Below are 142,224 nucleotides of genomic sequence, written 5' to 3'. Positions count from 1 at the left end.
CAATAATGCGAGTAGCGCACCCCTCACCATAGGAGGGCCACTCTTCATCAGCCTGCTCCGCATTCCAGCCGTAAAGAGCTCCTGATCTGGCCCCCCATATGGTTGGTGATATAATCCTCCCTGTGTTGCCATGTTGCGCAACTGTATCGCACCCTCCGCCATAGTATTCCAAGGTTTTACCTCCACTTCCCAATCAATGGCAGAGGGATATTTTTGCCGTACCCCTGGAGTAACCATGTCCCATAGCGAACTTGTGCCCTGGACATTTTGTAGCACTGCTGTGATAAGGTGGTTTGTAGTCATAGTCCCCATTTTTGTTTACTCTTCGGGGTTAAGTATTACGCCTGATGCTCCCTGGTCCCAAATCCGGGTTAGCCATTCTGACAATGATTCCCCGGGTTTTTGACGAAATCGAGACCCTATTTCTTGTAACTCACTAGTGGTGAAGTCACGCACCCCTCTAGTGGTTACTGGCTGTTCCCCATCTTGCTGTTTCGTCTTATTTGTCATAAGGGGTCTAGCTTCTGTGCTCGGAGCATATGGGGGAGGGTTTTTAATTTCCTCCCGTTGCCCCCCCGCCCCCCTCTCCATCTCTTCCAGCTTGTATACATTCTCCACATGATTTTGCATTGGCTTTTAAACACTCACTGGGGTCTGATTTAGCAAGTCCATACCACATGCAGCAGCAAATCAGTGCAGTACAAAGGATATATTTCAAATCCATCTGTAATTTCCGTTGTCTAGCTTTCTTTTTATTTTGTACTGTCGCCAGATATAGAAACATAGAAAAATAGGTGCAGGAGTAGGCCATTCGGCCCTTCGAGCCTGCACCACCATTCAATAAGATCATGGCTGATCATTCCTTCAGTACCCTTTTCCTGTTTACTCTCTATACCCCTTGATCCCCTTAGATATGGCTCTTAACCATAAGAGCCATATCTAACTCCCTCTTGAATATATCCAGTGAACTGGCATCAACAACTCTCTGCAGCAGGGAATTCCACAGGTTAACAACTCTCTGAGTGAAGAAGTTTCTCCTCATCTCAGTTCTAAATGGCCTACCCCTTATCCTAAGACTATGTCCCCTGGTCCTGGACTTCCCCAACATCGGGAACATTCTTCCTGCATCTAACCTGTCCCGTACCGTCCCAATCTTACACGTTTCTGAGATCCCCTCTCCTCCTTCTAAACTCCAGTGAATAAAGGCCCAGTTGATCCAGTCTTTCCTCATATGACAGCCAAGCCATCCCTAGAATCAGTCTGGTGAACCTTCGCTGCACTCCCTCAATAGCAAGAACGTCCTTCCTCAGACTAGAAGACCAAAACTGAACACAATATTCCAGGTGAGGCCTCACTAAGGCCATGTACAACTGCAGTAAGACCTCCTTGCTTCTATATTCAAATCCCCTAGCTATGAAGGCCAACGTACCATTTGCCTTCTTTACCGCCTGCTGTACCTATGTGCCCACTTTCAGTGACTGATGAACCATGACACCCAGGTCTCGTTGCATCTCCCCTTTTCCTAGTCTGCGCCATTCAGATAATATTCTGCCTTCGTGTTTTTGACCCCAAAATGGATAACCTCACATTTATCCACATTATACTGCATCTGCCATGCATTTGCCCACTCACCTAACCTGTCCAAGTCATCTTGCAGCCTCTTAGCGTCCTCCTCACAGCTCACACCACCACCCAGTTTAGTGTCATCTGCAAACTTGGAGATATTACACTCTACTCCTTCATCCAAATCGTTAATGTATATTGTAAAGAGCTGGGGTCCCAGCACTGAGCCCTGCGGCTCAGTCACTTCCTGCCATTCTGAAAAGGACCCGTTTATCCCGACTCTCTGCTTCCTGTCTGCCAACCAGTTCCCTATCCACATCAGTATATTACCCCCAATACAATGTGCTTTGATTTTGCACAACAATCTCTTGTGCGGGACCTTATCAAAAGTCTTCTGAAAGTCCAAATACACCACATCCACTGGTTCTCCCTTGTCCACTCTGCTAGTTACATCCTCAAAAAATTCCAGAAGATTCGTCAAGCATGATTTCCCTTTCATAAATCCATGCTGACTTGATCCGATCCTGTCACCGCTTTCCAAATGCGCTGCTATTTCGTCCTTCATGATCGATTCCAACATTTTCCCCACTACTGATGTTAAGCTAACCGGTCTATAATTACCCATTTTCTCTCTCCCTCCTTTTTTAAAAAGTGGTGTTACATTAGCTACCCTCCAGTCCATGGGAACTGATCCAGAGTCGATACACTCTTCGAAAATGATCACCAATGCATCCACTATTTCTAGGGCCACTTCCTTGAGCACTCTGAAATGCAGACTATCAGGCCCTGGGGATTTATCGGCCTTCAATCCCATCAATTTACCTAACATAATTTCCCACCTAATAAGGATATCCTTCAGTTCCTCCTTCTCACTAGACCTATGTCCCCTAATACCTTTGGAAGGTTATTTGTATCTTCCTTCGTAAAGACAGAACCAAAGTTTTGGTTCAATTGGTCTGCCATTTCTTTGTTCCCCATTATAAATTCACCTGAATCCGACTGCAAGGGACCTACGTTTGTCTTTACTAATCTTTTTCTCTTCACATATTTATAAAAGCTTTTGCAGTCAGTTTTTATATTCCCTGCAACTTCCTCTCATACTCTTTTTTCCCCCTCTTAATTAAATCCTTAGTCCTCCTCTATTGAATTCTAAATTTCTCCCAGTCCTCAGGTTTGTTGCTTTTTCTAGTCAATTTATATGCCTCTTCCTTGGCTTTAACACTATCCTTAATTTCCTTTGTTAGCCATGGTTGAGCCACCTTCCCAGTTTTATTTTTACTCCAGACAGGGATGTACATTTGCTGAAGTTCATCCATGTGATCTTTAAATGTTTGCCATTGCTTATCCATCGTCAACCCTTTTAGTATCGTTTGCCAGTCTATTCTAGCCAATTCACGCCTCATACCATCGAAGTTACCTTTCCTTAAGTTCAGGACCATAGTTTCCGAATTAACTTTGTCACTCTCCATCTTAATAAGGAATTCTACCATATTATGGTCACTTTTCCCCAAGGGGCCTCGCACAACAAGATTGCTAATTAATCTCTTCTCATTACACAATACCCAGTCTAGGATGGCTAGCTCCCTGGTTGGTTCCTCGACACATTGGTCTAGAAAACCATCCCTAATACACTCCAGGAAAGCCTCCTCCACCGCATTGCTACCAGTTAGGTTAGCCCAATCAATGTAATGTTAGCCCATGATTACTGCTGTACCTTTATTGCACACATCCCTTATTTCTTGTTTGATGCTGTCCCCCAACCTCACTACTACTATTTGGTGGTCTATACACAACACCCACTAGCGTCTTCTGCCCTTTGGAATTCCGCAGCTCCACCCATACCGATTCCACATCATCCAGGTTAATGTCCTTCCTTACAATTGCATTGATTTCATCTTTAACCAGCAACACCACCCCGCCTCCTTTTCCTTTCTGTCTATTCTTTCTAAATGCTGAATACCATTGGATGTTGAGTTCCCAGCCTTGATCACCCTGGAGCCATATCTCCGTGATGCCAATCACATCATATCCGTTAACTGCTATCTGCGCAGTTAATTCATCCACCTTATTCGGAATACTCCTCGCATTGAGGCACAGAGCCTTCAGGCTTGTTTTTTTTAACACACTTTGCCCCTTTAGAATTTTGCTGTAATGTGACCCTTTTTGGTTTTTGCCTTGGGGTTTCTCTGCCCTCCACTTTTACTATTCTCCTTTCTATATTTTGCTTCTGCCTCTTTTTTATTTCCCTCTGTCTCCTTGCATAGGTTCCCATCCCCCTGCCACATTAGTTTAACTCATCCCCAACAGCACGAGCAAACACTCTCCCTAGGACATTGGTTCCGGTCCTGCCCAGGTGCAGACCATCCGGTTTGTACTGGTCCCATTTCACCAGAACTGGTTCCAATGTCCCAGGAATTTTAATCCCTCCCTTCTGCACAACCCCTCAAGCCACGTATTCAACTGAGCTATCCTGCGATTCCTACTCTGACTAGCACGTGGCACTGGTAGCAATCCTGAGATTACTACGTTTGAGGCCCTACTTTTTAAATTTAGCTCCTAGCTCCCTAAATTCGCCTCGTAGGACCTCGTCCCGTTTTTTTACCTATGTCATTGGTACCTATATGCACCACAACAACTGGCTGTTTCCCTCCCTTTTCAGAATGTCCTGCACCCGCTCCGAGACATCCTTGACCCTTGCACCAGGGAGGCAACATACCATCCTGGAGTCTCGGTTGCGGCCGCAGAAACGCCTATCTATTCGCCTTACAATTGAATCCCCTATCACTATCGATCTCCCACTCTTTTTCCTGCCCTCCTGTGCACAGAGCCAGCCAGCCAGCCACGGCATATTAAAGTTTCTGATTGTTCATTGACCTTGTCCGCCCATTCTTGTGCAGTGCGGACCGCTTCAGTCAGAGTCGAGTTTTGACTTTCCAAAACCTTAACAGCCGTTTTTAACTGTAGGTTTTCTGCCTCACTTCCCTTACGTTGTTTACACATTGCCCTTAAAGCTATCAACAAAATCCATCCCATTTGTGGGGGACTAATTTTCTCCTGTGGGAAGCTCGCTTCCTCCAGGAGAGACAGTACCGCGTGGGGTACGGCTCTGTCTTTGTTCTGTTCCAATAACGGCGTATCCCCATGTTGCGGGGGTCCAAACTGGGCTAGCACGTTGGCAAGAGAGCCAAAACCCTCATCCCTCGTGCTCCACCCTGGTATTCTATACTTCTCTCCCATAGGAGGAGACTGCTTCTTGTTTTTTCTCTTAAACATTTTACAAGATCCTGTTCGTGACGCCAAAATGTTTTGGATCGATAATAATAGATCCAGGTTCGGGATCTGGATGAATGTTAAATAAGAGACAAGACAAATGAAGTAAAGAATAAACCACCATTTACTGAGAGAAAAGAAACATAATAATACAGTTTATGAAGAAAAGAGAAGTATGATAAGATGCAATAACGCTCACGGCCTTCAGCCCGTCGGGAACTCCACAACGATGGCTGGTCTGGAGCCTTGGGGGTCCTGGCACCGCTCACGAATCACGGTGAAGTTTGACACACGAAAAATTTTATTAAAGTTAACTTAATTACTTTGTTAAAACTTTGAATAAAATATATTTTACGTTAAAACTGAATCATGTTCCGTTAACACAACACAACATTACTGAACAGCTCCAAACAGTAAACATGGTCCATGTGGAATAGTTGTCACTGAGCCCTCAGGCATCAGTAATACATTCACGGATCAACCGCTGGCTCAAGGCTTGAGCAATCGTTAAAGTGGCTCGATGGCCCACCCTCCTTCGCTATTGTGCTCCGGCCTCAGGCACTTTCATGGCTTCCTCATCCTCATCTTTCTTCTCCTCCTGCTCATCATCTGCCTCCTCCACATCATTATCATCAACCACTCTCACCGCAGGTGGGTCTTCCACTACCAGACGAAATGGAAGACGGCTCGGGTGACTGCCATGGCACAGGAGCGGGGTATGGGCCAGACCAGCGCCAAGTACAACAACAGCGAGAGCACCTCATTCCTGATGACCAGGTTCTTTCCTGCAATGAAGAGGGAGCGCAGCTTACATGTATCATTCCAAATTTAGTATATCTGCTGCCGAAGCGAGCATGAATGCATAGCCAAGGTGGATAAAGCACCAATAATGCCAAAACCTTTAGGTGATGGTGTTGTATTATTTGTCATCTTTTGAGTTAAAAGTCAGCAACAATATAATAGACGAGATGCAGCTAATCTGAAATGGAAAATGTCTCATTTCATCACTTATGATTTCTTAACATAAATATTGAATGTAAAATAGACCTAAATGTAAATGAGGATGGTGGGTGAGATCTATTCACACTCCCCTTGTCGAGCACTCAGGGGCAGTGCCTGCCTTTCCACACACATCGCTCTTGGCCTGGGCACTTCTCCCCTCCCCCTCAGCACTCCTGTCCCCTTCTCCCCTCCCCCTCAGCGCTCCTGCCCACTTCTCCCCTCCCCCTCAGCGCTCCTGCCCCCTTCTCCCCTCCCCCTCAGCACTCCTGTCCCCTTCTCCCCTCCCCCTCAGCGCTCCTGCCCCCTTCTCTCCTCCCCCACAGCGCCCCTGCCCCCTTCACCCCACAGCTCAGCGCTGCTACCTCCTTCTGCTATTGGTGCTGTGCCTTCAGCTCTCTGGGGCTGAAGCTGTGCAACACTGTTCCTAAACCTCCACCTTTCACTTCCATTAAGGCCTCCTTACAATTTATCTCTTTAACCATACTTTTGGCCACCTGTGCCAATATATCCTTATGTCAAATCTTGTCTGATTGCTTTCCTGTGAAGTGTATTGGGACATTTTGCTCTGCTAATGGCGCTATATAAATGCAAGTTGTTGTCTTCCACATTGTCAGAATCATTCAAATTAATGTTACTGATACTTCAAATGGTATGTTGCCTCCCTGGTGCCAGGGTAAGGGACGACACTCAGAGGGTGCACAACATTCAGTAGGACGGAGGGAAAGAGCCAGATGTGGGCAATGTCAGAACCAATAACATAGGGAGGAGGAAGGTTGAGGTCATACAGTCAGAGTTTAAGGAGCTAGAGAGCAAGCTAAAAAGTAGGACCTCAAAAGGTAGTAATCTCTGAATGACTTCCAGTGCCATGTGTTAATGAGTATAAAAATAGGAAGTTATGGTAGGTTAACATGTGGTTTGAGACATGGAGCAAGAGAACGAGCATAAGACTCCTGGGAAATTGGGAGCAGTTCTGTGGCACAAGGGACCTGTTAAAGAAGCGTTTGAACTAACTTGCAACAGGTCCCGCTCAGCCATCATCCCTGTGCTCACTGACCTACATTGGCTCCTGGTTCAAATTATGCCTCAATTTCTAAATTCTCATTCTTGTTTTCAAATCCCTCCATGGCCTCACCACTCCCTATCTCTGTAATTTTCTTCAGCCCCACAACTCTCTGATATCTGGACTCCTCTAATTCTGCCCTCTTGAGCATCCCTGATGATAATTGCTCAACCATTGGTGGCCGTGCCTTCTGTTGCCTAGGGCTTAAGCTCTGTAATTCGCTGCCTAAACCTCTCTTTCCTCCTATAAGGCTCTCCTTAAAACCTACCTCTTTGACCAAGCTTTTGTCACCTGCCCTAATTTGTCACCAGTCCCACTCCAGGGAGTTGAACACACAAAAAAATCTAGGCTGACACTCCAGTGCAGTGCTGAGGGAGCATTGCACTGTCGGAGGTTTAATTTTTTTGGATTAGACGTTAAACCGAGGCACCGTCTGCTTTCTCAAGTGGACGTAAATGATCCCATGGCACTATTTCGAAGAAGAGCAGCGGAGTTATCCCCAGTGCTCAGGCCAATACTTACCCCTCAATCAACATAATAAAAAAACGATTATCTGTTCATTATCACATTGCTGTTTGTGGGAGCTTCCTCGTGCTCAAATTGGCTACCACATTTCCTACATTTCATCATCATCATAGGCAGTCCCTCGGAATCGAGGAAGACTTGCTTCCACTCTAAAAATGAGTCCTTATGTGGCTGAACAGTCCAATACGAGAACCATAGTCCCTGTCACAGGCGGGACAGCTAGTCGTTGAGAGAAAGGTGGGGGGGGGGGGGGGTGGGACTGGTTTCACGCACGCTTTTTCCGCTGCCTGCACTTGGTTTCTGCATGCTCTCGGCGATGACACTCGAGGTGCTCGACACCCTCCCGGATGCACTTCCTCCATTTAGGGCGGTCTTTGGCCAGGGACTCCAAGGTGTCAGTATGGATGTTAGGACTTTATCATGTTACAGCAGTGACTACACTCCAAAAATATATAATTTACTGTGAAGTGCTTTGAGACGTCCGGTGGTCATGAAAGGTGCTATATAAATCCAAGTCCATTTTTTTTCCTTTTTATTCTTCAGTGACGGTGACTATTTTTTGTCTCAACTGTACCTGGAATTTCTTTAGGTGACAGCTCAGTCCTCTGTTTTTACTGGTGTCCTTAGTTATTGAATCCTCTTTCCACTCTGATGGCTGTAAGGACATTGAATAAAATTGGTTTGATTTGGGATGAGAGGGTTGTCCTATGAGGAGAGATTAAGTAAATTGGGCCTATACTCTCATTAGATGAATGAGCGGTGATCTCATTGAAACATATACGATTCTGAGAGGGATTGATAGAGTAGATGCTGAGAGGTTGTTTCCCCTGGCTGGAGAGTCGCGAACTAGGGGGCATAGTCTAAGAATAAGGGGGCGGACATTTAAGACTGAGATAAAGAGGAATTTCTTCACTCAGAGGGTTGTGAATCTTTGGAATTCTCTACCCCAAAGGACTGTGGATGCTGAGTTGTTGAGTGTGTTGAAGGCTGAGAAAGATAGATTTTTGTACTGCAGGGGAATCGAGGGATATAGGGATCGGGCAGGAAAGCGAAGTTGAGGTCGAAGATCAGCCATGATCTTATTGAATGGCGGAGCAGGCTCGAAGGGCTGCATGGCCTACTCCTGCTCCTAATTCTTGTATTGTTATGTTCTTAAAATAATGTCATGGTAATTTGGACATAGTAAGCTTGGCTGTATATTTGATGAAGGCAAACCTTAAATGAATGTAGTAGACTATCTAAATTGAAGATGTTGGTGTAAACCAGGTTTTACTCAGAAGCAGATTTATTCTGATATTTCATATGGCAGGCAATGCACGTAACATAACTAGGACAGTATATCTTCTGCCTGAGCAGTATAAACAGGAAGGTTCCCATGTAGCCATGAGAAAGCTGTTAATTGTTAAACACTGGGGAGTGAAACCATCTTTGACTATGTAGAGAATGGAGAGCTGGCAGTGATTATAGCAGGGGTGGGCAATTATTTGGGCTGGAGGGCCACTTAGCAAATTTTGGGGAGATGTTGAGGGCCACCCTAAATGTCCTGGAGCTCAGCTGCTGTATGTGCGCAGATGCAAGCATCGTTCACTTACTGTAGCTTGACGACAGAGGTTGGGGTGGTCTTGGACCTGACCTGGAGACGGCGACGGTTGAACGTGTTCCCAATGGTTCTGTAGTTTAGTTCCACTCCAACAGGGAGCTTGTCGACTGTGAAGTGGGGCATGGCAGTGAGGAAGATTGAGAAAAGGTTCTGGGCGATGACGCAGCCCTGTTTGAGCCCAGTCCAGACGTGCATTGGATCTGTGATGGATCACGGCCTGCATGTCGTCGTGGAGCAGGCAGAGGATGGTGACATACTTTTTGGGGCATCTGAAATGGAGGAGGACGCTCCTTGGACCCTCACAGTTGACAGTGTCAAAGATCTTTGTAAGATCGAAGGCGGCCATGTATAAGGGCTGACGCTGTTCCCTGCATTTTTCCTGCAGCTGTCTGATGACCAGAGTGTTTGAAGACCAGGCCCGTAAAGCTGCCACCAAGCTCATGGTGAACAGGGCTGTAGTAATACCCACCCTCCTGTATGGCAGAGAAACATGTACCATGTACAGTAGACACCTCAAGTCCCTGGAGAAATACCACCAACGATGCCTCCGCAAGATCCTACAAATCCCCTGGGAGGGAGGACGCATCAACGTTAGCATCCTCGACCAGGCCAACATCCCCAGCATTGAAGCACTGACCACACTTGATCAGCTCCGCTGGGTAGGCCACATAGTTTGCATGTCAGACACGAGACTCCCAAAGCAAGCGCTCTACTCAGAACTCCTTCACGGCAAACGAGCCAAAGGTGGGCAGCGGAAACAAAGGACACCCTCAAAGCCTCCCTAATAAAGTGCAACATCCCCACCGATACCTGGGAATCCCTGGCTAAAGACCGCCCTAAGTGGAGGAAGTGCATCCGGGAGGGCGCTGAGCACCTGGAGTCTCATCACCAAGCGCATGCAGAAATTAAGCGCAGGCAGCGGAAAGAGCGTGCGGCAAACCAGTCCCACCCACCCCTTCCCTCAATGTCTATCTCTGCCACCTGTGACAGAGACTGTGGTTCTCGTATTGGACTGTACAACCACTGAAGAACTCATGTTAAGAGTGGAAGCAAGTCTTCCTCAATTCCGAGGGACTGCCTATGATGAATAACTTCAACAGCTTTAGGTGATGGTGTATTATTTGGCATATTTTGAATTAAAATTTGATCTGAAATGAAAAATGTCTCCTTTCATCACTTATGACTTCTTAACATAAATATTGAAAGTAAAATCGACCTAAATGTAAATGAGGGTGGGGTCGGCATTTTAAGCATTGGGCGCAGGTTGCGGGGTCTATCGGGTACAGGGGTGCGGCCTGTTGCTGTGCTGAGTTTCTCGGTGGGCAATTCACAATCCCACACAAAAGCAAAATAATGCGGATGCTGCAATCTGGAATAAAAACAGAAAATGCTGGAAATCTCAGCAGGTCAGGCAGCATCTGTGGCGAGAAAGCAGAATTAATGTTTTGGGTCGAGGACACCAATCTGCATCTGTGTCCCAATGTAGACCAGCGATTACAGTTTACTGAATTGCAAGAAGTACAAGTAAATCTCTTGTACTTAATTTTGCATTAAAATTAATTATCCATTCTGGTTAACTGTAAGTATTTGCATACTTCACAATTGATAAATGATTCCCCAAAAAATTAAGTGACATTTTGGATTTTCAACTGACCATCACTTACCCAAAATTTACTTCAGTCACATAAGAAACTTTAAACGCCCAGAACCCCAACTTACAAAGTCAGTCCACTGGCTCTCTGGCGCAGTTCACAGTCACACTGTATCCCATCCACCCCTCATCAACCCTTTCACTGAGAAACACTCTTCTCCCCTTCTAATGCAGTTAAATGCAAGTGAAATGCAGTTGGCCAAAGTGTCAATCCTAGCTTCTCACGTATTCCCCCAAAGCACAGTTAACAGCTTCCGCCAGTTTCTTGCCATCCGCTTGTACTTTTTAGTGCACACATTTCCCCCTGTCATGGACAGGAGTAAAAACATTTGAAAATAATGTTTGAGCGGAACACCATGTTGGCGATTTGGTCCACATACTTGGTGTCAGCATGCTTTTCTCTTCCACCAGGTCCCCGAAATATCGACTTGTCTGTTCTCTCCATCTGATCTGATGATTATTATCAGCATTTTTCATTATTGTTGCAGATTTGCAGTATGTGCGATGGTTTTCTTTTTGTAATTCTGAACGTGTTACAGAAAATTGTATGTTTTAAAGGTGCAAAATATGAAAGTTTGAGAAATGTGCGGAGTCGAAAGGTTGAAATGAGTGAAGTAGAGGAGGAGGATGAAGAAATGGACTTTGTGTCACGACTTGTGTTGAAAGCAGGAGAAAGTTTTGCACAAGGTGATATGTTTTAAAAGTGTAAAATATGGAACGCTTCACGAATTTGCGTGTCATCCTTGCGCAGTGGCCATTTTTTTTAAATTTCAAAATATATACTTTATTCATATAAAAATTTGCACGATACATTGGAAGGCAGTTCAGTACATTTGGATGCGGTCAGCAATTCCATGCAATACATTTGGATGCTGACGGCAGTTCCGTTCAATACATTTGCTTGCTTTTCATTTCAGGGTACAATTCAGTACAATCCAGGATACAATGTAATAAAGTCATCAAATTACGTTACATGTGGCACTATGCAGAACACGGAATGGGTGAGGGTACAGTTACATTTCTTTACAACATACATTAATAAACATTTGCTGAACTTGCATTATACATGGCACTGCATAGGTGTTTCAGATCATGGTGCTCTATGTGTACAAAGGTTTACAATACAGCCCGAGGGAAGTTTTATACTGATTCCAGCCCCTGTGGCGGAAGGGCCTTAAACTGTGGCTCTTCCCCACCGTGCCTTTGCGACGACTGCACCAATTTTTAGTGCGTCCCTCAGCATGTACTCCTGGATCTTGGATTGCGCCAGTCTACAACACGCAGTCGTGGATATCACCTTGCTCTGGAAGACCAGCAAATTTCGGCAAGACCAAAGTGCGTCTTTTACCGAGTTGATGGCCCTCCAGCAACAGATGATGTCTGTCTCGGCGTGTGCCCCTGGGAACAGTCCGTACAGCACTGAGTCCTGTGTTACGGGGCTGCTTGGGATGAACCTCGACAGCAACCACTGCAGCTCCTTCCAGACCTGCCTTGCAAAGGGGCAGTCCCAAAGGAGATGGATGACAGTCTCGTCCGCACCACAGCCAACTCGGGGGCAGAGTGCCGTGTCTCTAAAACCTTGGCTGTGCATGAAGGATCTGACGGGTAGGGCCCTTCTCACTGCCATCCAAGCTACATCTTGGTGCTTGTGTGCAAGTTCTGGCAATGAAACATTCTGCCAAACAAGTTCGACAGTCTGCTCGGGGAACCGTCCGACAGGATCCATCATCGCCTTCTTTTGTAGGGCGTCCAGGACCTTGCGTGCCGACCACTGCTTTATGGCCTTGTGGTCAAAAGTGTTTTTCTTGAAAAACTTTTCCACGAAGGACAGGTGGTGAGGCATGGTCCAATTGTTCGGAGCGTTCCACGGCAGCCTGGCCAGACCCATCCTTCGCAACACCGGGGACAGATAGAATCTCAGCACGTACTGACACTTGGTGTTTGCGAAGGGTCTATGCACAGTTTGATACAGCCACACACAAAGGTGGCCATCAGGATGAGGGCCACGTTCAGAACGTCCTTTCCCCCCTTGTCCAGAGATTTGTACATTGTGTCTCTGCGGACATGGTCCATTTTTGATCTCCAGACGAAGTGGAAGACGGCTCGGGTGACTACCATGGCACAACATCAGGGTATGGGTCAGACCTGCGCCACGTACAACAACAGCAAGAGCACCTCATTCTTGATGACCAGGTTCTTTCCTGCAATGGAGAGGGCGTGCAGCTTCCACCATCCCAGTTTATGTTTTGCTTTAGCGATACGCTCCTTCCAGTTTTGACGCAAGTCCCGTCCGCTCCGAACCATATTCCCAAAACTTTCAGGTAATCTGACTTCACGGTGAAGGAAAAAAAGGATTGGTCGGTCCAGCTTCCAAAGAACATGGCCTCACTTTTGCTGCGATTTACCTTCGCTCCCGAGGCCAGTTCAAACTGGTCGCAGATTGTGGGCAATCCGCGGACCGACTGCGGATCCGACCAAAAGACGGTGACGTCGTCCATGTACAGGGAGGTCTTGACCTGAGCGCCTCTGCTGCCTGGGATTGTCACCCCCCTAATGCCCGCATCCTTCCTGATGGACTCAGCAAAGGGTTCGATACAGCACACAAACAAGACAGAGGACAACCTTGCCTGACTCCAGACCTGATCGGAAAGCTTTCAGTTTACCACCCATTGATTAGAACTGTGCTACTGATGTCTGTGTAGAGCAGTTGGATCCAATTGTGAATACCCTTCCCAAACCCCATCTTGGAGAGCATGTGTGTGATATCCTGTCAAAGGCCTTCTCCTGGTCCAAACTGATTAAACAGGTGTCCACCCTCCTGTCCCGTATGTAGGCAATCGTGTCTCTGAGTAATGCGAGGCTATCAGAGATCTTCCTGCCGGGGATAGCGCAGGTCTGGTCCGGGTAGATCACCAGCTCCAGAGCAGACTTGACCCTGTTTGCAATGACCTTCAACAGGATCTTGTAGTCCACATTGAGCGGCGAAATGGGCCGCCAGTTTTTGATTTCCTCCCTCTCCCCGTTCTGCTTGTAGATGAGAGTGATGATGCCTTTCCTCATTGATTCTGACATACTGCCGGCCAGAAGCATACCCCCGTATACTTCCAGCAGGTCTGGGCCCATCCAGTCCCACAGATCCGAATACAACTCGACCGGTAAGCTGTCACTTCCGGGCGTTTTACTCGTCGCGAGGGACCGGACGGCCTTTGTCATCTCGTCCAGAGTTAGCGGGTGGTCCAGACTCTCCTGCTTACTGTCATCTAAGATCTCCGAGATAGACGACAGGAAGGATTGTGAGGCCACGTGGTCTGTGGGCTTGACATCGTACAGCCTAGTCATTGAGGGAAAGTGTGGGTGGGACTGGTTTGTCGCACTCTCTTTGCGCTGCCTGCACTTGGTTTCTGCATGCTCTCGGCGATGAGACTCGAGGTGCTCAGCGCCCTCCTGGATGCACTTCTTCCACTTAGGGCGGTCTTTGGCCAGGGACTGCCGGGTGTCAATGGGGATATTGCACTTTATCACGTTACAGCAGTGGCTACACTCCAAAAATACTTAATTTACTATGAAGCGCTTTGAGACGTCCGGTGGTCGTGAAAGGTGCTATATAAATCTAAGTCCATCTTTTTTCTTATTCTTCAGTGATGGTGACTATTTTTTGTCTCAACTGTTCCTGGAACTTCTTTAGGTGACTGCTCAGTCTTCTGTTTTTACTGGTCTCTCTATGTGTCCTTCATTCTCTTTTCACTCTGATGGCTGTAAAGACATTGAATAAAATTGGTTTGGTTTGGGATGAGAGGGTTGTCCTATGAGGTGAGATTGAATAAATTGGGACTATACTCTCATTACATGAATGAGAGGTGATCTCATTGAAACATATAAGATTCTGAGAGGGATTGATAGAGTAGATGCTGAGAGGTTGTTTCCTCTGGCTGGAAAGTCACGAACTAGGGGGCATAGTCTCAGAATGAGGGATTGGCCATTTAAGACTGAGGTGAGGAGGAATTTCTCCACTGAGAGGGTTGTGAATTTTTGGAATTCTCTACCCCAAAGGGCTGTGGACGCTGAGTCATTGAGTATATTGAAGGCTGAGAAAGATAGATTTTTGTATTGTCGGGGAAATCGAGGGATATAGGGATCGGGCAGGAAAATGGAGTTGTGGTCGAAGATCAGCCATGATATTGAATGGCAGAGCAGACTCGAAGGGCTGCGTGGCCTACTCCTGCTCCTAATTCTTGTGTTGTTATGTTCTTAAAGTAATATCATGGTTATTTTGGACATAGTAAGCTGGGCTGTATATTTGATGAAGACAAACCTTAAATGAATTGTAGTAGATTATCTGAATTGAAGATGTTGATGTAAACCAGGTTTTACTCAAGCAGATTTATTCTGCAGGCAATGCACGTATCATAACTAGGACAGTATATCTTCTGCCTGAGCAGTATAAATCAGGAAGGTTTCCATGTAGCCATGAGAAAGCTATTAATTGTTAAACACTGGGGAGTGAAACCATCTTTGACTATGTAGAGAATGGATAGCTGCAGTGATTACAGCAAAGGTGTGCAATTATTTGGGCTGGAGGGCCACTTAGCAAGTTTTGGGGAGCTGTTGAGGGCCACCCTAAATGTTCCACCAATCGTGCGGTCCTGCGCAGGCCGCTCCCCATCACCTGCCGCTGGAAGAGATACTGCGCATGCGCGACTGCACAGTGGCTGGCCACGCAGCAAATTTAAAGGTTCCGCGCGCGAAAAAAGGGGGAACATTGCATACAAATAAACATTAACATTGCATAAATTCAGATAGTAGACAGATGCTATCTCATGTAAACAATATGTCTTCGATACTGCTTAGAAATGAATCAAAGATAAAAGGTGAAAATGTTGTGGTATCTTCTGGTCCCTGTAAATCAGTGCTGTGAAATAGAACTGTATCTCTTTAGAGCCTGTGTCAGCATCAATTTCGCACCTCAGTCGCCCTTATGTCCCTCTGCAAAGATTTCTAATGCTGTCCCAATTGGTGCCAGATGAGAACTTCCCTGCCGTCGTACTCTACATACCGGGAGACCACTTTCTTCAGTAAAAGTTTTGTTGAGATAAGCAGCCATTTCCCACTGTAGAATGAGTAGAGCATATTCGAGTACACAGTGCATTCTGGGTACTGACGTCCGCCATTGTGGCTGAGAATCTCAGAATGGATCATTTTAAGATAGGGCCAGGGAGAATCGCTTTTGCGAATTATTAATTTGAATAAAGTACTACAATGTTTTTTCATTAGCTGCAGTTCGCGTCTGTTTCTGACCCATGAGAAGTGAAAGTGGATAGACGGATGTGCAGCTCGAGCTCCGGCTTGCATTCTATTTTTATCCCATCCAGCGGGCCAGATAGAATGAGTTGGCGGGCCGGATATGACCCGCCAGCCGTATTTTACCCACCACTGCATTACAGGCTATCTTGTCTATGATATCGTAAACCATGTTGCAATGCTTGAGTACTTCATAAGCATCTTCTAAACTTTGATATGGGATTAGTGGTTACATTTATTGCTAGGTAGCCATTATTATCAATATGATCAGTGCATAATATTTCTTTAAATTCTATTAAAAAAAGTTATTAGTTGTTGACTGCCTTATATTGCATAATTCCTTATTTATTTACTGCTGCAAATTACCATATTAATTACCCTGCATGCATACAATTAGACTGAGGGACAGACTGGCAGTTTGAGCTTTTTTACACAGTTAATTGTGTTGGTCAAAAAGATGATACTTGTTTTAAAATGTCAATACTGCATGTGTTTCTGAGAACTTAGATTTATATGCTGCATTTCTCGACCATAAAGAAAGAAAGACTTGCATTTACATAGCCCCTTTCACGACCATAGGATGTTCCAAAGTGCTTCAGAGCCAATACTTTTTAAGTGTAACCACTGTCATAATGTGTTTCGCTAAAAATCTGACTAAAGTAAATGTCTTGATTTTTGGAAACTGTTATTGTGGTTGGAAAAAAAACTCTCATCAGGGAGCCAGCTTACTATATAAATGTATTCTTTCCCTCAGTTTTTACAAGGCAGATCCAACAAAGCAATGTGGTGGAGGAGGATTTCCTGGAGTGTATTCGGGATGCTTTTCTAGACCAATTTGTCGAGGAACCAACTAGAAAGCTGGTCATCCTAAGCTGGGTGATGTGCAATGAGAAGAGACTAATTACAATCTTGTTGTGTGAGGCCCCTTGGGGAAGAATGACCATAATATAGTAGAATTCTTTATTAAGATGGAGAGTGACACAGTTAATTCGGAAACTAGGGTCCTGAACTTAAGGAAAGGTAACTTCAACGGTATGAGGCGTGAATTGGCTAGAATAGACTGGCAAAGGATACTTACAGGGTTGACAGTGGATAAGCAATGGCAAACATTTAAAGATCACATGGATGAACTTCAGCAATTGTACATCCCTGTCTGGAGTAAAAATAAAATGGGGAAGGTGGCTCACCAATGGCTAACAAGGGAAATTAAGGATAGTGTTAAAGCCAAGGAAGAGGCATATAATTTGACTAGAGAAAGCAACAAACCTGGGGACTAAGGGAAATTTAGAATTCAACAGAGGAAGACTAAGGGTTTAATTAAGAGGGGGAAAATAGAGTACGAGAGAAAGCTTGCAGGGAACATAAAAACTAACTGCAAAAGCTTCTATCAATATGTGAAGAGAAAAAGATTAGTGAAGACAAACGTAGGTCCCTTGCAGTCAGATTCAGGTGAATTTATAATGGTGAACAAAGAAATGGCAGACCAATTGAACAAATACTTCGGTTCTGTCTTCACGAAGGAAGACACAAATAACCTTCCAATTGTAATAGGGGACAGTAGGTCTAGTGAGAAGGAGGAACTGAAGGATATCCTTATTAGATGGGAAATTGTGTTAGGGAAATTGATGGGATTGAAGGCCGATAAATCCCTGGGGCCTGATAGTCTGCATCCCAGAGTACTTAAGGAAGTGGCCCTAGAAATAGTGGATGCATTGGTGATCATTTTCCAACAGTCTATCGACTCTGGATCAGTTCCTATGGACTGGAGGGTAGCTACTGTAACAACACTTTTTAAAAAAGGAGGGAGAGAGAAAACGGGTAATTATATACTGGTTAGCCTGACATCAGTAGTGGGGAAAATGTTGGAATCAATCGTGAAGGATGAAATAGCAGCGCATTTGGAAAGCAGTGACAGGATCGGACCAAGTCAGCATGGATTTATGAAAAGGAAATTATGCTTGACGAATCTTCTGGAATTTTTTGAGGATGTAACTAGCAGAGTGGACAAGGGAGAACCAGTGGATGTGGTGTATTTGGACTTTCAAAAGGCTTTTGACAAGGTCCTGCATGAGATTGGTGTGCAAAATCAAAGCGCATTGTATTGGGGGTAATGTGCTGACATGGATAAAGAACTGGTTGGCAGACAGGAAGCAGAGAGTTGGGATAAATGGGTCCTTTTCAGAATGGGAGGCAGTGACTAATGGAGTGCCGCAGGGCTCAGTGCTGGGAATCCAGCTCTTTACAATATACATTAACGATTTAGATGAAGGAATTGAGTGTATTATCTCCAAGTTTGCAGATGACACTAAACTGGGTGGCGGTGTGAGCTGTGAGGAGGACGCTAAGAGGCTGCAGGGTGACTTGGACAGGTTAGGTGAGTGGGCAAATGCATGGCAGATGTAGTAAAATGTGGATAAATGTGAGGTTATCCATTTTGGGGGCAAAAACACGAAGGCAGAATATTATCTGACTGGCGGCAGATTAAGAAAAGGGGAGGTGCAACGAGACATGGGTGTCATGGTTCATCAGTCCCTGAAAGTGGGCATGTAGGTACAGCAGGTGGTGAATAAGGCAAATGGCATGTTGGCCTTCATAGCTAGGGGATTTGAGTATAGGAGCAGGGAGGTCTTACTGCAGTTGTACAAGGCCTTAGTGAGGGCTCACCTGGAATATTGTGTTCAGTTTTAGTCTCCTAATCTGCAGAAGGACATTCTTGCTATTGAGGGAGTGCAGCGAAGGTTCACCAGACTGATTCCAGGGATGGCTGGACTGTCATATGAGGAGAGACTGGATCAACTGGGCCTTTATTCACTGGAGTTTAGAAGAATGAGAGGGGATCTCATAGAAACGTAAAAGATTCTGACGGGACTTGACAGGTTAGATGCGGGAAGAATGTTCCCTATGTTGGGGAAGTCCAGAACCAGGGAACATAGTCTTAGGATAAGGGGTAGGCCATTTAGGACTGAGATGAGGAGAAGCTTCTTCACTCAGAGAGTTGTTAACCTGTGGAATTCCCTGCCGCAGAGAGTTGTTGATGCCAGTTCATTGAATATATTCAAGAGAGAGTTAGATATGGCCCTTACGGCTAAGGGGATCAAGGGGTATGGAGAGAAAGCAGGAAAGGGGTACTGAGGGAATGATCAGCCATGATCTTATTGAATAGCGGTGCAGGCTCGAAGGGCCGAATGGCCTACTCCTGCAACTATTTTCTATGTTTCTATAATTGTTGATTGCTAACTGTTCTCTATTGGCCTTGATGGAGAGAACTTTAAGCAACAATTTTACTTATATTTTAAGCTCCATAACTCATATATTTATAATGAAGCTATATATGTTTACATTTTGAGTTCAAAAACAGCTCCTGGAAAATTATTTTGATAAAATAATTGCTTTAAATTAATGGAAAATTTCTTGGTTCACTCAAGTTGATGAAATGCCTTTTTGAAGTTTTGGCGTAGCTCAGTTGGTCGCATTGTTTGCTCTAAGTCAGAAGATTGTGGGTTCAAATTGCATAATCTGGACTGACATGTGGTGTAGTACTGAGGGGCTGCTGCATTGTTGGAGGTGCTTTTCTTCTGATGAGTTGTTAAACCAAGGCCCTATCTGCATGTCCAATTGGATGCTTAGGATCCCACTATTCAAAGTGCTTTGAATTCTCCTGCTATCCTGGAAATGATCCCTCTTTCAACTAACACCTCCAGAACTGGTTATGTATCTCATTGCTGTTTTTTGGGCCTTGTGCAATTGATTGCAACAGACTTATTCAGAAATACCTTGGTGTGCCCTTGGAGACTTGATAATTGCAGTTTTCTTTCACTATCTCTCTCTTGCTCATTTTCTCTTTCCTCTCTTTGCTTTCTTTTTCTCTCACTGTAGTGCTTGTTCTTTCTCAGTCTCTCTGTTTTTCTTTGTCTCTCTGTTTTCCTCCCCCCCCCACCCTCTCATCCCTGCCCTCCCTTCCCCACCCTCTCTCACCCCCCCCGCCTCTCTCTTTATCTTCCCGCCCATCTCTCTTCCTCTCTCATCCCTCTCTCTCCCCATCTCTCTCTCCCCCTCCCCCTATCTCTCTCTCTGCTCCTGCCCCCCCCCCCCGTCCCCCGTCCCCCGTTGAGGGTTTAAACTAAGTTGGCAGGTGGATGGGCATTTGAAAGGAGAAACAAAGGGCACAAAGGATTAGGAGAGATAGCTAGTACTAAAGCAAGATATAGGAAGGTATTAGCTACGGTCAGACTGAGAGAGATCATAGGGTGGTCTAGAATAGCTTTACAGTATGTGTATGCGAACGCACGAAGCATAGTAAACAAGGTTGGTGAACTGCAAGCGCAAATAGCCACATGGGACTATGATGTCATGGTAATTACAGAATTCTGGCTCAAAAAAGCACAGGATTGGGTATTAAATATTCCTGGATATAGTGTGTTCAGGAAAGATAGGGAAGGAAAGGTGGGAGGTGGTGTTGCAGTATTGTTTAAGGAGAATGTTACACTGTTGGAGAAGGAGGAAGCCCTGGAGAGGTCAGGGGCAGAATCTATTTGGTTAGATATTTGCGTGTCCTAACTCGCACCAAGTCCCACTCACCCATCAACCCTGTGCTCGCTGACCTATATTGGCTTTCAGTTAAGCAATGACTCGATTTCAAAATTTTCATCCTTATTTTCAAATCCCTCCATGGCCTCAGCCCTCCTTATCTCTGTAATCTCCTCCAGCCCCACAACCCCGCCCCCCTCCCTCCCTCCCCCCCCCCCCCCCACCCCGCGATATCTACACTCCTCTAATTCTGCACTCTTGAGCATCCCTGATTATAATCACTCAACCACTGCTGGCTGTGCCTTCTGTTGCCCAGCACCCCAGGCTCTGGAATTCCATGCCTAAACCTCTCCACCTCTCTTTCCTCCTTCAAGGCCTTCCTTAAAACCTACCTCTTTGCCCAAGCTTTTGGTCACCTATGCTAATTTCTACTTATGCAACTCGGTTTCAAGGTGTTTTATCTCAATATTCCTGTGAAGCGCCTTAGGACGTTTTACTACATTAAAGTCACTATATCTATAAAACTTGCTGTTGCAGAGTTAAGAAATAATAGAGGTACCATTACTCTACTAGGTATATTCCATAGGCCACCAACTGAGATAATTATGGAGGAGCAAATTTGAAGAGAAATTACAGAGAGGTGCAAGAACTATCTACTAGTGATAATGGGGGACTTCAACTATCCTAATATAGACTGGAACCTATCCTAATTAGGGGCTCAATTTTCACCAAGCCTGTTTTCTGGCGTATTGCCAGAGTTATCCCGTTTTTCTAGGCCAGACATGCACCAGAAGTAATTTGACAAAGTTTCCCCGATGGTTAAATCGAATTTGGGGCCGCACAGTGTGTCCAGTCGCCTTGGGGGTTGGAGCCTGCTGTCTGCACCCAAAAATGATGCCGCATCTTCTGCGTATGTGCGGGAAAAAAGTTACGTTTTTGACGTTGTTGCAATGGACGTGCATGTGCAGTACAGCTCCGAGTTAGCCATCGGCCATTTTTAAAGATCCAGTTGTATGTGTAAGAAAGTTGAGTGATGTGTGAGAGCATTGGAACAATCACAGCTGCAGCAGTACAAGATGCAACGTGTTGCAAGGACCAAGAATTTCTTACATGATGAAGGGGAGGCACTAATTACTGTGATTGAGAACAGATGGCAGGAGCTGGATACCAGCAGAGGTCACTTAAAAGTCCCACCCAAAGAAATGAAGAAACGCTGGAACCAGTGCAATGGTGACCACCATGAGATCTGGAGCCCAGTGTACAAATAAGTGTCAGGACTTTGGTCAAGTTGTTAGTGTCAGTAATATTTTCATTTATTCAATGCAATTGCAATTGTAAATGTGACCATCTGTATGACCCACCCAGCAGAAAGACACCCTCTTTAAAAAGTTAGGTTTTCATCTTTGCAGACAAAGCTGGCATATAATAAAAGGGAAAGAACTCGAACAGGAGGAGGCCCAGAAATCTGCACCTACTGACACACTTGGAAGAGAGGGTCGCTGCTTTGATGGGTCCTGCTTGGAAAAAAGCAATCAGTACTGCACAAGCTGGGCCTACACTTGAGGGAGCGGGTAAGTCCTGAAATTCAACATGGTTCTTCAAATCAGCCTACTGTCTGGACTACGATGTGTCAGCCTACTCATGCCACCCACCCTGTACCCTCCTCTGCTGCTAACCATTTGACTGTTCTGTTATATTTTGCAGAACTTGAGGCCAACCCTGATGATGCAGAAGAAGATTCAGATGCGGCTGAACCGGAAGAGGAGAATATCTTCCAATCTAACCCTCCAGACCAAGAACATGGGGGTGAGAGGGAGGGGGAGGGGATGGAGCTGGATGAAGCTCCCACTGTTATACTGACTTTGGAGGAGGTGCTGCTCATGGAGGTGACAGCCCCTTCCCTGACTAGTGGTTTGAGTGATGATTTCACACCTTCCGAGGTTGCAGGTCCCAGTGATGTGCTGCAGCAAGGCACACCCAGGGCCTCACCTTCCAAGATTGCAGGTTCCAGCGGTGCGTGCAACGAGGCACACCCGTGGTGAGGAGGGGAAGGAGAGCTCGACCGATGTGGTTCAGGTTATATAATTGAGTGCGGAGAGCATTGACTTTAACCTATCACTACTGGATGCCATCAGTGTGGTGAGTGTTGATGTAGCGGGCCTGTCTGGAGAAGTAACAGCAATGACACGAGAAATGGGAATGATATCCGGGACCATCAGTGAGGGAATAGTGGCCATGAGGGAGGAATTTTCAGAGGTGGTGCAAACCACGTCAATGACCATGAGGGAGGGAATGTTGCAGGTAGTTCAGACAGTTTTTGCAACATAAGGGAGGGAATGTTGCACGTCGTTGAGACACTGTCAGGGTACATGAGGAATGGCATGTTGGAGTTAGCAGCTGCAATAAGGGAACACGCCCAGACCCCCGCGCCCATTGACAGAATCAACAGTCACTCCCACTCCAATCCCCAGATCAGCCTCTGAAGAGCACAAAGCCGGGCCCTCCAACTTTCCGTCTGATGCCAATGCCACGCCCCACCCCTCCCCCCCCACACACAACGCCCCCCCAACCCCCACCACCACCTCCTCAAGAGGAGCACAGTACCCAAGATGTTAGAAAGGATAAGCTTGGTACCAAGCCCAGAAACACTGCAACACCGCCTGCAGGCAGGGGTGGTGAATTGTCCAAGATCAAGCACAGCGGGCGGTCTTAGAATAAGGTGGAGGAGAGATGCAGCCTTTCTTTGCTGCTGCTGCTGCTGTTATTGTTGTTGTTACTGTTGTAACTGTTCTCAAATTAAAAGTTTTTTGTAAGTTCTGTAAATTTACAAGTTTATAACTGAACTTAAAGAGTGATCTTAAAGTAAAGTTAGCTACAAGAATAATTTTATTAAAGTTAACTTAAGCACATTGTTAAACTTTTGAATAAAATATATTTTACATTAAAACTGAATCATGTTCCATTGACACAGCACAACATTATGGAACAGCTCCAAACAGTAAACATAGTCCATGTGTAATAGTTGTTGCTGTGTCCTCAGGCATCAATAAAACGTTCACGGATCAGTTGCTGGCACAAGGCTCGAGCAATCGTTAAAGGAGCTCGATGGCCCACCCTCCTCCGCTATCATGCTCTTGTCTCAGGCACTGGCATGGCTTCCTCATCCTCATCGTCCTCCTCCTCCTGCTCGTCATCTGCATCTTCCACATCATTATCATCAGCCACTCTCACCGCAGGTGGGTCTTCCACTACCAGGTGCTGTTGCCTCATAATAGCGAAGTTATGCAGCATGCAGCACACAACAGTGAACTGACCGACAATCTCAGGGGAGTACAGCAAGTAGCGTCCAGAATGGTCCAGGCATCAGAAATGCTGTTTCAAGATGCCAATTGTCCACTCTATGGCCCCAAGTTTCCACATGATTTGCTCCTGATTTTTAGGAGCAACTGGTGTAGAATGGAGTATCTTAGAAATCGGAATTCTCCACATTTAGTTTTCTGCAGTTCTAGTCAGGTAGAACAGTCTCACTTTGGAACTGAATTTTTTTTTCAAAAGGGGGCGTGTCCGGCCACTGACGCCTGATTTCAAAGTTTCCACAGTGAAAACGTACTCCAAACTAACTTAGAATGGAGTAAGTGAAGATTTTTGTACGCTTGAAAAAACCTTGTCTACACTTTAAAAAATCAGGCGCAGGTTACAAATTAGGCGTCGGGAACGAGGTGGGGGGGGGAAGGGAAGTCATTAAATTCGACAATCAATCCTTAGTTATACTTATACAAATATTATACAAATGAATCCAACCTGGATAAAAATTTATAAGCAAAGAAAAGATTAAAGAAACCATGTTCCTACCTGTGTGAAAGTGCTTCAGGCAGGCCTTTCAGGCAGCGGTGTGGCGTCAGTGTCTCGACGGCAGCGGCAGGCAGCAAGCAGCCTTCGAGCTGAGCTGCGGTGCTTGAGGCAGGCCTTCATTCCCCGCGAAGATGCAGCACCCGGACGGACTTGAGGCCATGCGGCCATGGGATTGCAGCAGCAACAGTGGCTGGTCGGGAGCTGAAGAAAGAACAGCAGCAGCCTTCGAGCTGTGAGGGGGACTGACTGAGGCCATTTGGACAGGGAGAGGCAGCCACATCGACATCTTTATATTTAAATTTGCAGAATGGGTGCACCACATATTATGCAATGGTTTGCTTCCTCATGCAAGAAATTCTTTGTTCTTGGTGGACGTTGATCCATTGCAAAGTTGAAGTGGCACTTTTATTTCTCCAAACACACAGTCCTTAATTTGCAGGCACCGGTTCTGCAAGTTTAGCAGTGAAAAGCTGAACTCACTGATTTCAGCAGGTGATTTATTCAGCAGTGCTGCTAAAAGCACTCCCTCACACACAGAAATATCAAGAAAATTAAAATACAAGCCTTTGCAGGGGTCCAAGAAACAAATCTTCACTTTTTCTGCAGTACTTTTAAAAATGGCCGAGTGCCAATGTTTACTTCAGACTATGCGTGCACGAACGCTCCAACACGCACGCGCAGGGTTGCCGGCACCAAGAAGCCTCATTTCAATTGTACCCGCCCCCTCCTACTTACAAAATCGGCGCTAGTGGTAGGCTCCGCCCCCTGTGCGCCGCGCCAAGCAGACATCGAGCTCCAAGGAGCTCGAGAATACCGCACTTTTTTTCCGGCACCGTTTTCAGCGCGAAAAACAGGCGCCCAGCTCTGAGGTGCGCTTTTTTCGCCGCGTGTGGAAACTTGGGGCCTATGATGCTGCGTGTCGCAATGTGCGACATGTTGTATTCACGGTCAGCTTTAGTCCGGGTTACACGTAGGGGTGTCATGAGCATGGGCGAGGATGTACCCATTAGCCAGCTCTGCCCTTCTGGCTGCTGAAACATGGCGGATATAATGCTGTCACATAGGATGAACACATTATGGGTGCTCCCATGGTATCTTGCATCAACTGACATGATATGATGCATGTTGTCACACACGAGCTGTACATTAATGGAGTGGAAGCCTTTTCTGTTCCTGTACATCTCAGAATCCTCCAAAGGTGCTCGCAAGGTGATGTGTGTATAATCAATGCAGCCGTACCTTTGGGAAGCCAGCAATCCTGGAGAAACCCACAGCACTGTCACAGATTGCTTGGGCAGTCATGGGAAACTTTATGAAGTCATTCCTCCACGCATACAAATGCAGACATGGGTTGCATGTTGAGAGATGGTGCACACATCCCCAGTTGTAGCTTGAAATGAGCTGGAGGCATAGAATGAAAGTGCAGCTGTAACTTTCACTTCAACTGACAAAGCAATCCTCCTGATGCTTCTAGGTTGCAGGTCTGCTTTCACCAACTCACAGATCTCAGTTGCAACTTCTTTGCAGGAACGTAACCTTCTGACACAGTCTGCATCACTCGGGTGGAGATACGAATGCCTGTCTCGATATAGCCAAGGTGGGTAAGGCCTCCTGCCCAGCACCCTATAGACTCTAATGTTCCTGATGCGATGAAGTCGAATCAATTGTCTCCTACGTAGCACCATCATGCAGAAGGCTCGCAGAAGGTATGGCATTGTCAGTATTGCCCCCATACTTAAATTTAACCTTTGAAAGAAACTCAAAATGGCAGGATAATAGGCATGCAGGACTGGTTTGCAGTTCTCTCTCTCTCCAAGGTCTGTATGGATGGACCACACCCAAGGTCTTGTGACTTCTCCTCTTTTCAACCCACCACCCCCTTAACTAATTGCAGTCTTGTGACATCTCCCCTTCCCTCAACCCCCACTCATCGCCCTCTTCAGTGCAGAAGCCTTCCGATCGGCACCTCGCTCTCTTTACCCCACCCCCGCCCCCCCATAGCTTGTTTTGTAGCGAGCCTCGAGCCTGTGTGTCCGGGCGCGGGGCCGATTCTGCCGGCCAAAGCAATGACCCACCAGCGCTGCTTCCAGACATTTGGTGGTGGCGTGTGAGTGAATCCAACAAATTTACACTTACTACGTTGACAGCTAAACAAAGTTGTACTTGATTATTGATTTTGACAGTGTACATGACTCCTTCCAAAATCTTTGATTTAAAAACAATGGCTTCTTTCAGCACCGATTTGTCAACATGCGCTGGTTTTCTTAAGTGCCCAGAAGGTTTTTCGGGAGTGTCCAGATACGCCGACCCAGGAGGAAAAAATGTTGGCGAAACTGCGAAAAGATTTAAAAACCGACGCAAACAAGTAAAAAAAAAAAACTGGCCTAGAAAAATCGTAACTAAGTCAGTTACGCCGGCACAGATCACAGGGGGAAATTTGGAAAAAAAAGGCGCGTGCCAAAAAAAAGGTGCAAATAACCAGGGTAAATTGAGCGCATAGACTGCGATAATAGTGTAAAGGGCAGAGAGGGGGAAGAATTTCTGAAGTGTGTTCAGGAGAACTTTCTTGATCTGTATGTTTCCGGCCCAATGAGGAAGGAGGCATTGCTGGATCTGGTTCTGGTGAATGAGATAGGTCAAGTGGAGCAAGTGTCAGGTGAACATTTAGGGAACAGTGATCATAGTATCATAAGGGTTAGGTTAGCTAAGAAAAGGACAGGGAGCAATCTAGAGTAAAAATACATAATTAGAGCAAATCAAATTTCAGTGTGATGAGAATTGATCTAGCCTGGGTAAATTGGAATTAAAGATTACCAGGCAAAACTCTAGTGGAACATCGGGCTGCCTTTAAAGAGGAAATAGTTTGGGTACAATTGTGGTACATTCCCACTAGGGGGTAAGGTAGGGCAACTAAAGTCAGAGCTCCCTGGATGACGAAATAGATAGAGAGCAAGATGAAGCAGAAAAAGAGCATATATGCCAGATGTCGGGTTGAGAATGCATCTGAGAATCAGGCTGAATATAGAAAGTTCAGACCAGGAGGGGCAAAGGGAGGGTATGAGAATAGAATGGCAGCTAACATAAAAGGTAATCCAAAAATCTTCCATAAGAATATAAATATAAACCGATAGTAAGAGAATGGGTGGGGCCGATTAGGGACCAAAAAGGAGAGGTACGCATGGAGGCAGAGGCTATGGCTGAGGTACTAAATAAGTACATTGCATCTGGCTTCACAAAGGAAGAAGATGCTGCCATAGACAACAACAACAACAACTGTTATTTATATAGCACCTTTAACGCCGTAAAACATCCCAAAATGCTTCACAGCAGTGTTTTAAGACAAAACAAACAAATTTGACACTGAGCCACTGAGAGAGAGAAAGAGAGAGAGAGAGAGAGAGAGAAGGGGAGAGAGAAGGAGAGAGAGAGAGAGAGAGAAGGAGAGAGAGAAAGAGATATAAGAAGAAATGACAGCAGATGACCAAAAGCATGGTCAAAGAGGTAGGTTTTAAGGAGCATCTTAAAGGAGGAAAGAGAGGTAGAGAGGCGGAGATATTTATGGAGGGAGTTCCAGAGCTTAGGGCCCAGGCAGCTGAAAGCACGGCAACTCATGGTTGAACAGTTATAATCAGGTCTGCTCAAGAGGGCAGAATTTGAGGAACACAGACTGCTCGTGGAGTTGTGAGGCTGAAAGAGATTACAGAGATATGGAGGGGCGAGGCCATGAAGGGATTTGAAAACAAGGATGAGAATTTTGAAATCGAGGCGTTGGTTAATAGGGAGCCAATGTAGGTCAGTGAGCACAGGGGTGATGGATGATCAGGACTTGGTGTGAGTTAGGACACAGGTTGCCAAGTTTTGGATGACCTCAAGTGTGCATAGGGTAGAATGTGGGAGAATATAGACATAGAAAAGGAGGAGGCAGAGGAGATACTGGATGGGATAGGACTTGATAAAGAAGAGGTACTAGAAAGGCTGGCTGTACTTAAAGTAGATTAGTCACCAGGACCGGGTGCGATGCATCCTAGGAGGCAGAGGGAAGTGAAAGAAGAAATCGCCATAATCTTCCGATCCTACTTGGAGTCGGGAGTGGTGCCAGGAGACTGGAGAATTACAAATGCAACCCCCTTGTTCAAAAAAGTGTGTAAAGATAAACCCAGGAACTATAGGCCGGTCAGTTTAACAACGGTAGTGGGGAAGCTTTTAGAAACCATAATTAGGGACAAAATTAACAGTCACTTGGTCAAGTGTGGCTTAATTAAGGAAAGCCAGCATGGATTTGTTAAAGGCAAATCGTGTTTAACCAACTTGATTGAGTTTTGTGATGAGCTAATAGAGAGGGATGATGAGGACAATGCGGTTGACATGGTGTACATAGATTTCCAAAAGGCATTTGACAAAGTGCTACATAAAAGGCTTGCCAGCAAAGTTGAAGCCTATGGAATAAAATGTACGTGACAGACTGGATAAGAAATTGGCTAAGTGACAAGAAACAGAGAGTAGTGGTGAACGGTTGTTTTTCGGACTGGAGGATGGTATACAATGGTGTTCCCCAGGGGTTGATACTAGGGCCACTGCTTTTCTTGATATATTTTAATGACTTGGATGTGGGTGTACAGGGCACAATTTCAAAATTTGCAGATGACACAAAACTTGGAAGTATAGTGAACAGTGAGGAGTATAGTGATAGACTTGAAGAGGACATAGACAGGCTGGTAGAATGGGCAGACATGTGGCAGATGAAATTTAATGCAGAAAAATGTGAAGTGATCATTTTGGTAGAATGAATGAGGAGAGGAAATATAAACTAAGGGATACAATCCTAAAGGGGTTGCATGAACAGAGAGACCTAGGGGTCTATGTACACAAATTGTTGAAGGTGGCAGGGCAGGTTGAGAAGGTGGTTAAAAAGCTGATGGGATCCTGAGCTTCATGAATAGTGGCACAGAGTACAAATGCGTGGAAATTATGATGAACCTGTATAAAACACTAGTTCGGCCTCAACTGGAATATTGTGTCCAATTCTGGGCACCATACTTCATGAAGGATGTGAAGGACTTGGAGAAGGTGCAAAAAAGATTGGAGAGAATGATTCCAGAGATGAGGGACTTCAGTTACATGGATAGACTGGAGAAGCTGGGGTTGTTCTCCTTAGAGCAGAGAAGGTTGAGAGGACATTTAAAAGTGCTGTTCAAAATCATGAGGGGTGTGGCCAAAGTAGAAAGAGATTGGGATAGCAGTTTTGGTGAAGGAAAATATTAGAGTGCTAGAAAGAGAATATCCTTGAGGTGTCAAAGACAGAATCTATTTGGTTTGAGTTGAGAAACAATAGAGGACCTATTATGGTGTATGTTATAGGTCACCAAATAGTGGGAAGGGGTTAAGAGGAGTAGAATTGCAAAGAAATTACTAAGAGGTGCAAGAACTATAGAGTAGTGATAATTGGAGACTTTAACTATCCCAATATTGAAAAGGGCAGTGATTGTGTTAAGGGCAGAGAAGGGGAGGAATTTCTTCAGTGTGTGCAGGAGAATTTTTTTCATCAGTATGTCTCCTGCCCAAGGAGGAAGGAGGCATTGCTGGATTTAGTTCTGAGGAATGAAGTGGGTCAAGTGGATAATGTTACAATTGGAGAACATCTTGAGAACAGTGATCATAGTATCGTAAGGTTTAGATTAGTCATGGAGAAGGACAAGGAGCAATGTAGAATAAAGATACGTAACAGGAGGTGGGCTAATATCAGCAATTTGAGGAGGGATGTAAATTAGAGCCTGGGTAAATTAGAGTCAAAGACTGGCAGGCAGAAGTAAAATAGAGCAATGGGCGGCTGTTAAAGAGGAGATGGTTCAGGTAAAGTCTAGGGGCTGGATTTTCGGGTCTTCTGCATTCCATTTTTTGCCCCGGAGTGACGACAATGGCGGCAGTAAGGTCTTCTGGGTGGATGGGGTCAGGCTCCAATGCCCCGCACCGATCTTCGGGTCCGGTTTTGCGGCAGCTCGGAGCTCCATCACCCGGATGAGCTGCGCCGGCGTTCAACGTCCCTGACTGCGACACCGGCGCGATTTGAACTCCTGACCGACCTGTCCGCCCAGAAGCGCGCCTTGCAATGACTACCTGGGACATCACGGCGGTCCAATCATCCCATCGGCGAAGACGTGAGTAATGGACTCCTAAGGTAAGTGTGATTGTTTTATCTTTAAATTTTTTTTGCAATTTGTATTGTAATTGCGTGGGCAATGTTTTGGGAATGTTTTTGTGGTTTTTTTAGTTGTTCCACCTCCTCCCCACCACCACCCCACCCCCCACCCCTTTCCCCCCTCTCCCCAAGGCGTCTCTCGGAGTGCTCCTGCGCTGGCCCTTTAGCTTGGGAGTTTCCTATCCTAGCGCCAAGAGAGGTGTAAAATGCCTCCCTTAGTGCTGCGCCCCCCTGACGCAGGGCCCAGCTGTCCAAACTTACTTACTGACGCGCAAACTATTCCCAGCCGCTAACTTTCTCGCCCCGCCTCCATTGTCACCCCAAAAACATAAAAGCCAAAAGTCCAGCCTGAGGTACATTCCTACAAGGGGGAAAGGGAGAGCAATCAAAGCCGGAGCTCCCTGGGTGACGAAAGAGTTGCAGAGTAGGAGGAAGCAGAAAACGAGGGTGTATGACATATGTCAGTTTGATAATACAAAGGAGAATAAGGCTGAACATAAAAAGTAGAGGGGAGAAGTGAAAAAGAAATTGTGAGGCAAAGAGACAGACAAGAATAGATTGGCGGCTATGGTAAACGTGGAGGTTGCTGGGCTACTGGATGAGATTTTTAAAAAATAGATAAAGAGGAGGCTCTAGAAAAGCTGGTTGTACTTCAAGTGAATAATTCACTCAGTGTGGATGGGATGTTGATGAAAGTAAGGGTAAAAATTGTAGAGACGTTCACCACAATCTTCGTATTCTCCTTAGATACAGTGGGTGCTGCCAGAGGACTGGAGGATTGCAAATGTTGCACCATTGTTCAAAAAAGGAGAGAAGGATAATCTTGCCAATTGCAGGTCAGTCAGTTTAACCTTGGTGGTGGAGAAGCTTTTAGAAATAATAATTCGGGAGAAAATTAACAGCCAGTTGGACAAGCATGGATTAATAATATAATAATATAGACTTCCAAAAGGTGCTTGATAAAGTACCACCTATTTGGCTTTTTACTAAATTGGGTAGACTGGGAAAGCTGGGGTTGTTTTCTTTAGAGCAGAGAAGGCTACGATGAGATTTGATAGAGCTGTTTAAAATCATGAAGGGTTTAGATACAGTAAATAAAGAGAAACTGTTTCCAACAGCTGAAGGGTCATAAATGAGAGGGCACAGATTTAAGGTGGTTGGCAAAAGAACGAGACGTGACAGGAGGAAAACTGTTTTACACAACGAGTGGTTGGGTTTTGGAATGCGCACTGCCTGATAGGGTGGTGGGTACTGATTCAATATTAGCCGTCAAAAGGGAATTGGATAAATACTTGAAAGAGAAAAAATTGCAGGGATATGAGGAAAGAGCCGGGGAGTTGGACAAACTGGATTGCTCTTCAATGTGCAGGATTACTGATGAATGTTACTCTCATGTGCAATGACCTGTGGAGCACAAATATACCGGGAAGCCCAGCGCTATTTAAAGCCTCAATAATTCAAGCACCTTTACATGATGCTGTTTCCTTTGTTCTAGCGTTTTGAATCAAATTTGCGCCAGAATATAATGCGCCTCATAAAAGCACGCGCATAGTCTACTTTCACCAGTGCAAGAGTTTTAAAACATAAAAAACATATAAAAATAACACTTAAAAACACATTTTTACGTTAAAAACCCTGTCCACTAAGGTAAGTTTATTTTTAACCCTAATTTCAATACTTAAAAATAATCCAATAAATATATTTTTTTCCAACACATAGAAACATAGAAGCATAGAAAATAGGTGCAGGAGTAAGCCATTCGGCCCTTCGAGCCTGCACCGCCATTCAATGAGTTCATGGCTGAACATGCAACTTCAGTACCCCATTCCTGCTTTCTTGCCATACCCCTTGATTCCCCATAGTAGTAAGGACTACATCTAACTCCTTTTTGAATATATTTAGTGAATTGGCCTCAACAACTTTCTGTGGTAGAGAATTCCACAGGTTCACAATTCTCTGAGTGAAGAAGTTTCTCCTCATCACGATCCTAAATGGCTTACCCCTTATCCTTAGACTGTGACCCCTGGTTCTGGACTTCCCCAACATTGGGAACATTCTTCCTGCATCTAACCTGTCTAAACCCGTCAGAATTTTAAACACATTTCATTAACTTTAATTTAAATGAATGTTAAATATGTGAGGTGTTTTTTAAAATTTGTTATAATTGTTTGAGTGTTTGAGGGGGGTTTCTCATTCATAATAATGAAAACTCATACTAACGGAGTTGCCATTATTATGAATGAGAATTCTGTACTTTCATTGGCTGTCCAGTGCCACGAGACTCCAGCATTTCCCTCCACATCTCCAAGACATGAACGTGCTCCGATGTGCAGGAAGAGGAGGCCTCCGACCTGAATCGCTGGCAGGCACAGGAGCAAAAGGTAGGTGCAGATTTTTTTCTTATTTTCAGGAGAACACCCATTAGGCTCACGTACTGTTTCTTTTAGTGGTTTGTTACAAATGAGTGGCTTGCTAGGCTATTAGGGAAACCATATTACAACAGTGACCACACTTCAGAAAATACTTCATTGGCTGTAAAACGCTTTGAGACGTCCGTTGGTCGTGAAAGGTGCTATATCTTTATCGCTGTTGTTCTGGAGTCACATATAAGCAAGACTATGTAAGGACGGCATATTTCGTTCCCTAAAGGACATTAGTGAACCAGTTGGGTTTTTTCGACAATCTGTTAGTTTCCTGGTCTGATCATAGCTTTTTATTTCCGATTTTTATTTAATGAACTGAACTTAAATTTCACAGCTGCTATTGTGGGATATGAAATCTCTGGATTACTAGTCCCGTAACATTACCACTATGCTACCATGAGAGCTCCTGCCGACAGTTTATAGAGACCTCAATCCATGACGAGTGCTGGAAATGGGGCTAAAAAAAGAGACCTCTTCCAATCTTCTCTTCTTCTTAGGCAGATCCTTGGCATCGAAGACAATTTGCCTCCACACTGAAGATCAGTTCTCAGGTGACTGGTGAGTCCAATGCAGGACCTACAGTCTCTGTCACAGGTGGGATAGACGCTGGTTGAAGGAACGTGTGGGTGGGGCACTTGGATTGCTGTGCGCTCCTTCCGCTGTCTACACTTGGCTTCAGCTTGCTCCGTGCGAAGAGACTCGAGGTGTTCAGCGCATTCCCAGATGCTTTTCCTCCACTTTGAGCGAGCTTGGGCCAGGGATTCCCTTGTGTCGGTGGGGATGTTGCTCTGTTTCAAGGGGGACGGAGGAGAGGGGTTCTGGTCCATGCTGATTTTGTTAGCTAATGGTGAGCTTGTCCAGGCCCCAAAACAATGATTGTTAGGTTGTCATCTATGAAAATTTGGAGCCACAAATATTACTAACACTCCCAATAGTTTTGTTATAAAATTGTGTGCGAGTTGAACTACTGAGTCGATATCAATCAGTGAGCCTCATATATTCGTAAATAAAGAGATTGTGATTGTGGCATAACTACTGTTTTGAAGCAGCAGTAAATATGAAAGTTTTGCAGAAGCTGACATGTTGTAAAAATGTCAAAAGGTGAACGTGTAACGAATTCGCGTGTCATCCTTGTGCAGGAGCCATCAAGCAAACTCTACTCTGTAACGCTCATTGGTTTGTGTGCAACGACCAGCAGAGCACAAATATACCTGGAATCTCAGCGCTATTTAAAGCCTCAATAATGGAAGCACCTTTACATCAAGTTGTTTCCTTTGTTCTAAAGTTCTGAATTAAAGATCCACAGACTATAATACACAAGACGCCAGAGATCTAAAACGAAATATATATACTTTCATCACTTCGGATATCTTAACATAAATATTGAAAGAAAAATAGATTTCCGAGATTTATGGGCGTTATTTTTAAAATGTAAATGAGGGTGGTGATCGGGATTGAATCCGTTGCGCCAAGGGGGCTGGACCTATTGATCACGGGGGCGGAGCCTTTTGACTTCAAGGGGCGTGACCTGTTGCTGTGGTGACTTTCACGGTGGGCTGGGTTTATCCGGTGCTATGACGCTTTTCCACACACATAGGTCTGGGCCTGGGACTGGAACCTTCTCCTCTCCCCTTCGGCGCTCCTGCCCTCTTCTCTCCTCCTTTGCACTCCTGCTCCCTTTTCCCCTCCATTCCCTTCGCTCCACAATTGGTGCTCTGCCTTCAGTTGTCTATTTGCTAAACCTCCATTTATCTCTTCTATTGAAAATCATTCCTAATTCCCCTTGAGAAGGTGTTGATAAGACGCCTTCTTGAACTGTTGCAGTCCACATGGTGAAGATTATATCATAGTGCTGGTAGGGAGGTAGTTCCCGGACTTTGAACCAGTGACTGTAGGAACAGCAATATATTTCTAAGTCTGGAAGGGGTGCAACTTGGAGGGGAACTTGGCGGTGGTGGTGTTCCCATGCACCTGCTACCCTCGACCTTCTGGGTGGTAGAGTTTGTGGCTTTGGGTGGTGCTGTAGAAGAAGCCAGATCGAGTTGCTGTAATGCATCTTGTAGATGGTGCACACTGCAGCCACGCTGCGCAGGTGGTGGAGGAAGTGAATGTTTAAAGCAATCAATGGGACACCAATCAAGCGGGCTGCTTTGTCCTGGATGGTGTTGAGCTTCTTGTGTTGTTGGAGCTGCTCTGATCCAGGAATTTGGAGACTATTCCATCACACTCCTGACTTGTGGCTTTTAAATGCTGGAAAGGCTATGGGGAATCAGGAGGTGAGACACTTGCCACAGAATACCCAGCCTCTGCCCTGCTCTGTTATCCACAATATTTAAATGGCTGGTCCAGTTAAGTTCCTGGTCAATGGTGATATACAGGGTGTTGATGTTGGGGGCTCCAGCGATGGTAATGCGGTTGAATGTCAAAGGGTGGTAGTTAGACGCTCTCTTGTTGGAGGTAGTTATTGGCTGGCACTTGTGTGGCGCCAATGTTTCTTGTCACTCATTAGCCTAAGCCTAAATGTTGTCCTGGTCTTGCTGCTTGCGGCCATAGACTACTTCATTATCTGAGGAGTTGTGAATGGTACTGAACACTGTGGAATCATCAGCAAACATCCCCACTTCTGATGTTATGATGGAGGGAAGGGCATTGATGAAGCAGCTGAAGATGGTTGGGTTCTGGACTCTGCCCTGAGGAACTGCTGCAGCGATGTCCTGGGGCGAGATGATTGGCCTCCAACAACCGCAACCATAAAAGGTTCATTCTCTGGCTTGCAAGCAGTAACTAGTGGGGTGCCACAGGGATCAGTGCTGGGACCCCAACTATTTACAATCTATATCAACGACTTGGAAGAAGGGACTGAATGTTATGTAGCCAGGTTTACTGACAATACAAAGATGGGAGAAAAACCAATGTGTGAGGAGGACACAAAAAATCTGCAAAAGAACACAGACAGGCTAAGTGAGTGGGCAAAAATTTGGCAGATGGAGTATAATGTTGGACAGTGTCCGTCATGTACTTTTGCAGAAAAAAATCAAAGAGCAAGTTATTATCTAAATGGCGAAAGATTACAAAGTGCTGCAGTACAGCAGGACCTGAGGGTACTTGTACATGAAACACAAAAGGATAGTGTGCAGATACAGCAAGTGATCAGGAAGGCCAATGAAATCTTGGTCTTTATTGCAAACAGGATGGAGTATAAAAGCAGGGAGGTCTTGCTACAGCTATACAGGGTATTGGTGAGGCCACACCAGAATACTGCGTGCAGTTTTGGTTCTATATTTACGAAAGGATATACTTGCTTTGGAGGCAGTTCAGAGAAGGTTCATTAGGTTGATTCCAGAGATGAGGGGGTTGACTTATGAGGAAAGATTAAGTAGGTTGGGCCTCTACTCATTGGAATTCAGAAGAATGAGAGGTGATCTTATTGAAATGTATGAGATTATGAAGGGGCTTGACAAGGTGGATACAGGGAGGATGTTTCCACTGATGGGGGAGACTGGAACTAGAGGGCATGAACTTAGAATAAGGAGTTGCCCATTTAAAACTGAGGTGAGGAGAAATTTCTTCTCTCAGAGGGTTGTAAATCTATAGAATTCGCTGCCTCAGAGAGCTGTGGAAGCTGGGACATTGAATAAATTTAAGACAGAAATAGGCAGTTTCTTAAATGATAAGGGAATAAGGGGTTATGGGGAGCTGGCAAAGAAGTGGAGCTGAGTCCATGATCAGATCAGCCATGATCTTACTCAATAGTGGGCAGGCTCCAGTGGCCCTATGACCTACTCCTGTTCCCATTTCTTATGTAAACATCTTCCTTTGTGCTCCATGTTGGACTGCTTTCTTGTTCTTTTTCATTGTGTTACTTTTCATGTCAGCTTACACTCACACTCAGTTGCAGTAAAGCAGCATCAGGTCTTTATTGAAGCCTCATACTTTCCACAACCTATATCAGTGCACAAGTTATTTCATACTACACAAACCAGAATGAGAGTTGCTGAGACACACACACGCAATCTGATTCCAATGTGAGTACAAGCTGCTTCTGAGACACTCACAATTCTAGTGTGAGCACGAGCTGCTTTTGCGACACAGGCTATCTGATTCCTTTGTGACCAGAAGCTCCTTTTGTGACACACACTATCTGATTCCAGTGTGAGGACATTTGCTTTTGAGACACATTTGTCCGATCCCAGTCAGAGCGAGCTATTGAGATGTTACACTGCCTATAATTTCAGTGTGAGCCTCAAAACCGTGTTCCCTTACTTTTCTTATATCAATTTTAAATTTGATATCTACATTCCATGCACACCACCAATAAATCATGGTACCTCAAAGATACATAGAAATGCCACAGAATAACAACATAAACTAAACATCCAATCACTGAACAGCCTCAATTTCTTTACTGCCGCAATAGAACCTTCCATTTCCTCAGCAGCATTGCCAAGTTGACACATTCAGATATGGCTGACACATCCTACACTACGCTTACACATCCTAAACTATTCTTTCCCCTGAAGACATCCATTTCCCCAAATCTTTGTTAGCCATTTTACATCCCATGCACAGCAGAAAGCTGCTTTCTTTTAACCCAGCACAAGCTGGTCTCACAGACTGCGCAGAATAAATATCGAGGTAGTCGGGTAATACAGACATTCAAATCTTACACTAGGCATGTCTCAAGGCAATGGAGAATTTTCCCCTTGATTCCCATTGACTTCAATTTTACTAGGGATCCTTGATGCCACTCTTGGTCAAACGGTGCTTTGATGTCAAGGCCAGTCACTCTAACATCACCTCCAGAATTCTGCTCCTTTGGCCATGTTTGGACCAAAGCTGTAATGAGGACTGGAGCCAAGTGGTCCTGGTGGAAACTGGACGGTCTGCATCTGGGCAGGACCAGAACCAATGTCCTAGGGGGAGTGTTTGCTAGTGTTGTTGGGGAGGTGTTAAATTAATATGGCAGGGGGATGGGAACCAATGCAGGGAGAAAGAGGGAAACAAAAAGGAGACAAAAGCAAAAGACAGAAAGGAGATGAGTAAAAGTGGAGGGCAGAGAAACCCAAGGCAAAAAACAAAAAGGGCCACTGAATATAAAGGGGCAGCAGGAGGGGTCAAAACTAAAAATCGTGGTTTAAAAACTAGTATTAAAACACTCTACCTAAACGTACGCAGCATTTGAAATAAAGTAAATGATTTGACGGCACAAATCATTACAAATGGGTATGATTTGGTGGCCATTACAGAAACGTGGTTGCAGAGTGGCCAAGACTGGGAATTAAACATACAGGGGTATCTGACGATTCGGAAAGATAGACAAGAAGGGAAAGGAGGTAGGGTAGCTCTGTTAATAAAGGATGATATCAGGGCAGTTGTGAGAGACGATATTGGCTCTAATGAACAAACCATTGAATCATTGTGGGTGGAGATTAGAGATAGTAAGGGGAAAAAGTCACTGGTGGGCGTAGTTTATAGGCCCCCAAATAATAACTTCACGGTGGGGCGGGCAATAATCAAGGGAATAATGGAGGCATGTGAAAAAGGAATGGCAGTAATCATGGGGGATTTTAACCTACATATCAATTGGTCAAATCAAATCGCATGGGGTAGCCTTGAGGAGGAATTCATAGAATGCATACGGGATTGTTTCGTAGAACAGTATGTTACAGAACCTACAAGGGAGCAAGCTATCTTAGATCTGGTCCTTTTTAATGAGACAGGAATAATAAACGATCTCCTAGTAAAAGATCCTCTTGGAATGAGTGATCACAGTATGGTTGAATTTGTAATACAGATTGAGGGTGAGGAAGTAGTGTCTCAAATGAGCGTACTATGCTTAAACAGAGGGGACTACAGTGGGATGAGGGCAGAGTTGGCTAAAGTAGACTGGAAACACAGACTAAATGGTGGCACAATTGAGGAACAATGGAGGACTTTTAAGGAGCTCTTTCATAGTGCTCAACAAAAATATATTCCAGTGAAAAAAAAGGGTGGTAAGAGAAGGGATAACCAGCTGTGGATAACCAAAGAAATAAAGGAGAGTATCAAATTAAAAACCAATGTGTATAAGGTGACCAAGGTTAGTGGGAATCAAGAAGATTGGGAAAATTTTAAACAACAGCAAAGAATGACTAAGAAAGCAATAAAGAAAGGAAAGATAGATTACGAAGGTAAACTTGCGCAAAACATAAAAACAGATAGTAAAAGCTTTTACAGATATATAAAATGGAAAAGAGTGACTAAAGTAAATGTTGGTCCCTTAGAAGATGAGAAGGGGGATTTAATAATGGGAAATGTGGAAATGGCTGAGACTTTAAACAATTATTTTGCTTCGGTCTTCACAGTGGAAGACACAAAAACCATGCCAAAAATTGCTGGTCACAGGAATGTGGGAAGGGAGGACCTTGAGACAATCACTATCACTAGGGGGAGTAGTGCTGGATAGGCAAATGGGACTCAAGGTAGACAAGTCACATGGTCCTGATGAAATGCATCCCAGGGTATTAAAAGAGATGGCGGAAGTTATAGCAGATGCATTCGTTATAATCTGCCAAAATTCTCTGGACTCTGGGGAGGTACCAGTGGATTGGAAAGCAGCTAATGTAACGCCTCTGTTTAAAAAAGGGGGCAGACAAAAGGCAGGTAACTATAGGTCGGTTAGTTTAACATCTGTAGTGGGGAAAATGCTTGAAGCTATCATTAAGGAAGAAATAGCGGGACATCTAGATAGGAATAGTGCAATCAAGCAGACGCAGCATGGATTTATGAAGGGGAAATCATGTTTAACTAATTTACTGGAATTCTTTGAGGATATAACGAGCATGGTGGATAGAGGTGTACCGATAGATGTGGTGTATTTAGATTTCCAAAAGGCATTCGATAAGGTGCCACATAAAAGGTTACTGCAGAAGATAAAGGTTCACGGAGTCAGAGGAAATGTATTAGCATGGATAGAGAATTGGCTGGCTAACAGAAAGCAGAGAGTCGGGATAAATGGGTCCTTTTCGGGTTGGAAATCAGTGGTTAGTGGTGTGCCACAGGGATCGGTGCTGGGACCACAACTGTTTACAATATACATAGATGACCTGGAAAAGGGGACAGAGTGTAGTGTAACAAAATTTGCAGATGACACAAAGATTAGTGGGAAAGTGGGTTGTGTAGAGGACACAGAGAGGCTGCAAAGAGATTTAGATAGGTTAAGCGAATGGGCTAAGGTTTGGCAGATGGAATACAATGTCGGAAAGTGTGAGGTCATCCACCTTGGGAAAAAAAACAGTAAAAAGGGAATATTATTTGAATGGGGAGAAATTACAACATGCTGCGGTGCAGAGGGACCTGGGGGTCCTTGTGCATGAATCCCAAAAAGTTAGTTTGCAGGTGCAGCAGGTAATCAGGAAGGCGAATGGAATGTTGGCCTTCATTGCGAGAGGGATGGAGTACAAAAGCAGGGAGGTCCTGCTGCAACTGTATAGGGTATTGGTGAGGCCGCACCTGGAGTACTGCATGCAGTTTTGGTCATCTTACTTAAGGAAGGATATACTAGCTTTGGAGGGGGTACAGAGACAATTCACTAGGCTGATTCCGGAGATGAGGGGGTTACCTTATGATGATAGATTGAGTAGACTGGGTCTTTACTCGTTGGAGTTCAGAAGGATGAGGGGTGATCTTATAGAAACATTTAAAATAATGAAAGGGATAGACAAGATAGAGGCAGAGAGGTTGTTTCCACTGGTCGGGGAGACTAGAACTAGGGGGCACAGCCTCAAAATACCGGGGAGCCAATTTAAAACCGAGTTGAGAAGGAATTTCTTTTCCCAGGGGGTTGTGAATCTGTGGAATTCTCTGCCCAAGGAAGCAGTTGAGGCTAGCTCATTGAATGTATTCAAGTCATAGATAGATAGATTTTTAACTAATAAGGGAATTAAGGGTTACGGGGAGCGGGCGGGTAAGTGGAGCTGAGTCCATGGCCAGATCAGCCATGATCTTGTTGAATGGCGGAGCAGGCTTGAGGGGCTAAATGGCCTACTCCTGTTCCTAATTCTTATGTTCTTATGTTCTTATGGAACCCGAACTGAGCATCGGTGAGCAGGTTTTTGTGAGTATGTACTGCTTGCTAGTACTTTCGACACCACCTTCCATCACTTTGCTGATGATACAGTGTAGACTGATGGCGAGGTAATTGGCTGGGCTGGATATGTCCTGATTTTTGTGGACAGGACATAGCTGGGCATTTTTCCACATTGATGGGTAGATACCAGCATTATAGCTGCACTGGAACAACTTGGTTAGAAATTCAAATAGTTCGGGAGCACAAGACTTCATCACGACAGTTGGGATATTGTTGGGTCCCATATCCTTGTCTTTATCCAGTGCACTGAGCCATGTCTTGATAGCACGGGGAGTGAATCGAATTGTTTGAAGACTGCCTTCTGTAATGGTGTGGACCTCAGGAGTTGGCCAAGCTGGATCATCCACTCGACACAGCTGTATGAAGATGGTTGCAAACACTTCAGCTTTGTCTTTTGCCCTGGTATTCTGGGCTCCACCATCATTGAGGGTGGGATGTTCATTAAGCCTCCTCTTCTCGTGAGTTGTTTAATGGCCACCATCATTCCTGACTAAATGTGGTCGGACTGCAGAGTTTTGATTTGATCCATTGATTGTGGGATCGCTTAGTTCTGTCTAAAGTATGCTGCTTCAGCTTTTTAGCATGCATGTTGTCCTCTGTTGCGGCTTCCTTACTTTGGCACCTCAATTTTAGGTTGGTCTGTACTGCTCCTGGCATGCTCTTCTGCACTCCTCGTTGAACTGGGGATGGTCACCTGGCTTGATGCCAATGTTTAATGAGGAGGACTTTGCAGGGTCGACTGGGCTGGGAGTGCCATTGTCATGTCTGAAGCCGGTGCCAAGTCGTCCATCTGGCTTTATTCATATTATTGTATCTTGTCGCAGTTGGTTACAAATGAATGGCTTGCTAGACTATTAGAGATACCACATTACAACAGTGACGACACTTTAAAAAATACCTAATTGGCTGTAAAGCACATTGAGATGACCAGATGTCATGAAAGGCACTATATGAATGTAAGTCTTTCTTTCTTTCTTCATATGTGTGGGTCTGCAGTCACATATAAGCCAGACCGGGTAAGGATGGCATGTGACAGGATCGGTACAAGTCAGCATGGATTTATGAAAGAGAAATCATGCTTGACAAATCGTCTAGAATTTTTTGAGGATGTAACTAATAGTGTGGACAAAGGGGAGCCAATGGATGTGGTGTATTTAGATATACAAACGGCTTTTGACAAGGTCCCACACAAGAGATTATTGTGCAAAATTAAAGCACATGTTATTGGGGGTAATGTACTGATGTGGATAGAGAACTGGTTGGCAGACATGAAGCAAAGAGTAGGAATAAACAGGTCCTTTTCAGAATGGCAGGCAGTGACTAGTGGGATACCGCAGGGTTCAGTGCAGGGATCCCAGCTAGTTACAATATACATTAATGATTTAGACGAAGGAATTGAATGTAATATCTCCAAGTTTGTAGATGACATTCAGCTGGGTGGCAGTGTGAGCTGTGACGAGGATGCTACGAGACTGCAGGGTGATTTCGACAGGTTAGGTGAGTGGGCAAATGCATCACAGATGCAGTATAATGTAGATAAATGTGAGGTTATCCACTTTGGTGGCAACAACAGGAAGGCAAAATATTATCTGAATGGTGACAGATTAGAAAAAGAGGAGGTGCAACGAGACTTGAGTGTCATGGTACATTGAAAGTTGGCATGCAGGTACAGCAGGCGGTGAAGAAGGCAAATGACATGTTGGCCTTCATAGCGAGAGGATTTGAGTATATGAGCAGAGAGGTCTTACTGCAGTTGTACTGGGCCTTGGTGAGGCAACACCTTGAATATTGTGTGCAGTTTTGGTCTTCTAATCTGAGGAAGGCCATTCTTGCTATTGAGGGAGTGCAGCGAAGGTTCACCAGACTGATTCCCGGGATGGGAGGACTGACATATGAAGAAAGACTGGATCGACTAGGCTTATATTCACTGGAATTTACAAGAATGATAGGGGCTCTCACAGAAACATATAAAATTCTGATGGGATTGGACAGGTTAGATGCAGGAAGTATGTTCCCGATGTTGGGGAAATCCAGAACCAGGGGTCTCAGTCCAAGGATAAGTGGTAAGCCATTTAGGACCGAGATGAGGAGAAACCTCTTCACTCAGATAATTGTGAATCTGTGGAATTCTGTACTACAGAAAGTTGTTGAGGCTAATTCATGAGATAAATTCAAAAGGGATCAAGGGGTATGGAGAGAAAGCAGGAATGGGATACTGAAGTTGCATGATCAGCCATGATCATATTGAATGTTGGTGCCGGCTCGAAGGGCCAAATGGCCTGCTCCTTCACCTAGTTTCTATGTTTCTATATTTACTAATAATTCAAGCATTGCTATTATAATGTTAGCCTAGCCCCATTTGTCCCACTTCAGTCCCTTTGGACCTCTCATCAGGACCCTCTGATGGGTCACCCCGATGATCCTCTACCCACCAACTGACCTGGGGGTCCTGGTGCATGAAACGCAAAAGGTTAGTGTAATGTCCTTACTCTACAGTATGAAACCACATGAGGCACATTCTGCGGACAAGGTCACTCTGTGACCTTAACTCTTTATTCACAGGACTCCAAAGACGGTGACCCTGCGTGGGGCCTCCCTTTTTATACCTGTGTGATCAGGTAAGGAGTGTCTCCCACAAGTTCACCCCTTGTGGTCAATCTGAGCATCTAGGTTGAGTGTATACAGTAATACAGTGGTGTTACATTGTGGTTACATACGTGACATCACCTCCCCCCCCAAAGTCTTATTGGGATCATAGGTTTAGTCTTTCAGGTGGTCTACGCTCCCTCGTGGAGCGCCGCAGTTGGGGCTCTGGTTGTTGAACACTGACATGAGTGTCTGTTACCTGTGGTGATTCTGGCCTGTCCGGGCTGACCGCAGGGACTGCGCATTCTTCTGATTGCTCTTGTTGCTCGTTCACTGGCGGTGTTGTGAGCTCAATCTCATGGTCTTCTTCAGGTTCCTGCGTGTCGCCGCTGAACCTTTTATTTACTTGGTCCAGATGCTTACGGCATATCTGACCATTGTTGAGTTTTACCATGATGACCCTATTCCCCTCTTTGTCAATTACAGTGCCCTCAAGCCATTTGGGCCCCATGGTGTGATTGAGGACGAATACAGGATCATTTATTTCTATACATCTCCCCCTCGAATTGCGGTCATGGTACTCATTTTGTGACGTGCGCTTGCCCTCAACTATGTCGGTCAGGACTGGGTGAATGAGGGACAACCGAGTTTTGAGTGTCCGTTTCATTAGTAGCTCTGCAGGCGGGATCCCCGTGAGCGAGTGTGGTCGGGATCTATCGGCCAGCAGGAGACGCGATAGGCGGCATTGTAGGGAGGGTCCTTGAATCCTGAGCATACCTAGCTTAATGATTTGGACCAAATGTTCCACCTGCCCATTGGAGGACGGCATGAACAGCGCAGTCCTGACGTGGTTGATGCCATTGCCCGACATAAACTTTCGGAATTCGTATCTTGTGAAACATGGGCCATTATCACTAACCAGGATGTCCGGCAAGCCATGGGTTGCAAAGATCGCATGTAGGCTTTCCACGGTGGTGGATGACATGTATGAATTCATAATGATGCACTCGATCCATTTTGAGTAAGCATCTACCACAATAAAGAACATCTTTCCCATGAATAGGCCAGCGTAGTCAACATGAATGTGTGACCATGGCCTGATGGGCCAGGGCCACGGGCTGAGCGGGGCCTCCCTGAGGGCATTACCCAACTGGGCACACATCGTGCACCTGCAAATGCAGTGTTCCAGGTCTGAATCAATTCCAGGCCACCAAATGTGTGACTGGGCAATGGCCTTCATCAACACAATGCCTGGGTGCTCGCTTTGGAGTTCCCTGATGAATGCCTCCCTGCCCTTCTGGGGCATAACTACCTGGCTAGCCCATAGTAGGCAGTCGGCTTGGATGGAGAGCTCATCCATCTGTCTGTGGAACGGTCTGACCTCCTCAGGGCATGCTCCGTGTGCGGGCGCCCAATCCCCAGTCATGACACATTTCTTAATCAGGGATAGGAGGGGATCTCTGTCTGTCCAGATTTTGATCTGGCGGGCTGTGATGGGGGAGCCTGCCTTGTCAAAGGCATCGACAGCCATGACCATCTCGGCGCTTTGCTCCACTGCCCCCTCAGTGATGGCCAGTGGAAGCCTGCTGAGCACGTCAGCGCAATTTTCAGTGCCGGGCCGGTGCCGGATGGAGTAGTCATAAGCAGCCAGTGTGAGAGCCCATCGCTGTATACTAGCTGAGATGTTGGCATTGATAGCCTTGCTCTCTGACAACAGGGATGTTAATGGCTTGTCTCCCTTTTCTAATTCAAACTTCCTAGCAAAGAGGTACTGATGCATTTTTTTTACACCATAGACAGATGCAAGCACTTCCTTCTCGACCATCCCATATCCCCGTTCTGCTTGAGAGAGCAACCTGGAGGCATAAGCCACAGGTTGTAGTTGACCCTCAGCATTGCCTTACTGCAACATGCACCCAACCCCATAGGACGATGCATCACATGTCTGAACCAATTTTTTACAGGTGTCGTACAGGGCCAACAACTTGTTTGAACAAAGTAGGTTTCACACCCGATCAAAAGCCTGTTCCTGACAGTCCCCCCAAAACCAATCACAACCCTTACACAGGAGCACGTGTAGCAGCTCCAACAACGTGCTCAAGTTCAGCAAAAAGTTCCCGAAATAGTTCAACAGTCCCAGGAGTGAACACAACTCTGATGTGTTGCAAGGCCTGGGTGCTCGTCGATTTGCCTCTGTTTTGGATTTGGTGGGCTGAATCCCATCTGCAGCAACCCTCCTGCCCAGAAACTCAACCTCAGGAGCTAAGAACACACATTTAGACTTCTTGAGACACAGGCCTACCCAGTCCAGTCGGCGTAGCACCTCCTCCAGGTTGTGGAGTTCTCGACCCGTGATGAGGATGTCGTCCTGGAATACGTTCGTTCCAGGAATGGATTTAAGCAGGCTTTCCATGTTTCTTTGGCATTTGATCAGCGGCCGCGATTTTTCAAACGGGCACCTGTTATAAACGAACAGTCCCTTGTGCGTGGTGATGGTGGTCAGTAGTTTAAATTCGTCGGCCAGTTCCTGGGTCATATAGGCTGACGTGAGGTCCAACTTGGTGAACAGCTTGCCGCCTGCCAGTGTGGCGAAGAGGTCCTCCGCTCTCGGGAGCGGGTATTGATCTTGTAGGGGCACCCGATTGATGGTGGCCTTGTAGTCGCCACAGATCCTGACAGAGCCATTCGCTTTTAGGAGGGGAACGATGGGGCTCACCCAGTCGCTGAATTCAACAGGCGATATGATGCTCACTCTCAACAGCCGGTCCAATTCGTTCTTGATCTTTTCCCGCATCACATATGGCACCGCTCTGGCTTTGTGGTGCACTGGCCTGGCGTCCGGAGTGATGTGTATCACTACTTTAGTGCCTTTGAAAGTCCCGACGCCAGGTTGGAATAGTGAATCAAATTGTTGTAGGACTTGTGAGCACGAACTTCGCTCCACAGATGACATTGCATGAACATCCCCCCATTTTCAGTTAATCTCGGCTAACCAGCTCCTCCTCAACAGTGCGGGACCATTGCCTGGGACAATCCAGAGCGGCAGCCGATTCACTAACCCATTGTGTGTGACAGCCAACATTGCACTGCCTAGCACCGGAATGATTTCTTTAGTGTAAGTCCGTAATTGTGTCTCAATGCGTGCTAATTTGGGTCTACTGGCTTTAAGTGGCCAGAGCTTCTCAAATTGCTGAACGCCCATGAGTGACTGGCTGGCCCCAGTGTCCAGCTCCATGCGTACTGGGATACCATTTAATAAAACCCTCATCATCATTGGTGGCATTTTGATGTATGAACTGTGAATATTCGCCACATGGACCCGCTGAACCTCGGCGTCCATCGATTTGCCCCAAAAGTCATCCTGTCTCAAAGAACCCTCTTCTGGTCCATCCACCTCATGTATTAGTCTGGTTGCAGACTTCCTGCACATTTGAGCCACTGAGATTGCAGTTCCTGCAGACAAACTGTTGAAATCTGCAAGATCTAGCTGAGTGTTTTCCCCCACACCTCCAGCATGAGTTAAGGTTTCCATTGTTGGGAACAAAGGGACTATGGCCAGGCATTCCGCGCTGACTGTCCCTTTGACTGCTCTTAAGTACCCTGTTAGTGGGTGTCAATGACCCATCCCGGGCCGCATTGTCCACTGTGATGGCGTGAATGTCCGTTCAACCTGCCATTGTCTCTGTTGAAGTCCTACTTTGGAGTCTATTGCTGCCTGGGGAGTGTCGGACTGCCCCGACCTGCCTGCGGTACTCTGAGTCGCATTGATGATGTTGACTTCCTGATCCATCGCCACGTTAGAGGCAGAATTGCGTGTGTATATTATTTTCATCTCTTCCTCCCCCGCCATGAAAGTTTGAGCTATCAACGCCGCCGCTTCCAAGTTCAAATCCTTGGTCTCAATTAATTTGCAGAAAATTCCCGCATGACCAATGCCCTCGATAAAGAAGTCCCTTAACATCTCCCCCCTGCAGGCATCTGTGAACTTATAGAGGCTGGCCAAATACCGGAGGTCCGCTAAGAAGTCCAGTATGCTCTGTCCTTCACGATGTCGGTGGGTGTAGAATTTGTGTCGGGCCATATGTATACTACTCACTGGTTTGAGATGCTCCCCAAACAATTTGTTAAGTTCTTCAAAGGTTTTGTCCCGCCGGCTTTTCGGGTGCTAGTAAGTCCTTCATGAGCGCGTAAGTCTTTGGTTCGCAGCTGGTCAAAAGATGAGCCCTTCGCTTGTCGGCCGCTGCATCCCCCAGCCATTCTTTCGTAATGAAGCTTTGCTGCAGCCTCTCGACAAAATTGTCCCAGTCTTCCCCAATGCAGTACCGTTCCTCTGTGCTACCGGTGGCCATTCTCGTGTGTCGTGAATTCCCGTTTCTCGTCGCCAATGTAAAGTCCTTACTCTACAGTATGAAACCACACGAGGCACATTCTGGGGACAAGGTCACTCTGTGACCTTAACTCTTTAGTCACAGGATTCCAAAGGCGATGACCCTGCATGGGACCTCCCTTTTTATACCTGTGTAAGGAGTGTCTCCCACAAGTTCACCCCTTGTGGTCAAGATGTGTATCTAGGTTGAGTGTATACAGTAATTACAGTGGTGTTACATTGTGGTTACATACATGACAGTTAGTATGCAGGTACAGCCAGTGATCAGGAAGGGCAATTGAATCTTGGGCTTTATTGTGAAGGGGATGGAGTATAAAAGCAGGGAAGTCTTGCTACAGTTACACAAGTTATTGGTGAGACCACACCTGGAATACTGTGTACAGTTTTGGTTTCCATATTTAGGAAAGGATATACTTGCTATGGAGGCAGTTCAGAGAAGATTCACTAGGTTGATTTCAGAGATGAGGGGGTTGACTTATAAGGAAAGGTTGAGTGGATTGGAGCTCTACTCATTGGAATTCAGAAGAATGAGAGGTGATCTTATCAAAATGTATAAGATTATGAGGGGGCTTGACAAGGTGATGCAGAGAGGATGTTTCCACTGATAGGGGAGACTAGAACTAGGGGCCATAATCTTAGAATAAGTGGCCGTCCATTTAAAACTGAGATGAGGAATTTCGTCTCTCAGAGGGTTGTAAATTTGTGGATTTCACTGCCTCAGCGAGTTGTGGAAGCCGGGTCATTGAATAAATTTAAGACCGAGATAAGACAGTTTCTTAACCGATAAGGGAATAAGGGGTTATCGGGAGCAGGCAGGGAAGTGGACCTGAGTCCATGATTGGATTGGCCATGATTATATTAAATGGTGGAGCAGTCTCAAGGGGCCATATGGTTTAATCCTGCTCCTATTTCTTATGTTCTTATGTAATTACTCCAGGGATCTTTCAGAAGTTCAATATATTTCAGATTCTTTAATTTGATTTGACTTTAAAGTTATCTTACAGCTTCACCGAGATCCTAATGACCTAGGCTGGTCCTGGAACCGCCATCTCCTTAGATAGCAAAATCATCATAGACGTTTCCCAACCTCTCCTTCTTGGTTGTGGTAGATACCAGAGTTTACCCTTTATTAGCCAGCATTACCATCTGCACCGCCCGTGACACCATCAGTCTCTGGTAGTAACATGTACAGAGACTGACCAACAGGACGGCCGTAGATGCAACGGCCGGTGCCATCCTCCCTACTTCCCACCAGTTATATTGCATTCTTTCCACTCTGGCCCAGTTACTGGCAGAGTCCTTCAGTATTCTAGCCACCCATGTGGCTAGATTCACCTGTAATCTTCCCCTCATGATTGCTTGATGGGTCTGTTCAATGATTCCCTTCCCGGGGCTATATATAACTTCAACATTATTACTACAGTCCTATAGACCATGAGCTTGGCGGCAGTTTTGAGGGCCTGATCTTCAAACACTCTTTTCCTCAGGTGGCCGAAGGCTGCACTGGGGATGGTGTTGGATCTTGTCGTCAGTGCCTGCTCTTGTTGATAGGAGGCTCCCGAGATATAGGAAGTGGTCCACGTTGTCCAAGGTCGCGCCGTGGATCTTGAGGACTGGAGGGCAGTGCTATGTGGTGAGCACAGGCTGGTGGAGGATGTTTGTCTTTCTGATGTTTAGCGATGGCCCATGCTTTCGTACGCCTCAGTAAATACGTTGACTATGTCCTGGAGTTCAGCCTCTGTGTGTGCGCAGATGCAGGGGTCATCCACGTACTGTAGCTCACCGACAGAGGTTCGGTTGGTCTTGGTCCTGTCCTGGAGAAGGCGAAGGTTGAAGAGGTTCCCACTGGTTCTGTTTAGTTCCACTCCAGCAGGGAGCTTGTCGACTGTGAGGTGGAGCATGGCAGCGAGGAAGATTGAGAAGAGGGTTGGGGTGATGACACAGCCCTGTTTGACACTGGTCCGGATGTGGATTGGGTCTGTGATGGATCCGTTGGTAAGAATCATGGCCTGTATGTCATCGTGGAGCAGGCAGAGGATGGTGATGTACTTTTGGGGGCATCTGAAATGGAGGAGGATGCTCCATAGACCCTCACAGTTGACAGTGTCAAAGGTCTTTGTAAGGTCAAAGAAGGCCATGTAAAAGGGCTGCGCTGTTCCCTGCAATTTTACTGCAGCTGTCTGAAGACCAGAGTCTTTGAAGACCAGGCCCTCAAAACTACCAGCAAGCTCATGGTCTATAGGGCTGTAATAATACCCGCCCTACTGTATGGCTCAGAAACATGGACCATGCACAGTAGACACTTCAAGTCACTGGTGAAATACCTCCAACGATGCCTCCGCAAGGTTCTACAAATCCCCTGGGAGGACAGACACACCAACATTAGCATCCTCGACCAGGCCAATATCCCCAGCATTGAAGCACTGACCTCACTTGATCAGCTCCACTGGGCAGGCCACATAGTTCGCATGCCAGACACAAGACTCGCAAAGCAAGTGGTCTACTAGGAACTCCTTCATGGCAAACGAGCCAAAGGTGGGCAGTGGAAACATTACAAGGACACTCTCAAAGCCTCCCTGATAAAGTACAACATCCCCACTGACAACTGGGATTCCATGGCCAAAGACCGCCTTAAGTGGTGGAAGTGCATCCGGGAGGGCGCTGAGCACCTCGAGTCTCATTGCCGAGAGCATGCAGAAATCAAGCAAAAAGAGGTGGCAGCGGATAGAGCGTATGGCAAATCAGTCCCACCCACCCCTTCCCTCAACTACTATCTGTCCCACCTCTAGTTCTCGTATTGGACTGTACAGCCACCTAAGAACTCATGTTAAGAGTGGAAGCAAGTCTTCCTCGATTCAGAGGGATTGCCTATGATGAATAACTTCAAAAGCTTTAGGTGTTGGTGTTGTATTATTTGTCATATTTTGACTTAAAATTTGCCAACAATATAACAGACGAGACTAAGCTGATCTGAAATCAAAAATGTTTCCTTTCATCACTTATGATTTCTTAACATAAATATTGAAAGTAAAATCGACCTAAATGTAAATGAGGGCAGTGGGCGGCACTTTAGTAAGGTGGGCAAATTAACTGCGCAGATAGCAGTTAATGGATATGATGTAATTGGCAGCACAGAGACATGGCTCCAGGATGACCAAAGCTGGGAACTCAACATCCAGGGGTATTTAACATTTAGGAAAGATAGACAGAAAGGAAAAGGAGGTGGGGTGGTGTTGCTGGTTAAAGAGGAAATTAATGCATTAGTAAGGAAGGACATTGGCTTGGATGATGTCGAATCGGTATGGGTGGAGCTACGGAATACCAAAGGGCAGAAAACGCTGGTGGGAGTTGTGCACAGATCACCAAACAGTAGTAGTGAGATTGGGGACAGCATCAAACAAGAAATAAAGGATGTGTGCAATAAAGGTACAGCAGTTATCATGGGCAACTTTAATTTACATATAGATTGGGCTAGCCAAACTGGTAGCAATGCGGTGGAGGAGGATTTCCTGGAGTGTATTAGCGATGGTTTTCATGATCAATATGTCGAGGAACCAACCAGAGAACTGGCCATCCTAGACTGCTTGATGTATAATAAGAAGGGACTAATTAGCAATCTTGTTGTGCGAGGCCCTTTGGGGAAGAGTGACCATAATATGGTAGAATTCTTTATTAAGATGGAGAGTGACACAGTTAATTCAGAAACTAAGGTCCTGAACTTAAAGAAAGCTTACTTCGACGGCATGAGACATGAATTGGCTAAAATAGACTGGCAAAGGATACTTAAAGGCTTGATGGTGGATAGGCAATGGCAAATATGTATAGATCACATGGATGAACTTCAACAAGTGTACATCACTGTCTGGAGTAAAAACAAAACAGGGAAGGTGGCTCAACCGTGGCTAACAAGGGAAATTAAGGATAGTGTTAGATCCAAGGAAGAGGCATATAAATTGGCCAGAAAAAGCAGCAAACCTGAGGATGGAGAAATTTAGAATTCAGCAGAGGAGGACAAAGGGTTTAATTAGGAGCAGGGAAATAGAGTACGAGAGGAAGCTTGCCGGGAACATAAAAACTGACTGCAAAAGCTTCTATAGATATGTGAAGAGAAAAAGATTAGTGAAGTCAAACGTAGGTCCCTTGCAGTCGGACTCAGGTGAAATTATAATGGGGAACAAAGAAATAGCAGACCAATTGAACAAATACTTTGTTTCTGCCTTCACGAAGTAAGACACAAATAACCTTCCAGAGATACTAGGGGACCGAGGGTCTAGTGAGAAGGAGGATCTGAAGGATATCTTTATAAGTCGGAAAATTGTGTTGTGGAAATTGATGGGATTGAAGGCTGATAAATCCCCGTGGCTTGATTGTCTGCATCCCAGAGTACTTAAAGAAGTGGCCCTAGAAATAATGGATGCATTGGTGATCATTTTCCAACAGTCTATTGACTCTGGAGCAGTTCCTGTGGACTGGCGGGTAGCTAATGTAACACCACTTTTTTAAAAATGAGGGAGAGAGAAAACAGGTAATTATAGATCGGTTAGCCTGACGTCAGTAGTGGCGAAAATGTTGGAATCAATTATTAAGGATGAAATAGCAATGCATTTGCAGAGCAGTGACAGGATTGGTCCAAGTCAGCATGGATTATGAAAGGCAAATCATGCTTGACAAAACTTCAGGAATTTTTTGAGTATGTAACTAGTAGAGTCGACAAGGGGGAACCAGCGGATGTGGTGTATTTGGACTTTCAAAAGGCCTTTGACAAGGTCCCACATAAGAGATTGGTGTGCAAAATCAAAGCACATAGTATTGGGGGTAATGTAATGGCGTGCATAGAGAATTGGTTGGCAGACAGGAAGCCGAGAGTTGGGATAAATGGGTCCTTTTTGGAATGGGAGGCAGTAACTAGTGGAATGCTGCAGGGATCAGTGCTGGGACCCCAGCTCTTTACAATATATATTAATGATTTGGATGAAGGAATTGAGTGTAATATCTCCAAGTTTGCAGATGACACTAAACTGGGTGGCGGTGTGAGCTGTGAGGAGGATGCTAAGAGGCTGCACGGTGATTTGGACAGGTTAGGTGAATGGGCAAATGCATGGCAGATGCAGTATAATGTGGATAAATGTGAGGTTATCCACTTTGGTGGCAAAAACATGAAGGTAGAATATTATCTGAATGGTGGCAGATTAGGAAAAGGAGAGGTGCAACGGGACCTGGGAGTCATGGTTCATTAGTAATTGAAAGTTGGCATGAAGGTGCAGCAGGCAGTGAAGAAGGCAAATGGCATGTTGGCCTTCATAGCTAGGGGATTTGAGTATAGGAGCAATTGTACAGGTCCTTGGTGAGGCCTCACCTGGAATATTGTGTTCAGTTTTGGTCTCCTAATCTGCGGAAGGACATTCTTGCCAGAGAGGGAGTGCAGCGAAGGTTCACCAGACTGATTCCAGGCTTGGCTGGATTGACATATGAGGAGAGACTGGATCAACTGGGCCTTTATACACTGGCGTTTAGAAGGATGAGAGGGGATCTCATAGAAACATATAAGATTCTGACGGGACGGGACAGGTTAGATGTAGGAAGAATGTTCCCAATGTTGGGGAAGTCCACAACCAGGGGACACAGTCTTAGGATAAGGGGTAGGCAATTTAGGAATGAGATGAGGAGAAACTTCTTCACGTAGAGAGTTGTTAACCTGTGCAATTCCCTGCCACAAAGAGTTGTTGATGCCAGTTCATTGGATATATTCAAGAGGGACTTACGGCTAAAGGGATCAAAGGGGATGCAGAGAAAGCAGGAAAGGGGTCTGAGGTGAATGATCAGCCATGATGCACGCTCGAAGGGCCGAATGGCGTACTCCTGCACCTATTTTCTATGTTTTGATGTTTCTATGTTTAAGCATAGGGTGCAGGGGCGGAGCCGATCGGGCGCAGGGCCGGGGCCTGTTGCTGTGCTGAGTTTCTCGGTGGGCGATGCTCATCCCGTGCAAATCACAATCCCACACAAAAGCAAAATACTGTGGATGCTGCAATCTCGAATACAAACAGAAAATGCTGCAAATCTCAGCAGGTCAGGCAGCATCTGTGGAGAGAAAGCAGAGTTAAAGTTTCACGTCGATCACCTCAATCTGCATCTGTGTCCCAATGTGGACCAGCGAATAGTGGATACTTAATTACAAGAAGTACAAGGAAATCTCTTGTACATCATTTTGCATTAAAATTAATTATCCGTTCTGCTTAATTGTAAGTATTTGCATACTTCACAATTGATATATTATTCCACACCAAAATAAATGCCATTTTGGATTATCAACTGACCATCACTTACCCAAAATTTACTTCAAACAGTCACATAAGCACATTTGAAGGCAAGAACCCCAACTTACAAAGTCAGTCCACTGGCTCTCTGGCGCAGTTCACAGACACACTGTATCACATTCAACCCCCACCAACCCTTTCACTGAGAAACTCTCATCCCCCTTCTCATGCAGTTAAATGCAAGTGAAGTGCAGTTGGCCAAAGTGTCAATCCTAGCTTCTCATCGGTTTAACCAAAGCACAGTGAACAACTTCCACCAGTTTCTTGCCATCCGCATGTACTTTTTACTGCACACATTTCCCCCTCTCATGGACAGGAGTAAAAACATTTGAAAATAATGTTTGAGCGGAACACCATGTTGGCGATTTGGTCCACAGCCTTGGTGTCAGCATGCTTTTCTCATCCACCAAGTTCCCGAACTATCGACTTGTCTGTTCTCTCCATCTGATCCATCTGATCTGATGATTATTATCAGCATTTTTCGGTATTGTTGCAATTTGCAGTATGTGCGATGGTTCTCTTTTTGCAATTCTGAACGTGCTAAAGAAAATGGTATGTTTTAAAGGTGCAAAATATGAAAGCTTGCGAAATGTGCGGAGCCGAAAGGTTGAAATGAGTGAAGTAGAGGAGGGGAATGAAGAAGTGGACTTTGTGCCACGACTTGTGTTGAAAGCAGGAGTAAATGTGAAAGTTTTGCAGAACGTGATATGTTTCAAAAGTGTAAAATATGGAACGCTTCACGAATTTGCGTGTCATCCTTGCGCAGGGGCCATGCTAATCTTCTCTGTATCGTTCCAATTTTAGTATATGTGCTGCCGAAGCGAGCACGAATACAGAGTTAAGATGGAGTGTTATATAAAGCGCCGATAATCTCAACACCTTCAGATCATGGTCTCGTATTATTTCTCATATTTCGACTTAAAATTCGCCAACAATATCATAGACGAGACGCAGCTCATCTGAAATTAAAAATGTCTCCTTTCATCACTTATCATTTCTTAACAGAAATATTCAAAGCAAAATACACCGAAATGTAAATGAGGGCGGTGGGCGGGGTTTAACCGCGGCAATTCACACTCCCCTTGTCGAGCACTCAGGGGCAGTGCCTGCCTTTCCACACACATCGCTCTTGGCCTGGGCACTTCTCGCCCTCCCCCTCAGCACTCCTGGCCCCTTCTCCCCTCCACCTCAGCGCTCCTGCCCACTTCTCCCCTCCCCCTCAGCACTCCTGCCCACTTCTCCCCTCCCCCTCAGCGCTGCTACCTCCTTCTGCCATTGGTGCTGTGCCTTCAGCTCTCTGGGGCTGAAGCTGTGCAACACTGTTTGTAAACCTCCACCTTTCTCTTCCATTAAGGCCTCCTTCCAATTTACCTCTTTAACCATACTTTTGGCCACCTGTGCTAATATCTCCTTATGTCAAATCTTGTCTGATTGCTTTCCTCTGAAGCAGGACATTTTGCTATGCTAACGGCGCTATATCAATGCAAGTTGTTGTCTTCTACATTGTCAGGATCATTGAAATTAATGTTACTAATACTCCATATGGTATGTTGCCTCCCTGGTGCCAATGTAAAGGACAACACTCAGAGGGTGCACAACATTCTACAGGAGGGAGGGGAAGATCCAGATGTTGTGGTCAATGTCACAACCAATGACATAGGGAGGAGGAAGGTTGAGGTCATGCAGTCAGAGTTTAAGGAGCATTAAAGCGGCAGGCGACCGGACGCCCGGGGTCACACTTACAAACTGAACGGAGGTGCACGCAAATGGCATGTTAGCCTTCATAGCGAGAGGATATGAGTATAGGAGCAGCGAGGTCTTACTGCAGTTGCACAGTGCCTTGGTGAGGCTGCACATTGAATATTGTGTACAGTTTTGTCTCCTAATCTGAGGAAGGACATTCTTGCTATTGAGGGAGTGCAGCCAAGGTTCACCAGACTGATTCCTGGGATGGCAGGACTGACATATGAAGAAAGATTGGATCGACTAGGCTTATATTCACTGGAATGTAGAAGAATGAGAGAGGATTACAGAGAAACATGTAGAATTCTGATGGGATTGGACAGGTTAGATACAGGAAGAATGTTCCCGATGTTTGGGTTGTCCACAACCAGGGGTCACATTCTAAGGATAAGGGGTAAGCCATTTAGGACCGAGATGAGGAGAAACGTCTTCACTCAGAGAATTGTGAACCTGTGAAATTCTCTACCACAGAAAGATGTTGAGGCCAGTTCGTTAGATTTATTCAAAAGGGAGTTAGATGTGGCCCTTACAGTTAAAGCGATCAATAGGTATGGAGAGAAAGCAGGAATCGGGTACGGAAGTTGCATGGTCAGCCATGATCATATTGAATGATGGTGCCGGCTCGAAGGGCCGAATGGCCGACTCCTGCACCTATTTTCTATGTTTCTATGTTCCGCAAAGCAGTCACCCAATGTGCGTCTGTGTCCCAATGTCGACCAGCAAATACAGTTTACTGAATTGCAACAAGTACAAGTAAATCTCTTGTTCATCATTTTGCATTAACATTAATTATCCATTCTGGTTAACTATAAGCACTTGCATACTTCACAATTGATGTATTATTCACCTCCCAAAATAAGTGCCATTTTGGATTTTCAACTGACCATCACTGACCCAAAATTTACTTCAAACAGTCACATAAGCACATTTAAACGCCCAGAACCCCAACTTACAAAGTCAGTCCACTGGTTCTCTGGCGCAGTTCACAGACACACTGTATCCCATCCAACCCCCACCAACCCTTTCACTGAGAAACTCTCTTCTCCCCTTCTAATGCAGTTAAATGCAAGTGAAGTGCAGTTGGCCAAAGTGTCAATCCTAGCTTCTCATCATCTATTGCCCCCAAAGCACAGTTAACAGCTTCCGCCAGTTTCTTGCCATCCGCTTGTACTTTTTAGTGCACACATTTCCCCCTGTCATGGACAGGAGTAAAAACATTTGAAAATAATGTTTGAGCGGAACATCATGTTGGCGATTTGGTCCACAGCCTTGGTGTCAGCATGCTTTTCTCATCCACCAAGTTCCCGAAATATCGACTTGTCTGTTCTCTCCATCTGATCCATCTGATCTGATGATTATTATCAGCATTTTTCGTTATTGTTGCAATTTGCAGTATGTGCGATGGTTCTCTTTTTGCAATTCTGAACGTGCTAAAGAAAATGGTATGTTTTAAAGGTGCAAAATATGAAAGCTTGCGAAATGTGCGGAGCCGAAAGGTTGAAATGAGTGAAGTAGAGGAGGAGAATGAAGAAGTGGACTTTGTGCCACGACTTGTGTTGAAAGCAGGAGTAAATGTGAAAGTTTTGCAGAAGGTGATATGTTTTAAAAGTGTAAAATATGGAACGCTTCACGAATTTGCGTGTCATCCTTGCGCAGGGGCCATGCTAATCTTCTCTGTATCGTTCCAATTTTAGTATATGTGCTGCCGAAGCCAGCACGAATACAAAGCTAAGATGGAGTGTTATATAAAGCACCGATAATCTCAACACCTTCAGATCATGGTCTCGTATTATTTCTCATATTTCGACTTAAAATTCGCCAACAATATCATAGACGAGACGCAGCTCATCTGAAATTAAAAACGTCTCCTTTCATCACTTATCATTTCTTAACAGAAATATTCAAAGCAAAATACACCGAAATGTAAATGAGGGCGGTGGGCGGGGTTTATCCCCTGCAATTCACACTCCCCTTGTCGAGCACTCAGGGGCAGTGCCTGCCTTTCCACACACATCGCTCTTGACCTGGGCACTTCTCCCCCTCCCCCTCAGCACTCCTGGCCCCTTCTCCCCTCCACCTCAGCGCTCCTGCCCACTTCTCCCCTCCCCCTCAGCACTCCTGCCCACTTCTCCCCTCCCCCTCAGCGCTGCTATCTCCTTCTGCCATTGGCGCTGTGCCTTCAGCTCTCTGGGGCTGAAGCTGTGCAACACTGTTCGTAAACCTCCACTTTTCTCTTCCATTAAGGCCTCCTTACAATTTACCTCTTTAACCATACTTTTGGCTGCCTGTGCTAATATCTCCTTATGTCAAATCTTGTCTGATTGCTTTCCTCTGAAGCAGGACGTTTTGCTATGCTAACGGCGCTATATCAATGCAAGTTGTTGTCTTCTACATTGTCAGGATCATTGAAATTAATGTTACTAATACTCCATATGGTATGTTACCTCCCTGGTGCCAATGTAAAGGACAACACTCAGAGGGTGCACAACATTCTACAGGAGGGAGGGGAAGATCCAGATGTTGTGGTCAATGTCACAACCAATGACATAGGGAGGAGGAAGGTTGAGGTCATGCAGTCAGAGTTTAAGGAGCATTAAAGCGGCAGGCGACCGGACGCCCGGGGTCACACTTACAAACTGAACGGAGGTGCACGCAAATGGCATGTTGGCCTTCATAGCGAGAGGATATGAGTATAGGAGCAGCGAGGTCTTACTGCAGTTGCACAGTGCCTTGGTGAGGCCGCACATTGAATATTGTGTACAGTTTTGCCTCCTAATCTGAGGAAGGACATTCTTGCTATTGAGGGAGTGCAGCCAAGGTTCACCAGACTGATTCCTGGGATGGCAGGACTGACATATGAAGAAAGACTGGATCGACTAGGCTTATATTCACTGGAATGTAGAAGAATGAGAGAGGATTACAGAGAAACATGTAGAATTCTGATGGGATTGGACAGATTAGATACAGGAAGAATGTTCCTGATGTTGGGGTTGTCCAGAACCAGGGGTCACACTCTAAGGATAAGGGGTAAGCCATTTGGGACCGAGATGAGGAGAAACGTCTTCACTCAGAGAATTGTGAACCTGTGAAATTCTCTACCACTCTCTTCTCCCCTTCTAATGCAGAGAGACAGACTATTATCTGAATGGTGACAGATTAGGAAAAGGGCAGGCGCAAAGAGACCTGGGTGTCATGGTACATCAGTCATTGAAGGTTGGCATGCAGGTACAGCAGGCGGTTAAGAAAGCAAATGGCATGTTGGCCTTCATAGCGAGGGGATTTGAGTACAAGGGCAGGGAGGTGTTGCTACAATTGTACAGGGCCTTGGTGAGGCCACACCTGAAGTATTGTGTCCAGTTTTGGTCTCCTAACCTGAGGAAGGACATTCTTGCTATTGAGGGAGTGCAGCGAAGGTTCACCAGACTGATTCCCGGGATGGCGGGACTGACCTATCAAGAAAGATTGGATCAACTGGGCTTGTATTCACTGGAGTTCAGAAGAATGAGAGGGGACCTCATAGAAACGTTTAAAATTCTGACGGGGTTAGACAGGTTAGATGCAGGAAGAATGTTCCCAATGTTGGGGAAGTCCAGAACCAGGGGTCACAGTCTAAGGATAAGGGGGAAGCCATTTAGGACCGAGATGAGGAGGAATTTCTTCACCCAGAGAGTGGTGAACCTGTGGAATTCTCTACCACAGAAAGTTGTTGCGGCCAATTCACTAAATATATACAAAAATTAGTTAGATGAAGTCCTTACTACTAGGGGAATCAAGGGGTATGGTGAGAAAGCAGGAATGGGGTACTGAAGTTGCATGTTCAGCCATGAACTCACTGAATGGCGGTGCAGGCTAGAAGGGCCGAATGGCCTACTCCTGCACCTATTTTCTATGTTTCTATGTTTCTAAATGCAAGTGAAGTGCAGTTGGCCAAAGTGTCAATGCTAGCTTCTCATCATCTATTGCCCCCAAAGCACAGTTAAAAGCTTCCGCCAGTTTCTTGCCATCCGCTTGTACTTTTTAGTGCATACATTTCCCCCTGTCATGGACAGGAGTAAAAACATTTGAAAATAATGTTTGAGCGGAAGGCCATATTTGCTATTTGGTCCACAGCCTTGGTGTCAGCATGCTTTTCTCATCCACCAGGTTCTCGAAATATCGTCTTGTCTGTTCTCTCCATCTGATCCATTTGATCTGATGATTATTATCAGCATTTTTCGTTATTGTTGCAATTTGCAGTATGTGCGATGGTTTTCTTTTTGCAATTCTGAACGTGTTACAGAAAATGGTATGTTTTAAAGGTGCAAAATATGAAAGCTTGCGAAATGTGCGGAGCCGAAAGGTTGAAATGAGTGAAGTAGAGGAGGAGAATGAAGAAGTGGACTTTGTGCCACGACTTGTGTTGAAAGCAGGAGTAAATGTGAAAGTTTTGCAGAAGGTGATATGTTTTAAAAGTGTAAAATATGGTACGCTTCACGAATTTGCGTGTCATCCTTGCGCAGGGGCCATGCTAATCTTCTCTGTATCGTTCCAATTTTAGTATATGTGCTGCCGAAGCGAGCACGAATGCAAAGTTAAGATGGAGTGTTATATGAAGCGCCGATAATCTCAACACCTTCAGATCATGGTCTCGTATTATTTCTCATATTTCGACTTAAAATTCGCCAACAATATCATAGACGAGACGCAGCTCATCTGAAATTAAAAATGTCTCCTTTCATCACTTATCATTTCTTAACAGAAATATTTAAAGCAAAATACACCGAAATGTAAATGAGGGCGGTGGGCGGGGTTTAACCGCGGCAATTCACACTCCCCTTGTCGAGCACTCAGGGGCAGTGCCTGCCTTTCCACACACATCGCTCTTGGCCTGGGCACTTCTCCCCTCCCCCTCAGCGCTCCTGCCCCCTTCTCCCTTCCCCCTCAGCGCTGCTACCTCCTTCTGCCATTGGCGCTGTGCCTTCAGCTCTCTGGGGCTGAAGCTGTGCAACACTGTTCGTAAACCTCCACCTTTCTCTTCCATGAAGGCTTCCTTACAATTTACCTCTTTAACCATACTTTTGGCCACCTGTGCTAATATCTCCTTATTTCAAATCTTGTCTGATTGCTTTCCTCTGAAGCAGGACGTTTTACTCTGCTAACGGCGCTATATCAATGCAAGTTGTTGCCTTCTACATTGTCAGGATCATTGAAATTAATGTTACTAATACTCCATATGGTATGTTGCCTCCCTGGTGCCAATGTAAGGGACAACACTCAGAGGGTGCACAACATTCTACAGGAGGGAGGGGAAGATCCAGATGTTGTGGTCAATGTCACAACCAATGACATAGGGAGGAGGAAGGTTGAGGTCATGCAGTCAGAGTTTAAGGAGCATTAAAGCGGCAGGCGACCGGACGCCCGGGGTCACACTTACAAACTGAACGGAGGTGCACGCAAATGGCATGTTGGCCTTCATAGCGAGAGGATATGAGTATAGGAGCAGCGAGGTCTTACTGCAGTTGCACAGTGCCTTGGTGAGGCCGCACATTGAATATTGTGTACAGTTTTGCCTCCTAATCTGAGGAAGGACATTCTTGCTATTGAGGGAGTGCAGCCAAGGTTCACCAGACTGATTCCTGGGATGGCAGGACTGACATATGAAGAAAGACTGGATCGACTAGGCTTATATTCACTGGAATGTAGAAGAATGAGAGGGGATTATAGATAAACATGTAGAATTCTGATGGGATTGGACAGGTTAGATACAGGAAGAATGTTCCCGATGTTGGGGTTGTCCAGAACCAGGGGTCACATTCTAAGGATAAAGGGTAAGCCATTTAGGACCGAGATGAGGAGAAACGTCTTCACTCAGAGAATTGTGAACCTGTGAAATTCTCTACCACAGAAAGATGTTGAGGCCAGTTCGTTAGATTTATTCAAAAGGGAGTTAAATGTGGCCCTTACGGTTAAAGCGATCAATAGGTATGGAGAGAAAGCAGGAATCGGGTACGGAAGTTGCATGATCAGCCATGATCATATTGAATGATGGTGCCGGCTCGAAGGGTCGAATGGCCGACTCCTGCACCTATTTTCTATGTTTCTATGTTCCGCAAAGCAGTCACCCAATGTGCGTCTGTGTCCCAATGTAGACCAGCGAATACAGTTTACTGAATTGCAACAAGTACAAGTAAATCTCTTGTACATCATTTTGCATTAACATTAATTATCCATTCTGGTTGACTATAAGCACTTGCATACTTCACAATTGATATATTATTCACCTCCCAAAATAAGTGCCATTTTGGATTTTCAACTGACCATCACTGACCCAAAATTTGCTTCAAACAGTCACATAAGCACATTTTAACGCCCAGAACCCCAACTTACAAAGTCAGTCCACTGGCTCTCTGGCGCAGTTCACAGACACACTGTATCCCATCCAACCCCCACCAACCCTTTCACTGAGAAACTCTCTTCTCCCCTTCTAATGCAGTTAAATGCAAGTTAAGTGCAGTTGGCCAAAGTGTCAATCCTAGCTTCTCATCATCTATTGCCCCCAAAGCACAGTTAAAAGCTTCCGCCAGTTTCTTGCCATCCGCTTGTACTTTTTAGTGCACACATTTCCCCCTGTCATGGACAGGAGTAAAAACATTTGAAAATAATGTTTGAGCGGAACACCACGTTGGCGATTTGGTCCACAGCCTTGGTGTCAGCATGCTTTTCTCATCCACCAGGTTCCCGAAATATCGACTTGTCTGTTCTCGCCATCTGATCCATCTGATCTGATGATTATTATCAGCATTTTTCGTTATTGTTGCAATTTGCAGTATGTGCGATGGTTTTCTTTTTGTAATTCTGAACGTGTTACAGAAAATGGTATGTTTTAAAGGTGCAAAATATGAAAGCTTGCGAAATGTGCGGAGTCGAAAGGTTGAAATGAGTGAAGTAGAGGAGGAGAATGAAGAAGTGGACTTTGTGCCACGACTTGTGTTGAAAGCAGGAGTAAATGTGAAAGTTTTGCAGAAAGTGATATGTTTTAAAAGTGTAAAATATGGAACGCTTCACGAATTTGCGTGTCATCCTTGCGCAGGGGCCATGCTAATCTTCTCTGTATCGTTCCAATTTTAGTATATGTACTGCCGAAGCGAGCACGAATGCAAAGTTAAGATGGAGTGTTATATAAAGCGCCGATAATCTCAACACCTTCAGGTCATGGTCTCGTATTATTTCTCATCTTTCGACTTAAAATTCGCCAACAATATCATAGACGAGACGCAGCTCATCTGAAATTAAAAATGTCTCCTTTCATCACTTATCATTTCTTAACAGAAATATTTAAAGCAAAATACACCGAAATGTAAATGAGGGCGGTGGGCGGGGTTTAACCGCGGCAATTCACACTCCCCTTGTCGAGCACTCAGGGGCAGTGCCTGCCTTTCCACACACATCGCTCTTGGCCTGGGCACTTCTCCCCTCCCCCTCAGCGCTCCTGCCCCCTTCTCCCTTCCCCCTCAGCGCTGCTACCTCCTTCTGCCATTGGCGCTGTGCCTTCAGCTCTCTGGGGCTGAAGCTGTGCAACACTGTTCGTAAACCTCCACCTTTCTCTTCCATGAAGGCTTCCTTACAATTTACCTCTTTAACCATACTTTTGGCCACCTGTGCTAATATCTCCTTATTTCAAATCTTGTCTGATTGCTTTCCTCTGAAGCAGGACGTTTTACTCTGCTAACGGCGCTATATCAATGCAAGTTGTTGCCTTCTACATTGTCAGGATCATTGAAATTAATGTTACTAATACTCCATATGGTATGTTGCCTCCCTGGTGCCAATGTAAGGGACAACACTCAGAGGGTGCACAACATTCTACAGGAGGGAGGGGAAGATCCAGATGTTGTGGTCAATGTCACAACCAATGACATAGGGAGGAGGAAGGTTGAGGTCATGCAGTCAGAGTTTAAGGAGCATTAAAGCGGCAGGCGACCGGACGCCCGGGGTCACACTTACAAACTGAACGGAGGTGCACGCAAATGGCATGTTGGCCTTCATAGCGAGAGGATATGAGTATAGGAGCAGCGAGGTCTTACTGCAGTTGCACAGTGCCTTGGTGAGGCCGCACATTGAATATTGTGTACAGTTTTGCCTCCTAATCTGAGGAAGGACATTCTTGCTATTGAGGGAGTGCAGCCAAGGTTCACCAGACTGATTCCTGGGATGGCAGGACTGACATATGAAGAAAGACTGGATCGACTAGGCTTATATTCACTGGAATGTAGAAGAATGAGAGGGGATTATAGAGAAACATGTAGAATTCTGATGGGATTGGACAGGTTAGATACAGGAAGAATGTTCCCGATGTTGGGGTTGTCCAGAACCAGGGGTCACATTCTAAGGATAAAGGGTAAGCCATTTAGGACCGAGATGAGGAGAAACGTCTTCACTCAGAGAATTGTGAACCTGTGAAATTCTCTACCACAGAAAGATGTTGAGGCCAGTTCGTTAGATTTATTCAAAAGGGAGTTAAATGTGGCCCTTACGGTTAAAGCGATCAATAGGTATGGAGAGAAAGCAGGAATCGGGTACGGAAGTTGCATGATCAGCCATGATCATATTGAATGATGGTGCCGGCTCGAAGGGTCGAATGGCCGACTCCTGCACCTATTTTCTATGTTTCTATGTTCCGCAAAGCAGTCACCCAATGTGCGTCTGTGTCCCAATGTAGACCAGCGAATACAGTTTACTGAATTGCAACAAGTACAAGTAAATCTCTTGTACATCATTTTGCATTAACATTAATTATCCATTCTGGTTGACTATAAGCACTTGCATACTTCACAATTGATATATTATTCACCTCCCAAAATAAGTGCCATTTTGGATTTTCAACTGACCATCACTGACCCAAAATTTGCTTCAAACAGTCACATAAGCACATTTTAACGCCCAGAACCCCAACTTACAAAGTCAGTCCACTGGCTCTCTGGCGCAGTTCACAGACACACTGTATCCCATCCAACCCCCACCAACCCTTTCACTGAGAAACTCTCTTCTCCCCTTCTAATGCAGTTAAATGCAAGTTAAGTGCAGTTGGCCAAAGTGTCAATCCTAGCTTCTCATCATCTATTGCCCCCAAAGCACAGTTAAAAGCTTCCGCCAGTTTCTTGCCATCCGCTTGTACTTTTTAGTGCACACATTTCCCCCTGTCATGGACAGGAGTAAAAACATTTGAAAATAATGTTTGAGCGGAACACCACGTTGGCGATTTGGTCCACAGCCTTGGTGTCAGCATGCTTTTCTCATCCACCAGGTTCCCGAAATATCGACTTGTCTGTTCTCGCCATCTGATCCATCTGATCTGATGATTATTATCAGCATTTTTCGTTATTGTTGCAATTTGCAGTATGTGCGATGGTTTTCTTTTTGTAATTCTGAACGTGTTACAGAAAATGGTATGTTTTAAAGGTGCAAAATATGAAAGCTTGCGAAATGTGCGGAGTCGAAAGGTTGAAATGAGTGAAGTAGAGGAGGAGAATGAAGAAGTGGACTTTGTGCCACGACTTGTGTTGAAAGCAGGAGTAAATGTGAAAGTTTTGCAGAAAGTGATATGTTTTAAAAGTGTAAAATATGGAACGCTTCACGAATTTGCGTGTCATCCTTGCGCAGGGGCCATGCTAATCTTCTCTGTATCGTTCCAATTTTAGTATATGTACTGCCGAAGCGAGCACGAATGCAAAGTTAAGATGGAGTGTTATATAAAGCGCCGATAATCTCAACACCTTCAGGTCATGGTCTCGTATTATTTCTCATCTTTCGACTTAAAATTCGTCAACAATATCATAGACGAGACGCAGCTCATCTGAAATTAAAAATGTCTCCTTTCATCACTTATCATTTCTTAACAGAAATATTTAAAGCAAAATACACCGAAATGTAAATGAGGGCGGTGGGCGGGGTTTAACCGCGGCAATTCACACTCCCCTTGTCGAGCACTCAGGGGCAGTGCCTGCCTTTCCACACACATCGCTCTTGGCCTGGGCACTTCTCCCCTCCCCCTCAGCGCTGCTACCTCCTTCTGCCATTGGCGCTGTGCCTTCAGCTCTCTGGGGCTGAAGCTGTGCAACACTGTTCGTAAACCTCCACCTTTCTCTTCCATGAAGGCTTCCTTACAATTTACCTCTTTAACCATACTTTTGGCCACCTGTGCTAATATCTCCTTATGTCAAATCTTGTCTGATTGCTTTCCTCTGAAGCAGGACGTTTTACTCTGCTAACGGCGCTATATCAATGCAAGTTGTTGCCTTCTACATTGTCAGGATCATTGAAATTAATGTTACTAATACTCCATATGGTATGCTGCCTCCCTGGTGCCAATGTAAGGGACAACACTCAGAGGGTGCACAACATTCTACAGGAGGGAGGGGAAGATCCAGATGTTGTGGTCAATGTCACAACCAATGACATAGGGAGGAGGAAGGTTGAGGTCATGCAGTCAGAGTTTAAGGAGCATTAAAGCGGCAGGCGACCGGACGCCCGGGGTCACACTTACAAACTGAACGGAGGTGCACGCAAATGGCATGTTGGCCTTCATAGCGAGAGGATATGAGTATAGGAGCAGCGAGGTCTTACTGCAGTTGCACAGTGCCTTGTTGAGGCCGCACATTGAATATTGTGTTCAGTTTTGCCTCCTAATCTGAGGAAGGACATTCTTGCTATTGAGGGAGTGCAGCCAAGGTTCACCAGACTGATTCCTGGGATGGCAGGACTGACATATGAAGAAAGACTGGATCGACTAGGCTTATATTCACTGGAATGTAGAAGAATGAGAGGGGATTATAGAGAAACATGTAGAATTCTGATGGGATTGGACAGGTTAGATACAGGAAGAATGTTCCCGATGTTGGGGTTGTCCAGAACCAGGGGTCACATTCTAAGGATAAGGGGTAAGCCATTTAGGACCGAGATGAGGAGAAACGTCTTCACTCAGAGAATTGTGAACCTGTGAAATTCTCTACCACAGAAAGATGTTGAGGCCAGTTCGTTAGATTTATTCAAAAGGGAGTTAAATGTGGCCCTTACGGTTAAAGCGATCAATAGGTATGGAGAGAAAGCAGGAATCGGGTACGGAAGTTGCATGATCAGCCATGATCATATTGAATGATGGTGCCGGCTCGAAGGGTCGAATGGCCGACTCCTGCACCTATTTTCTATGTTTCTATGTTCCGCAAAGCAGTCACCCAATGTGCGTCTGTGTCCCAATGTAAACCAGCGAATACAGTTTACTGAATTGCAACAAGTACAAGTAAATCTCTTGTACATCATTTTGCATTAACATTAATTATCCATTCTGGTTAACTATAAGCACTTGCATACTTCACAATTGATATATTATTCACCTCCCAAAATAAGTGCCATTTTGGATTTTCAACTGACCATCACTGACCCAAAATTTACTTCAAACAGTCACATAAGCACATTTTAACGCCCAGAACCCCAACTTACAAAGTCAGTCCACTGGCTCTCTGGCGCAGTTCACAGACACACTGTATCCCATCCAACCCCCACCAACCCTTTCACTGAGAAACTCTCTTCTCCCCTTCTAATGCAGTTAAATGCAAGTTAAGTGCAGTTGGCCAAAGTGTCAATCCTAGCTTCTCATCATCTATTGCCCCCAAAGCACAGTTAAAAGCTTCCGCCAGTTTCTTGCCATCCGCTTGTACTTTTTAGTGCACACATTTCCCCCTGTCATGGACAGGAGTAAAAACATTTGAAAATAATGTTTGAGCGGAACACCACGTTGGCGATTTGGTCCACAGCCTTGGTGTCAGCATGCTTTTCTCATCCACCAGGTTCCCGAAATATCGACTTGTCTGTTCTCGCCATCTGATCCATCTGATCTGATGATTATTATCAGCATTTTTCGTTATTGTTGCAATTTGCAGTATGTGCGATGGTTTTCTTTTTGTAATTCTGAACGTGTTACAGAAAATGGTATGTTTTAAAGGTGCAAAATATGAAAGCTTGCGAAATGCGCGGAGTCGAAAGGTTGAAATGAGTGAAGTAGAGGAGGGGAATGAAGAAGTGGACTTTGTGCCACGACTTGTGTTGAAAGCAGGAGTAAATGTGAAAGTTTTGCAGAAAGTGATATGTTTTAAAAGTGTAAAATATGGAACGCTTCACGAATTTGCGTGTCATCCTTGCGCAGGGGCCATGCTAATCTTCTCTGTATCGTTCCAATTTTAGTATATGTGCTGCCGAAGCGAGCACGAGTGCAAAGTTAAGATGGAGTGTTATATAAAGCGCCGATAATCTCAACACCTTCAGGTCATGGTCTCGTATTATTTCTCATCTTTCGACTTAAAATTCGCCAACAATATCATAGACGAGACGCAGCTCATCTGAAATTAAAAATGTCTCCTTTCATCACTTATCATTTCTTAACAGAAATATTTAAAGCAAAATACACCGAAATGTAAATGAGGGCGGTGGGCGGGGTTTAACCGCGGCAATTCACACTCCCCTTGTCGAGCACTCAGGGGCAGTGCCTGCCTTTCCACACACATCGCTCTTGGCCTGGGCACTTCTCCCCTCCCCCTCAGCGCTCCTGCCCAATTCTCCCCTCCCCCTCAGCGCTGCTACCTCCTTCTGCCATTGGCGCTGTGCCTTCAGCTCTCTGGGGCTGAAGCTGTGCAACACTGTTCGTAAACCTCCACCTTTCTCTTCCATGAAGGCTTCCTTACAATTTACCTCTTTAACCATACTTTTGGCCACCTGTGCTAATATCTCCTTATTTCAAATCTTGTCTGATTGCTTTCCTCTGAAGCAGGACGTTTTACTCTGCTAACGGCGCTATATCAATGCAAGTTGTTGCCTTCTACATTGTCAGGATCATTGAAATTAATGTTACTAATACTCCATATGGTATGTTGCCTCCCTGGTGCCAATGTAAGGGACAACACTCAGAGGGTGCACAACATTCTACAGGAGGGAGGGGAAGATCCAGATGTTGTGGTCAATGTCACAACCAATGACATAGGGAGGAGGAAGGTTGAGGTCATGCAGTCAGAGTTTAAGGAGCATTAAAGCGGCAGGCGACCGGACGCCCGGGGTCACACTTACAAACTGAACGGAGGTGCACGCAAATGGCATGTTGGCCTTCATAGCGAGAGGATATGAGTATAGGAGCAGCGAGGTCTTACTGCAGTTGCACAGTGCCTTGTTGAGGCCGCACATTGAATATTGTGTACAGTTTTGCCTCCTAATCTGAGGAAGGACATTCTTGCTATTGAGGGAGTGCAGCCAAGGTTCACCAGACTGATTCCTGGGATGGCAGGACTGACATATGAAGAAAGACTGGATCGACTAGGCTTATATTCACTGGAATGTAGAAGAATGAGAGGGGATTATAGAGAAACATGTAGAATTCTGATGGGATTGGACAGGTTAGATACAGGAAGAATGTTCCCGATGTTGGGGTTGTCCAGAACCAGGGGTCACATTCTAAGGATAAGGGGTAAGCCATTTAGGACCGAGATGAGGAGAAACGTCTTCACTCAGAGAATTGTGAACCTGTGAAATTCTCTACCACAGAAAGATGTTGAGGCCAGTTCGTTAGATTTATTCAAAAGGGAGTTAAATGTGGCCCTTACGGTTAAAGCGATCAATAGGTATGGAGAGAAAGCTGGAATCGGGTACGGAAGTTGCATGATCAGCCATGATCATATTGAATGATGGTGCCGGCTCGAAGGGTCGAATGGCCGACTCCTGCACCTATTTTCTATGTTTCTATGTTCCGCAAAGCAGTCACCCAATGTGCGTCTGTGTCCCAATGTAGACCAGCGAATACAGTTTACTGAATTGCAACAAGTACAAGTAAATCTCTTGTACATCATTTTGCATTAACATTAATTATCCATTCTGGTTAACTATAAGCACTTGCATACTTCACAATTGATATATTATTCACCTCCCAAAATAAGTGCCATTTTGGATTTTCAACTGACCATCACTGACCCAAAATTTACTTCAAACAGTCACATAAGCACATTTTAACGCCCAGAACCCCAACTTACAAAGTCAGTCCACTGGCTCTCTGGCGCAGTTCACAGACACACTGTATCCCATCCAACCCCCACCAACCCTTTCACTGAGAAACTCTCTTCTCCCCTTCTAATGCAGTTAAATGCAAGTTAAGTGCAGTTGGCCAAAGTGTCAATCCTAGCTTCTCATCATCTATTGCCCCCAAAGCACAGTTAAAAGCTTCCGCCAGTTTCTTGCCATCCGCTTGTACTTTTTAGTGCACACATTTCCCCCTGTCATGGACAGGAGTAAAAACATTTGAAAATAATGTTTGAGCGGAACACCACGTTGGCGATTTGGTCCACAGCCTTGGTGTCAGCATGCTTTTCTCATCCACCAGGTTCCCGAAATATCGACTTGTCTGTTCTCGCCATCTGATCCATCTGATCTGATGATTATTATCAGCATTTTTCGTTATTGTTGCAATTTGCAGTATGTGCGATGGTTTTCTTTTTGTAATTCTGAACGTGTTACAGAAAATGGTATGTTTTAAAGGTGCAAAATATGAAAGCTTGCGAAATGCGCGGAGTCGAAAGGTTGAAATGAGTAAAGTAGAGGAGGGGAATGAAGAAGTGGACTTTGTGCCACGACTTGTGTTGAAAGCAGGAGTAAATGTGAAAGTTTTGCAGAAAGTGATATGTTTTAAAAGTGTAAAATATGGAACGCTTCACGAATTTGCGTGTCATCCTTGCGCAGGGGCCATGCTAATCTTCTCTGTATCGTTCCAATTTTAGTATATGTGCTGCCGAAGCGAGCACGAGTGCAAAGTTAAGATGGAGTGTTATATAAAGCGCCGATAATCTCAACACCTTCAGGTCATGGTCTCGTATTATTTCTCATCTTTCGACTTAAAATTCGCCAACAATATCATAGACGAGACGCAGCTCATCTGAAATTAAAAATGTCTCCTTTCATCACTTATCATTTCTTAACAGAAATATTTAAAGCAAAATACACCGAAATGTAAATGAGGGCGGTGGGCGGGGTTTAACCGCGGCAATTCACACTCCCCTTGTCGAGCACTCAGGGGCAGTGCCTGCCTTTCCACACACATCGCTCTTGGCCTGGGCACTTCTCCCCTCCCCCTCAGCGCTCCTGCCCAATTCTCCCCTCCCCCTCAGCGCTGCTACCTCCTTCTGCCATTGGCGCTGTGCCTTCAGCTCTCTGGGGCTGAAGCTGTGCAACACTGTTCGTAAACCTCCACCTTTCTCTTCCATGAAGGCTTCCTTACAATTTACCTCTTTAACCATACTTTTGGCCACCTGTGCTAATATCTCCTTATTTCAAATCTTGTCTGATTGCTTTCCTCTGAAGCAGGACGTTTTACTCTGCTAACGGCGCTATATCAATGCAAGTTGTTGCCTTCTACATTGTCAGGATCATTGAAATTAATGTTACTAATACTCCATATGGTATGTTGCCTCCCTGGTGCCAATGTAAGGGACAACACTCAGAGGGTGCACAACATTCTACAGGAGGGAGGGGAAGATCCAGATGTTGTGGTCAATGTCACAACCAATGACATAGGGAGGAGGAAGGTTGAGGTCATGCAGTCAGAGTTTAAGGAGCATTAAAGCGGCAGGCGACCGGACGCCCGGGGTCACACTTACAAACTGAACGGAGGTGCACGCAAATGGCATGTTGGCCTTCATAGCGAGAGGATATGAGTATAGGAGCAGCGAGGTCTTACTGCAGTTGCACAGTGCCTTGTTGAGGCCGCACATTGAATATTGTGTACAGTTTTGCCTCCTAATCTGAGGAAGGACATTCTTGCTATTGAGGGAGTGCAGCCAAGGTTCACCAGACTGATTCCTGGGATGGCAGGACTGACATATGAAGAAAGACTGGATCGACTAGGCTTATATTCACTGGAATGTAGAAGAATGAGAGGGGATTATAGAGAAACATGTAGAATTCTGATGGGATTGGACAGGTTAGATACAGGAAGAATGTTCCCGATGTTGGGGTTGTCCAGAACCAGGGGTCACATTCTAAGGATAAGGGGTAAGCCATTTAGGACCGAGATGAGGAGAAACGTCTTCACTCAGAGAATTGTGAACCTGTGAAATTCTCTACCACAGAAAGATGTTGAGGCCAGTTCGTTAGATTTATTCAAAAGGGAGTTAAATGTGGCCCTTACGGTTAAAGCGATCAATAGGTATGGAGAGAAAGCTGGAATCGGGTACGGAAGTTGCATGATCAGCCATGATCATATTGAATAATGGTGCCGGCTCGAAGGGTCGAATGGCCGACTCCTGCACCTATTTTCTATGTTTCTATGTTCCGCAAAGCAGTCACCCAATGTGCGTCTGTGTCCCAATGTAGACCAGCGAATACAGTTTACTGAATTGCAACAAGTACAAGTAAATCTCTTGTACATCATTTTGCATTAACATTAATTATCCATTCTGGTTAACTATAAGCACTTGCATACTTCACAATTGATATATTATTCACCTCCCAAAATAAGTGCCATTTTGGATTTTCAACTGACCATCACTGACCCAAAATTTACTTCAAACAGTCACATAAGCACATTTTAACGCCCAGAACCCCAACTTACAAAGTCAGTCCACTGGCTCTCTGGCGCAGTTCACAGACACACTGTATCCCATCCAACCCCCACCAACCCTTTCACTGAGAAACTCTCTTCTCCCCTTCTAATGCAGTTAAATGCAAGTTAAGTGCAGTTGGCCAAAGTGTCAATCCTAGCTTCTCATCATCTATTGCCCCCAAAGCACAGTTAAAAGCTTCCGCCAGTTTCTTGCCATCCGCTTGTACTTTTTAGTGCACACATTTCCCCCTGTCATGGACAGGAGTAAAAACATTTGAAAATAATGTTTGAGCGGAACACCACGTTGGCGATTTGGTCCACAGCCTTGGTGTCAGCATGCTTTTCTCATCCACCAGGTTCCCGAAATATCGACTTGTCTGTTCTCGCCATCTGATCCATCTGATCTGATGATTATTATCAGCATTTTTCGTTATTGTTGCAATTTGCAGTATGTGCGATGGTTTTCTTTTTGTAATTCTGAACGTGTTACAGAAAATGGTATGTTTTAAAGGTGCAAAATATGAAAGCTTGCGAAATGCGCGGAGTCGAAAGGTTGAAATGAGTGAAGTAGAGGAGGGGAATGAAGAAGTGGACTTTGTGCCACGACTTGTGTTGAAAGCAGGAGTAAATGTGAAAGTTTTGCAGAAAGTGATATGTTTTAAAAGTGTAAAATATGGAACGCTTCACGAATTTGCGTGTCATCCTTGCGCAGGGGCCATGCTAATCTTCTCTGTATCGTTCCAATTTTAGTATATGTGCTGCCGAAGCGAGCACGAATGCAAAGTTAAGATGGAGTGTTATATAAAGCGCCGATAATCTCAACACCTTCAGGTCATGGTCTCGTATTATTTCTCATCTTTCGACTTAAAATTCGCCAACAATATCATAGACGAGACGCAGCTCATCTGAAATTAAAAATGTCTCCTTTCATCACTTATCATTTCTTAACAGAAATATTTAAAGCAAAATACACCGAAATGTAAATGAGGGCGGTGGGCGGGGTTTAACCGCGGCATTCACACTCCCCTTGTCGAGCACTCAGGGGCAGTGCCTGCCTTTCCACACACATCGCTCTTGGCCTGGGCACTTCTCCCCTCCCCCTCAGCGCTCCTGCCCCCTTCTCCCCTCCCCCTCAGCGCTCCTGCCCACTTCTCCCCTCCCCCTCAGCGCTGCTACCTCCTTCTGCCATTTTCGCTGTGCCTTCAGCTCTCTGGGGCTGAAGCTGTGCAACACTGTTCGTAAACCTCCACCTTTCTCTTCCATGAAGGCTTCCTTACAATTTACCTCTTTAACCATACTTTTGGCCACCTGTGCTAATATCTCCTTATGTCAAATCTTGTCTGATTGCTTTCCTCTGAAGCAGGACGTTTTACTCTGCTAACGGCGCTATATCAATGCAAGTTGTTGCCTTCTACATTGTCAGGATCATTGAAATTAATGTTACTAATACTCCATATGGTATGCTGCCTCCCTGGTGCCAATGTAAGGGACAACACTCAGAGGGTGCACAACATTCTACAGGAGGGAGGGGAAGATCCAGATGTTGTGGTCAATGTCACAACCAATGACATAGGGAGGAGGAAGGTTGAGGTCATGCAGTCAGAGTTTAAGGAGCATTAAAGCGGCAGGCGACCGGACGCCCGGGGTCACACTTACAAACTGAACGGAGGTGCACGCAAATGGCATGTTGGCCTTCATAGCGACAGGATATGAGTATAGGAGCAGCGAGGTCTTACTGCAGTTGCACAGTGCCTTGGTGAGGCCGCACATTGAATATTGTGTACAGTTTTGCCTCCTAATCTGAGGAAGGACATTCTTGCTATTGAGGGAGTGCAGCCAAGGTTCACCAGACTGATTCCTGGGATGGCAGGACTGACATATGAAGAAAGACTGGATCGACTCGGCTTATATTCACTGGAATGTAGAAGAATGAGAGGGGATTACAGAGAAACATGTAGAATCCTGATGGGATTGGACAGGTTAGATACAGGAAGAATGTTCCCGATGTTGGGGTTGTCCAGAACCAGGGGTCACATTCTAAGGATAAGGGGTAAGCCATTTAGGACCGAGATGAGGAGAAACGTCTTCACTCAGAGAATTGTGAACCTGTGAAATTCTCTACCACAGAAAGATGTTGAGGCCAGTTCGTTAGATTTATTCAAAAGGGAGTTAAATGTGGCCCTTACGGTTAAAGCGATCAATAGGTATGGAGAGAAAGCAGGAATCGGGTACGGAAGTTGCATGATCAGCCATGATCATATTGAATGATGGTGCCGGCTCGAAGGGTCGAATGGCCGACTCCTGCACCTATTTTCTATGTTTCTATGTTCCGCAAAGCAGTCACCCAATGTGCGTCTGTGTCCCAATGTAGACCAGCGAATACAGTTTACTGAATTGCAACAAGTACAAGTAAATCTCTTGTACATCATTTTGCATTAACATTAATTATCCATTCTGGTTAACTATAAGCACTTGCATACTTCACAATTGATATATTATTCACCTCCCAAAATAAGTGCCATTTTGGATTTTCAACTGACCATCACTGACCCAAAATTTACTTCAAACAGTCACATAAGCACATTTTAACGCCCAGAACCCCAACTTACAAAGTCAGTCCACTGGCTCTCTGGCGCAGTTCACAGACACACTGTATCCCATCCAACCCCCACCAACCCTTTCACTGAGAAACTCTCTTCTCCCCTTCTAATGCAGTTAAATGCAAGTTAAGTGCAGTTGGCCAAAGTGTCAATCCTAGCTTCTCATCATCTATTGCCCCCAAAGCACAGTTAAAAGCTTCCGCCAGTTTCTTGCCATCCGCTTGTACTTTTTAGTGCACACATTTCCCCCTGTCATGGACAGGAGTAAAAACATTTGAAAATAATGTTTGAGCGGAACACCACGTTGGCGATTTGGTCCACAGCCTTGGTGTCAGCATGCTTTTCTCATCCACCAGGTTCCCGAAATATCGACTTGTCTGTTCTCGCCATCTGATCCATCTGATCTGATGATTATTATCAGCATTTTTCGTTATTGTTGCAATTTGCAGTATGTGCGATGGTTTTCTTTTTGTAATTCTGAACGTGTTACAGAAAATGGTATGTTTTAAAGGTGCAAAATATGAAAGCTTGCGAAATGCGCGGAGTCGAAAGGTTGAAATGAGTGAAGTAGAGGAGGGGAATGAAGAAGTGGACTTTGTGCCACGACTTGTGTTGAAAGCAGGAGTAAATGTGAAAGTTTTGCAGAAAGTGATATGTTTTAAAAGTGTAAAATATGGAACGCTTCACGAATTTGCGTGTCATCCTTGCGCAGGGGCCATGCTAATCTTCTCTGTATCGTTCCAATTTTAGTATATGTGCTGCCGAAGCGAGCACGAGTGCAAAGTTAAGATGGAGTGTTATATAAAGCGCCGATAATCTCAACACCTTCAGGTCATGGTCTCGTATTATTTCTCATCTTTCGACTTAAAATTCGCCAACAATATCATAGACGAGACGCAGCTCATCTGAAATTAAAAATGTCTCCTTTCATCACTTATCATTTCTTAACAGAAATATTTAAAGCAAAATACACCGAAATGTAAATGAGGGCGGTGGGCGGGGTTTAACCGCGGCAATTCACACTCCCCTTGTCGAGCACTCAGGGGCAGTGCCTGCCTTTCCACACACATCGCTCTTGGCCTGGGCACTTCTCCCCTCCCCCTCAGCGCTCCTGCCCCCTTCTCCCCTCCCCCTCAGCGCTGCTACCTCCTTCTGCCATTGGCGCTGTGCCTTCAGCTCTCTGGGGCTGAAGCTGTGCAACACTGTTCGTAAACCTCCACCTTTCTCTTCCATGAAGGCTTCCTTACAATTTACCTCTTTAACCATACTTTTGGCCACCTGTGCTAATATCTCCTTATTTCAAATCTTGTCTGATTGCTTTCCTCTGAAGCAGGACGTTTTACTCTGCTAACGGCGCTATATCAATGCAAGTTGTTGCCTTCTACATTGTCAGGATCATTGAAATTAATGTTACTAATACTCCATATGGTATGTTGCCTCCCTGGTGCCAATGTAAGGGACAACACTCAGAGGGTGCACAACATTCTACAGGAGGGAGGGGAAGATCCAGATGTTGTGGTCAATGTCACAACCAATGACATAGGGAGGAGGAAGGTTGAGGTCATGCAGTCAGAGTTTAAGGAGCATTAAAGCGGCAGGCGACCGGACGCCCGGGGTCACACTTACAAACTGAACGGAGGTGCACGCAAATGGCATGTTGGCCTTCATAGCGAGAGGATATGAGTATAGGAGCAGCGAGGTCTTACTGCAGTTGCACAGTGCCTTGTTGAGGCCGCACATTGAATATTGTGTACAGTTTTGCCTCCTAATCTGAGGAAGGACATTCTTGCTATTGAGGGAGTGCAGCCAAGGTTCACCAGACTGATTCCTGGGATGGCAGGATTGACATATGAAGAAAGACTGGATCGACTAGGCTTATATTCACTGGAATGTAGAAGAATGAGAGGGGATTATAGAGAAACATGTAGAATTCTGATGGGATTGGACAGGTTAGATACAGGAAGAATGTTCCCGATGTTGGGGTTGTCCAGAACCAGGGGTCACATTCTAAGGATAAGGGGTAAGCCATTTAGGACCGAGATGAGGAGAAACGTCTTCACTCAGAGAATTGTGAACCTGTGAAATTCTCTACCACAGAAAGATGTTGAGGCCAGTTCGTTAGATTTATTCAAAAGGGAGTTAAATGTGGCCCTTACGGTTAAAGCGATCAATAGGTATGGAGAGAAAGCTGGAATCGGGTACGGAAGTTGCATGATCAGCCATGATCATATTGAATGATGGTGCCGGCTCGAAGGGTCGAATGGCCGACTCCTGCACCTATTTTCTATGTTTCTATGTTCCGCAAAGCAGTCACCCAATGTGCGTCTGTGTCCCAATGTAGACCAGCGAATACAGTTTACTGAATTGCAACAAGTACAAGTAAATCTCTTGTACATCATTTTGCATTAACATTAATTATCCATTCTGGTTAACTATAAGCACTTGCATACTTCACAATTGATATATTATTCACCTCCCAAAATAAGTGCCATTTTGGATTTTCAACTGACCATCACTGACCCAAAATTTACTTCAAACAGTCACATAAGCACATTTTAACGCCCAGAACCCCAACTTACAAAGTCAGTCCACTGGCTCTCTGGCGCAGTTCACAGACACATTGTATCCCATCCAACCCCCACCAACCCTTTCACTGAGAAACTCTCTTCTCCCCTTCTAATGCAGTTAAATGCAAGTTAAGTGCAGTTGGCCAAAGTGTCAATCCTAGCTTCTCATCATCTATTGCCCCCAAAGCACAGTTAAAAGCTTCCGCCAGTTTCTTGCCATCCGCTTGTACTTTTTAGTGCACACATTTCCCCCTGTCATGGACAGGAGTAAAAACATTTGAAAATAATGTTTGAGCGGAACACCACGTTGGCGATTTGGTCCACAGCCTTGGTGTCAGCATGCTTTTCTCATCCACCAGGTTCCCGAAATATCGACTTGTCTGTTCTCGCCATCTGATCCATCTGATCTGATGATTATTATCAGCATTTTTCGTTATTGTTGCAATTTGCAGTATGTGCGATGGTTTTCTTTTTGTAATTCTGAACGTGTTACAGAAAATGGTATGTTTTAAAGGTGCAAAATATGAAAGCTTGCGAAATGTGCGGAGTCGAAAGGTTGAAATGAGTGAAGTAGAGGAGGAGAATGAAGAAGTGGACTTTGTGCCACGACTTGTGTTGAAAGCAGGAGTAAATGTGAAAGTTTTGCAGAAAGTGATATGTTTTAAAAGTGTAAAATATGGAACGCTTCACGAATTTGCGTGTCATCCTTGCGCAGGGGCCATGCTAATCTTCTCTGTATCGTTCCAATTTTAGTATATGTGCTGCCGAAGCGAGCACGAATGCAAAGTTAAGATGGAGTGTTATATAAAGCGCCGATAATCTCAACACCTTCAGGTCATGGTCTCGTATTATTTCTCATCTTTCGACTTAAAATTCGCCAACAATATCATAGACGAGACGCAGCTCATCTGAAATTAAAAATGTCTCCTTTCATCACTTATCATTTCTTAACAGAAATATTTAAAGCAAAATACACCGAAATGTAAATGAGGGCGGTGGGCGGGGTTTAACCGCGGCATTCACACTCCCCTTGTCGAGCACTCAGGGGCAGTGCCTGCCTTTCCACACACATCGCTCTTGGCCTGGGCACTTCTCCCCTCCCCCTCAGCGCTCCTGCCCCCTTCTCCCCTCCCCCTCAGCGCTCCTGCCCACTTCTCCCCTCCCCCTCAGCGCTGCTACCTCCTTCTGCCATTTTCGCTGTGCCTTCAGCTCTCTGGGGCTGAAGCTGTGCAACACTGTTCGTAAACCTCCACCTTTCTCTTCCATGAAGGCTTCCTTACAATTTACCTCTTTAACCATACTTTTGGCCACCTGTGCTAATATCTCCTTATGTCAAATCTTGTCTGATTGCTTTCCTCTGAAGCAGGACGTTTTACTCTGCTAACGGCGCTATATCAATGCAAGTTGTTGCCTTCTACATTGTCAGGATCATTGAAATTAATGTTACTAATACTCCATATGGTATGCTGCCTCCCTGGTGCCAATGTAAGGGACAACACTCAGAGGGTGCACAACATTCTACAGGAGGGAGGGGAAGATCCAGATGTTGTGGTCAATGTCACAACCAATGACATAGGGAGGAGGAAGGTTGAGGTCATGCAGTCAGAGTTTAAGGAGCATTAAAGCGGCAGGCGACCGGACGCCCGGGGTCACACTTACAAACTGAACGGAGGTGCACGCAAATGGCATGTTGGCCTTCATAGCGACAGGATATGAGTATAGGAGCAGCGAGGTCTTACTGCAGTTGCACAGTGCCTTGGTGAGGCCGCACATTGAATATTGTGTACAGTTTTGCCTCCTAATCTGAGGAAGGACATTCTTGCTATTGAGGGAGTGCAGCCAAGGTTCACCAGACTGATTCCTGGGATGGCAGGACTGACATATGAAGAAAGACTGGATCGACTCGGCTTATATTCACTGGAATGTAGAAGAATGAGAGGGGATTACAGAGAAACATGTAGAATCCTGATGGGATTGGACAGGTTAGATACAGGAAGAATGTTCCCGATGTTGGGGTTGTCCAGAACCAGGGGTCACATTCTAAGGATAAGGGGTAAGCCATTTAGGACCGAGATGAGGAGAAACGTCTTCACTCAGAGAATTGTGAACCTGTGAAATTCTCTACCACAGAAAGATGTTGAGGCCAGTTCGTTAGATTTATTCAAAAGGGAGTTAAATGTGGCCCTTACGGTTAAAGCGATCAATAGGTATGGAGAGAAAGCAGGAATCGGGTACGGAAGTTGCATGATCAGCCATGATCATATTGAATGATGGTGCCGGCTCGAAGGGTCGAATGGCCGACTCCTGCACCTATTTTCTATGTTTCTATGTTCCGCAAAGCAGTCACCCAATGTGCGTCTGTGTCCCAATGTAGACCAGCGAATACAGTTTACTGAATTGCAACAAGTACAAGTAAATCTCTTGTACATCATTTTGCATTAACATTAATTATCCATTCTGGTTAACTATAAGCACTTGCATACTTCACAATTGATATATTATTCACCTCCCAAAATAAGTGCCATTTTGGATTTTCAACTGACCATCACTGACCCAAAATTTACTTCAAACAGTCACATAAGCACATTTTAACGCCCAGAACCCCAACTTACAAAGTCAGTCCACTGGCTCTCTGGCGCAGTTCACAGACACACTGTATCCCATCCAACCCCCACCAACCCTTTCACTGAGAAACTCTCTTCTCCCCTTCTAATGCAGTTAAATGCAAGTTAAGTGCAGTTGGCCAAAGTGTCAATCCTAGCTTCTCATCATCTATTGCCCCCAAAGCACAGTTAAAAGCTTCCGCCAGTTTCTTGCCATCCGCTTGTACTTTTTAGTGCACACATTTCCCCCTGTCATGGACAGGAGTAAAAACATTTGAAAATAATGTTTGAGCGGAACACCACGTTGGCGATTTGGTCCACAGCCTTGGTGTCAGCATGCTTTTCTCATCCACCAGGTTCCCGAAATATCGACTTGTCTGTTCTCGCCATCTGATCCATCTGATCTGATGATTATTATCAGCATTTTTCGTTATTGTTGCAATTTGCAGTATGTGCGATGGTTTTCTTTTTGTAATTCTGAACGTGTTACAGAAAATGGTATGTTTTAAAGGTGCAAAATATGAAAGCTTGCGAAATGTGCGGAGTCGAAAGGTTGAAATGAGTGAAGTAGAGGAGGAGAATGAAGAAGTGGACTTTGTGCCACGACTTGTGTTGAAAGCAGGAGTAAATGTGAAAGTTTTGCAGAAAGTGATATGTTTTAAAAGTGTAAAATATGGAACGCTTCACGAATTTGCGTGTCATCCTTGCGCAGGGGCCATGCTAATCTTCTCTGTATCGTTCCAATTTTAGTATATGTGCTGCCGAAGCGAGCACGAATGCAAAGTTAAGATGGAGTGTTATATAAAGCGCCGATAATCTCAACACCTTCAGGTCATGGTCTCGTATTATTTCTCATCTTTCGACTTAAAATTCGCCAACAATATCATAGACGAGACGCAGCTCATCTGAAATTAAAAATGTCTCCTTTCATCACTTATCATTTCTTAACAGAAATATTTAAAGCAAAATACACCGAAATGTAAATGAGGGCGGTGGGCGGGGTTTAACCGCGGCAATTCACACTCCCCTTGTCGAGCACTCAGGGGCAGTGCCTGCCTTTCCACACACATCGCTCTTGGCCTGGGCACTTCTCCCCTCCCCCTCAGCGCTGCTACCTCCTTCTGCCATTGGCGCTGTGCCTTCAGCTCTCTGGGGCTGAAGCTGTGCAACACTGTTCGTAAACCTCCACCTTTCTCTTCCATGAAGGCTTCCTTACAATTTACCTCTTTAACCATACTTTTGGCCACCTGTGCTAATATCTCCTTATTTCAAATCTTGTCTGATTGCTTTCCTCTGAAGCAGGACGTTTTACTCTGCTAACGGCGCTATATCAATGCAAGTTGTTGCCTTCTACATTGTCAGGATCATTGAAATTAATGTTACTAATACTCCATATGGTATGTTGCCTCCCTGGTGCCAATGTAAGGGACAACACTCAGAGGGTGCACAACATTCTACAGGAGGGAGGGGAAGATCCAGATGTTGTGGTCAATGTCACAACCAATGACATAGGGAGGAGGAAGGTTGAGGTCATGCAGTCAGAGTTTAAGGAGCATTAAAGCGGCAGGCGACCGGACGCCCGGGGTCACACTTACAAACTGAACGGAGGTGCACGCAAATGGCATGTTGGCCTTCATAGCGAGAGGATATGAGTATAGGAGCAGCGAGGTCTTACTGCAGTTGCACAGTGCCTTGGTGAGGCCGCACATTGAATATTGTGTACAGTTTTGCCTCCTAATCTGAGGAAGGACATTCTTGCTATTGAGGGAGTGCAGCCAAGGTTCACCAGACTGATTCCTGGGATGGCAGGACTGACATATGAAGAAAGACTGGATCGACTAGGCTTATATTCACTGGAATGTAGAAGAATGAGAGGGGATTATAGAGAAACATGTAGAATTCTGATGGGATTGGACAGGTTAGATACAGGAAGAATGTTCCCGATGTTGGGGTTGTCCAGAACCAGGGGTCACATTCTAAGGATAAAGGGTAAGCCATTTAGGACCGAGATGAGGAGAAACGTCTTCACTCAGAGAATTGTGAACCTGTGAAATTCTCTACCACAGAAAGATGTTGAGGCCAGTTCGTTAGATTTATTCAAAAGGGAGTTAAATGTGGCCCTTACGGTTAAAGCGATCAATAGGTATGGAGAGAAAGCAGGAATCGGGTACGGAAGTTGCATGATCAGCCATGATCATATTGAATGATGGTGCCGGCTCGAAGGGTCGAATGGCCGACTCCTGCACCTATTTTCTATGTTTCTATGTTCCGCAAAGCAGTCACCCAATGTGCGTCTGTGTCCCAATGTAGACCAGCGAATACAGTTTACTGAATTGCAACAAGTACAAGTAAATCTCTTGTACATCATTTTGCATTAACATTAATTATCCATTCTGGTTGACTATAAGCACTTGCATACTTCACAATTGATATATTATTCACCTCCCAAAATAAGTGCCATTTTGGATTTTCAACTGACCATCACTGACCCAAAATTTGCTTCAAACAGTCACATAAGCACATTTTAACGCCCAGAACCCCAACTTACAAAGTCAGTCCACTGGCTCTCTGGCGCAGTTCACAGACACACTGTATCCCATCCAACCCCCACCAACCCTTTCACTGAGAAACTCTCTTCTCCCCTTCTAATGCAGTTAAATGCAAGTTAAGTGCAGTTGGCCAAAGTGTCAATCCTAGCTTCTCATCATCTATTGCCCCCAAAGCACAGTTAAAAGCTTCCGCCAGTTTCTTGCCATCCGCTTGTACTTTTTAGTGCACACATTTCCCCCTGTCATGGACAGGAGTAAAAACATTTGAAAATAATGTTTGAGCGGAACACCACGTTGGCGATTTGGTCCACAGCCTTGGTGTCAGCATGCTTTTCTCATCCACCAGGTTCCCGAAATATCGACTTGTCTGTTCTCGCCATCTGATCCATCTGATCTGATGATTATTATCAGCATTTTTCGTTATTGTTGCAATTTGCAGTATGTGCGATGGTTTTCTTTTTGTAATTCTGAACGTGTTACAGAAAATGGTATGTTTTAAAGGTGCAAAATATGAAAGCTTGCGAAATGTGCGGAGTCGAAAGGTTGAAATGAGTGAAGTAGAGGAGGAGAATGAAGAAGTGGACTTTGTGCCACGACTTGTGTTGAAAGCAGGAGTAAATGTGAAAGTTTTGCAGAAAGTGATATGTTTTAAAAGTGTAAAATATGGAACGCTTCACGAATTTGCGTGTCATCCTTGCGCAGGGGCCATGCTAATCTTCTCTGTATCGTTCCAATTTTAGTATATGTGCTGCCGAAGCGAGCACGAGTGCAAAGTTAAGATGGAGTGTTATATAAAGCGCCGATAATCTCAACACCTTCAGGTCATGGTCTCGTATTATTTCTCATCTTTCGACTTAAAATTCGCCAACAATATCATAGACGAGACGCAGCTCATCTGAAATTAAAAATGTCTCCTTTCATCACTTATCATTTCTTAACAGAAATATTTAAAGCAAAATACACCGAAATGTAAATGAGGGCGGTGGGCGGGGTTTAACCGCGGCAATTCACACTCCCCTTGTCGAGCACTCAGGGGCAGTGCCTGCCTTTCCACACACATCGCTCTTGGCCTGGGCACTTCTCCCCTCCCCCTCAGCGCTGCTACCTCCTTCTGCCATTGGCGCTGTGCCTTCAGCTCTCTGGGGCTGAAGCTGTGCAACACTGTTCGTAAACCTCCACCTTTCTCTTCCATGAAGGCTTCCTTACAATTTACCTCTTTAACCATACTTTTGGCCACCTGTGCTAATATCTCCTTATTTCAAATCTTGTCTGATTGCTTTCCTCTGAAGCAGGACGTTTTACTCTGCTAACGGCGCTATATCAATGCAAGTTGTTGCCTTCTACATTGTCAGGATCATTGAAATTAATGTTACTAATACTCCATATGGTATGTTGCCTCCCTGGTGCCAATGTAAGGGACAACACTCAGAGGGTGCACAACATTCTACAGGAGGGAGGGGAAGATCCAGATGTTGTGGTCAATGTCACAACCAATGACATAGGGAGGAGGAAGGTTGAGGTCATGCAGTCAGAGTTTAAGGAGCATTAAAGCGGCAGGCGACCGGACGCCCGGGGTCACACTTACAAACTGAACGGAGGTGCACGCAAATGGCATGTTGGCCTTCATAGCGAGAGGATATGAGTATAGGAGCAGCGAGGTCTTACTGCAGTTGCACAGTGCCTTGGTGAGGCCGCACATTGAATATTGTGTACAGTTTTGCCTCCTAATCTGAGGAAGGACATTCTTGCTATTGAGGGAGTGCAGCCAAGGTTCACCAGACTGATTCCTGGGATGGCAGGACTGACATATGAAGAAAGACTGGATCGACTAGGCTTATATTCACTGGAATGTAGAAGAATGAGAGGGGATTATAGAGAAACATGTAGAATTCTGATGGGATTGGACAGGTTAGATACAGGAAGAATGTTCCCGATGTTGGGGTTGTCCAGAACCAGGGGTCACATTCTAAGGATAAAGGGTAAGCCATTTAGGACCGAGATGAGGAGAAACGTCTTCACTCAGAGAATTGTGAACCTGTGAAATTCTCTACCACAGAAAGATGTTGAGGCCAGTTCGTTAGATTTATTCAAAAGGGAGTTAAATGTGGCCCTTACGGTTAAAGCGATCAATAGGTATGGAGAGAAAGCAGGAATCGGGTACGGAAGTTGCATGATCAGCCATGATCATATTGAATGATGGTGCCGGCTCGAAGGGTCGAATGGCCGACTCCTGCACCTATTTTCTATGTTTCTATGTTCCGCAAAGCAGTCACCCAATGTGCGTCTGTGTCCCAATGTAGACCAGCGAATACAGTTTACTGAATTGCAACAAGTACAAGTAAATCTCTTGTACATCATTTTGCATTAACATTAATTATCCATTCTGGTTGACTATAAGCACTTGCATACTTCACAATTGATATATTATTCACCTCCCAAAATAAGTGCCATTTTGGATTTTCAACTGACCATCACTGACCCAAAATTTGCTTCAAACAGTCACATAAGCACATTTTAACGCCCAGAACCCCAACTTACAAAGTCAGTCCACTGGCTCTCTGGCGCAGTTCACAGACACACTGTATCCCATCCAACCCCCACCAACCCTTTCACTGAGAAACTCTCTTCTCCCCTTCTAATGCAGTTAAATGCAAGTTAAGTGCAGTTGGCCAAAGTGTCAATCCTAGCTTCTCATCATCTATTGCCCCCAAAGCACAGTTAAAAGCTTCCGCCAGTTTCTTGCCATCCGCTTGTACTTTTTAGTGCACACATTTCCCCCTGTCATGGACAGGAGTAAAAACATTTGAAAATAATGTTTGAGCGGAACACCACGTTGGCGATTTGGTCCACAGCCTTGGTGTCAGCATGCTTTTCTCATCCACCAGGTTCCCGAAATATCGACTTGTCTGTTCTCGCCATCTGATCCATCTGATCTGATGATTATTATCAGCATTTTTCGTTATTGTTGCAATTTGCAGTATGTGCGATGGTTTTCTTTTTGTAATTCTGAACGTGTTACAGAAAATGGTATGTTTTAAAGGTGCAAAATATGAAAGCTTGCGAAATGTGCGGAGTCGAAAGGTTGAAATGAGTGAAGTAGAGGAGGAGAATGAAGAAGTGGACTTTGTGCCACGACTTGTGTTGAAAGCAGGAGTAAATGTGAAAGTTTTGCAGAAAGTGATATGTTTTAAAAGTGTAAAATATGGAACGCTTCACGAATTTGCGTGTCATCCTTGCGCAGGGGCCATGCTAATCTTCTCTGTATCGTTCCAATTTTAGTATATGTACTGCCGAAGCGAGCACGAATGCAAAGTTAAGATGGAGTGTTATATAAAGCGCCGATAATCTCAACACCTTCAGGTCATGGTCTCGTATTATTTCTCATCTTTCGACTTAAAATTCGTCAACAATATCATAGACGAGACGCAGCTCATCTGAAATTAAAAATGTCTCCTTTCATCACTTATCATTTCTTAACAGAAATATTTAAAGCAAAATACACCGAAATGTAAATGAGGGCGGTGGGCGGGGTTTAACCGCGGCAATTCACACTCCCCTTGTCGAGCACTCAGGGGCAGTGCCTGCCTTTCCACACACATCGCTCTTGGCCTGGGCACTTCTCCCCTCCCCCTCAGCGCTGCTACCTCCTTCTGCCATTGGCGCTGTGCCTTCAGCTCTCTGGGGCTGAAGCTGTGCAACACTGTTCGTAAACCTCCACCTTTCTCTTCCATGAAGGCTTCCTTACAATTTACCTCTTTAACCATACTTTTGGCCACCTGTGCTAATATCTCCTTATGTCAAATCTTGTCTGATTGCTTTCCTCTGAAGCAGGACGTTTTACTCTGCTAACGGCGCTATATCAATGCAAGTTGTTGCCTTCTACATTGTCAGGATCATTGAAATTAATGTTACTAATACTCCATATGGTATGCTGCCTCCCTGGTGCCAATGTAAGGGACAACACTCAGAGGGTGCACAACATTCTACAGGAGGGAGGGGAAGATCCAGATGTTGTGGTCAATGTCACAACCAATGACATAGGGAGGAGGAAGGTTGAGGTCATGCAGTCAGAGTTTAAGGAGCATTAAAGCGGCAGGCGACCGGACGCCCGGGGTCACACTTACAAACTGAACGGAGGTGCACGCAAATGGCATGTTGGCCTTCATAGCGAGAGGATATGAGTATAGGAGCAGCGAGGTCTTACTGCAGTTGCACAGTGCCTTGTTGAGGCCGCACATTGAATATTGTGTTCAGTTTTGCCTCCTAATCTGAGGAAGGACATTCTTGCTATTGAGGGAGTGCAGCCAAGGTTCACCAGACTGATTCCTGGGATGGCAGGACTGACATATGAAGAAAGACTGGATCGACTAGGCTTATATTCACTGGAATGTAGAAGAATGAGAGGGGATTATAGAGAAACATGTAGAATTCTGATGGGATTGGACAGGTTAGATACAGGAAGAATGTTCCCGATGTTGGGGTTGTCCAGAACCAGGGGTCACATTCTAAGGATAAGGGGTAAGCCATTTAGGACCGAGATGAGGAGAAACGTCTTCACTCAGAGAATTGTGAACCTGTGAAATTCTCTACCACAGAAAGATGTTGAGGCCAGTTCGTTAGATTTATTCAAAAGGGAGTTAAATGTGGCCCTTACGGTTAAAGCGATCAATAGGTATGGAGAGAAAGCAGGAATCGGGTACGGAAGTTGCATGATCAGCCATGATCATATTGAATGATGGTGCCGGCTCGAAGGGTCGAATGGCCGACTCCTGCACCTATTTTCTATGTTTCTATGTTCCGCAAAGCAGTCACCCAATGTGCGTCTGTGTCCCAATGTAGACCAGCGAATACAGTTTACTGAATTGCAACAAGTACAAGTAAATCTCTTGTACATCATTTTGCATTAACATTAATTATCCATTCTGGTTAACTATAAGCACTTGCATACTTCACAATTGATATATTATTCACCTCCCAAAATAAGTGCCATTTTGGATTTTCAACTGACCATCACTGACCCAAAATTTACTTCAAACAGTCACATAAGCACATTTTAACGCCCAGAACCCCAACTTACAAAGTCAGTCCACTGGCTCTCTGGCGCAGTTCACAGACACACTGTATCCCATCCAACCCCCACCAACCCTTTCACTGAGAAACTCTCTTCTCCCCTTCTAATGCAGTTAAATGCAAGTTAAGTGCAGTTGGCCAAAGTGTCAATCCTAGCTTCTCATCATCTATTGCCCCCAAAGCACAGTTAAAAGCTTCCGCCAGTTTCTTGCCATCCGCTTGTACTTTTTAGTGCACACATTTCCCCCTGTCATGGACAGGAGTAAAAACATTTGAAAATAATGTTTGAGCGGAACACCACGTTGGCGATTTGGTCCACAGCCTTGGTGTCAGCATGCTTTTCTCATCCACCAGGTTCCCGAAATATCGACTTGTCTGTTCTCGCCATCTGATCCATCTGATCTGATGATTATTATCAGCATTTTTCGTTATTGTTGCAATTTGCAGTATGTGCGATGGTTTTCTTTTTGTAATTCTGAACGTGTTACAGAAAATGGTATGTTTTAAAGGTGCAAAATATGAAAGCTTGCGAAATGCGCGGAGTCGAAAGGTTGAAATGAGTGAAGTAGAGGAGGGGAATGAAGAAGTGGACTTTGTGCCACGACTTGTGTTGAAAGCAGGAGTAAATGTGAAAGTTTTGCAGAAAGTGATATGTTTTAAAAGTGTAAAATATGGAACGCTTCACGAATTTGCGTGTCATCCTTGCGCAGGGGCCATGCTAATCTTCTCTGTATCGTTCCAATTTTAGTATATGTGCTGCCGAAGCGAGCACGAGTGCAAAGTTAAGATGGAGTGTTATATAAAGCGCCGATAATCTCAACACCTTCAGGTCATGGTCTCGTATTATTTCTCATCTTTCGACTTAAAATTCGCCAACAATATCATAGACGAGACGCAGCTCATCTGAAATTAAAAATGTCTCCTTTCATCACTTATCATTTCTTAACAGAAATATTTAAAGCAAAATACACCGAAATGTAAATGAGGGCGGTGGGCGGGGTTTAACCGCGGCAATTCACACTCCCCTTGTCGAGCACTCAGGGGCAGTGCCTGCCTTTCCACACACATCGCTCTTGGCCTGGGCACTTCTCCCCTCCCCCTCAGCGCTCCTGCCCAATTCTCCCCTCCCCCTCAGCGCTGCTACCTCCTTCTGCCATTGGCGCTGTGCCTTCAGCTCTCTGGGGCTGAAGCTGTGCAACACTGTTCGTAAACCTCCACCTTTCTCTTCCATGAAGGCTTCCTTACAATTTACCTCTTTAACCATACTTTTGGCCACCTGTGCTAATATCTCCTTATTTCAAATCTTGTCTGATTGCTTTCCTCTGAAGCAGGACGTTTTACTCTGCTAACGGCGCTATATCAATGCAAGTTGTTGCCTTCTACATTGTCAGGATCATTGAAATTAATGTTACTAATACTCCATATGGTATGTTGCCTCCCTGGTGCCAATGTAAGGGACAACACTCAGAGGGTGCACAACATTCTACAGGAGGGAGGGGAAGATCCAGATGTTGTGGTCAATGTCACAACCAATGACATAGGGAGGAGGAAGGTTGAGGTCATGCAGTCAGAGTTTAAGGAGCATTAAAGCGGCAGGCGACCGGACGCCCGGGGTCACACTTACAAACTGAACGGAGGTGCACGCAAATGGCATGTTGGCCTTCATAGCGAGAGGATATGAGTATAGGAGCAGCGAGGTCTTACTGCAGTTGCACAGTGCCTTGTTGAGGCCGCACATTGAATATTGTGTACAGTTTTGCCTCCTAATCTGAGGAAGGACATTCTTGCTATTGAGGGAGTGCAGCCAAGGTTCACCAGACTGATTCCTGGGATGGCAGGACTGACATATGAAGAAAGACTGGATCGACTAGGCTTATATTCACTGGAATGTAGAAGAATGAGAGGGGATTATAGAGAAACATGTAGAATTCTGATGGGATTGGACAGGTTAGATACAGGAAGAATGTTCCCGATGTTGGGGTTGTCCAGAACCAGGGGTCACATTCTAAGGATAAGGGGTAAGCCATTTAGGACCGAGATGAGGAGAAACGTCTTCACTCAGAGAATTGTGAACCTGTGAAATTCTCTACCACAGAAAGATGTTGAGGCCAGTTCGTTAGATTTATTCAAAAGGGAGTTAAATGTGGCCCTTACGGTTAAAGCGATCAATAGGTATGGAGAGAAAGCTGGAATCGGGTACGGAAGTTGCATGATCAGCCATGATCATATTGAATGATGGTGCCGGCTCGAAGGGTCGAATGGCCGACTCCTGCACCTATTTTCTATGTTTCTATGTTCCGCAAAGCAGTCACCCAATGTGCGTCTGTGTCCCAATGTAGACCAGCGAATACAGTTTACTGAATTGCAACAAGTACAAGTAAATCTCTTGTACATCATTTTGCATTAACATTAATTATCCATTCTGGTTAACTATAAGCACTTGCATACTTCACAATTGATATATTATTCACCTCCCAAAATAAGTGCCATTTTGGATTTTCAACTGACCATCACTGACCCAAAATTTACTTCAAACAGTCACATAAGCACATTTTAACGCCCAGAACCCCAACTTACAAAGTCAGTCCACTGGCTCTCTGGCGCAGTTCACAGACACACTGTATCCCATCCAACCCCCACCAACCCTTTCACTGAGAAACTCTCTTCTCCCCTTCTAATGCAGTTAAATGCAAGTTAAGTGCAGTTGGCCAAAGTGTCAATCCTAGCTTCTCATCATCTATTGCCCCCAAAGCACAGTTAAAAGCTTCCGCCAGTTTCTTGCCATCCGCTTGTACTTTTTAGTGCACACATTTCCCCCTGTCATGGACAGGAGTAAAAACATTTGAAAATAATGTTTGAGCGGAACACCACGTTGGCGATTTGGTCCACAGCCTTGGTGTCAGCATGCTTTTCTCATCCACCAGGTTCCCGAAATATCGACTTGTCTGTTCTCGCCATCTGATCCATCTGATCTGATGATTATTATCAGCATTTTTCGTTATTGTTGCAATTTGCAGTATGTGCGATGGTTTTCTTTTTGTAATTCTGAACGTGTTACAGAAAATGGTATGTTTTAAAGGTGCAAAATATGAAAGCTTGCGAAATGCGCGGAGTCGAAAGGTTGAAATGAGTGAAGTAGAGGAGGGGAATGAAGAAGTGGACTTTGTGCCACGACTTGTGTTGAAAGCAGGAGTAAATGTGAAAGTTTTGCAGAAAGTGATATGTTTTAAAAGTGTAAAATATGGAACGCTTCACGAATTTGCGTGTCATCCTTGCGCAGGGGCCATGCTAATCTTCTCTGTATCGTTCCAATTTTAGTATATGTGCTGCCGAAGCGAGCACGAGTGCAAAGTTAAGATGGAGTGTTATATAAAGCGCCGATAATCTCAACACCTTCAGGTCATGGTCTCGTATTATTTCTCATCTTTCGACTTAAAATTCGCCAACAATATCATAGACGAGACGCAGCTCATCTGAAATTAAAAATGTCTCCTTTCATCACTTATCATTTCTTAACAGAAATATTTAAAGCAAAATACACCGAAATGTAAATGAGGGCGGTGGGCGGGGTTTAACCGCGGCAATTCACACTCCCCTTGTCGAGCACTCAGGGGCAGTGCCTGCCTTTCCACACACATCGCTCTTGGCCTGGGCACTTCTCCCCTCCCCCTCAGCGCTCCTGCCCAATTCTCCCCTCCCCCTCAGCGCTGCTACCTCCTTCTGCCATTGGCGCTGTGCCTTCAGCTCTCTGGGGCTGAAGCTGTGCAACACTGTTCGTAAACCTCCACCTTTCTCTTCCATGAAGGCTTCCTTACAATTTACCTCTTTAACCATACTTTTGGCCACCTGTGCTAATATCTCCTTATTTCAAATCTTGTCTGATTGCTTTCCTCTGAAGCAGGACGTTTTACTCTGCTAACGGCGCTATATCAATGCAAGTTGTTGCCTTCTACATTGTCAGGATCATTGAAATTAATGTTACTAATACTCCATATGGTATGTTGCCTCCCTGGTGCCAATGTAAGGGACAACACTCAGAGGGTGCACAACATTCTACAGGAGGGAGGGGAAGATCCAGATGTTGTGGTCAATGTCACAACCAATGACATAGGGAGGAGGAAGGTTGAGGTCATGCAGTCAGAGTTTAAGGAGCATTAAAGCGGCAGGCGACCGGACGCCCGGGGTCACACTTACAAACTGAACGGAGGTGCACGCAAATGGCATGTTGGCCTTCATAGCGAGAGGATATGAGTATAGGAGCAGCGAGGTCTTACTGCAGTTGCACAGTGCCTTGTTGAGGCCGCACATTGAATATTGTGTACAGTTTTGCCTCCTAATCTGAGGAAGGACATTCTTGCTATTGAGGGAGTGCAGCCAAGGTTCACCAGACTGATTCCTGGGATGGCAGGACTGACATATGAAGAAAGACTGGATCGACTAGGCTTATATTCACTGGAATGTAGAAGAATGAGAGGGGATTATAGAGAAACATGTAGAATTCTGATGGGATTGGACAGGTTAGATACAGGAAGAATGTTCCCGATGTTGGGGTTGTCCAGAACCAGGGGTCACATTCTAAGGATAAGGGGTAAGCCATTTAGGACCGAGATGAGGAGAAACGTCTTCACTCAGAGAATTGTGAACCTGTGAAATTCTCTACCACAGAAAGATGTTGAGGCCAGTTCGTTAGATTTATTCAAAAGGGAGTTAAATGTGGCCCTTACGGTTAAAGCGATCAATAGGTATGGAGAGAAAGCTGGAATCGGGTACGGAAGTTGCATGATCAGCCATGATCATATTGAATGATGGTGCCGGCTCGAAGGGTCGAATGGCCGACTCCTGCACCTATTTTCTATGTTTCTATGTTCCGCAAAGCAGTCACCCAATGTGCGTCTGTGTCCCAATGTAGACCAGCGAATACAGTTTACTGAATTGCAACAAGTACAAGTAAATCTCTTGTACATCATTTTGCATTAACATTAATTATCCATTCTGGTTAACTATAAGCACTTGCATACTTCACAATTGATATATTATTCACCTCCCAAAATAAGTGCCATTTTGGATTTTCAACTGACCATCACTGACCCAAAATTTACTTCAAACAGTCACATAAGCACATTTTAACGCCCAGAACCCCAACTTACAAAGTCAGTCCACTGGCTCTCTGGCGCAGTTCACAGACACACTGTATCCCATCCAACCCCCACCAACCCTTTCACTGAGAAACTCTCTTCTCCCCTTCTAATGCAGTTAAATGCAAGTTAAGTGCAGTTGGCCAAAGTGTCAATCCTAGCTTCTCATCATCTATTGCCCCCAAAGCACAGTTAAAAGCTTCCGCCAGTTTCTTGCCATCCGCTTGTACTTTTTAGTGCACACATTTCCCCCTGTCATGGACAGGAGTAAAAACATTTGAAAATAATGTTTGAGCGGAACACCACGTTGGCGATTTGGTCCACAGCCTTGGTGTCAGCATGCTTTTCTCATCCACCAGGTTCCCGAAATATCGACTTGTCTGTTCTCGCCATCTGATCCATCTGATCTGATGATTATTATCAGCATTTTTCGTTATTGTTGCAATTTGCAGTATGTGCGATGGTTTTCTTTTTGTAATTCTGAACGTGTTACAGAAAATGGTATGTTTTAAAGGTGCAAAATATGAAAGCTTGCGAAATGCGCGGAGTCGAAAGGTTGAAATGAGTAAAGTAGAGGAGGGGAATGAAGAAGTGGACTTTGTGCCACGACTTGTGTTGAAAGCAGGAGTAAATGTGAAAGTTTTGCAGAAAGTGATATGTTTTAAAAGTGTAAAATATGGAACGCTTCACGAATTTGCGTGTCATCCTTGCGCAGGGGCCATGCTAATCTTCTCTGTATCGTTCCAATTTTAGTATATGTGCTGCCGAAGCGAGCACGAGTGCAAAGTTAAGATGGAGTGTTATATAAAGCGCCGATAATCTCAACACCTTCAGGTCATGGTCTCGTATTATTTCTCATCTTTCGACTTAAAATTCGCCAACAATATCATAGACGAGACGCAGCTCATCTGAAATTAAAAATGTCTCCTTTCATCACTTATCATTTCTTAACAGAAATATTTAAAGCAAAATACACCGAAATGTAAATGAGGGCGGTGGGCGGGGTTTAACCGCGGCAATTCACACTCCCCTTGTCGAGCACTCAGGGGCAGTGCCTGCCTTTCCACACACATCGCTCTTGGCCTGGGCACTTCTCCCCTCCCCCTCAGCGCTCCTGCCCAATTCTCCCCTCCCCCTCAGCGCTGCTACCTCCTTCTGCCATTGGCGCTGTGCCTTCAGCTCTCTGGGGCTGAAGCTGTGCAACACTGTTCGTAAACCTCCACCTTTCTCTTCCATGAAGGCTTCCTTACAATTTACCTCTTTAACCATACTTTTGGCCACCTGTGCTAATATCTCCTTATTTCAAATCTTGTCTGATTGCTTTCCTCTGAAGCAGGACGTTTTACTCTGCTAACGGCGCTATATCAATGCAAGTTGTTGCCTTCTACATTGTCAGGATCATTGAAATTAATGTTACTAATACTCCATATGGTATGTTGCCTCCCTGGTGCCAATGTAAGGGACAACACTCAGAGGGTGCACAACATTCTACAGGAGGGAGGGGAAGATCCAGATGTTGTGGTCAATGTCACAACCAATGACATAGGGAGGAGGAAGGTTGAGGTCATGCAGTCAGAGTTTAAGGAGCATTAAAGCGGCAGGCGACCGGACGCCCGGGGTCACACTTACAAACTGAACGGAGGTGCACGCAAATGGCATGTTGGCCTTCATAGCGAGAGGATATGAGTATAGGAGCAGCGAGGTCTTACTGCAGTTGCACAGTGCCTTGTTGAGGCCGCACATTGAATATTGTGTACAGTTTTGCCTCCTAATCTGAGGAAGGACATTCTTGCTATTGAGGGAGTGCAGCCAAGGTTCACCAGACTGATTCCTGGGATGGCAGGACTGACATATGAAGAAAGACTGGATCGACTAGGCTTATATTCACTGGAATGTAGAAGAATGAGAGGGGATTATAGAGAAACATGTAGAATTCTGATGGGATTGGACAGGTTAGATACAGGAAGAATGTTCCCGATGTTGGGGTTGTCCAGAACCAGGGGTCACATTCTAAGGATAAGGGGTAAGCCATTTAGGACCGAGATGAGGAGAAACGTCTTCACTCAGAGAATTGTGAACCTGTGAAATTCTCTACCACAGAAAGATGTTGAGGCCAGTTCGTTAGATTTATTCAAAAGGGAGTTAAATGTGGCCCTTACGGTTAAAGCGATCAATAGGTATGGAGAGAAAGCTGGAATCGGGTACGGAAGTTGCATGATCAGCCATGATCATATTGAATGATGGTGCCGGCTCGAAGGGTCGAATGGCCGACTCCTGCACCTATTTTCTATGTTTCTATGTTCCGCAAAGCAGTCACCCAATGTGCGTCTGTGTCCCAATGTAGACCAGCGAATACAGTTTACTGAATTGCAACAAGTACAAGTAAATCTCTTGTACATCATTTTGCATTAACATTAATTATCCATTCTGGTTAACTATAAGCACTTGCATACTTCACAATTGATATATTATTCACCTCCCAAAATAAGTGCCATTTTGGATTTTCAACTGACCATCACTGACCCAAAATTTACTTCAAACAGTCACATAAGCACATTTTAACGCCCAGAACCCCAACTTACAAAGTCAGTCCACTGGCTCTCTGGCGCAGTTCACAGACACACTGTATCCCATCCAACCCCCACCAACCCTTTCACTGAGAAACTCTCTTCTCCCCTTCTAATGCAGTTAAATGCAAGTTAAGTGCAGTTGGCCAAAGTGTCAATCCTAGCTTCTCATCATCTATTGCCCCCAAAGCACAGTTAAAAGCTTCCGCCAGTTTCTTGCCATCCGCTTGTACTTTTTAGTGCACACATTTCCCCCTGTCATGGACAGGAGTAAAAACATTTGAAAATAATGTTTGAGCGGAACACCACGTTGGCGATTTGGTCCACAGCCTTGGTGTCAGCATGCTTTTCTCATCCACCAGGTTCCCGAAATATCGACTTGTCTGTTCTCGCCATCTGATCCATCTGATCTGATGATTATTATCAGCATTTTTCGTTATTGTTGCAATTTGCAGTATGTGCGATGGTTTTCTTTTTGTAATTCTGAACGTGTTACAGAAAATGGTATGTTTTAAAGGTGCAAAATATGAAAGCTTGCGAAATGCGCGGAGTCGAAAGGTTGAAATGAGTGAAGTAGAGGAGGGGAATGAAGAAGTGGACTTTGTGCCACGACTTGTGTTGAAAGCAGGAGTAAATGTGAAAGTTTTGCAGAAAGTGATATGTTTTAAAAGTGTAAAATATGGAACGCTTCACGAATTTGCGTGTCATCCTTGCGCAGGGGCCATGCTAATCTTCTCTGTATCGTTCCAATTTTAGTATATGTGCTGCCGAAGCGAGCACGAGTGCAAAGTTAAGATGGAGTGTTATATAAAGCGCCGATAATCTCAACACCTTCAGGTCATGGTCTCGTATTATTTCTCATCTTTCGACTTAAAATTCGCCAACAATATCATAGACGAGACGCAGCTCATCTGAAATTAAAAATGTCTCCTTTCATCACTTATCATTTCTTAACAGAAATATTTAAAGCAAAATACACCGAAATGTAAATGAGGGCGGTGGGCGGGGTTTAACCGCGGCAATTCACACTCCCCTTGTCGAGCACTCAGGGGCAGTGCCTGCCTTTCCACACACATCGCTCTTGGCCTGGGCACTTCTCCCCTCCCCCTCAGCGCTCCTGCCCAATTCTCCCCTCCCCCTCAGCGCTGCTACCTCCTTCTGCCATTGGCGCTGTGCCTTCAGCTCTCTGGGGCTGAAGCTGTGCAACACTGTTCGTAAACCTCCACCTTTCTCTTCCATGAAGGCTTCCTTACAATTTACCTCTTTAACCATACTTTTGGCCACCTGTGCTAATATCTCCTTATTTCAAATCTTGTCTGATTGCTTTCCTCTGAAGCAGGACGTTTTACTCTGCTAACGGCGCTATATCAATGCAAGTTGTTGCCTTCTACATTGTCAGGATCATTGAAATTAATGTTACTAATACTCCATATGGTATGTTGCCTCCCTGGTGCCAATGTAAGGGACAACACTCAGAGGGTGCACAACATTCTACAGGAGGGAGGGGAAGATCCAGATGTTGTGGTCAATGTCACAACCAATGACATAGGGAGGAGGAAGGTTGAGGTCATGCAGTCAGAGTTTAAGGAGCATTAAAGCGGCAGGCGACCGGACGCCCGGGGTCACACTTACAAACTGAACGGAGGTGCACGCAAATGGCATGTTGGCCTTCATAGCGAGAGGATATGAGTATAGGAGCAGCGAGGTCTTACTGCAGTTGCACAGTGCCTTGTTGAGGCCGCACATTGAATATTGTGTACAGTTTTGCCTCCTAATCTGAGGAAGGACATTCTTGCTATTGAGGGAGTGCAGCCAAGGTTCACCAGACTGATTCCTGGGATGGCAGGACTGACATATGAAGAAAGACTGGATCGACTAGGCTTATATTCACTGGAATGTAGAAGAATGAGAGGGGATTATAGAGAAACATGTAGAATTCTGATGGGATTGGACAGGTTAGATACAGGAAGAATGTTCCCGATGTTGGGGTTGTCCAGAACCAGGGGTCACATTCTAAGGATAAGGGGTAAGCCATTTAGGACCGAGATGAGGAGAAACGTCTTCACTCAGAGAATTGTGAACCTGTGAAATTCTCTACCACAGAAAGATGTTGAGGCCAGTTCGTTAGATTTATTCAAAAGGGAGTTAAATGTGGCCCTTACGGTTAAAGCGATCAATAGGTATGGAGAGAAAGCTGGAATCGGGTACGGAAGTTGCATGATCAGCCATGATCATATTGAATGATGGTGCCGGCTCGAAGGGTCGAATGGCCGACTCCTGCACCTATTTTCTATGTTTCTATGTTCCGCAAAGCAGTCACCCAATGTGCGTCTGTGTCCCAATGTAGACCAGCGAATACAGTTTACTGAATTGCAACAAGTACAAGTAAATCTCTTGTACATCATTTTGCATTAACATTAATTATCCATTCTGGTTAACTATAAGCACTTGCATACTTCACAATTGATATATTATTCACCTCCCAAAATAAGTGCCATTTTGGATTTTCAACTGACCATCACTGACCCAAAATTTACTTCAAACAGTCACATAAGCACATTTTAACGCCCAGAACCCCAACTTACAAAGTCAGTCCACTGGCTCTCTGGCGCAGTTCACAGACACACTGTATCCCATCCAACCCCCACCAACCCTTTCACTGAGAAACTCTCTTCTCCCCTTCTAATGCAGTTAAATGCAAGTTAAGTGCAGTTGGCCAAAGTGTCAATCCTAGCTTCTCATCATCTATTGCCCCCAAAGCACAGTTAAAAGCTTCCGCCAGTTTCTTGCCATCCGCTTGTACTTTTTAGTGCACACATTTCCCCCTGTCATGGACAGGAGTAAAAACATTTGAAAATAATGTTTGAGCGGAACACCACGTTGGCGATTTGGTCCACAGCCTTGGTGTCAGCATGCTTTTCTCATCCACCAGGTTCCCGAAATATCGACTTGTCTGTTCTCGCCATCTGATCCATCTGATCTGATGATTATTATCAGCATTTTTCGTTATTGTTGCAATTTGCAGTATGTGCGATGGTTTTCTTTTTGTAATTCTGAACGTGTTACAGAAAATGGTATGTTTTAAAGGTGCAAAATATGAAAGCTTGCGAAATGCGCGGAGTCGAAAGGTTGAAATGAGTAAAGTAGAGGAGGGGAATGAAGAAGTGGACTTTGTGCCACGACTTGTGTTGAAAGCAGGAGTAAATGTGAAAGTTTTGCAGAAAGTGATATGTTTTAAAAGTGTAAAATATGGAACGCTTCACGAATTTGCGTGTCATCCTTGCGCAGGGGCCATGCTAATCTTCTCTGTATCGTTCCAATTTTAGTATATGTGCTGCCGAAGCGAGCACGAGTGCAAAGTTAAGATGGAGTGTTATATAAAGCGCCGATAATCTCAACACCTTCAGGTCATGGTCTCGTATTATTTCTCATCTTTCGACTTAAAATTCGCCAACAATATCATAGACGAGACGCAGCTCATCTGAAATTAAAAATGTCTCCTTTCATCACTTATCATTTCTTAACAGAAATATTTAAAGCAAAATACACCGAAATGTAAATGAGGGCGGTGGGCGGGGTTTAACCGCGGCAATTCACACTCCCCTTGTCGAGCACTCAGGGGCAGTGCCTGCCTTTCCACACACATCGCTCTTGGCCTGGGCACTTCTCCCCTCCCCCTCAGCGCTCCTGCCCAATTCTCCCCTCCCCCTCAGCGCTGCTACCTCCTTCTGCCATTGGCGCTGTGCCTTCAGCTCTCTGGGGCTGAAGCTGTGCAACACTGTTCGTAAACCTCCACCTTTCTCTTCCATGAAGGCTTCCTTACAATTTACCTCTTTAACCATACTTTTGGCCACCTGTGCTAATATCTCCTTATTTCAAATCTTGTCTGATTGCTTTCCTCTGAAGCAGGACGTTTTACTCTGCTAACGGCGCTATATCAATGCAAGTTGTTGCCTTCTACATTGTCAGGATCATTGAAATTAATGTTACTAATACTCCATATGGTATGTTGCCTCCCTGGTGCCAATGTAAGGGACAACACTCAGAGGGTGCACAACATTCTACAGGAGGGAGGGGAAGATCCAGATGTTGTGGTCAATGTCACAACCAATGACATAGGGAGGAGGAAGGTTGAGGTCATGCAGTCAGAGTTTAAGGAGCATTAAAGCGGCAGGCGACCGGACGCCCGGGGTCACACTTACAAACTGAACGGAGGTGCACGCAAATGGCATGTTGGCCTTCATAGCGAGAGGATATGAGTATAGGAGCAGCGAGGTCTTACTGCAGTTGCACAGTGCCTTGTTGAGGCCGCACATTGAATATTGTGTACAGTTTTGCCTCCTAATCTGAGGAAGGACATTCTTGCTATTGAGGGAGTGCAGCCAAGGTTCACCAGACTGATTCCTGGGATGGCAGGACTGACATATGAAGAAAGACTGGATCGACTAGGCTTATATTCACTGGAATGTAGAAGAATGAGAGGGGATTATAGAGAAACATGTAGAATTCTGATGGGATTGGACAGGTTAGATACAGGAAGAATGTTCCCGATGTTGGGGTTGTCCAGAACCAGGGGTCACATTCTAAGGATAAGGGGTAAGCCATTTAGGACCGAGATGAGGAGAAACGTCTTCACTCAGAGAATTGTGAACCTGTGAAATTCTCTACCACAGAAAGATGTTGAGGCCAGTTCGTTAGATTTATTCAAAAGGGAGTTAAATGTGGCCCTTACGGTTAAAGCGATCAATAGGTATGGAGAGAAAGCTGGAATCGGGTACGGAAGTTGCATGATCAGCCATGATCATATTGAATAATGGTGCCGGCTCGAAGGGTCGAATGGCCGACTCCTGCACCTATTTTCTATGTTTCTATGTTCCGCAAAGCAGTCACCCAATGTGCGTCTGTGTCCCAATGTAGACCAGCGAATACAGTTTACTGAATTGCAACAAGTACAAGTAAATCTCTTGTACATCATTTTGCATTAACATTAATTATCCATTCTGGTTAACTATAAGCACTTGCATACTTCACAATTGATATATTATTCACCTCCCAAAATAAGTGCCATTTTGGATTTTCAACTGACCATCACTGACCCAAAATTTACTTCAAACAGTCACATAAGCACATTTTAACGCCCAGAACCCCAACTTACAAAGTCAGTCCACTGGCTCTCTGGCGCAGTTCACAGACACACTGTATCCCATCCAACCCCCACCAACCCTTTCACTGAGAAACTCTCTTCTCCCCTTCTAATGCAGTTAAATGCAAGTTAAGTGCAGTTGGCCAAAGTGTCAATCCTAGCTTCTCATCATCTATTGCCCCCAAAGCACAGTTAAAAGCTTCCGCCAGTTTCTTGCCATCCGCTTGTACTTTTTAGTGCACACATTTCCCCCTGTCATGGACAGGAGTAAAAACATTTGAAAATAATGTTTGAGCGGAACACCACGTTGGCGATTTGGTCCACAGCCTTGGTGTCAGCATGCTTTTCTCATCCACCAGGTTCCCGAAATATCGACTTGTCTGTTCTCGCCATCTGATCCATCTGATCTGATGATTATTATCAGCATTTTTCGTTATTGTTGCAATTTGCAGTATGTGCGATGGTTTTCTTTTTGTAATTCTGAACGTGTTACAGAAAATGGTATGTTTTAAAGGTGCAAAATATGAAAGCTTGCGAAATGCGCGGAGTCGAAAGGTTGAAATGAGTGAAGTAGAGGAGGGGAATGAAGAAGTGGACTTTGTGCCACGACTTGTGTTGAAAGCAGGAGTAAATGTGAAAGTTTTGCAGAAAGTGATATGTTTTAAAAGTGTAAAATATGGAACGCTTCACGAATTTGCGTGTCATCCTTGCGCAGGGGCCATGCTAATCTTCTCTGTATCGTTCCAATTTTAGTATATGTGCTGCCGAAGCGAGCACGAATGCAAAGTTAAGATGGAGTGTTATATAAAGCGCCGATAATCTCAACACCTTCAGGTCATGGTCTCGTATTATTTCTCATCTTTCGACTTAAAATTCGCCAACAATATCATAGACGAGACGCAGCTCATCTGAAATTAAAAATGTCTCCTTTCATCACTTATCATTTCTTAACAGAAATATTTAAAGCAAAATACACCGAAATGTAAATGAGGGCGGTGGGCGGGGTTTAACCGCGGCATTCACACTCCCCTTGTCGAGCACTCAGGGGCAGTGCCTGCCTTTCCACACACATCGCTCTTGGCCTGGGCACTTCTCCCCTCCCCCTCAGCGCTCCTGCCCCCTTCTCCCCTCCCCCTCAGCGCTCCTGCCCACTTCTCCCCTCCCCCTCAGCGCTGCTACCTCCTTCTGCCATTTTCGCTGTGCCTTCAGCTCTCTGGGGCTGAAGCTGTGCAACACTGTTCGTAAACCTCCACCTTTCTCTTCCATGAAGGCTTCCTTACAATTTACCTCTTTAACCATACTTTTGGCCACCTGTGCTAATATCTCCTTATGTCAAATCTTGTCTGATTGCTTTCCTCTGAAGCAGGACGTTTTACTCTGCTAACGGCGCTATATCAATGCAAGTTGTTGCCTTCTACATTGTCAGGATCATTGAAATTAATGTTACTAATACTCCATATGGTATGCTGCCTCCCTGGTGCCAATGTAAGGGACAACACTCAGAGGGTGCACAACATTCTACAGGAGGGAGGGGAAGATCCAGATGTTGTGGTCAATGTCACAACCAATGACATAGGGAGGAGGAAGGTTGAGGTCATGCAGTCAGAGTTTAAGGAGCATTAAAGCGGCAGGCGACCGGACGCCCGGGGTCACACTTACAAACTGAACGGAGGTGCACGCAAATGGCATGTTGGCCTTCATAGCGACAGGATATGAGTATAGGAGCAGCGAGGTCTTACTGCAGTTGCACAGTGCCTTGGTGAGGCCGCACATTGAATATTGTGTACAGTTTTGCCTCCTAATCTGAGGAAGGACATTCTTGCTATTGAGGGAGTGCAGCCAAGGTTCACCAGACTGATTCCTGGGATGGCAGGACTGACATATGAAGAAAGACTGGATCGACTCGGCTTATATTCACTGGAATGTAGAAGAATGAGAGGGGATTACAGAGAAACATGTAGAATCCTGATGGGATTGGACAGGTTAGATACAGGAAGAATGTTCCCGATGTTGGGGTTGTCCAGAACCAGGGGTCACATTCTAAGGATAAGGGGTAAGCCATTTAGGACCGAGATGAGGAGAAACGTCTTCACTCAGAGAATTGTGAACCTGTGAAATTCTCTACCACAGAAAGATGTTGAGGCCAGTTCGTTAGATTTATTCAAAAGGGAGTTAAATGTGGCCCTTACGGTTAAAGCGATCAATAGGTATGGAGAGAAAGCAGGAATCGGGTACGGAAGTTGCATGATCAGCCATGATCATATTGAATGATGGTGCCGGCTCGAAGGGTCGAATGGCCGACTCCTGCACCTATTTTCTATGTTTCTATGTTCCGCAAAGCAGTCACCCAATGTGCGTCTGTGTCCCAATGTAGACCAGCGAATACAGTTTACTGAATTGCAACAAGTACAAGTAAATCTCTTATACATCATTTTGCATTAACATTAATTATCCATTCTGGTTAACTATAAGCACTTGCATACTTCACAATTGATATATTATTCACCTCCCAAAATAAGTGCCATTTTGGATTTTCAACTGACCATCACTGACCCAAAATTTACTTCAAACAGTCACATAAGCACATTTTAACGCCCAGAACCCCAACTTACAAAGTCAGTCCACTGGCTCTCTGGCGCAGTTCACAGACACACTGTATCCCATCCAACCCCCACCAACCCTTTCACTGAGAAACTCTCTTCTCCCCTTCTAATGCAGTTAAATGCAAGTTAAGTGCAGTTGGCCAAAGTGTCAATCCTAGCTTCTCATCATCTATTGCCCCCAAAGCACAGTTAAAAGCTTCCGCCAGTTTCTTGCCATCCGCTTGTACTTTTTAGTGCACACATTTCCCCCTGTCATGGACAGGAGTAAAAACATTTGAAAATAATGTTTGAGCGGAACACCACGTTGGCGATTTGGTCCACAGCCTTGGTGTCAGCATGCTTTTCTCATCCACCAGGTTCCCGAAATATCGACTTGTCTGTTCTCGCCATCTGATCCATCTGATCTGATGATTATTATCAGCATTTTTCGTTATTGTTGCAATTTGCAGTATGTGCGATGGTTTTCTTTTTGTAATTCTGAACGTGTTACAGAAAATGGTATGTTTTAAAGGTGCAAAATATGAAAGCTTGCGAAATGCGCGGAGTCGAAAGGTTGAAATGAGTGAAGTAGAGGAGGGGAATGAAGAAGTGGACTTTGTGCCACGACTTGTGTTGAAAGCAGGAGTAAATGTGAAAGTTTTGCAGAAAGTGATATGTTTTAAAAGTGTAAAATATGGAACGCTTCACGAATTTGCGTGTCATCCTTGCGCAGGGGCCATGCTAATCTTCTCTGTATCGTTCCAATTTTAGTATATGTGCTGCCGAAGCGAGCACGAGTGCAAAGTTAAGATGGAGTGTTATATAAAGCGCCGATAATCTCAACACCTTCAGGTCATGGTCTCGTATTATTTCTCATCTTTCGACTTAAAATTCGCCAACAATATCATAGACGAGACGCAGCTCATCTGAAATTAAAAATGTCTCCTTTCATCACTTATCATTTCTTAACAGAAATATTTAAAGCAAAATACACCGAAATGTAAATGAGGGCGGTGGGCGGGGTTTAACCGCGGCAATTCACACTCCCCTTGTCGAGCACTCAGGGGCAGTGCCTGCCTTTCCACACACATCGCTCTTGGCCTGGGCACTTCTCCCCTCCCCCTCAGCGCTCCTGCCCAATTCTCCCCTCCCCCTCAGCGCTGCTACCTCCTTCTGCCATTGGCGCTGTGCCTTCAGCTCTCTGGGGCTGAAGCTGTGCAACACTGTTCGTAAACCTCCACCTTTCTCTTCCATGAAGGCTTCCTTACAATTTACCTCTTTAACCATACTTTTGGCCACCTGTGCTAATATCTCCTTATTTCAAATCTTGTCTGATTGCTTTCCTCTGAAGCAGGACGTTTTACTCTGCTAACGGCGCTATATCAATGCAAGTTGTTGCCTTCTACATTGTCAGGATCATTGAAATTAATGTTACTAATACTCCATATGGTATGTTGCCTCCCTGGTGCCAATGTAAGGGACAACACTCAGAGGGTGCACAACATTCTACAGGAGGGAGGGGAAGATCCAGATGTTGTGGTCAATGTCACAACCAATGACATAGGGAGGAGGAAGGTTGAGGTCATGCAGTCAGAGTTTAAGGAGCATTAAAGCGGCAGGCGACCGGACGCCCGGGGTCACACTTACAAACTGAACGGAGGTGCACGCAAATGGCATGTTGGCCTTCATAGCGAGAGGATATGAGTATAGGAGCAGCGAGGTCTTACTGCAGTTGCACAGTGCCTTGTTGAGGCCGCACATTGAATATTGTGTACAGTTTTGCCTCCTAATCTGAGGAAGGACATTCTTGCTATTGAGGGAGTGCAGCCAAGGTTCACCAGACTGATTCCTGGGATGGCAGGATTGACATATGAAGAAAGACTGGATCGACTAGGCTTATATTCACTGGAATGTAGAAGAATGAGAGGGGATTATAGAGAAACATGTAGAATTCTGATGGGATTGGACAGGTTAGATACAGGAAGAATGTTCCCGATGTTGGGGTTGTCCAGAACCAGGGGTCACATTCTAAGGATAAGGGGTAAGCCATTTAGGACCGAGATGAGGAGAAACGTCTTCACTCAGAGAATTGTGAACCTGTGAAATTCTCTACCACAGAAAGATGTTGAGGCCAGTTCGTTAGATTTATTCAAAAGGGAGTTAAATGTGGCCCTTACGGTTAAAGCGATCAATAGGTATGGAGAGAAAGCTGGAATCGGGTACGGAAGTTGCATGATCAGCCATGATCATATTGAATAATGGTGCCGGCTCGAAGGGTCGAATGGCCGACTCCTGCACCTATTTTCTATGTTTCTATGTTCCGCAAAGCAGTCACCCAATGTGCGTCTGTGTCCCAATGTAGACCAGCGAATACAGTTTACTGAATTGCAACAAGTACAAGTAAATCTCTTGTACATCATTTTGCATTAACATTAATTATCCATTCTGGTTAACTATAAGCACTTGCATACTTCACAATTGATATATTATTCACCTCCCAAAATAAGTGCCATTTTGGATTTTCAACTGACCATCACTGACCCAAAATTTACTTCAAACAGTCACATAAGCACATTTTAACGCCCAGAACCCCAACTTACAAAGTCAGTCCACTGGCTCTCTGGCGCAGTTCACAGACACACTGTATCCCATCCAACCCCCACCAACCCTTTCACTGAGAAACTCTCTTCTCCCCTTCTAATGCAGTTAAATGCAAGTTAAGTGCAGTTGGCCAAAGTGTCAATCCTAGCTTCTCATCATCTATTGCCCCCAAAGCACAGTTAAAAGCTTCCGCCAGTTTCTTGCCATCCGCTTGTACTTTTTAGTGCACACATTTCCCCCTGTCATGGACAGGAGTAAAAACATTTGAAAATAATGTTTGAGCGGAACACCACGTTGGCGATTTGGTCCACAGCCTTGGTGTCAGCATGCTTTTCTCATCCACCAGGTTCCCGAAATATCGACTTGTCTGTTCTCGCCATCTGATCCATCTGATCTGATGATTATTATCAGCATTTTTCGTTATTGTTGCAATTTGCAGTATGTGCGATGGTTTTCTTTTTGTAATTCTGAACGTGTTACAGAAAATGGTATGTTTTAAAGGTGCAAAATATGAAAGCTTGCGAAATGCGCGGAGTCGAAAGGTTGAAATGAGTGAAGTAGAGGAGGGGAATGAAGAAGTGGACTTTGTGCCACGACTTGTGTTGAAAGCAGGAGTAAATGTGAAAGTTTTGCAGAAAGTGATATGTTTTAAAAGTGTAAAATATGGAACGCTTCACGAATTTGCGTGTCATCCTTGCGCAGGGGCCATGCTAATCTTCTCTGTATCGTTCCAATTTTAGTATATGTGCTGCCGAAGCGAGCACGAATGCAAAGTTAAGATGGAGTGTTATATAAAGCGCCGATAATCTCAACACCTTCAGGTCATGGTCTCGTATTATTTCTCATCTTTCGACTTAAAATTCGCCAACAATATCATAGACGAGACGCAGCTCATCTGAAATTAAAAATGTCTCCTTTCATCACTTATCATTTCTTAACAGAAATATTTAAAGCAAAATACACCGAAATGTAAATGAGGGCGGTGGGCGGGGTTTAACCGCGGCATTCACACTCCCCTTGTCGAGCACTCAGGGGCAGTGCCTGCCTTTCCACACACATCGCTCTTGGCCTGGGCACTTCTCCCCTCCCCCTCAGCGCTCCTGCCCCCTTCTCCCCTCCCCCTCAGCGCTCCTGCCCACTTCTCCCCTCCCCCTCAGCGCTGCTACCTCCTTCTGCCATTTTCGCTGTGCCTTCAGCTCTCTGGGGCTGAAGCTGTGCAACACTGTTCGTAAACCTCCACCTTTCTCTTCCATGAAGGCTTCCTTACAATTTACCTCTTTAACCATACTTTTGGCCACCTGTGCTAATATCTCCTTATGTCAAATCTTGTCTGATTGCTTTCCTCTGAAGCAGGACGTTTTACTCTGCTAACGGCGCTATATCAATGCAAGTTGTTGCCTTCTACATTGTCAGGATCATTGAAATTAATGTTACTAATACTCCATATGGTATGCTGCCTCCCTGGTGCCAATGTAAGGGACAACACTCAGAGGGTGCACAACATTCTACAGGAGGGAGGGGAAGATCCAGATGTTGTGGTCAATGTCACAACCAATGACATAGGGAGGAGGAAGGTTGAGGTCATGCAGTCAGAGTTTAAGGAGCATTAAAGCGGCAGGCGACCGGACGCCCGGGGTCACACTTACAAACTGAACGGAGGTGCACGCAAATGGCATGTTGGCCTTCATAGCGACAGGATATGAGTATAGGAGCAGCGAGGTCTTACTGCAGTTGCACAGTGCCTTGGTGAGGCCGCACATTGAATATTGTGTACAGTTTTGCCTCCTAATCTGAGGAAGGACATTCTTGCTATTGAGGGAGTGCAGCCAAGGTTCACCAGACTGATTCCTGGGATGGCAGGACTGACATATGAAGAAAGACTGGATCGACTCGGCTTATATTCACTGGAATGTAGAAGAATGAGAGGGGATTACAGAGAAACATGTAGAATCCTGATGGGATTGGACAGGTTAGATACAGGAAGAATGTTCCCGATGTTGGGGTTGTCCAGAACCAGGGGTCACATTCTAAGGATAAGGGGTAAGCCATTTAGGACCGAGATGAGGAGAAACGTCTTCACTCAGAGAATTGTGAACCTGTGAAATTCTCTACCACAGAAAGATGTTGAGGCCAGTTCGTTAGATTTATTCAAAAGGGAGTTAAATGTGGCCCTTACGGTTAAAGCGATCAATAGGTATGGAGAGAAAGCAGGAATCGGGTACGGAAGTTGCATGATCAGCCATGATCATATTGAATGATGGTGCCGGCTCGAAGGGTCGAATGGCCGACTCCTGCACCTATTTTCTATGTTTCTATGTTCCGCAAAGCAGTCACCCAATGTGCGTCTGTGTCCCAATGTAGACCAGCGAATACAGTTTACTGAATTGCAACAAGTACAAGTAAATCTCTTATACATCATTTTGCATTAACATTAATTATCCATTCTGGTTAACTATAAGCACTTGCATACTTCACAATTGATATATTATTCACCTCCCAAAATAAGTGCCATTTTGGATTTTCAACTGACCATCACTGACCCAAAATTTACTTCAAACAGTCACATAAGCACATTTTAACGCCCAGAACCCCAACTTACAAAGTCAGTCCACTGGCTCTCTGGCGCAGTTCACAGACACACTGTATCCCATCCAACCCCCACCAACCCTTTCACTGAGAAACTCTCTTCTCCCCTTCTAATGCAGTTAAATGCAAGTTAAGTGCAGTTGGCCAAAGTGTCAATCCTAGCTTCTCATCATCTATTGCCCCCAAAGCACAGTTAAAAGCTTCCGCCAGTTTCTTGCCATCCGCTTGTACTTTTTAGTGCACACATTTCCCCCTGTCATGGACAGGAGTAAAAACATTTGAAAATAATGTTTGAGCGGAACACCACGTTGGCGATTTGGTCCACAGCCTTGGTGTCAGCATGCTTTTCTCATCCACCAGGTTCCCGAAATATCGACTTGTCTGTTCTCGCCATCTGATCCATCTGATCTGATGATTATTATCAGCATTTTTCGTTATTGTTGCAATTTGCAGTATGTGCGATGGTTTTCTTTTTGTAATTCTGAACGTGTTACAGAAAATGGTATGTTTTAAAGGTGCAAAATATGAAAGCTTGCGAAATGCGCGGAGTCGAAAGGTTGAAATGAGTGAAGTAGAGGAGGGGAATGAAGAAGTGGACTTTGTGCCACGACTTGTGTTGAAAGCAGGAGTAAATGTGAAAGTTTTGCAGAAAGTGATATGTTTTAAAAGTGTAAAATATGGAACGCTTCACGAATTTGCGTGTCATCCTTGCGCAGGGGCCATGCTAATCTTCTCTGTATCGTTCCAATTTTAGTATATGTGCTGCCGAAGCGAGCACGAGTGCAAAGTTAAGATGGAGTGTTATATAAAGCGCCGATAATCTCAACACCTTCAGGTCATGGTCTCGTATTATTTCTCATCTTTCGACTTAAAATTCGCCAACAATATCATAGACGAGACGCAGCTCATCTGAAATTAAAAATGTCTCCTTTCATCACTTATCATTTCTTAACAGAAATATTTAAAGCAAAATACACCGAAATGTAAATGAGGGCGGTGGGCGGGGTTTAACCGCGGCAATTCACACTCCCCTTGTCGAGCACTCAGGGGCAGTGCCTGCCTTTCCACACACATCGCTCTTGGCCTGGGCACTTCTCCCCTCCCCCTCAGCGCTCCTGCCCAATTCTCCCCTCCCCCTCAGCGCTGCTACCTCCTTCTGCCATTGGCGCTGTGCCTTCAGCTCTCTGGGGCTGAAGCTGTGCAACACTGTTCGTAAACCTCCACCTTTCTCTTCCATGAAGGCTTCCTTACAATTTACCTCTTTAACCATACTTTTGGCCACCTGTGCTAATATCTCCTTATTTCAAATCTTGTCTGATTGCTTTCCTCTGAAGCAGGACGTTTTACTCTGCTAACGGCGCTATATCAATGCAAGTTGTTGCCTTCTACATTGTCAGGATCATTGAAATTAATGTTACTAATACTCCATATGGTATGTTGCCTCCCTGGTGCCAATGTAAGGGACAACACTCAGAGGGTGCACAACATTCTACAGGAGGGAGGGGAAGATCCAGATGTTGTGGTCAATGTCACAACCAATGACATAGGGAGGAGGAAGGTTGAGGTCATGCAGTCAGAGTTTAAGGAGCATTAAAGCGGCAGGCGACCGGACGCCCGGGGTCACACTTACAAACTGAACGGAGGTGCACGCAAATGGCATGTTGGCCTTCATAGCGAGAGGATATGAGTATAGGAGCAGCGAGGTCTTACTGCAGTTGCACAGTGCCTTGTTGAGGCCGCACATTGAATATTGTGTACAGTTTTGCCTCCTAATCTGAGGAAGGACATTCTTGCTATTGAGGGAGTGCAGCCAAGGTTCACCAGACTGATTCCTGGGATGGCAGGATTGACATATGAAGAAAGACTGGATCGACTAGGCTTATATTCACTGGAATGTAGAAGAATGAGAGGGGATTATAGAGAAACATGTAGAATTCTGATGGGATTGGACAGGTTAGATACAGGAAGAATGTTCCCGATGTTGGGGTTGTCCAGAACCAGGGGTCACATTCTAAGGATAAGGGGTAAGCCATTTAGGACCGAGATGAGGAGAAACGTCTTCACTCAGAGAATTGTGAACCTGTGAAATTCTCTACCACAGAAAGATGTTGAGGCCAGTTCGTTAGATTTATTCAAAAGGGAGTTAAATGTGGCCCTTACGGTTAAAGCGATCAATAGGTATGGAGAGAAAGCTGGAATCGGGTACGGAAGTTGCATGATCAGCCATGATCATATTGAATGATGGTGCCGGCTCGAAGGGTCGAATGGCCGACTCCTGCACCTATTTTCTATGTTTCTATGTTCCGCAAAGCAGTCACCCAATGTGCGTCTGTGTCCCAATGTAGACCAGCGAATACAGTTTACTGAATTGCAACAAGTACAAGTAAATCTCTTGTACATCATTTTGCATTAACATTAATTATCCATTCTGGTTAACTATAAGCACTTGCATACTTCACAATTGATATATTATTCACCTCCCAAAATAAGTGCCATTTTGGATTTTCAACTGACCATCACTGACCCAAAATTTACTTCAAACAGTCACATAAGCACATTTTAACGCCCAGAACCCCAACTTACAAAGTCAGTCCACTGGCTCTCTGGCGCAGTTCACAGACACACTGTATCCCATCCAACCCCCACCAACCCTTTCACTGAGAAACTCTCTTCTCCCCTTCTAATGCAGTTAAATGCAAGTTAAGTGCAGTTGGCCAAAGTGTCAATCCTAGCTTCTCATCATCTATTGCCCCCAAAGCACAGTTAAAAGCTTCCGCCAGTTTCTTGCCATCCGCTTGTACTTTTTAGTGCACACATTTCCCCCTGTCATGGACAGGAGTAAAAACATTTGAAAATAATGTTTGAGCGGAACACCACGTTGGCGATTTGGTCCACAGCCTTGGTGTCAGCATGCTTTTCTCATCCACCAGGTTCCCGAAATATCGACTTGTCTGTTCTCGCCATCTGATCCATCTGATCTGATGATTATTATCAGCATTTTTCGTTATTGTTGCAATTTGCAGTATGTGCGATGGTTTTCTTTTTGTAATTCTGAACGTGTTACAGAAAATGGTATGTTTTAAAGGTGCAAAATATGAAAGCTTGCGAAATGTGCGGAGTCGAAAGGTTGAAATGAGTGAAGTAGAGGAGGAGAATGAAGAAGTGGACTTTGTGCCACGACTTGTGTTGAAAGCAGGAGTAAATGTGAAAGTTTTGCAGAAAGTGATATGTTTTAAAAGTGTAAAATATGGAACGCTTCACGAATTTGCGTGTCATCCTTGCGCAGGGGCCATGCTAATCTTCTCTGTATCGTTCCAATTTTAGTATATGTGCTGCCGAAGCGAGCACGAATGCAAAGTTAAGATGGAGTGTTATATAAAGCGCCGATAATCTCAACACCTTCAGGTCATGGTCTCGTATTATTTCTCATCTTTCGACTTAAAATTCGCCAACAATATCATAGACGAGACGCAGCTCATCTGAAATTAAAAATGTCTCCTTTCATCACTTATCATTTCTTAACAGAAATATTTAAAGCAAAATACACCGAAATGTAAATGAGGGCGGTGGGCGGGGTTTAACCGCGGCATTCACACTCCCCTTGTCGAGCACTCAGGGGCAGTGCCTGCCTTTCCACACACATCGCTCTTGGCCTGGGCACTTCTCCCCTCCCCCTCAGCGCTCCTGCCCCCTTCTCCCCTCCCCCTCAGCGCTCCTGCCCACTTCTCCCCTCCCCCTCAGCGCTGCTACCTCCTTCTGCCATTTTCGCTGTGCCTTCAGCTCTCTGGGGCTGAAGCTGTGCAACACTGTTCGTAAACCTCCACCTTTCTCTTCCATGAAGGCTTCCTTACAATTTACCTCTTTAACCATACTTTTGGCCACCTGTGCTAATATCTCCTTATGTCAAATCTTGTCTGATTGCTTTCCTCTGAAGCAGGACGTTTTACTCTGCTAACGGCGCTATATCAATGCAAGTTGTTGCCTTCTACATTGTCAGGATCATTGAAATTAATGTTACTAATACTCCATATGGTATGCTGCCTCCCTGGTGCCAATGTAAGGGACAACACTCAGAGGGTGCACAACATTCTACAGGAGGGAGGGGAAGATCCAGATGTTGTGGTCAATGTCACAACCAATGACATAGGGAGGAGGAAGGTTGAGGTCATGCAGTCAGAGTTTAAGGAGCATTAAAGCGGCAGGCGACCGGACGCCCGGGGTCACACTTACAAACTGAACGGAGGTGCACGCAAATGGCATGTTGGCCTTCATAGCGACAGGATATGAGTATAGGAGCAGCGAGGTCTTACTGCAGTTGCACAGTGCCTTGGTGAGGCCGCACATTGAATATTGTGTACAGTTTTGCCTCCTAATCTGAGGAAGGACATTCTTGCTATTGAGGGAGTGCAGCCAAGGTTCACCAGACTGATTCCTGGGATGGCAGGACTGACATATGAAGAAAGACTGGATCGACTCGGCTTATATTCACTGGAATGTAGAAGAATGAGAGGGGATTACAGAGAAACATGTAGAATCCTGATGGGATTGGACAGGTTAGATACAGGAAGAATGTTCCCGATGTTGGGGTTGTCCAGAACCAGGGGTCACATTCTAAGGATAAGGGGTAAGCCATTTAGGACCGAGATGAGGAGAAACGTCTTCACTCAGAGAATTGTGAACCTGTGAAATTCTCTACCACAGAAAGATGTTGAGGCCAGTTCGTTAGATTTATTCAAAAGGGAGTTAAATGTGGCCCTTACGGTTAAAGCGATCAATAGGTATGGAGAGAAAGCAGGAATCGGGTACGGAAGTTGCATGATCAGCCATGATCATATTGAATGATGGTGCCGGCTCGAAGGGTCGAATGGCCGACTCCTGCACCTATTTTCTATGTTTCTATGTTCCGCAAAGCAGTCACCCAATGTGCGTCTGTGTCCCAATGTAGACCAGCGAATACAGTTTACTGAATTGCAACAAGTACAAGTAAATCTCTTGTACATCATTTTGCATTAACATTAATTATCCATTCTGGTTAACTATAAGCACTTGCATACTTCACAATTGATATATTATTCACCTCCCAAAATAAGTGCCATTTTGGATTTTCAACTGACCATCACTGACCCAAAATTTACTTCAAACAGTCACATAAGCACATTTTAACGCCCAGAACCCCAACTTACAAAGTCAGTCCACTGGCTCTCTGGCGCAGTTCACAGACACACTGTATCCCATCCAACCCCCACCAACCCTTTCACTGAGAAACTCTCTTCTCCCCTTCTAATGCAGTTAAATGCAAGTTAAGTGCAGTTGGCCAAAGTGTCAATCCTAGCTTCTCATCATCTATTGCCCCCAAAGCACAGTTAAAAGCTTCCGCCAGTTTCTTGCCATCCGCTTGTACTTTTTAGTGCACACATTTCCCCCTGTCATGGACAGGAGTAAAAACATTTGAAAATAATGTTTGAGCGGAACACCACGTTGGCGATTTGGTCCACAGCCTTGGTGTCAGCATGCTTTTCTCATCCACCAGGTTCCCGAAATATCGACTTGTCTGTTCTCGCCATCTGATCCATCTGATCTGATGATTATTATCAGCATTTTTCGTTATTGTTGCAATTTGCAGTATGTGCGATGGTTTTCTTTTTGTAATTCTGAACGTGTTACAGAAAATGGTATGTTTTAAAGGTGCAAAATATGAAAGCTTGCGAAATGTGCGGAGTCGAAAGGTTGAAATGAGTGAAGTAGAGGAGGAGAATGAAGAAGTGGACTTTGTGCCACGACTTGTGTTGAAAGCAGGAGTAAATGTGAAAGTTTTGCAGAAAGTGATATGTTTTAAAAGTGTAAAATATGGAACGCTTCACGAATTTGCGTGTCATCCTTGCGCAGGGGCCATGCTAATCTTCTCTGTATCGTTCCAATTTTAGTATATGTGCTGCCGAAGCGAGCACGAATGCAAAGTTAAGATGGAGTGTTATATAAAGCGCCGATAATCTCAACACCTTCAGGTCATGGTCTCGTATTATTTCTCATCTTTCGACTTAAAATTCGCCAACAATATCATAGACGAGACGCAGCTCATCTGAAATTAAAAATGTCTCCTTTCATCACTTATCATTTCTTAACAGAAATATTTAAAGCAAAATACACCGAAATGTAAATGAGGGCGGTGGGCGGGGTTTAACCGCGGCAATTCACACTCCCCTTGTCGAGCACTCAGGGGCAGTGCCTGCCTTTCCACACACATCGCTCTTGGCCTGGGCACTTCTCCCCTCCCCCTCAGCGCTGCTACCTCCTTCTGCCATTGGCGCTGTGCCTTCAGCTCTCTGGGGCTGAAGCTGTGCAACACTGTTCGTAAACCTCCACCTTTCTCTTCCATGAAGGCTTCCTTACAATTTACCTCTTTAACCATACTTTTGGCCACCTGTGCTAATATCTCCTTGTTTCAAATCTTGTCTGATTGATTTCCTCTGAAGCAGGACGTTTTACTCTTCTAACGGCGCTATATCAATGCAAGTTGTTGCCTTCTACATTGTCAGGATCATTGAAATTAATGTTACTAATACTCCATATGGTATGTTGCCTCCCTGGTGCCAATGTAAGGGACAACACTCAGAGGGTGCACAACATTCTACAGGAGGGAGGGGAAGATCCAGATGTTGTGGTCAATGTCACAACCAATGACATAGGGAGGAGGAAGGTTGAGGTCATGCAGTCAGAGTTTAAGGAGCATTAAAGCGGCAGGCGACCGGACGCCCGGGGTCACACTTACAAACTGAACGGAGGTGCACGCAAATGGCATGTTGGCCTTCATAGCGAGAGGATATGAGTATAGGAGCAGCGAGGTCTTACTGCAGTTGCACAGTGCCTTGTTGAGGCCGCACATTGAATATTGTGTACAGTTTTGCCTCCTAATCTGAGGAAGGACATTCTTGCTATTGAGGGAGTGCAGCCAAGGTTCACCAGACTGATTCCTGGGATGGCAGGACTGACATATGAAGAAAGACTGGATCGACTAGGCTTATATTCACTGGAATGTAGAAGAATGAGAGGGGATTATAGAGAAACATGTAGAATTCTGATGGGATTGGACAGGTTAGATACAGGAAGAATGTTCCCGATGTTGGGGTTGTCCAGAACCAGGGGTCACATTCTAAGGATAAGGGGTAAGCCATTTAGGACCGAGGTGAGGAGAAACGTCTTCACTCAGAGAATTGTGAACCTGTGAAATTCTCCACCACAGAAAGATGTTGAGGCCAGTTCGTTAGATTTATTCAAAAGGGAGTTAAATGTGGCCCTTACGGTTAAAGCGATCAATAGGTATGGAGAGAAAGCAGGAATCGGGTACGGAAGTTGCATGATCAGCCATGATCATATTGAATGATGGTGCCGGCTCGAAGGGTCGAATGGCCGACTCCTGCACCTATTTTCTATGTTTCTATGTTCCGCAAAGCAGTCACCCAATGTGCGTCTGTGTCCCAATGTAGACCAGCGAATACAGTTTACTGAATTGCAACAAGTACAAGTAAATCTCTTGTACATCATTTTGCATTAACATTAATTATCCATTCTGGTTAACTATAAGCACTTGCATACTTCACAATTGATATATTATTCACCTCCCAAAATAAGTGCCATTTTGGATTTTCAACTGACCATCACTGACCCAAAATTTACTTCAAACAGTCACATAAGCACATTTTAACGCCCAGAACCCCAACTTACAAAGTCAGTCCACTGGCTCTCTGGCGCAGTTCACAGACACACTGTATCCCATCCAACCCCCACCAACCCTTTCACTGAGAAACTCTCTTCTCCCCTTCTAATGCAGTTAAATGCAAGTTAAGTGCAGTTGGCCAAAGTGTCAATCCTAGCTTCTCATCATCTATTGCCCCCAAAGCACAGTTAAAAGCTTCCGCCAGTTTCTTGCCATCCGCTTGTACTTTTTAGTGCACACATTTCCCCCTGTCATGGACAGGAGTAAAAACATTTGAAAATAATGTTTGAGCGGAACACCACGTTGGCGATTTGGTCCACAGCCTTGGTGTCAGCATGCTTTTCTCATCCACCAGGTTCCCGAAATATCGACTTGTCTGTTCTCGCCATCTGATCCATCTGATCTGATGATTATTATCAGCATTTTTCGTTATTGTTGCAATTTGCAGTATGTGCGATGGTTTTCTTTTTGTAATTCTGAACGTGTTACAGAAAATGGTATGTTTTAAAGGTGCTAAATATGAAAGCTTGCGAAATGTGCGGAGTCGAAAGGTTGAAATGAGTGAAGTAGAGGAGGGGAATGAAGAAGTGGACTTTGTGCCACGACTTGTGTTGAAAGCAGGAGTAAATGTGAAAGTTTTGCAGAAAGTGATATGTTTTAAAAGTGTAAAATATGGAACGCTTCACGAATTTGCGTGTCATCCTTGCGCAGGGGCCATGCTAATCTTCTCTGTATCGTTCCAATTTTAGTATATGTGCTGCCGAAGCGAGCACGAATGCAAAGTTAAGAAGGAGTGTTATATAAAGCGCCGATAATCTCAACACCTTCAGGTCATGGTCTCGTATTATTTCTCATCTTTCGACTTAAAATTCGCCAACAATATCATAGACGAGACGCAGCTCATCTGAAATTAAAAATGTCTCCTTTCATCACTTATCATTTCTTAACAGAAATATTTAAAGCAAAATACACCGAAATGTAAATGAGGGCGGTGGGCGGGGTTTAACCGCGGCAATTCACACTCCCCTTGTCGAGCACTCAGGGGCAGTGCCTGCCTTTCCACACACATCGCTCTTGGCCTGGGCATTTCTCCCCTCCCCCTCAGCGCTGCTACCTCCTTCTGCCATTGGCGCTGTGCCTTCAGCTCTCTGGGGCTGAAGCTGTGCAACACTGTTCGTAAACCTCCACCTTTCTCTTCCATGAAGGCTTCCTTACAATTTACCTCTTTAACCATATTTTTGGCCACCTGTGCTAATATCTCCTTGTTTCAAATCTTGTCTGATTGATTTCCTCTGAAGCAGGACGTTTTACTCTTCTAACGGCGCTATATCAATGCAAGTTGTTGCCTTCTACATTGTCAGGATCATTGAAATTAATGTTACTAATACTCCATATGGTATGTTGCCTCCCTGGTGCCAATGTAAGGGACAACACTCAGAGGGTGCACAACATTCTACAGGAGGGAGGGGAAGATCCAGATGTTGTGGTCAATGTCACAACCAATGACATAGGGAGGAGGAAGGTTGAGGTCATGCAGTCAGAGTTTAAGGAGCATTAAAGCGGCAGGCGACCGGACGCCCGGGGTCACACTTACAAACTGAACGGAGGTGCACGCAAATGGCATGTTGGCCTTCATAGCGAGAGGATATGAGTATAGGAGCAGCGAGGTCTTACTGCAGTTGCACAGTGCCTTGGTGAGGCCGCACATTGAATATTGTGTACAGTTTTGCCTCCTAATCCGAGGAAGGACATTCTTGCTATTGAGGGAGTGCAGCCAAGGTTCACCAGACTGATTCCTGGGATGGCAGGACTGACATATGAAGAAAGACTGGATCGACTAGGCTTATATTCACTGGAATGTAGAAGAATGAGAGGGGATTACAGAGAAACATGTAGAATTCTGATGGGATTGGACAGGTTAGATACAGGAAGAATGTTCCCGATGTTGGGGTTGTCCAGAACCAGGGGTCACATTCTAAGGATAAGGGGTAAGCCATTTAGGACCGAGATGAGGAGAAACGTCTTCACTCAGAGAATTGTGAACCTGTGAAATTCTCCACCACAGAAAGATGTTGAGGCCAGTTCGTTAGATTTATTCAAAAGGGAGTTAAATGTGGCCCTTACGGTTAAAGCGATCAATAGGTATGGAGAGAAAGCAGGAATCGGGTACGGAAGTTGCATGATCAGCCATGATCATATTGAATGATGGTGCCGGCTCGAAGGGTCGAATGGCCGACTCCTGCACCTATTTTCTATGTTTCTATGTTCCGCAAAGCAGTCACCCAATGTGCGTCTGTGTCCCAATGTAGACCAGCGAATACAGTTTACTGAATTGCAACAAGTACAAGTAAATCTCTTGTACATCATTTTGCATTAACATTAATGATCCATTCTGGTTAACTATAAGCACTTGCATACTTCACAATTGATATATTATTCACCTCCCAAAATAAGTGCCATTTTGGATTTTCAACTGACCATCACTGACCCAAAATTTACTTCAAACAGTCACATAAGCACATTTTAACGCCCAGAACCCCAACTTACAAAGTCAGTCCACTGGCTCTCTGGCGCAGTTCACAGACACACTGTATCCCATCCAACCCCCACCAACCCTTTCACTGAGAAACTCTCTTCTCCCCTTCTAATGCAGTTAAATGCAAGTTAAGTGCAGTTGGCCAAAGTGTCAATCCTAGCTTCTCATCATCTATTGCCCCCAAAGCACAGTTAAAAGCTTCCGCCAGTTTCTTGCCATCCGCTTGTACTTTTTAGTGCACACATTTCCCCCTGTCATGGACAGGAGTAAAAACATTTGAAAATAATGTTTGAGCGGAACACCACGTTGGCGATTTGGTCCACAGCCTTGGTGTCAGCATGCTTTTCTCATCCACCAGGTTCCCGAAATATCGACTTGTCTGTTCTCGCCATCTGATCCATCTGATCTGATGATTATTATCAGCATTTTTCGTTATTGTTGCAATTTGCAGTATGTGCGATGGTTTTCTTTTTGTAATTCTGAACGTGTTACAGAAAATGGTATGTTTTAAAGGTGCAAAATATGAAAGCTTGCGAAATGTGCGGAGTCGAAAGGTTGAAATGAGTGAAGTAGAGGAGGGGAATGAAGAAGTGGACTTTGTGCCACGACTTGTGTTGAAAGCAGGAGTAAATGTGAAAGTTTTGCAGAAAGTGATATGTTTTAAAAGTGTAAAATATGGAACGCCTCACGAATTTGCGTGTCATCCTTGCGCAGGGGCCATGCTAATCTTCTCTGTATCGTTCCAATTTTAGTATATGTGCTGCCGAAGCGAGCACGAATGCAAAGTTAAGATGGAGTGTTATATAAAGCGCCGATAATCTCAACACCTTCAGGTCATGGTCTCGTATTATTTCTTATCTTTCGACTTAAAATTCGCCAACAATATCATAGACGAGACGCAGCTCATCTGAAATTAAAAATGTCTCCTTTCATCACTTATCATTTCTTAACAGAAATATTTAAAGCAAAATACACCGAAATGTAAATGAGGGCGGTATGCGGGGTTTAACCGCGGCAATTCACACTCCCCTTGTCGAGCACTCAGGGGCAGTGCCTGCCTTTCCACACACATCGCTCTTGGCCTGGGCACTTCTCCCCTCCCCCTCAGCGCTCCTGCCCCCTTCTCCCCTCCCCCTCAGCGCTCCTGCCCACTTCTCCCCTCCCCCTCAGCGCTGCTACCTCCTTCTGCCATTGGCGCTGTGCCTTCAGCTCTCTGGGGCTGAAGCTGTGCAACACTGTTCGTAAACCTCCACCTTTCTCTTCCATGAAGGCTTCCTTACAATTTACCTCTTTAACCATACTTTTGGCCACCTGTGCTAATATCTCCTTATGTCAAATCTTGTCTGATTGCTTTCCTCTGAAGCAGGACGTTTTACTCTGCTAACGGCGCTATATCAATGCAAGTTGTTGCCTTCTACATTGTCAGGATCATTGAAATTAATGTTACTAATACTCCATATGGTATGCTGCCTCCCTGGTGCCAATGTAAGGGACAACACTCAGAGGGTGCACAACATTCTACAGGAGGGAGGGGAAGATCCAGATGTTGTGGTCAATGTCACAACCAATGACATAGGGAGGAGGAAGGTTGAGGTCATGCAGTCAGAGTTTAAGGAGCATTAAAGCGGCAGGCGACCGGACGCCCGGGGTCACACTTACAAACTGAACGGAGGTGCACGCAAATGGCATGTTGGCCTTCATAGCGAGAGGATATGAGTATAGGAGCAGCGAGGTCTTACTGCAGTTGCACAGTGCCTTGTTGAGGCCGCACATTGAATATTGTGTACAGTTTTGCCTCCTAATCTGAGGAAGGACATTCTTGCTATTGAGGGAGTGCAGCCAAGGTTCACCAGACTGATTCCTGGGATGGCAGGACTGACATATGAAGAAAGACTGGATCGACTAGGCTTATATTCACTGGAATGTAGAAGAATGAGAGGGGATTATAGAGAAACATGTAGAATTCTGATGGGATTGGACAGGTTAGATACAGGAAGAATGTTCCCGATGTTGGGGTTGTCCAGAACCAGGGGTCACATTCTAAGGATAAGGGGTAAGCCATTTAGGACCGAGATGAGGAGAAACGTCTTCACTCAGAGAATTGTGAACCTGTGAAATTCTCCACCACAGAAAGATGTTGAGGCCAGTTCGTTAGATTTATTCAAAAGGGAGTTAAATGTGGCCCTTACGGTTAAAGCGATCAATAGGTATGGAGAGAAAGCAGGAATCGGGTACGGAAGTTGCATGATCAGCCATGATCATATTGAATGATGGTGCCGGCTCGAAGGGTCGAATGGCCGACTCCTGCACCTATTTTCTATGTTTCTATGTTCCGCAAAGCAGTCACCCAATGTGCGTCTGTGTCCCAATGTAGACCAGCGAATACAGTTTACTGAATTGCAACAAGTACAAGTAAATCTCTTGTACATCATTTTGCATTAACATTAATTATCCATTCTGGTTAACTATAAGCACTTGCATACTTCACAATTGATATATTATTCACCTCCCAAAATAAGTGCCATTTTGGATTTTCAACTGACCATCACTGACCCAAAATTTACTTCAAACAGTCACATAAGCACATTTTAACGCCCAGAACCCCAACTTACAAAGTCAGTCCACTGGCTCTCTGGCGCAGTTCACAGACACACTGTATCCCATCCAACCCCCACCAACCCTTTCACTGAGAAACTCTCTTCTCCCCTTCTAATGCAGTTAAATGCAAGTTAAGTGCAGTTGGCCAAAGTGTCAATCCTAGCTTCTCATCATCTATTGCCCACAAAGCACAGTTAAAAGCTTCCGCCAGTTTCTTGCCATCCGCTTGTACTTTTTAGTGCACACATTTCCCCCTGTCATGGACAGGAGTAAAAACATTTGAAAATAATGTTTGAGCGGAACACCACGTTGGCGATTTGGTCCACAGCCTTGGTGTCAGCATGCTTTTCTCATCCACCAGGTTCCCGAAATATCGACTTGTCTGTTCTCGCCATCTGATCCATCTGATCTGATGATTATTATCAGCATTTTTCGTTATTGTTGCAATTTGCAGTATGTGCGATGGTTTTCTTTTTGTAATTCTGAACGTGTTACAGAAAATGGTATGTTTTAAAGGTGCAAAATATGAAAGCTTGCGAAATGTGCGGAGTCGAAAGGTTGAAATGAGTGAAGTAGAGGAGGAGAATGAAGAAGTGGACTTTGTGCCACGACTTGTGTTGAAAGCAGGAGTAAATGTGAAAGTTTTGCAGAAAGTGATATGTTTTAAAAGTGTAAAATATGGAACGCTTCACGAATTTGCGTGTCATCCTTGCGCAGGGGCCATGCTAATCTTCTCTGTATCGTTCCAATTTTAGTATATGTGCTGCCGAAGCGAGCACGAGTGCAAAGTTAAGATGGAGTGTTATATAAAGCGCCGATAATCTCAACACCTTCAGGTCATGGTCTCGTATTATTTCTCATCTTTCGACTTAAAATTCGCCAACAATATCATAGACGAGACGCAGCTCATCTGAAATTAAAAATGTCTCCTTTCATCACTTATCATTTCTTAACAGAAATATTTAAAGCAAAATACACCGAAATGTAAATGAGGGCGGTGGGCGGGGTTTAACCGCGGCAATTCACACTCCCCTTGTCGAGCACTCAGGGGCAGTGCCTGCCTTTCCACACACATCGCTCTTGGCCTGGGCACTTCTCCCCTCCCCCTCAGCGCTGCTACCTCCTTCTGCCATTGGCGCTGTGCCTTCAGCTCTCTGGGGCTGAAGCTGTGCAACACTGTTCGTAAACCTCCACCTTTCTCTTCCATGAAGGCTTCCTTACAATTTACCTCTTTAACCATACTTTTGGCCACCTGTGCTAATATCTCCTTGTTTCAAATCTTGTCTGATTGATTTCCTCTGAAGCAGGACGTTTTACTCTTCTAACGGCGCTATATCAATGCAAGTTGTTGCCTTCTACATTGTCAGGATCATTGAAATTAATGTTACTAATACTCCATATGGTATGTTGCCTCCCTGGTGCCAATGTAAGGGACAACACTCAGAGGGTGCACAACATTCTACAGGAGGGAGGGGAAGATCCAGATGTTGTGGTCAATGTCACAACCAATGACATAGGGAGGAGGAAGGTTGAGGTCATGCAGTCAGAGTTTAAGGAGCATTAAAGCGGCAGGCGACCGGACGCCCGGGGTCACACTTACAAACTGAACGGAGGTGCACGCAAATGGCATGTTGGCCTTCATAGCGAGAGGATATGAGTATAGGAGCAGCGAGGTCTTACTGCAGTTGCACAGTGCCTTGGTGAGGCCGCACATTGAATATTGTGTACAGTTTTGCCTCCTAATCCGAGGAAGGACATTCTTGCTATTGAGGGAGTGCAGCCAAGGTTCACCAGACTGATTCCTGGGATGGCAGGACTGACATATGAAGAAAGACTGGATCGACTAGGCTTATATTCACTGGAATGTAGAAGAATGAGAGGGGATTACAGAGAAACATGTAGAATTCTGATGGGATTGGACAGGTTAGATACAGGAAGAATGTTCCCGATGTTGGGGTTGTCCAGAACCAGGGGTCACATTCTAAGGATAAGGGGTAAGCCATTTAGGACCGAGATGAGGAGAAACGTCTTCACTCAGAGAATTGTGAACCTGTGAAATTCTCTACCACAGAAAGATGTTGAGGCCAGTTCGTTAGATTTATTCAAAAGGGAGTTAAATGTGGCCCTTACGGTTAAAGCGATCAATAGGTATGGAGAGAAAGCAGGAATCGGGTACGGAAGTTGCATGATCAGCCATGATCATATTGAATGATGGTGCCGGCTCGAAGGGTCGAATGGCCGACTCCTGCACCTATTTTCTATGTTTCTATGTTCCGCAAAGCAGTCACCCAATGTGCGTCTGTGTCCCAATGTAGACCAGCGAATACAGTTTACTGAATTGCAACAAGTACAAGTAAATCTCTTGTACATCATTTTGCATTAACATTAATTATCCATTCTGGTTAACTATAAGCACTTGCATACTTCACAATTGATATATTATTCACCTCCCAAAATAAGTGCCATTTTGGATTTTCAACTGACCATCACTGACCCAAAATTTACTTCAAACAGTCACATAAGCACATTTTAACGCCCAGAACCCCAACTTACAAAGTCAGTCCACTGGCTCTCTGGCGCAGTTCACAGACACACTGTATCCCATCCAACCCCCACCAACCCTTTCACTGAGAAACTCTCTTCTCCCCTTCTAATGCAGTTAAATGCAAGTTAAGTGCAGTTGGCCAAAGTGTCAATCCTAGCTTCTCATCATCTATTGCCCCCAAAGCACAGTTAAAAGCTTCCGCCAGTTTCTTGCCATCCGCTTGTACTTTTTAGTGCACACATTTCCCCCTGTCATGGACAGGAGTAAAAACATTTGAAAATAATGTTTGAGCGGAACACCACGTTGGCGATTTGGTCCACAGCCTTGGTGTCAGCATGCTTTTCTCATCCACCAGGTTCCCGAAATATCGACTTGTCTGTTCTCGCCATCTGATCCATCTGATCTGATGATTATTATCAGCATTTTTCGTTATTGTTGCAATTTGCAGTATGTGCGATGGTTTTCTTTTTGTAATTCTGAACGTGTTACAGAAAATGGTATGTTTTAAAGGTGCAAAATATGAAAGCTTGCGAAATGTGCGGAGTCGAAAGGTTGAAATGAGTGAAGTAGAGGAGGAGAATGAAGAAGTGGACTTTGTGCCACGACTTGTGTTGAAAGCAGGAGTAAATGTGAAAGTTTTGCAGAAAGTGATATGTTTTAAAAGTGTAAAATATGGAACGCTTCACGAATTTGCGTGTCATCCTTGCGCAGGGGCCATGCTAATCTTCTCTGTATCGTTCCAATTTTAGTATATGTGCTGCCGAAGCGAGCACGAATGCAAAGTTAAGATGGAGTGTTATATAAAGCGCCGATAATCTCAACACCTTCAGGTCATGGTCTCGTATTATTTCTCATCTTTCGACTTAAAATTCGCCAACAATATCATAGACGAGACGCAGCTCATCTGAAATTAAAAATGTCTCCTTTCATCACTTATCATTTCTTAACAGAAATATTTAAAGCAAAATACACCGAAATGTAAATGAGGGCGGTGGGCGGGGTTTAACCGCGGCAATTCACACTCCCCTTGTCGAGCACTCAGGGGCAGTGCCTGCCTTTCCACACACATCGCTCTTGGCCTGGGCACTTCTCCCCTCCCCCTCAGCGCTGCTACCTCCTTCTGCCATTGGCGCTGTGCCTTCAGCTCTCTGGGGCTGAAGCTGTGCAACACTGTTCGTAAACCTCCACCTTTCTCTTCCATGAAGGCTTCCTTACAATTTACCTCTTTAACCATACTTTTGGCCACCTGTGCTAATATCTCCTTGTTTCAAATCTTGTCTGATTGATTTCCTCTGAAGCAGGACGTTTTACTCTTCTAACGGCGCTATATCAATGCAAGTTGTTGCCTTCTACATTGTCAGGATCATTGAAATTAATGTTACTAATACTCCATATGGTATGTTGCCTCCCTGGTGCCAATGTAAGGGACAACACTCAGAGGGTGCACAACATTCTACAGGAGGGAGGGGAAGATCCAGATGTTGTGGTCAATGTCACAACCAATGACATAGGGAGGAGGAAGGTTGAGGTCATGCAGTCAGAGTTTAAGGAGCATTAAAGCGGCAGGCGACCGGACGCCCGGGGTCACACTTACAAACTGAACGGAGGTGCACGCAAATGGCATGTTGGCCTTCATAGCGAGAGGATATGAGTATAGGAGCAGCGAGGTCTTACTGCAGTTGCACAGTGCCTTGGTGAGGCCGCACATTGAATATTGTGTACAGTTTTGCCTCCTAATCCGAGGAAGGACATTCTTGCTATTGAGGGAGTGCAGCCAAGGTTCACCAGACTGATTCCTGGGATGGCAGGACTGACATATGAAGAAAGACTGGATCGACTAGGCTTATATTCACTGGAATGTAGAAGAATGAGAGGGGATTACAGAGAAACATGTAGAATTCTGATGGGATTGGACAGGTTAGATACAGGAAGAATGTTCCCGATGTTGGGGTTGTCCAGAACCAGGGGTCACATTCTAAGGATAAGGGGTAAGCCATTTAGGACCGAGATGAGGAGAAACGTCTTCACTCAGAGAATTGTGAACCTGTGAAATTCTCTACCACAGAAAGATGTTGAGGCCAGTTCGTTAGATTTATTCAAAAGGGAGTTAAATGTGGCCCTTACGGTTAAAGCGATCAATAGGTATGGAGAGAAAGCAGGAATCGGGTACGGAAGTTGCATGATCAGCCATGATCATATTGAATGATGGTGCCGGCTCGAAGGGTCGAATGGCCGACTCCTGCACCTATTTTCTATGTTTCTATGTTCCGCAAAGCAGTCACCCAATGTGCGTCTGTGTCCCAATGTAGACCAGCGAATACAGTTTACTGAATTGCAACAAGTACAAGTAAATCTCTTGTACATCATTTTGCATTAACATTAATTATCCATTCTGGTTAACTATAAGCACTTGCATACTTCACAATTGATATATTATTCACCTCCCAAAATAAGTGCCATTTTGGATTTTCAACTGACCATCACTGACCCAAAATTTACTTCAAACAGTCACATAAGCACATTTTAACGCCCAGAACCCCAACTTACAAAGTCAGTCCACTGGCTCTCTGGCGCAGTTCACAGACACACTGTATCCCATCCAACCCCCACCAACCCTTTCACTGAGAAACTCTCTTCTCCCCTTCTAATGCAGTTAAATGCAAGTTAAGTGCAGTTGGCCAAAGTGTCAATCCTAGCTTCTCATCATCTATTGCCCCCAAAGCACAGTTAAAAGCTTCCGCCAGTTTCTTGCCATCCGCTTGTACTTTTTAGTGCACACATTTCCCCCTGTCATGGACAGGAGTAAAAACATTTGAAAATAATGTTTGAGCGGAACACCACGTTGGCGATTTGGTCCACAGCCTTGGTGTCAGCATGCTTTTCTCATCCACCAGGTTCCCGAAATATCGACTTGTCTGTTCTCGCCATCTGATCCATCTGATCTGATGATTATTATCAGCATTTTTCGTTATTGTTGCAATTTGCAGTATGTGCGATGGTTTTCTTTTTGTAATTCTGAACGTGTTACAGAAAATGGTATGTTTTAAAGGTGCAAAATATGAAAGCTTGCGAAATGTGCGGAGTCGAAAGGTTGAAATGAGTGAAGTAGAGGAGGAGAATGAAGAAGTGGACTTTGTGCCACGACTTGTGTTGAAAGCAGGAGTAAATGTGAAAGTTTTGCAGAAAGTGATATGTTTTAAAAGTGTAAAATATGGAACGCTTCACGAATTTGCGTGTCATCCTTGCGCAGGGGCCATGCTAATCTTCTCTGTATCGTTCCAATTTTAGTATATGTGCTGCCGAAGCGAGCACGAATGCAAAGTTAAGATGGAGTGTTATATAAAGCGCCGATAATCTCAACACCTTCAGGTCATGGTCTCGTATTATTTCTCATCTTTCGACTTAAAATTCGCCAACAATATCATAGACGAGACGCAGCTCATCTGAAATTAAAAATGTCTCCTTTCATCACTTATCATTTCTTAACAGAAATATTTAAAGCAAAATACACCGAAATGTAAATGAGGGCGGTGGGCGGGGTTTAACCGCGGCAATTCACACTCCCCTTGTCGAGCACTCAGGGGCAGTGCCTGCCTTTCCACACACATCGCTCTTGGCCTGGGCACTTCTCCCCTCCCCCTCAGCGCTGCTACCTCCTTCTGCCATTGGCGCTGTGCCTTCAGCTCTCTGGGGCTGAAGCTGTGCAACACTGTTCGTAAACCTCCACCTTTCTCTTCCATGAAGGCTTCCTTACAATTTACCTCTTTAACCATACTTTTGGCCACCTGTGCTAATATCTCCTTGTTTCAAATCTTGTCTGATTGATTTCCTCTGAAGCAGGACGTTTTACTCTTCTAACGGCGCTATATCAATGCAAGTTGTTGCCTTCTACATTGTCAGGATCATTGAAATTAATGTTACTAATACTCCATATGGTATGTTGCCTCCCTGGTGCCAATGTAAGGGACAACACTCAGAGGGTGCACAACATTCTACAGGAGGGAGGGGAAGATCCAGATGTTGTGGTCAATGTCACAACCAATGACATAGGGAGGAGGAAGGTTGAGGTCATGCAGTCAGAGTTTAAGGAGCATTAAAGCGGCAGGCGACCGGACGCCCGGGGTCACACTTACAAACTGAACGGAGGTGCACGCAAATGGCATGTTGGCCTTCATAGCGAGAGGATATGAGTATAGGAGCAGCGAGGTCTTACTGCAGTTGCACAGTGCCTTGGTGAGGCCGCACATTGAATATTGTGTACAGTTTTGCCTCCTAATCTGAGGAAGGACATTCTTGCTATTGAGGGAGTGCAGCCAAGGTTCACCAGACTGATTCCTGGGATGGCAGGACTGACATATGAAGAAAGACTGGATCGACTAGGCTTATATTCACTGGAATGTAGAAGAATGAGAGGGGATTACAGAGAAACATGTAGAATTCTGATGGGATTGGACAGGTTAGATACAGGAAGAATGTTCCCGATGTTGGGGTTGTCCAGAACCAGGGGTCACATTCTAAGGATAAGGGGTAAGCCATTTAGGACCGAGATGAGGAGAAACGTCTTCACTCAGAGAATTGTGAACCTGTGAAATTCTCTACCACAGAAAGATGTTGAGGCCAGTTCGTTAGATTTATTCAAAAGGGAGTTAAATGTGGCTCTTACGGTTAAAGCGATCAATAGGTATGGAGAGAACGCAGGAATCGGGTACGGAAGTTGCATGATCAGCCATGATCATATTGAATGATGGTGCCGGCTCGAAGGGTCGAATGGCCGACTCCTGCACCTATTTTCTATGTTTCTATGTTCCGCAAAGCAGTCACCCAATGTGCGTCTGTGTCCCAATGTAGACCAGCGAATACAGTTTACTGAATTGCAACAAGTACAAGTAAATCTCTTGTACATCATTTTGCATTAACATTAATTATCCATTCTGGTTAACTATAAGCACTTGCATACTTCACAATTGATATATTATTCACCTCCCAAAATAAGTGCCATTTTGGATTTTCAACTGACCATCACTGACCCAAAATTTACTTCAAACAGTCACATAAGCACATTTTAACGCCCAGAACCCCAACTTACAAAGTCAGTCCACTGGCTCTCTGGCGCAGTTCACAGACACACTGTATCCCATCCAACCCCCACCAACCCTTTCACTGAGAAACTCTCTTCTCCCCTTCTAATGCAGTTAAATGCAAGTTAAGTGCAGTTGGCCAAAGTGTCAATCCTAGCTTCTCATCATCTATTGCCCACAAAGCACAGTTAAAAGCTTCCGCCAGTTTCTTGCCATCCGCTTGTACTTTTTAGTGCACACATTTCCCCCTGTCATGGACAGGAGTAAAAACATTTGAAAATAATGTTTGAGCGGAACACCACGTTGGCGATTTGGTCCACAGCCTTGGTGTCAGCATGCTTTTCTCATCCACCAGGTTCCCGAAATATCGACTTGTCTGTTCTCGCCATCTGATCCATCTGATCTGATGATTATTATCAGCATTTTTCGTTATTGTTGCAATTTGCAGTATGTGCGATGGTTTTCTTTTTGTAATTCTGAACGTGTTACAGAAAATGGTATGTTTTAAAGGTGCAAAATATGAAAGCTTGCGAAATGTGCGGAGTCGAAAGGTTGAAATGAGTGAAGTAGAGGAGGAGAATGAAGAAGTGGACTTTGTGCCACGACTTGTGTTGAAAGCAGGAGTAAATGTGAAAGTTTTGCAGAAAGTGATATGTTTTAAAAGTGTAAAATATGGAACGCTTCACGAATTTGCGTGTCATCCTTGCGCAGGGGCCATGCTAATCTTCTCTGTATCGTTCCAATTTTAGTATATGTGCTGCCGAAGCGAGCACGAATGCAAAGTTAAGATGGAGTGTTATATAAAGCGCCGATAATCTCAACGCCTTCAGGTCATGGTCTCGTATTATTTCTCATATTTCGACTTAAAATTCGCCAACAATATCATAGACGAGACGCAGCTCATCTGAAATTAAAAATGTCTCCTATCATCACTTATCATTTCTTAACAGAAATATTTAAAGCAAAATACACCGAAATGTAAATGAGGGCGGTGGGCGGGGTTTAACCGCGGCAATTCACACTCCCCTTGTCGAGCACTCAGGGGCAGTGCCTGCCTTTCCACACACATCGCTCTTGGCCTGGGCACTTCTCCCCTCCCCCTCAGCGCTCCTGCCCCCTTCTCCCCTCCCCCTCAGCGCTGCTACCTCCTTCTGCCATTGGCGCTGTGCCTTCAGCTCTCTGGGGCTGAAGCTGTGCAACACTGTTCGTAAACCTCCACCTTTCTCTTCCATGAAGGCTTCCTTACAATTTACCTCTTTAACCATACTTTTGGCCACCTGTGCTAATATCTCCTTATTTCAAATCTTGTCTGATTGATTTCCTCTGAAGCAGGACGTTTTACTCTGCTAACGGCGCTATATCAATGCAAGTTGTTGCCTTCTACATTGTCAGGATCATTGAAATTAATGTTACTAATACTCCATATGGTATGTTGCCTCCCTGGTGCCAATGTAAGGGACAACACTCAGAGGGTGCACAACATTCTACAGGAGGGAGGGGAAGATCCAGATGTTGTGGTCAATGTCACAACCAATGACATAGGGAGGAGGAAGGTTGAGGTCATGCAGTCAGAGTTTAAGGAGCATTAAAGCGGCAGGCGACCGGACGCCCGGGGTCACACTTACAAACTGAACGGAGGTGCACGCAAATGGCATGTTGGCCTTCATAGCGAGAGGATATGAGTATAGGAGCAGCGAGGTCTTACTGCAGTTGCACAGTGCCTTGGTGAGGCCGCACATTGAATATTGTGTACAGTTTTGCCTCCTAATCTGAGGAAGGACATTCTTGCTATTGAGGGAGTGCAGCCAAGGTTCACCAGACTGATTCCTGGGATGGCAGGACTGACATATGAAGAAAGACTGGATCGACTAGGCTTATATTCACTGGAATGTAGAAGAATGAGAGGGGATTACAGAGAAACATGTAGAATTCTGATGGGATTGGACAGGTTAGATACAGGAAGAATGTTCCCGATGTTGGGGTTGTCCAGAACCAGGGGTCACATTCTAAGGATAAGGGGTAAGCCATTTAGGACCGAGATGAGGAGAAACGTCTTCACTCAGAGAATTGTGAACCTGTGAAATTCTCTACCACAGAAAGATGTTGAGGCCAGTTCGTTAGATTTATTCAAAAGGGAGTTAAATGTGGCTCTTACGGTTAAAGCGATCAATAGGTATGGAGAGAACGCAGGAATCGGGTACGGAAGTTGCATGATCAGCCATGATCATATTGAATGATGGTGCCGGCTCGAAGGGTCGAATGGCCGACTCCTGCACCTATTTTCTATGTTTCTATGTTCCGCAAAGCAGTCACCCAATGTGCGTCTGTGTCCCAATGTAGACCAGCGAATACAGTTTACTGAATTGCAACAAGTACAAGTAAATCTCTTGTACATCATTTTGCATTAACATTAATTATCCATTCTGGTTAACTATAAGCACTTGCATACTTCACAATTGATATATTATTCACCTCCCAAAATAAGTGCCATTTTGGATTTTCAACTGACCATCACTGACCCAAAATTTACTTCAAACAGTCACATAAGCACATTTTAACGCCCAGAATCCCAACTTACAAAGTCAGTCCACTGGCTCTCTGGCGCAGTTCACAGACACACTGTATCCCATCCAACCCCCACCAACCCTTTCACTGAGAAACTCTCTTCTCCCCTTCTAATGCAGTTAAATGCAAGTTAAGTGCAGTTGGCCAAAGTGTCAATCCTAGCTTCTCATCATCTATTGCCCACAAAGCACAGTTAAAAGCTTCCGCCAGTTTCTTGCCATCCGCTTGTACTTTTTAGTGCACACATTTCCCCCTGTCATGGACAGGAGTAAAAACATTTGAAAATAATGTTTGAGCGGAACACCACGTTGGCGATTTGGTCCACAGCCTTGGTGTCAGCATGCTTTTCTCATCCACCAGGTTCCCGAAATATCGACTTGTCTGTTCTCGCCATCTGATCCATCTGATCTGATGATTATTATCAGCATTTTTCGTTATTGTTGCAATTTGCAGTATGTGCGATGGTTTTCTTTTTGTAATTCTGAACGTGTTACAGAAAATGGTATGTTTTAAAGGTGCAAAATATGAAAGCTTGCGAAATGTGCGGAGTCGAAAGGTTGAAATGAGTGAAGTAGAGGAGGAGAATGAAGAAGTGGACTTTGTGCCACGACTTGTGTTGAAAGCAGGAGTAAATGTGAAAGTTTTGCAGAAAGTGATATGTTTTAAAAGTGTAAAATATGGAACGCTTCACGAATTTGCGTGTCATCCTTGCGCAGGGGCCATGCTAATCTTCTCTGTATCGTTCCAATTTTAGTATATGTGCTGCCGAAGCGAGCACGAATGCAAAGTTAAGATGGAGTGTTATATAAAGCGCCGATAATCTCAACGCCTTCAGGTCATGGTCTCGTATTATTTCTCATATTTCGACTTAAAATTCGCCAACAATATCATAGACGAGACGCAGCTCATCTGAAATTAAAAATGTCTCCTATCATCACTTATCATTTCTTAACAGAAATATTTAAAGCAAAATACACCGAAATGTAAATGAGGGCGGTGGGCGGGGTTTAACCGCGGCAATTCACACTCCCCTTGTCGAGCACTCAGGGGCAGTGCCTGCCTTTCCACACACATCGCTCTTGGCCTGGGCACTTCTCCCCTCCCCCTCAGCGCTCCTGCCCCCTTCTCCCGTCCCCCTCAGCGCTGCTACCTCCTTCTGCCATTGGCGCTGTGCCTTCAGCTCTCTGGGGCTGAAGCTGTGCAACACTGTTCGTAAACCTCCACCTTTCTCTTCCATGAAGGCTTCCTTACAATTTACCTCTTTAACCATACTTTTGGCCACCTGTGCTAATATCTCCTTATTTCAAATCTTGTCTGATTGATTTTCTCTGAAGCAGGACGTTTTACTCTGCTAACGGCGCTATATCAATGCAAGTTGTTGCCTTCTACATTGTCAGGATCATTGAAATTAATGTTACTAATACTCCATATGGTATGTTGCCTCCCTGGTGCCAATGTAAGGGACAACACTCAGAGGGTGCACAACATTCTACAGGAGGGAGGGGAAGATCCAGATGTTGTGGTCAATGTCACAACCAATGACATAGGGAGGAGGAAGGTTGAGGTCATGCAGTCAGAGTTTAAGGAGCATTAAAGCGGCAGGCGACCGGACGCCCGGGGTCACACTTACAAACTGAACGGAGGTGCACGCAAATGGCATGTTGGCCTTCATAGCGAGAGGATATGAGTATAGGAGCAGCGAGGTCTTACTGCAGTTGCACAGTGCCTTGGTGAGGCCGCACATTGAATATTGTGTACAGTTTTGCCTCCTAATCTGAGGAAGGACATTCTTGCTATTGAGGGAGTGCAGCCAAGGTTCACCAGACTGATTCCTGGGATGGCAGGACTGACATATGAAGAAAGACTGGATCGACTAGGCTTATATTCACTGGAATGTAGAAGAATGAGAGGGGATTACAGAGAAACATGTAGAATTCTGATGGGATTGGACAGGTTAGATACAGGAAGAATGTTCCCGATGTTGGGGTTGTCCAGAACCAGGGGTCACATTCTAAGGATAAGGGGTAAGCCATTTAGGACCGAGATGAGGAGAAATGTCTTCACTCAGAGAATTGTGAACCTGTGAAATTCTCTACCACAGAAAGATGTTGAGGCCAGTTCGTTAGATTTATTCAAAAGGGAGTTAAATTTGTCCTTACGGTTAAAGCGATCAATAGGTATGGAGAGAAAGCAGGAATCGGGTACGGAAGTTGCATGATCAGCCATGATCATATTGAATGATGGTGCCGGCTCGAAGGGTCGAATGGCCGACTCCTGCACCTATTTTCTATGTTTCTATGTTCCGCAAAGCAGTCACCCAATGTGCGTCTGTGTCCCAATGTAGACCAGCGAATACAGTTTACTGAATTGCAACAAGTACAAGTAAATCTCTTGTACATCATTTTGCATTAACATTAATGATCCATTCTGGTTAACTATAAGCACTTGCATACTTCACAATTGATATATTATTCACCTCCCAAAATAAGTGCCATTTTGGATTTTCAACTGACCATCACTGACCCAAAATTTACTTCAAACAGTCACATAAGCACATTTTAACGCCCAGAACCCCAACTTACAAAGTCAGTCCACTGGCTCTCTGGCGCAGTTCACAGACACACTGTATCCCATCCAACCCCCACCAACTCTTTCACTGAGAAACTCTCTTCTCCCCTTCTAATGCAGTTAAATGCAAGTTAAGTGCAGTTGGCCAAAGTGTCAATCCTAGCTTCTCATCATCTATTGCCCCCAAAGCACAGTTAAAAGCTTCCGCCAGTTTCTTGCCATCCGCTTGTACTTTTTAGTGCACACATTTCCCCCTGTCATGGACAGGAGTAAAAACATTTGAAAATAATGTTTGAGCGGAACACCACGTTGGCGATTTGGTCCACAGCCTTGGTGTCAGCATGCTTTTCTCATCCACCAGGTTCCCGAAATATCGACTTGTCTGTTCTCGCCATCTGATCCATCTGATCTGATGATTATTATCAGCATTTTTCGTTATTGTTGCAATTTGCAGTATGTGCGATGGTTTTCTTTTTGTAATTCTGAACGTGTTACAGAAAATGGTATGTTTTAAAGGTGCAAAATATGAAAGCTTGCGAAATGTGCGGAGTCGAAAGGTTGAAATGAGTGAAGTAGAGGAGGAGAATGAAGAAGTGGACTTTGTGCCACGACTTGTGTTGAAAGCAGGAGTAAATGTGAAAGTTTTGCAGAAAGTGATATGTTTTAAAAGTGTAAAATATGGAACGCTTCACGAATTTGCGTGTCATCCTTGCGCAGGGGCCATGCTAATCTTCTCTGTATCGTTCCAATTTTAGTATATGTGCTGCCGAAGCGAGCACGAGTGCAAAGTTAAGATGGAGTGTTATATAAAGCGCCGATAATCTCAACACCTTCAGGTCATGGTCTCGTATTATTTCTCATCTTTCGACTTAAAATTCGCCAACAATATCATAGACGAGACGCAGCTCATCTGAAATTAAAAATGTCTCCTTTCATCACTTATCATTTCTTAACAGAAATATTTAAAGCAAAATACACCGAAATGTAAATGAGGGCGGTGGGCGGGGTTTAACCGCGGCAATTCACACTCCCCTTGTCGAGCACTCAGGGGCAGTGCCTGCCTTTCCACACACATCGCTCTTGGCCTGGGCACTTCTCCCCTCCCCCTCAGCGCTCCTGCCCCCTTCTCCCGTCCCCCTCAGCGCTGCTACCTCCTTCTGCCATTGGCGCTGTGCCTTCAGCTCTCTGGGGCTGAAGCTGTGCAACACTGTTCGTAAACCTCCACCTTTCTCTTCCATGAAGGCTTCCTTACAATTTACCTCTTTAACCATACTTTTGGCCACCTGTGCTAATATCTCCTTATTTCAAATCTTGTCTGATTGATTTCCTCTGAAGCAGGACGTTTTACTCTGCTAACGGCGCTATATCAATGCAAGTTGTTGCCTTCTACATTGTCAGGATCATTGAAATTAATGTTACTAATACTCCATATGGTATGTTGCCTCCCTGGTGCCAATGTAAGGGACAACACTCAGAGGGTGCACAACATTCTACAGGAGGGAGGGGAAGATCCAGATGTTGTGGTCAATGTCACAACCAATGACATAGGGAGGAGGAAGGTTGAGGTCATGCAGTCAGAGTTTAAGGAGCATTAAAGCGGCAGGCGACCGGACGCCCGGGGTCACACTTACAAACTGAACGGAGGTGCACGCAAATGGCATGTTGGCCTTCATAGCGAGAGGATATGAGTATAGGAGCAGCGAGGTCTTACTGCAGTTGCACAGTGCCTTGGTGAGGCCGCACATTGAATATTGTGTACAGTTTTGCCTCCTAATCTGAGGAAGGACATTCTTGCTATTGAGGGAGTGCAGCCAAGGTTCACCAGACTGATTCCTGGGATGGCAGGACTGACATATGAAGAAAGACTGGATCGACTAGGCTTATATTCACTGGAATGTAGAAGAATGAGAGGGGATTACAGAGAAACATGTAGAATTCTGATGGGATTGGACAGGTTAGATACAGGAAGAATGTTCCCGATGTTGGGGTTGTCCAGAACCAGGGGTCACATTCTAAGGATAAGGGGTAAGCCATTTAGGACCGAGATGAGGAGAAATGTCTTCACTCAGAGAATTGTGAACCTGTGAAATTCTCTACCACAGAAAGATGTTGAGGCCAGTTCGTTAGATTTATTCAAAAGGGAGTTAAATTTGTCCTTACGGTTAAAGCGATCAATAGGTATGGAGAGAAAGCAGGAATCGGGTACGGAAGTTGCATGATCAGCCATGATCATATTGAATGATGGTGCCGGCTCGAAGGGTCGAATGGCCGACTCCTGCACCTATTTTCTATGTTTCTATGTTCCGCAAAGCAGTCACCCAATGTGCGTCTGTGTCCCAATGTAGACCAGCGAATACAGTTTACTGAATTGCAACAAGTACAAGTAAATCTCTTGTACATCATTTTGCATTAACATTAATGATCCATTCTGGTTAACTATAAGCACTTGCATACTTCACAATTGATATATTATTCACCTCCCAAAATAAGTGCCATTTTGGATTTTCAACTGACCATCACTGACCCAAAATTTACTTCAAACAGTCACATAAGCACATTTTAACGCCCAGAACCCCAACTTACAAAGTCAGTCCACTGGCTCTCTGGCGCAGTTCACAGACACACTGTATCCCATCCAACCCCCACCAACTCTTTCACTGAGAAACTCTCTTCTCCCCTTCTAATGCAGTTAAATGCAAGTTAAGTGCAGTTGGCCAAAGTGTCAATCCTAGCTTCTCATCATCTATTGCCCCCAAAGCACAGTTAAAAGCTTCCGCCAGTTTCTTGCCATCCGCTTGTACTTTTTAGTGCACACATTTCCCCCTGTCATGGACAGGAGTAAAAACATTTGAAAATAATGTTTGAGCGGAACACCACGTTGGCGATTTGGTCCACAGCCTTGGTGTCAGCATGCTTTTCTCATCCACCAGGTTCCCGAAATATCGACTTGTCTGTTCTCGCCATCTGATCCATCTGATCTGATGATTATTATCAGCATTTTTCGTTATTGTTGCAATTTGCAGTATGTGCGATGGTTTTCTTTTTGTAATTCTGAACGTGTTACAGAAAATGGTATGTTTTAAAGGTGCAAAATATGAAAGCTTGCGAAATGTGCGGAGTCGAAAGGTTGAAATGAGTGAAGTAGAGGAGGAGAATGAAGAAGTGGACTTTGTGCCACGACTTGTGTTGAAAGCAGGAGTAAATGTGAAAGTTTTGCAGAAAGTGATATGTTTTAAAAGTGTAAAATATGGAACGCTTCACGAATTTGCGTGTCATCCTTGCGCAGGGGCCATGCTAATCTTCTCTGTATCGTTCCAATTTTAGTATATGTGCTGCCGAAGCGAGCACGAGTGCAAAGTTAAGATGGAGTGTTATATAAAGCGCCGATAATCTCAACACCTTCAGGTCATGGTCTCGTATTATTTCTCATCTTTCGACTTAAAATTCGCCAACAATATCATAGACGAGACGCAGCTCATCTGAAATTAAAAATGTCTCCTTTCATCACTTATCATTTCTTAACAGAAATATTTAAAGCAAAATACACCGAAATGTAAATGAGGGCGGTGGGCGGGGTTTAACCGCGGCAATTCACACTCCCCTTGTCGAGCACTCAGGGGCAGTGCCTGCCTTTCCACACACATCGCTCTTGGCCTGGGCACTTCTCCCCTCCCCCTCAGCGCTCCTGCCCCCTTCTCCCGTCCCCCTCAGCGCTGCTACCTCCTTCTGCCATTGGCGCTGTGCCTTCAGCTCTCTGGGGCTGAAGCTGTGCAACACTGTTCGTAAACCTCCACCTTTCTCTTCCATGAAGGCTTCCTTACAATTTACCTCTTTAACCATACTTTTGGCCACCTGTGCTAATATCTCCTTATTTCAAATCTTGTCTGATTGATTTCCTCTGAAGCAGGACGTTTTACTCTGCTAACGGCGCTATATCAATGCAAGTTGTTGCCTTCTACATTGTCAGGATCATTGAAATTAATGTTACTAATACTCCATATGGTATGTTGCCTCCCTGGTGCCAATGTAAGGGACAACACTCAGAGGGTGCACAACATTCTACAGGAGGGAGGGGAAGATCCAGATGTTGTGGTCAATGTCACAACCAATGACATAGGGAGGAGGAAGGTTGAGGTCATGCAGTCAGAGTTTAAGGAGCATTAAAGCGGCAGGCGACCGGACGCCCGGGGTCACACTTACAAACTGAACGGAGGTGCACGCAAATGGCATGTTGGCCTTCATAGCGAGAGGATATGAGTATAGGAGCAGCGAGGTCTTACTGCAGTTGCACAGTGCCTTGGTGAGGCCGCACATTGAATATTGTGTACAGTTTTGCCTCCTAATCTGAGGAAGGACATTCTTGCTATTGAGGGAGTGCAGCCAAGGTTCACCAGACTGATTCCTGGGATGGCAGGACTGACATATGAAGAAAGACTGGATCGACTAGGCTTATATTCACTGGAATGTAGAAGAATGAGAGGGGATTACAGAGAAACATGTAGAATTCTGATGGGATTGGACAGGTTAGATACAGGAAGAATGTTCCCGATGTTGGGGTTGTCCAGAACCAGGGGTCACATTCTAAGGATAAGGGGTAAGCCATTTAGGACCGAGATGAGGAGAAATGTCTTCACTCAGAGAATTGTGAACCTGTGAAATTCTCTACCACAGAAAGATGTTGAGGCCAGTTCGTTAGATTTATTCAAAAGGGAGTTAAATTTGTCCTTACGGTTAAAGCGATCAATAGGTATGGAGAGAAAGCAGGAATCGGGTACGGAAGTTGCATGATCAGCCATGATCATATTGAATGATGGTGCCGGCTCGAAGGGTCGAATGGCCGACTCCTGCACCTATTTTCTATGTTTCTATGTTCCGCAAAGCAGTCACCCAATGTGCGTCTGTGTCCCAATGTAGACCAGCGAATACAGTTTACTGAATTGCAACAAGTACAAGTAAATCTCTTGTACATCATTTTGCATTAACATTAATGATCCATTCTGGTTAACTATAAGCACTTGCATACTTCACAATTGATATATTATTCACCTCCCAAAATAAGTGCCATTTTGGATTTTCAACTGACCATCACTGACCCAAAATTTACTTCAAACAGTCACATAAGCACATTTTAACGCCCAGAACCCCAACTTACAAAGTCAGTCCACTGGCTCTCTGGCGCAGTTCACAGACACACTGTATCCCATCCAACCCCCACCAACTCTTTCACTGAGAAACTCTCTTCTCCCCTTCTAATGCAGTTAAATGCAAGTTAAGTGCAGTTGGCCAAAGTGTCAATCCTAGCTTCTCATCATCTATTGCCCCCAAAGCACAGTTAAAAGCTTCCGCCAGTTTCTTGCCATCCGCTTGTACTTTTTAGTGCACACATTTCCCCCTGTCATGGACAGGAGTAAAAACATTTGAAAATAATGTTTGAGCGGAACACCACGTTGGCGATTTGGTCCACAGCCTTGGTGTCAGCATGCTTTTCTCATCCACCAGGTTCCCGAAATATCGACTTGTCTGTTCTCGCCATCTGATCCATCTGATCTGATGATTATTATCAGCATTTTTCGTTATTGTTGCAATTTGCAGTATGTGCGATGGTTTTCTTTTTGTAATTCTGAACGTGTTACAGAAAATGGTATGTTTTAAAGGTGCAAAATATGAAAGCTTGCGAAATGTGCGGAGTCGAAAGGTTGAAATGAGTGAAGTAGAGGAGGAGAATGAAGAAGTGGACTTTGTGCCACGACTTGTGTTGAAAGCAGGAGTAAATGTGAAAGTTTTGCAGAAAGTGATATGTTTTAAAAGTGTAAAATATGGAACGCTTCACGAATTTGCGTGTCATCCTTGCGCAGGGGCCATGCTAATCTTCTCTGTATCGTTCCAATTTTAGTATATGTGCTGCCGAAGCGAGCACGAATGCAAAGTTAAGATGGAGTGTTATATAAAGCGCCGATAATCTCAACACCTTCAGGTCATGGTCTCGTATTATTTCTCATCTTTCGACTTAAAATTCGCCAACAATATCATAGACGAGACGCAGCTCATCTGAAATTAAAAATGTCTCCTTTCATCACTTATCATTTCTTAACAGAAATATTTAAAGCAAAATACACCGAAATGTAAATGAGGGCGGTGGGCGGGGTTTAACCGCGGCAATTCACACTCCCCTTGTCGAGCACTCAGGGGCAGTGCCTGCCTTTCCACACACATCTCTTGGCCTGGGCACTTCTCCCCTCCCCCTCAGCGCTCCTGCCCCCTTCTCTCAAAAGGGAGTTAGATGAAGTCCTTACTACTCGGGGGATCAAGGGTTATGGCGAGAAGGCAGGAAGAGGGTACTGAAGTTTCATGTTCAGCCATGAACTCATTGAATGGCGGTGCAGGCTAGAAGGGCTGAATGGCCTGCTCCTGCACCTATTTTCTATGTTTCTATGTTTCCCCTCCCCCTCAGCGCACCTGCCCACTTCTCCCCTCCCCCTCAGCACTCCTGCCCACTTCTCCCCTCCCCCTCAGCGCTGCTACCTCCTTCTGCCATTGGCGCTGTGCCTTCAGCTCTCTGGGGCTGAAGCTGTGCAACACTATTGGTAAACCTCCACCTTTCTCTTCCATTAAGGTCTCCTTACAATTTACCTCTTTAATCATACTTTTGGCCACCTGTGCTAATATCTCCTTATGTCAAATCTTGTCTGATTGCTTTCCTCTGAAGCAGGACGTTTTGTTCTGCTAACGGCGCTATATCAAAGCAAGTTGTTGTCTTCCACATTGTCAGGATCATTGAAATTAATGTTACTAATACTCCATATGGTATGTTGCCTCCCTGGTGCCAATGTAAGGGACAACACTCAGAGGGTGCACAACATTCTACAGGAGGGAGGGGAAGATCCAGATGTTGTGGTCAATGTCACAACCAATGACATAGGGAGGAGGAAGGTTGAGGTCATGCAGTCAGAGTTTGAGGAGCATTAAAGCGGCAGGCGACCGGACGCCCGGGGTCACACTTACGAACTGAACGGAGGTGCACGCAAATGGCATGTTGGCCTTCATAGCAAGAGGATATGAGTATAGGAGCAGCGAGGTCTTACTGCAGTTGCACAGTGCCTTGTTGAGGCCGCACATTGAATATTGTGTACAGTTTTGCCTCCTAATCTGAGGAAGGACATTCTTGCTATTGAGGGAGTGCAGCCAAGGTTCACCAGACTGATTCCTGGGATGGCAGGACTGACATATGAAGAAAGACTGGATCTACTAGACTTATATTCACTGGAATGTAGAAGAATGAGAGGGGATTACAGAGAAACATGTAGAATTCTGATGGGATTGGACAGGTTAGATACAGGAAGAATGTTCCCGATGTTGGGGTTGTCCAGAACCAGGGGTCACACTCTAAGGATAAGGGGTAAGCCATTTAGGACCGAGATGAGGAGAAACGTCTTCACTCAGAGAATTGTGAACCTGTGAAATTCTCTACCACAGAAAGATATTGAGGCCAGTTCGTTAGATTTATTCAAAAGGGAGTTAAATGTGGCCCTTACGGTTAAAGCGATCAATAGGTATGGAGAGAAAGCAGGAATCGGGTACGGAAGTTGCATGATCAGCTATGATCATATTGAATGATGGTGCCGGCTCGAAGGGCCGAATGGCCGACTCCTGCACCTATTTTCTATGTTTCTATGTTCCGCAAAGCAGTCACCCAATGTGCATCTGTGTCCCAATGTAGACCAGCGAATACAGTTTACTGAATTGCAACAAGTACAAGTAAATCTCTTGTACATCATTTTGCATTAACATTAACTATCCATTCTGGTTAACTGTAAGGACTTGCATACTTCACAATTGATATAGAAACATAGAAACATAGAAACATAGAAAATAGATGCAGGATT

General features: G+C 44.9%; 34 non-coding genes across 34 annotated transcripts; all 34 read right to left on the bottom strand.

Annotated features, from left to right (window-relative positions):
* Positions 1 to 55,106: 55,106 nt before the first annotated feature.
* On the bottom strand, positions 55,107 to 55,213 carry LOC139270082 (U6 spliceosomal RNA). Its single transcript, XR_011594431.1, has one exon. It is a non-coding gene; the product is annotated as a U6 spliceosomal RNA (small nuclear RNA).
* A 2,526-nt stretch (positions 55,214 to 57,739) lies between these two features.
* Positions 57,740 to 57,846, bottom strand: LOC139270086 (U6 spliceosomal RNA). Its single transcript, XR_011594434.1, has one exon. It is a non-coding gene; the product is annotated as a U6 spliceosomal RNA (small nuclear RNA).
* Positions 57,847 to 60,582: 2,736 nt separating this feature from the next.
* Positions 60,583 to 60,689, bottom strand: LOC139270049 (U6 spliceosomal RNA). The gene has a single exon (XR_011594399.1). It is a non-coding gene; the product is annotated as a U6 spliceosomal RNA (small nuclear RNA).
* Positions 60,690 to 63,152: 2,463 nt separating this feature from the next.
* On the bottom strand, positions 63,153 to 63,259 carry LOC139270089 (U6 spliceosomal RNA). Its single transcript, XR_011594437.1, has one exon. It is a non-coding gene; the product is annotated as a U6 spliceosomal RNA (small nuclear RNA).
* Positions 63,260 to 65,722: 2,463 nt separating this feature from the next.
* LOC139270088 (U6 spliceosomal RNA) lies at positions 65,723 to 65,829 on the bottom strand. The gene has a single exon (XR_011594436.1). It is a non-coding gene; the product is annotated as a U6 spliceosomal RNA (small nuclear RNA).
* A 2,432-nt stretch (positions 65,830 to 68,261) lies between these two features.
* On the bottom strand, positions 68,262 to 68,368 carry LOC139270065 (U6 spliceosomal RNA). The gene has a single exon (XR_011594414.1). It is a non-coding gene; the product is annotated as a U6 spliceosomal RNA (small nuclear RNA).
* Positions 68,369 to 70,831: 2,463 nt separating this feature from the next.
* On the bottom strand, positions 70,832 to 70,938 carry LOC139270064 (U6 spliceosomal RNA). The gene has a single exon (XR_011594413.1). It is a non-coding gene; the product is annotated as a U6 spliceosomal RNA (small nuclear RNA).
* Positions 70,939 to 73,401: 2,463 nt separating this feature from the next.
* LOC139270080 (U6 spliceosomal RNA) lies at positions 73,402 to 73,508 on the bottom strand. The gene has a single exon (XR_011594429.1). It is a non-coding gene; the product is annotated as a U6 spliceosomal RNA (small nuclear RNA).
* A 2,493-nt stretch (positions 73,509 to 76,001) lies between these two features.
* On the bottom strand, positions 76,002 to 76,108 carry LOC139270063 (U6 spliceosomal RNA). Its single transcript, XR_011594412.1, has one exon. It is a non-coding gene; the product is annotated as a U6 spliceosomal RNA (small nuclear RNA).
* A 2,463-nt stretch (positions 76,109 to 78,571) lies between these two features.
* On the bottom strand, positions 78,572 to 78,678 carry LOC139270079 (U6 spliceosomal RNA). The gene has a single exon (XR_011594428.1). It is a non-coding gene; the product is annotated as a U6 spliceosomal RNA (small nuclear RNA).
* A 2,493-nt stretch (positions 78,679 to 81,171) lies between these two features.
* LOC139270078 (U6 spliceosomal RNA) lies at positions 81,172 to 81,278 on the bottom strand. The gene has a single exon (XR_011594427.1). It is a non-coding gene; the product is annotated as a U6 spliceosomal RNA (small nuclear RNA).
* Positions 81,279 to 83,710: 2,432 nt separating this feature from the next.
* On the bottom strand, positions 83,711 to 83,817 carry LOC139270062 (U6 spliceosomal RNA). Its single transcript, XR_011594411.1, has one exon. It is a non-coding gene; the product is annotated as a U6 spliceosomal RNA (small nuclear RNA).
* Positions 83,818 to 86,249: 2,432 nt separating this feature from the next.
* LOC139270087 (U6 spliceosomal RNA) lies at positions 86,250 to 86,356 on the bottom strand. The gene has a single exon (XR_011594435.1). It is a non-coding gene; the product is annotated as a U6 spliceosomal RNA (small nuclear RNA).
* A 2,432-nt stretch (positions 86,357 to 88,788) lies between these two features.
* Positions 88,789 to 88,895, bottom strand: LOC139270061 (U6 spliceosomal RNA). Its single transcript, XR_011594410.1, has one exon. It is a non-coding gene; the product is annotated as a U6 spliceosomal RNA (small nuclear RNA).
* A 2,463-nt stretch (positions 88,896 to 91,358) lies between these two features.
* Positions 91,359 to 91,465, bottom strand: LOC139270060 (U6 spliceosomal RNA). Its single transcript, XR_011594409.1, has one exon. It is a non-coding gene; the product is annotated as a U6 spliceosomal RNA (small nuclear RNA).
* A 2,463-nt stretch (positions 91,466 to 93,928) lies between these two features.
* LOC139270058 (U6 spliceosomal RNA) lies at positions 93,929 to 94,035 on the bottom strand. Its single transcript, XR_011594407.1, has one exon. It is a non-coding gene; the product is annotated as a U6 spliceosomal RNA (small nuclear RNA).
* Positions 94,036 to 96,498: 2,463 nt separating this feature from the next.
* Positions 96,499 to 96,605, bottom strand: LOC139270057 (U6 spliceosomal RNA). Its single transcript, XR_011594406.1, has one exon. It is a non-coding gene; the product is annotated as a U6 spliceosomal RNA (small nuclear RNA).
* Positions 96,606 to 99,068: 2,463 nt separating this feature from the next.
* On the bottom strand, positions 99,069 to 99,175 carry LOC139270056 (U6 spliceosomal RNA). Its single transcript, XR_011594405.1, has one exon. It is a non-coding gene; the product is annotated as a U6 spliceosomal RNA (small nuclear RNA).
* A 2,463-nt stretch (positions 99,176 to 101,638) lies between these two features.
* Positions 101,639 to 101,745, bottom strand: LOC139270077 (U6 spliceosomal RNA). The gene has a single exon (XR_011594426.1). It is a non-coding gene; the product is annotated as a U6 spliceosomal RNA (small nuclear RNA).
* Positions 101,746 to 104,238: 2,493 nt separating this feature from the next.
* LOC139270055 (U6 spliceosomal RNA) lies at positions 104,239 to 104,345 on the bottom strand. Its single transcript, XR_011594404.1, has one exon. It is a non-coding gene; the product is annotated as a U6 spliceosomal RNA (small nuclear RNA).
* A 2,463-nt stretch (positions 104,346 to 106,808) lies between these two features.
* Positions 106,809 to 106,915, bottom strand: LOC139270076 (U6 spliceosomal RNA). The gene has a single exon (XR_011594425.1). It is a non-coding gene; the product is annotated as a U6 spliceosomal RNA (small nuclear RNA).
* A 2,493-nt stretch (positions 106,916 to 109,408) lies between these two features.
* On the bottom strand, positions 109,409 to 109,515 carry LOC139270054 (U6 spliceosomal RNA). Its single transcript, XR_011594403.1, has one exon. It is a non-coding gene; the product is annotated as a U6 spliceosomal RNA (small nuclear RNA).
* Positions 109,516 to 111,978: 2,463 nt separating this feature from the next.
* LOC139270075 (U6 spliceosomal RNA) lies at positions 111,979 to 112,085 on the bottom strand. Its single transcript, XR_011594424.1, has one exon. It is a non-coding gene; the product is annotated as a U6 spliceosomal RNA (small nuclear RNA).
* Positions 112,086 to 114,578: 2,493 nt separating this feature from the next.
* Positions 114,579 to 114,685, bottom strand: LOC139270074 (U6 spliceosomal RNA). Its single transcript, XR_011594423.1, has one exon. It is a non-coding gene; the product is annotated as a U6 spliceosomal RNA (small nuclear RNA).
* A 2,432-nt stretch (positions 114,686 to 117,117) lies between these two features.
* Positions 117,118 to 117,224, bottom strand: LOC139270073 (U6 spliceosomal RNA). The gene has a single exon (XR_011594422.1). It is a non-coding gene; the product is annotated as a U6 spliceosomal RNA (small nuclear RNA).
* Positions 117,225 to 119,656: 2,432 nt separating this feature from the next.
* On the bottom strand, positions 119,657 to 119,763 carry LOC139270048 (U6 spliceosomal RNA). Its single transcript, XR_011594398.1, has one exon. It is a non-coding gene; the product is annotated as a U6 spliceosomal RNA (small nuclear RNA).
* A 2,494-nt stretch (positions 119,764 to 122,257) lies between these two features.
* On the bottom strand, positions 122,258 to 122,364 carry LOC139270053 (U6 spliceosomal RNA). Its single transcript, XR_011594402.1, has one exon. It is a non-coding gene; the product is annotated as a U6 spliceosomal RNA (small nuclear RNA).
* A 2,432-nt stretch (positions 122,365 to 124,796) lies between these two features.
* Positions 124,797 to 124,903, bottom strand: LOC139270072 (U6 spliceosomal RNA). The gene has a single exon (XR_011594421.1). It is a non-coding gene; the product is annotated as a U6 spliceosomal RNA (small nuclear RNA).
* Positions 124,904 to 127,335: 2,432 nt separating this feature from the next.
* Positions 127,336 to 127,442, bottom strand: LOC139270071 (U6 spliceosomal RNA). The gene has a single exon (XR_011594420.1). It is a non-coding gene; the product is annotated as a U6 spliceosomal RNA (small nuclear RNA).
* Positions 127,443 to 129,874: 2,432 nt separating this feature from the next.
* Positions 129,875 to 129,981, bottom strand: LOC139270069 (U6 spliceosomal RNA). Its single transcript, XR_011594418.1, has one exon. It is a non-coding gene; the product is annotated as a U6 spliceosomal RNA (small nuclear RNA).
* A 2,463-nt stretch (positions 129,982 to 132,444) lies between these two features.
* On the bottom strand, positions 132,445 to 132,551 carry LOC139270068 (U6 spliceosomal RNA). The gene has a single exon (XR_011594417.1). It is a non-coding gene; the product is annotated as a U6 spliceosomal RNA (small nuclear RNA).
* Positions 132,552 to 135,013: 2,462 nt separating this feature from the next.
* On the bottom strand, positions 135,014 to 135,120 carry LOC139270051 (U6 spliceosomal RNA). Its single transcript, XR_011594401.1, has one exon. It is a non-coding gene; the product is annotated as a U6 spliceosomal RNA (small nuclear RNA).
* Positions 135,121 to 137,582: 2,462 nt separating this feature from the next.
* On the bottom strand, positions 137,583 to 137,689 carry LOC139270050 (U6 spliceosomal RNA). The gene has a single exon (XR_011594400.1). It is a non-coding gene; the product is annotated as a U6 spliceosomal RNA (small nuclear RNA).
* A 2,462-nt stretch (positions 137,690 to 140,151) lies between these two features.
* Positions 140,152 to 140,258, bottom strand: LOC139270067 (U6 spliceosomal RNA). The gene has a single exon (XR_011594416.1). It is a non-coding gene; the product is annotated as a U6 spliceosomal RNA (small nuclear RNA).
* Between the last annotated feature and the right edge of the window lie 1,966 nt (positions 140,259 to 142,224).

This window comes from Pristiophorus japonicus, chromosome 8, assembly GCF_044704955.1.
Source record: "Pristiophorus japonicus isolate sPriJap1 chromosome 8, sPriJap1.hap1, whole genome shotgun sequence".
In the NCBI taxonomy this organism is placed as follows: Eukaryota; Metazoa; Chordata; class Chondrichthyes; family Pristiophoridae; genus Pristiophorus; species Pristiophorus japonicus.
Note: the sequence above shows the minus strand (reverse complement) of the source record. Positions and strands in the feature narration are given on the sequence as shown.